Source organism: Lepus europaeus, chromosome 21 (assembly GCF_033115175.1).
Source record: "Lepus europaeus isolate LE1 chromosome 21, mLepTim1.pri, whole genome shotgun sequence".
Taxonomy (NCBI): domain Eukaryota; kingdom Metazoa; phylum Chordata; class Mammalia; order Lagomorpha; family Leporidae; genus Lepus; species Lepus europaeus.
This window is the reverse complement of record NC_084847.1, coordinates 19,546,175-19,684,144: the sequence shown is the minus strand read 5'-3', so window position 1 is coordinate 19,684,144 and position 137,970 is coordinate 19,546,175. Positions and strand designations below refer to the sequence as shown.

At 45.0% G+C, this 137,970-nt stretch overlaps 1 protein-coding gene across 5 annotated transcripts; it reads right to left on the bottom strand.

Annotated features, from left to right (window-relative positions):
• Positions 1–16,874: 16,874 nt before the first annotated feature.
• Positions 16,875–120,950, bottom strand: TNRC6A (trinucleotide repeat containing adaptor 6A). 5 transcript variants are annotated; one of them, XM_062179823.1, is made up of 25 exons: positions 120,823–120,950; positions 120,369–120,416; positions 99,083–99,193; positions 94,285–94,372; positions 85,469–85,490; positions 63,980–64,417; positions 50,014–52,605; positions 48,513–48,689; positions 46,188–46,363; positions 45,006–45,038; positions 43,327–43,407; positions 42,942–42,993; positions 37,705–37,847; positions 36,880–37,017; positions 36,385–36,513; positions 35,888–35,965; positions 35,418–35,628; positions 32,113–32,244; positions 25,532–25,690; positions 24,308–24,448; positions 23,052–23,159; positions 21,681–21,902; positions 20,205–20,275; positions 19,244–19,383; positions 16,875–18,935 (listed from the first exon to the last, which is right to left on the bottom strand). In XM_062179823.1, exons 4-25 carry the CDS (start codon positions 94,342–94,344, stop codon positions 18,560–18,562), a joined length of 5,679 nt encoding a protein of 1,892 aa, XP_062035807.1. In that variant the 5' UTR covers positions 94,345–94,372; positions 99,083–99,193; positions 120,369–120,416; positions 120,823–120,950; the 3' UTR covers positions 16,875–18,559. The 5 variants fall into 5 exon arrangements, with proteins under 5 accessions (XP_062035807.1, XP_062035805.1, XP_062035806.1 ...); XM_062179821.1 differs by lacking the exon at positions 99,083–99,193; XM_062179822.1 differs by lacking the exon at positions 99,083–99,193 and having other exon boundaries at positions 36,385–36,447.
• Between the last annotated feature and the right edge of the window lie 17,020 nt (positions 120,951–137,970).

Here is a 137,970-nt window from a genome sequence, read left to right as displayed (position 1 = left end):
TGTCTGGCTCGGCGGCCGTCTCAGAGTTCACACGGGCACCGAGCAGGTGCTGCCTGCTGTCCTCTCGCTCAACAGCAACCTCAGCCCCTGTGCCGCTCACACCAGAAACCGGAGAGTCACCCCGAAGTCATCCATCCATGCATCCATTCATTTATTCCTCACGTGCTCTGTGACACCTCTTTGCGTCCGCCTTGGCGTCTAAGCTTCCAGGATGTCACAGCACACAAACGCAGCATCAGAATTTACAGCATCTCCTCCCAGGACCCATCGACCCCACAAGTGCATCCTCTTCTACTTCCGAATCATGACTCGGTTCATCCATTTCCCCCTCGCCTTTATGTCCATGGCCCCCTCCGAGCCCCCGCAGCATCTGTTCCCCTAGAGCAGAGATCTCCCATCAAACCTCCTCCATGCATTCTTCTTAATCCATGCCTCACAGAAGCCAGCGAGGTCTCCGGACACAAGTCAGGGCAGATCATCCTGTTCAGACCATCTGTGCACCTGCTGTTGGGCCCCCTCCTTTCCCAGCTTCACGGCAGACTGGCCTTGTTTCTGCTCCTCGAACTATTTCTGGCCTGGGGGTCTTCACCATTCTGCCCCCTCTGCCTGCGAAGCTCTTCCCTACACTCTTGCCTGTCCACTCATCCTTTCGTGGTCACTCTATTCCCAGATAACCCCAGAGGTTAGCCCCAGGGGAGCCCGATCTAAACAAACTGGGTCCACGAGTTATCGGCTGTCCTGGCTTCTTGTCACCGTTTGACCCAGCACGATGTTTGGTTTGTATGAGTCTCATGCATCCACATGGCTGTCCTGTACTCTAAGCTCCATGGAGGCCAGGACCATGTCTGTGTGAGTCACACCACATCCTCAGAACAGAAGCCCCATAACCATGGGCTTTACAGATGCGCATGGCGTCTACAACCTTCGCTGTAGACCCGGGCACACTGCGAGCTCCCAAGGAGTCGGATCCCCCTGGGGAGGGTTCTGCTACCCACTGCTTGCCCAGCACCAGCCAGGAACATGATGGCACCGTTAAGCTCACAGCCGAGGGAGCACAGCCTCGGCGTGGCCATCTGCTTCCTGTGTTACCTCAGCAAGCTGCTCGTGGCTTTTAGGCTCTGGGCATACATGAATCAGGGTGCCTGTGCCTACCTTACCAGGTAACCGTGCCAGGTAGACGGGTTCCAGGCTGTAAAGCTCTCTGTGCGTGGCCGGCAATATTTGCCTTGTCGTTAATGGCAACTACCGTGGTGTTGTAGTAACATCCCCGTAGCTGTCGGTCTCTCCCGCTCTGTCACCTCTGCTATCTCTTTGGGTCCTTAGACAGCACACCTGTGCGCTGAGCCAGGCTGAGGTTCACATTTCCACTTGACAGATAAGGAACCAGAGGCTCAGGGAAGTGAAAAAATTGGCTTCAATGTCTTTGAACTTGGGAGAGCGCAGGGGCTGGGACCCATGCCCAGTGCCGCTGGCTGCCAGCTTCGCGTCACAATGTCCACCGTCCCCCCCCCCCTCCCAAAACACACTCCGTTTGCCTAGCGCCTGACTCTGCTTCTCCGCGGGGAGGGGCTGAGCCCCCACCCCCACCCCAGGGTTCACCGCTGGGGACTTTCTGCCGCCCCCTCCCCCTGCCCCGTGTCCCTAGCCCAGCTCCCAAGTTTGCAGAGAGCGTATGCGATGGGAGGAGGCGGAAGGAGTCTCTTACCTTGTTCCAGACGCAAGGTGCACCTGCCCTGCTGGGTCTTTGGAGGCAGAGATGGCTGTGAGAAGGGAGACCCCGGCTCCTCTCCCTTCACTGCCGAGAGCCTCAGAGCACGGCCGAGACCCTTCCCGTGTGCCTGCTTCTCCAAGCAGGTCAAACTCCAAACTCCAGCTTCAGCCACCACAGGGATTAAGGGAAGCGTGAATGATCTCCCTGGAACCCTTGAACTCTGAGCAGGCCCCCATGGAGAAGGTGGCCTGCCCTGCGCCCTGCCCACGTGGCCGTGGTCAGGGTCCTCACCTGGCGGGGAGCCCATGGCTGGGAGGGGCCGGGGGAGCGCAGGGCGCTATCCTGTTTCCCTCGCTCTTCCTCTGGCCCGCCTCCTCGCTGGGGACAGGCCGGCTAGGGACAGCTGGAGGGGGCGGGGGAGGACAGACACTGGCTGGGGATGTAGGGGAGCTGACAGCCCAGCCCCAGCTGAGGCAGCAGCAGTGGCCACTGCTGGTTCAGCCACTTCTCCGTGCCCTCCAGGCAGGGCAAAGACGAAGACTGTGGCGCCCAGGAGGAGTGCCTGGCCGTGACCAGGGGAGCCCCCCGACTCCACGGTGAGCCCAGGACACCCAGGAAAGCCAGTGGGCATTACAACAGCTTTTGCTGAATGCTCAGAGCACCCGAGCGCTTTCAGAAGTAGCTGCTAAGGGGCAGGTGTTGCGCCTAGCTCCTGAGACACCTGCATCTCACCTCAAAGTGCCTGAGCTCCAACTCTTGACTCCAGCTCCCTGCTAATGTGCACCCTGAGAAGCAGGGGTGATGGCTCAAGGACTTGGGTCCCTGCCACCCATGTGCAGGACCTGGATGGAGTTCCCGGCTCCCAGCTTCAGCCTGGCCCAGCCTTAGCCTTCACTGATGTGTCTTCACCCACATGGTCTTTCCAAACCCTCCTCCGACTAGACAGGTCCTATTGCTACCTCCAGTGCTCCTGATGAGGGAGTGACGATGTGTAACTGGCCCAAGGCCAACCCACCAGCAAGTGGCAGAGCCAGGATTTGAACCCAGCCCATGTGGTTACAGAACCGTGCGGGAGCCGTGGGGGCATGGTAAGGGGGTGGGAGGGCCAAGAGATGCATCAGCGGTTGGAGGTCGGCCTGCGTAGGCAGACACCATGGTAAGGCCAGTGGGTTAGGGCCCTGTGCTGCCGACGACAACTGGGATCAGGGACCAGAAGACCAGAGGCCGCTCCAGCAGGGAAGACAGCGGAAGCTGTGATGCTCCGTCAAGGCGCGTTCTGGTCCCGACTTCCTGGGCATAGCAGTGGGACATAGGACCTTGTCCCAGGTGCCTCCAGCAGAGGGAGGGGGCCGTGGCCATCTGGGGAGCCAGTGTCCCAGCGGAAGGGTCCAGCCATGACTCAGCTGCAGCTGGGGAAGACGCGCCAGGAGGCCGGAACTTCCGGTTGTTCTAGAAAAGTTCGACAAAACCTCATGATTATTCATGCGTGAGGGCCAGATGTGGCCCACTTGGCTACTGTCTTGTCAACTCTGACAATGGCTCTAATTGTCAAGCTTCTCCCTTGCTGCCCTTGGCACTGCAAATGAGTGGGAGAGAATGATGTGATCAGCTCTTTGGACGTTTCTGATGAGGTTAACATATGAGTGCACCTTGCCCACGACCCAGCAGTCCCACTCGGTGCTATTTATCCAGGGAAGTGAGAACAGACATTCCTGCAGACTTAACACACAGAGGTCCCCTGCCACCACGCTCCCAAAACTCCCAAAACGTGAGCAACCCAGGTGTGCATCTGCCCAACGGCAAGTGCACTGAGACACGTGGGAAATTGAGCAATGTAAAAGGAGCATGGAGCCGGTGTTTAACCTAGCAGTTAAACCAAGTCTCCCACAAGTGCCCCGGTTTGATTCCCGCCCCTGACTCCTGATTCCAGCTTCTTGCAAATGCAGATCCTGGGGATCAACGGGGGTGGGGGGAGTGGGGGGGTGGCACAGATACCGGGCCTCTTGCCACCCACGTGGAAGACCTGAATTGAGTTCAGACTCCTGGCTCCAGCCCCAGCCACTGCATACCTTTGTGGAGTGAACCAGCAGATGCGAACTCTCTGATTTTCTCTCTCTCTCTCTTTCAGATAAAGAGTAGTAATAACAGTCATTTTAAAAAGGATCAAATCACAGACACACTCAACTCTGTGAGTGACACTCAGGAATATCATGCTGAGTCAAAGAGGCATAAAAGGAGTCCGTACCTTACGATTCTGTTTGTTTGAAGTTCAAGAACAGGAAGGACAAACCCACAGTGATGGAGGTCAGGGGTGGGAGACAGGAATCGACTGGAGTGGACCTGATGGAAATTTCCACTGTGTCGACTTGGGTGATAGTTACAAGGGCATCTACAATGGTTAAACCATTGAACTCGATGAATGATTAAGACTTAGGCAGGGGCCAGTGCTGTGGCGTAGCAGTTGGAGCTGCTGTCTGCAGTGCTGGCATCCCATATGGGCGCCAGTTGGAGTCCCGGCTGCTCCGCTTCCGATCCAGCTCTCTGCTAATGGCCTGGGAAAGCAGTAGAAGATGGCCCAAGTCCTTGGGCTCCTGCACCCACATGGGAGGCCCCAGGGGAGGCTCCTGGCCTCAGATCAGCGCAGCTCAAGCCGTTGCAGCCAATTGGAGAGTGAACCAGCGAATGGAAGACCTCTCTCTCTCTCTCTCTCTCTCTGCCTTTCCTCTCTGTGGCAATAAATAAATAAATAAATAAAATAAATCTAAGAAATCTAAATCAAATAAATAAATCTATAAAAAAAAGATTTAGGCACTCTACTGTATGTAAATTATATCTTAAAAACGGGAGCAGCTCTGTGAGTGTGACCAAGGCAGTTTTGTTAGTCTGGTGGCAAAGGCCGAGGTCCTGCCCCAACTGTTGTCTCCCTGGATTTACTTACAGCTCGTGGTCACCTCCTAAGAATATAGATCCCAGGTCGCCAAAAGTGCCTGACTTTCTGAAAAGTTGAGTCTGTGTACGAACACCCCTGCTTTCTAAGGCTTGACAAGTAGTCAGCTGGGAACACAGACAGTTGACAACACTGTGTGTGTGTAGGGGATGCCCAGGGCTTTTTTCTTTTTCTTTTTTTTAATAACAGGCAGAGTGGACAGTGAGAGAGAGACAGAGAGAAAGGTCTTCCTTTTCCATTGGTTCACCCCTCAATGGCTGCTGCGGCCGGTGCACTGCGCTGATCCGAAGCCAGGACCCAGGTTCTTCTCCTGGTCTCCCATGTGTGTGCAGGGCCCAAGCACTTGGGCCATCGAGAGCTGCCCTGGAAGAGGGGCAACCGGGACAGAATCCGGCGCCCCAACTGGGACTAGAACTTGGTGTGCCAGTGCCGCAGGCGGAGGATTAGCCTAGTGAGCCGCGGAGCCGGCCGCCCAGGGCTCTTAATCGTGGCCTGTATCTCTGTGTGGCTGAGCCCCAGGCGGGGATGTAGTTCCTCCCCCAGCCCTCCTTTGCTGCCCACCCGCGTACACACACACTCCTGCGTGTTGCCATTGACTCTAACAATTGAAGACAGCAAACCGCAAACACTAAAGCCGATCAGCTTTCCTGCGAGAAGGAGTGCGGGAGCTGGGACAAAACCAGCCGGGCTTTTGGACTCAGTAACTGTGAGAGCCACTTAACCTCTCTGGATGCAAAGTTTCTTCCTCCGCAAAGCGAGGCTCCTAAACACCCACCCTGCAGGAGGCTGGATGAGGGTTAGATGAGATACTTGGAGATGCACCTGGCCCTCCCCTGTCCCAGGCTAACCTGAGCTGCTGCCTCTCAGCTGCTGTGGGTAAGGTCAAGCTTTAGAGCTTCAGAGAGAGGAGACCGCCAGTGTCCCTTGCTTTCTCCTATCTTCTCTGTTTTGTTTGCTTAGTCTTCTTCCCCCAGAGACTCTGCTCTCACAAACCTTGTTTGCCTTTCATCCCTAGCTGGGGCAGGATGGGGTTGGGCTAAGAACCTACAGACAAGGAGACAAACAGACTTGGGTCCTGCTTCCCACGGCTCTGCTCCTGGCTGAAGTCCCTGGAGCCTCAATTGTCCCATCTGAGAAAGGGGATGGATGTCATGATAATGGCACCTAGCTTCGCGGGTCCATCAAAAAGGGAATGAAGAGATAACTTTCTTTTGGTGCAAAAATGCTTGCCATCCATGCACAGCTTGTTTGTTGTCCAGGTTTGTTGTCGTCAAGAGCAGAGCCTGCCCAGCCTGGGTAAGTCTGTCCCCCTGGCCGAGCACTGGGATCAGGAGGCTGGCAGTCCTCGCGTGCCCCTCCTGCTGACGGCTGGAACAGCCGGCCCCAACACGGTTGCCGGAGAAACCTTCAGAAGCCCTCAGACTGCCCCACGATCTCATTCCCATGTAAGGGACGCTAGCACCAAGGCCTTGACGGCCCACGGTCACCATGGCAACCACCGGAAGAGCCCATCGAAGGACACAAAGAAGGCGGCTCCCCGATTCCAAGAAGCACACCGCCCCTTTCTCGGAAAACCATGAATATTCCTCCCCCTTATTAGCATCTCTCTCCCCTCTTGTCCCTGCCACCCTGCACCTAAGACCCAGCAGACTCCAGCAGGTGGAGAAGGTGATCTGCGAGGGAGGCTCCTGCCTGCTAGTGCCTGCTAGTGCCCAGCTTTGGTACCGAATGGACAAAAGACCCTGTTTGGGGGTTCCTGCCCACATAATGGGGCCCCCAAAGGGAGATATGGTTGCATAATATGCATTTCCCGTGAACTTGCTGAAGGCTCTTCATATCCATGACTTCAAAATTTTTCTGCAGCAAAATAAACAGGGTTTTTACATTTTTAAAATTTATTTTCGGGGCCGGCACTGTGGCATAGCAGGTAAAGCAGCTGCCTGCAATGCCAGCATCCCCTGTGGGCGCCGGTTCGAGTCCCCACTGCTCCTCTTCCTATCCAGCTCTCTGCTATGGCCTGGGAAAGCGGGGGAAGATGGCCCAAGTCCTTGGGCCCCTGCACCCACATGGGAGACCCGGAAGAATCTCCTGGCTCCTGGCTTTGGATCGACGCAGCTCCAGCCATTGTGGCCATCTGAGGAGTGAATCAGCAGATGGAAGACCTCTCTCTCTCTCTCTCTCTGGCTCTCCTCTCTCTGTGTGTAACTCTGACTTTCAAATAAATAAGTACATCTTTTTAAAAATTTTATTTTCTTTTTTAGTTGAAGGAGAGAGAGACCAAAAGACAATCGATCTTCTATCCACCGATTTGCTCCCCAAATGGCCCCATCAGTCAGGGCTGAGCCAGGACGAAACCAGGTGTCTGGAACTCCAGCTGGGTCTCCCACGTGGGTGGCAGGGAGCCAAGTGTCTGGGTCGTCTCCTGCTGTCTGTGCACGCGAGCAGGAAGCTGGGTTGGAAGTGGGGCTGGGACCCAAATCCAGGCACTCTGAAAAGGGGTTGGGGGGGTCCAAGCAGTGATGTAACCACCACCCCACACACCCGCCCCCATAAACTTACCTTCTAATGCCACTTCTCATGAAATTTTTGACGTACTCTTGGGTTTTATCAGGGAGATTCAATTAAAAAACACACATAGCATTCTTCCAAATACTAAGATGCCACCTTTGTCTTTTGTCTCCCTGTATCTTGAACATCCAGTGGAGATTTCCAGAACCGATGACAGGAGCTGTTGCAACAGACCGGATGAATGCAGTGGGGTATATGGGAATCCAGCAGGCCGGTGCCGCGGCCCAACAGGCTAATCCTCCGCCTTGCGGCGCCAGCACACCGGGTTCTAGTCCCGGTCGGGGCGCCGGATTCTATCCCGGTTGCCCCTCTTCCAGGCCAGCTCTCTGCTATGGCCAGGGAAGGCAGTGGAGGATGGCCCAAGTGCTTGGGCCCTGCACCCACATGGGAGACCGGGAGAAGCACCTGGCTCCTGGCTTCGGACCAGCACAATGCACTGGCTGCAGCGGCCATTGGAGGGTGAACCAATGGCAAAAAGGAAGACCTTTCTCTGTCTCTCTCTCTCTCACTATCCACTCTGCCTGTCAAAAAAAAAAAAAAAAAAAAAAGAATCCAGCCATCTTCTATGAAGCCAGGCGTTAAAGAGATTTGCAAAACTAGGCAACAATGCCACTCTTCTTCCTAGATCTTTTGGAAAAATAATTTTAAAAAATAAGAATGTTATTTATTTAACATGAAGTGAACTTGTTACTCTTAATAAATATTACAAATCATTTTTTAGAGGCTAGCATTACGGCAGAGCAGATAAAGCCACTGTCGGTGACGCCAGCATCCCCTATGGCCACCAGTTCATGTCCCCACTGCTCCACTTCCTACCCAGCTCCCTGCTAATGGCCTGGGAAAGCAGCAGAAGGTGGCCCAAGTGCTCAGGCCCCTGTACCCACGTGGGAGACCCAGATGAAGCTCCTGGCTCCTGGCTTCCACCTGGCCCAACATTGGCCATTGCAGCCATCTGGGGAGTGAACCAATGAATAGAAGAGATCTCTCCGTCTCTCTCTCACTCAAGTAAATAAATGAATGTTTTCTTTAAATTGCTTTTTCAATGTCTAATGCTGCCAATGTCAAGGGAAGTATTTAACAGAAAGGAAGCTCCCGGGGTCCTACAGGGTGAAGGAGTCCAAGAACCATTGTTCTAGGCAAACTTCAATGAGGCTGGGGGCCGGCGCCGTGGCGTAGCGGGTAAAGCCGCCACCTGCAGTGGCGCCAGCGTCAGTTCTCTGAGGTTTGAAGCCACTTCTCTTCCAGGGAATAACCCCGACATGCAGCAGCCACACCCAGGCCCAGCGAGTCAGACTCTGCCTCCCCACCAAGTCCCTGGGCCACTCCACGCCTGCTGGAGCTTCAGACACTTGTCTTTCAAGTGCTAACGACGGACGTTTGGGTGCAGCAAGGCTGCTGCGAACGTCGCGGGGAAGGTCTGTCCAGGCCTGGGGCTCACGAGGCGAGGTGGGAGGCCTGGGATCGCAGGTCTGTGGACGATGGACACTCACAAACGTCTCTCTCCGTGGTCGTCTCGCTGGCGTGTGCTTTAAGATTTGAGGAAAAATGGGAACCACAGTGCGCCCCCTGGTGGTTGTTTCCTCCACTTACAGGTCAGTAAGTCCAGGGCTCAAAATCCCCCCAGGGCATTCCGGGTGCCATTAAGGTCACCCCCACCAGAGCCGCTGCAATGGTCATGTGAGCAAAGGCACTTTATGTTTTGAAGCTATCATATTATTTTTTAAAAAATATTTATTTATTTACCTGAGAGGTAGAGTTACAGAGAGAGTGAGAGACGGAGAGAGGTCTTCCATCCGTTGGTTCACTCCCCAAATGGCCACAATGGCTGGAGCTTTGCCGATTCAAAGTCAGAAGCCAGGAGCTTCCTCCGGGTCTCCCACATGGGTACAGGGACCCAAGGACTTGGGCCATCCTCCACTGCTTATTCTGTTTATTTCAGAAATAGCTAAATGGGGGCTGTCATTTGGCATAGCAGCTAAGACCAGCCATAGCAGAGAGCTGGATTGAAAGTGGAGCAGCCGGGACTCAAACTGGCTCCCATATGGGATGCCAGCGCTTAGCCCACTACACCACAGTGCCAGCCTCGAAACTATCATATCATTTTAATCTGAATTTATTAATTTATTTGCAAGGAAGAGAGACAGACACACACACCCAGATCCCTCATTTGGTAGTTTATTCCCCAAATGACCACAAAGCCAGGGCTGGGCCAAGCCAGAGCCAGGAGCTGGGAACTCAACACAGGCCTCCCACATGGATGGTAGGGACCCAGGTACTTGAGCCATCACCGCTGTTTCCCAGGGTGTGCATTAACAGGAAGCTGGGATCGGAAGTGGAGCCGGGACTCAACCCAGCTCTCTGACATGGGATGCTGGGGTCCCAAGCAGCATCCTATGCTACTGTGCCCAGTGCAGTCCTGCAAGGACACTTTAAGTGCTGTAGTCAAAGAGAATCTTCCCTGTTTAAAAAAATGAATAGAAGCACAACCAACCACACTTATTTACACTGTCCGATGGGTGAGGTTCAACAGGTGCGTGCCCCTGTGACACCTTTGCCACAAAGTGATATCTGCCATCCCCCCAAGTTCCCTTGTGCGCTTTGTGATCTCCCCCAGGCTCACCCCCAGACCTCCAATGATTCGCTTTCCATCACTGCAGATTAGGTTTTTGTTTGTTTTTGTTTTTGTTTTTTTGACAGGCAGAGTGGACAGTGAGAGAGAGAGAAAGGTCTCCCTTTTGCCATTGGTTCACCCTCCAATGGCCGCCGTGGCCGGTGCGCTGCAGCCAGCGCGCTGCGCTGATCCGAAGCCAGGAGCCAGGTGCTTCTCCTGGTCTCCCACAGGGTGCAGGGCCCAAACACTTGGGCCATCCTCCACTGCACTCCCGGGCCACAGCAGAGAGCTGGCCTGGAAGAGGGGCAACCGGGACAGAATCCAGCGCCCCGACCAGGACTATTACCCGGTGTACCGGCACTGCAGGCGGAGGATTAGCCTAGTGAGCCGCGGCGCCGGCCGCAGATTAGGTTTTGCATGTTCTAGAATTTTCTATAGATGGCATCTCCAAGTGTGCATGCACTCTCTTGGGTCTGGCTTTCCACGCGCAGCATGACGGTCATCTGCGTTGTACACGTCCGTGGTCGCCAGCATCTGGGTCGCTGTCCATCTGTTGATGGGTATCTGAGTCGTCGTCAGTTTGGGCTGAGTGTGAATGAAATGTGGACAGCAGCGCGGGGCTCTGTGTGGACACATCTTTTTTTTCTCTTGGGTAAAGTCCTAGTGAAGTGGCTTGAGCACGTGACCAGTGTATGTTTATTTCAGAAACAGCTGAATGGGGGCTGTCATTTGGCATAGCAGCTAAGACACCACACGGACGCCCACATCCCGTATCCGAATGCCTGGGCTCCAGTCTTGGCTCTTCTTCCAACTCCGGCTTCCTGCTAATGGTCACCCTGGGAGGCAGCAGTGGATGCTCAAGTACTCGGTTGGGTCCCTGCCACTCACACGGGAGACCCGGCCTGCATTCCGATCTCCTGTCTTCAGAGTGGCCCAGTCCTGGCGTTCTGATGGAAGATCTCCTGTCTCTGCCCGGTGTTGTGAAGCAGCGTGTGAAGCCGTCAACTCCTACATTGGAGCAAAAAGTCCTGGCTGCTCTGCTTCTGATCCAGCACCTGGGAAAAGATGGCCCAGGTACCACTCATCTCCCCTGGATGGAGTTCCAGGCTCCTGGCTTCAGACTGGCCCAGCCCTGGCAGTCTGAATGAATGAATGAATGGATGATTTGGTTCTCTTGGAGGCCCTTAGTCTTCCCAACCCCCCCACCCCCCGCAGGCCAGTGCAGGTGACCTTGAGACCCTTCCAGAGCCTGTCCCATAGGGACACGGGGTGCACAGCATCGCTCCCTTGGGAAGCCCTGCATTCCCCAAGGTCATCCCTGGGTACAATGTGGGGCAGGGGACTGATCCCATTGCTCTCAGCCTTGCAGGGAAGGGTGGCTGCTGGCAGCTGTGACAAAGAGGAGGAGTGTGAGGGGCTGGGGGTGGAGCTGCCCAGAGGACGGCAAACCCGGGCGCCGTGCCAGATTGGGGCTCTCTGCCACTCTCGGAGCTGTGACTGCAGCCCTCTGTGCGGCAAGGCTGGGTAAGGCGTTGGGGTGTTTGCCTCATTGCTCAGGGAAAACCACTGGGTGGCATGGCAACCCCAAGGCGGCAGTCCCAGGGGGCTTCCCGGGCCGATGGACATGTGTTAGAGCTTGGCTGGGCTGGGGGCTGCACGGTGGCTGCTTTTGCCCAAACTGTGGACTCCACATCTGGGCATCTTGTGCTATGGAAACTTCCTCTCTGTGAAATGGCCAAAAGCCGAAGTTCCCTTTTGCTTCTTGTGAGGAGTGGAAGCCAGGAAGCAGCAGGGAGTCACGGCCAAGGTCACGGGGCTGGGGAGCCTGTTTTGGGGGGTGTGTGTGGGTGTTGTGGCGCAGCAGGTTGAGCCGCTGCTCCGGATACCCACATCCGACATCGGAGTGCCAGGACTGGAAGCAGCCTACTTAGCACTCAGATCCAGCTCCCTGCAGATGTGCCTGGGACGGTGTAGGTGATGGCTCAAGTGCTCGGGCCCCTGTCACCCATGTGGGAGACCCCGAGACTCTGGCCTGACTCTGGCCTGGCCTGGTCTTGGCTGTTGGGGGCCGTGGGTGGGGTGGGGTGAACCTGAATGGGAGCTCTCTCTCTCTCTCTCTCTCTTTCTCTCTGTAGCTCTGCCTTTCAAAGAAATAAATTAAAACTTACACACATAAAAGCAATCCACGAGCTGGCGCTATGGTGCAGCAGGTTAAGCCGCCACCTGTGGCACTGGCATCCGTATGGGACCACCAGTTCAATTCCCAGCTGCTCTGCTTCTGATCACGAGCCCCGTGAATGCGCCTGGGGGAGAAGAGAAGCTGGCCTGAGAGCTTGGGCTACTGCCCCCCATGTGAGACAGCTGCATGGAGTTCCCGGCTCCTGGCTTCAGTCTGGATCAGCCCTGGCTGTTGTGGGCATTTGGGGAGTGAACCAGTGGATAAAGAGCTCTGCTTCTGTCTTTTCCTCTCTCTCTGTCACTCTGCCTTTCAAATAAATAAATCTTGAAAAAAAAATCTGTTTGGAGGAAGAGTGAAAGGGTTGGCTACTGGGGATCCATACTGGCTAGTGGATGGCCTGATGAGAATTCCTACCCAGTTGGTCCACCCCAAAAGCCACAGTTGCCGAGACCCTGCAGCAAATCCCAGGGGCAAAGACAGCCACAAAGAGGGTTCCCTCTGCTGGGCCCCGCCCTTCGACCGCCACAGCATCGCACCAGCTGTTACTTATCCACAAGCCTCTTTCAAGTTGGCTCACTTGAAAAAGCAAAACTAAAATGTATTTCTCTAAAAGGAAGCTTTAACCAACCAGCATCGTCTGCAATACCTAGTGGCGGGGTGGGGGGATAGAAACTAACCCAACAAAACCAATGTTATGGGGCTGGCGCTGTAGTGTAGTAGGCTAAGCCTCTACCTGTAGCACCCATTATGGGCGCCGATTCGTATCCTGGCTGCTCCTCTTCTGATCCAGCTCTCTGCTAATGGCCTGGGAAGGCCCTGGAAGATGCCCCAATTACTTGGGCCCCTGCACTTGAAGAAGCTCCTGGCTCCTCAGCTCAGCTCTGGCCGTTGCGGCTATTTGGGGAGTGAACCAGCCGATGGAAGACCTTTCTGTCTCTCTCTCCCTCTGTCTGTCTGTAACTCTGCCTTTCAGATAAATCATCTTTTTTTAATGGTTATTATTCTTTACCATTATTTTTTTTTAGCTTTTTATTTATTTAACAGGTAGAGTTATAGACAGTGAGAGAGAGAGACAGAGAGAAAGGTCTTCCTTCCGTTGGTTCACTCCCCAAATGGCCGCTACGGCCGGCGCTGTGCCTATCCGAAGCCAGGAGCCAGGTGCCTCCTCCTGGTCTCCCATGTGGGTGCAGGAGCCCAAACACCTGGGCCATCTTCCACTGCCCTACCAGGCCACAGCAGAGAGCTGGACTGGAAGAGGAGCAACCGGGACTGGAACCCGGCGCCCATATGGGATGCCGGCGCCGCAGGTGGAGGATTAACCAAGTGAGCCACGGTGCCAGTCCCCAAATAAATAATCTTAAACAGAATAAAAGCAATGTTATTAAATTAAAAATGCAAACAAAACAAAAACGGCAGGGAGGGAGAGGGAGTGCAGTCCCATTTGCCGCATCGCTCCCCAGTGTCTGCACTGCACTGGGAACTCAATCAGGTCTCCCATGCTGGGGGCCAGAATCCAATGACTTGAGCCATCACCACTGCCTCCTAGGTCTCCATTAGCAGGAAGCTGGAGTCTGGAGCAAGGAGCCAGGGCCAGCGCCCCCCCGCCCCCCCGTGTGCCCCCGGCACTCCCAACATGCAACTGGCCGCCTTAATGGCTAGGCTGAAGACCCTGCCCCAGGAAAGGCACTTTTGATGATTATGTAATAAGGACCTATGGTCATTGCTAGCACTCAGAACATGAGAAAAATCTCCTTATAATCACTTCTCTGTATTTCAAAGGGAAAAAAATTGAAACAAAAACCAACCACCCTCAGCCCCACGCACACTGACTGTAGAAAATGCAAATGAACTGTCAGAGGCTGGGGCTGGGGGCCTGGCCCCAGCAAACACCCCAGGCACAGGCTCCTAAGAGACCCTCAGGGGTCACTTATTGATCTTTTATCAACTTTTTGTTGTCAATTTATTATTTATTCCATTGTCAATATTCAAATAAGCACACACCTTTAGAGTGGCAAAAAAAACAAGCAAATCCTCTGTATCTGTTTTCCCTCACCTCTTAGAAACCTGGCGATCAGGAGCTCTGGCATTTCACGGTGGCACAGTGGGTTAAGTTGCTGCTGCCCATTCCAGCCCCTGCTGCTCTAGTCCTGACCCAGCTTCCTGCTAATGGCCTGGAAAGGTAAGCAAATGATGGCCCAAGTGCTTGGGCCCCTGCCACCCACGTGGGAGACCCAAGCCAGGTATGTAGCTCCTGGCTTTGGCCTGATCCAATCCTGGCTGTTAACAGACATTTGGGGAGTGAACCAGGCACTGGGTGAAAACTCACTTTCCCTTTCCTTCTTCTTCTTCTTCTTTTTTTTTTTTTTTTTTTTTTTTAATTTATTTGAAAGGCAGAGATAGAGAAACAGAGCGGTCTTCCATCTGCTGGTTTACTCCCCAAATGGCCGCAATGGCTTAAACTGGACCAGGCGGAAGCCAGGAGCCAGAAGCTTCTTCCAGGTCCCCCACATGTGTGCCAGGGCCCAAGCACTTCTGCCATCTTCTACTGCTTTCCCTGGTGCATTAGCAGGGAGCTGGATCAGAAGTGGAGCAGCCGGGACATGAGCTGGCGCTCATATGGCACTGGCCTCAATAAATTAATCTTTTAAAAAGAAGTATCTACAGTATCAAAAATACTGTTTGATGATGCTCTTACAGCTTAAGTTACACTAGTTGAAATCTTTATTGGGACAGCTGACACAAGGTTAGAAGGGAGAGACGTGTCTCATGGACACCGGACCGGTTCCTCAGTGGGAACATCTCCCAGGACGCTCAGAGCCAGGATACTGGCATTCATTCATTCATCCGCTGACCTCAGATGCTGAAGTGCTGCTCGACAACAGTGGAGACCCTGCGAGTTCATCACAAGGATTCAGCTAACCTGGAAGCCCAGGACCTGCTGGGGACGCCACAGGGAGGGAGGTTCCCTTGGGTGTGGCTCTAGGGGAGACAGAAAGTAGGAAAACATAGGGACAGCAGATGGTGACAGTTCTAGTAAAAAAAAAAAAAAAAAAAAAAAAAGCAAGGCAACAGCTGGTGCCCCATGCACTGGTTGGGGGTCCCCGGGGGACAGTTTGAGCAACATGGCGCTGTTTTCCTGTTTCTAGGGCCAGGCCGTGTGTTCTGAGTGAAGTGAGGGAGAAAGCCGACACATTGGTGCCATCATTCCCCCTCGCCCAGGACTTGCAAATGCCTAACGGAGTCCTACCATCCAAAGGCCTGGTCTCTGCAAGGGGCTGTCCAGGTTTATTCGGATTCCAATTGTCTCTTGTCCTAGTTCTTGGATCAGATGGGCAGCGGGGAAAAGAGGTCTTCATCGACTGTGAAGCCAACTCGCTCCGTGCCCGCTGTCACCCCTCAGCCCTGACACACGTCTGTCCCCTTCACCCTGTCTTCACACTGCTTACCCTGGATCCGACTCTCCCTGTGTCCCCGGTTCATCACCCGTGCAACCGAACAGTGTGGCTCCACCACAACCTCATGTTGACAGGCCGCAGCCAGGCCCCCTTCCAGTAGTTCCTCCGCGACTGCCCTCCGACGAGCGGGGTCACAAAGACGAACAGCTGGTGGCCATCATCAGAGGTGGGGGTGTGCCTTAGCAGGAAGCTGGGGTCAGAGCACAGATGGGATCCACACCTAGGAACTCCGACACGGGATGTGGGGGTCCCACCTGGAGTTACTCGCTAGGCTGCACAGCCCGCCCTGAGGATCACGTTTACCACAGCACAGGGAGGGGGGAGATGCCTCCTGCTCCTAACGGGCGGGAGAAAGCACAGGGAAAGCTGCTCTGGAGGGGTCCTTGAGTCTCGGGGGGCCGGGAGGCGGGAAGCAGAGCTCGGAACACGTCCCCGGGAGTGGAGCTGTGAGCTTCACGCAAAGGTTTATGCCGATTCCTGCAGGCTGGGAGGGACCTGAGGTCAGGCTGGGACAACCACTCTGCAGGAGGAGGGCTGGCACTGGGGCCACGTCCAGAAGCACTGGGAGTGACGGTCACTTGAGGAACAGAGCTGTACTACACTTCAGGACCAGGAAAAAAAAAATCAAAATCACTTTAAAAATTTTAAATCAAACACTTTTATTTCCACATAACAAGCGCAAAAAACTCCCAAACACGTTTAACAATACAATTAACGCAGGTTTTGAAGTCAATTATATACTACTCAAAGCCCCAAAAGGTCCATTAGCTTAACGCTCCAAACAGTTCCAGACGTGGTTTTTCAAAGCTACCTTTGGTTTTTGGAAAAACCAGTATGGAAGTCAATATACACTGAATGCACTGAACGACATCTGCTTCTATGAGTTAAGGTGTCCAACAACGTTCGCTTACACCTGGCAAGCTGGAACATGATCTGAAGTCATACACTGAGATACAAACACAGGTTTGGCCCGGAGCCCCTGCGGTGAGAGGTGCGGGCCGTGGAGGGGAGGAAAGGCCAGTCCAGGCGGTGGCATTTCGCGTGCTGTAACAGAGGTCTGAGCGTTTAACACTAGTACACTGTCAAGTCATTAAGCTGCGTGTTCCACGTGGTCTCTTGCTGAGGCTTGAGATGGGCACAAATGGTGGGGAAGATGAAGTCACAGAAGATTCTGAGCACCAAGATCCCACGGGTGCTCAGAGGGCAGGAGGAGCGAGCTACAGTTTCCCATCGTTCTCACATTGTTTCAGGGTGGCATTGTGGGTGAGTTCAGAGAAAATGTTCAAATATTTGCTTAGATTTTTAATCGGTTGCTCTATGAGAACCCTCATACATAGCAACTTTGAAACTTTCATTATAAAAAAGAGCCTACAAATAAATTCACAAAAAAGAGACAATTAATGTTGAGCAGCCAAAAAGTCATGGTTTATTATATCCGAAGAAATTTCATAATTCAAACACAACCAAACTGTACATTTTACAATCACATTCTATTTGTAAACAGTTAAAAGCCACTGACTTCTTTTGCATCTTAGGACACAAACAGTTAGAATCAAGGCAATGAAATGATGGCAAATTCTGTACTGTTAAAATTTTTACCCTTGTTTAGTCTCTCTTCTTTGACTAAGCAAGCATTATAATACCATTTGTGGGCAAAAAAAGGGGGGGGGGGAGAAATTTAAAAATGGTGTAACTCGTTAGTTTGCAACAACATTTAAAATTTTCTTTATACAACAAACAACTCTGTAAGCCCAATACCTTGGTTACAGTATGCATAGTTACGGATTTCGGCTTTAAGGAACAACAGTTAAACATGAACACAGTCACGAGAGAGCAGAAACAGAGAGCCACTTGATGGGATTACAAAAATGATTACCTAGTGATTATTAGCAAACCATCATCACTCACTAATAAAAAGACAGCATCTGAAAGCAGAATGTCAAACTCCAGCTTTAAGCATTTTTTTTCCTGTTTTTTGTTTTTTTTTTTTTTGGCAGAGAAAGTTCTTTAACAGAGCAATACGTAGTATCAGTGCTAAAAGTTGGGGTTTTTCTTTTTTTCCTATAAGAAACTACAAGGAGTTTTTTTTTTTTGTTTTTTGTTTTTTTTAAACTGGGGAACTGGTTTTCCTGAGAACCATGCTCTTTGATTTAGGACAAGAATAGAAAACAAAAGAACATGGCCAAATGCTGCTCCTTTTTCCCAGAGATAGAAAGCATCTTTTAAATCATCCTCCATTTTTTTTTTTTTTTTGTCTTTTAAATTTTTTTTAAATGATGGAAGAGTAAACATTTTTCTTCTCAAAAACAAACAAAAAAATCTGTAAACAAGAAGGTTCACTGTGGGAACCTTCAAAACAAAATGGAAAGCCTATTCAAAGTGCAGGGCCCGTCCTGGGTGGCAGGTGGGCTGCAAGTCACAGCTGTGGCCACAGTTTTTCAAACTGCAGAGCGAAGTTCTTTAGTTTTACAACATGAAAAAACTGGTGCAACACTTTCATTACTAATCCTAAGTCAGTATCATCACTTGATCTTTTAAACTCCACGATACCACAATCAGGTAGGCAACGTCAAGGCATAGTAGAGAGCGCACACCTTTGAAGAACATCCTTGAGTAAACACTTACACTGGAACAGCTGCCCCCCCATATTGCCGATCAGACGGAGAGAACATCATTCAGTGCAAAGGTAAAAGCTCATACATTATCAGCCCAAAAAATGGTTTTGCAAAAGAAAAAAAAAAAAAAAAAAAAAAGAAAAAAAAAGAGAAAGAAAGAAGGGGGTGGGGATAGAAAACAGAAAGACTCCGAAGGCTAAACATGATGCATACACACGAGTGAGCTCATTCGATACGGCTTAGCATGTATGGCGCTATTTGGGAGTGTAGATAGATAGATACCTTTTCACATTATAATATTGGCCTGCATGATTCAAGTATTCAAACTGATATGTTTTGGGGAAAACAAAGTGGAAAATGTGCAGAGAATAGCTGTTCCCACAGGTGGCCCCTGGCTGCAGGCGGCGAGCCCCACTTAGTGCTCCTTTCTTTCGCGTCTTGAGGTCACAGTTTGTGAGTCTACGTCTACAGCATTACATGGACTCTCCACCCCCACCCAGGTGGTCAACAGAAAGAAAAGCATTAATGGGGGATGGGCTGCTCATTCCCCGGGGGTCGCTGCTGCTGGGAGGACCCCACAGGCTTGTGGAATAATGGGGGGTCCCCCAGAGTGAAGTGCCGTGAAGGTCTCCACAGTTAGTTCCCGACAGCCCAGCACCATTCCAGTGATTGAGATCGGTCCGGCTGGAGAACGAGTGGGAACAGTCGAGGGAGCCCAGCCGGCTCTGGCTGGACCCGAGAGACTGCCAGCCGGGAGAAGGGGTCAGAGACTGACTTTGTGCAAAGAAACGACTGATCTCCTCTTCACTGGCAAACTCAGCAAGAATAGTAGTGTTCCCCAGTACACACCTGCAGGAGAGAGCACAGCGGGCACGTGAGCACGCTCCCCCAAGGGCCTCCCGATCCCAAAACAAGGGCGGAGCCTGGCCGCGTGAGAACAGCTCCGCCCCGTGCAGAGGGAGCGCGCGGGCGGCTCTGGGGCAGCAGAGGCTCGGCCTGGCCGTTCCCAGAGTAACCTCCAGGGCGCCAGCGTGGTGCTGAGAGCCTGCTGGGGTCTCCTGGGAGCGAAGCCCCGGTGCCCGGGGCTGACCGGCAGTGTGCTGCAGCGGTGGCCAGGGTGCCGGGCTCCCCCCGCCCCAGGGGAATGGTCTACTCACATGTGCAGAGACTTTTGTGCCTTCACTACCTCTTCTTTCGAACTGTAACGGACCAGAGCGTTTCCATGTGGGAGGTTCAGGTGGAATGTGATGAGCGGGCCATGCTGCATGCACAGGGTACGCAGAGTTGAGCCATCAATCTAGGAGAGAGCAGGGGCCGCCGGGCGGAGAAGGCGCCGTGAGGGCCAGCACGGAAGCTGTGCCAGCCGGGCACGGCGCTGCTCCTGGCACTGCGCTGCGATGGGAGTCGGCGTCCCCTCCTCACCCTCACTCCCAGAGCTGCACCTTTGGGTACCTCTAGGCCCCCGGACACCCCCAGGACCCCAGTGCCTTAGTCAGCCCCTGCCCCTGCCCCTGCCGTGGCGTCGTATTTTCTCTCTTCCCTGACGCGATGACAGGGCGCATCAAGGCACTGCTCCCTGGGGTGAGAAGCAAGCTGGGTTCATGATACCCAGCTGCCAGGGGCTAAGAAAATGCGCTAAGCTCAAAGAGCAGACCAGAGGGGAGGGTACTCGGGGCCCTGCCACCCTCATGGCAGACCCAGATGGAGTCCTGAGCGCTTGGCTTTGGCCTGGCTCAGCCCTGGCTGTTGTGGGCATTTGAGGAGTGAACCAGAGGATGGAAGATTCTCATTCTCTCTCTGCCTTGAAAATAAAGAGAATAAAAAATTGATAACAATAATTACAGTAAAGAGCAGACCAGGCTTTCTTAAAGCGCAGCAGGAGCCACGTGCATCTGTCCATCTAAATGCCCTCATGAAGTGCTGGTGCCCAGACCCCAGCCCTCTGGGCGAGACCCAGGAATCCGGGTTTTGGGCTGGCCTCCGTGCCCACTTCAGCAAGAGCCCACTGGCCGTGCCCAGCCCTGACTACCACCCAGGAGCCCTCATCGCACAGACTGGAACCCTCTGTTCCCACGCTCCCTGCAGCAGCCACATAGACCAAGCCCCTGGCGCCCTTACCTGAGGTGTAAGGTTTTTTAGAACAAGCCAATTTGTTATTCTCCCTGAGCTGCTCTCACCCCAGCTGGAACCTGAACAAGGGGGAAGAAAAGAAAACAAAACCGAGTCAGTTTTCCAAGGCCATGGGCTGAGCGGCGGCTCTGACGGACACTCGCAGGACCACCCGCTCCCTGGCTTTCTTCCCTACGCCCCTGGGGGACGCTCACTCCAGTCTCCCGGCACCGCCGCTTTGCCTCAGGGCTGGGGGAGACCCGAGAGGCTCCCATGCCCCCAGCTCATCACGGGGGTGCAGCAGGGAGCCACACCAGGCCAGAGACCTTTGGGTCTTCTCATGTCCAGGTCTTAGGTCTTACGGGACTCTGCATGTCTATCCCTACGGGTATGGAGCTTGAGGGGACGTGAGAGCACGCGGCCACCAGGCAGCCCAGGTCTGGGGTACACATTCCCCACCTGGCTCCGAGCGCCCACTCTGCCCGGAGCACAGCTCTCACTCCTGCCCCCCCCCCCCCCCACTTCAGTGCCTCACGAATACTTCAGGACGGCTCAGACATGGCTGCACCCAGCCCCTGCTTGGTCACCGCTGAGCCTTGCCCTGCCCCTTCCTCTAACACCTCCCAGGGAACGAGAGCTTTCAGGCCTGAGCTTTGGCACAGGCCGTCGCCTCTGACAGGTTCCCGCTCCACTCCCCGCGTCTGCCCCGGGGTGGGCTCCTCCCTCACCAAGTAGCGCCAGCCACAACGCACCAATCACATCAGTCTACAGGTGGGGGCTCGGCTGGGATGCCAGTGATCTTCCCGTGTGACTAAAACCTCCCCACAAGGGAGTGCCGCAAGCTGCCCTGTGGCCCACCGCCCGCCGAGACTGGAGTCAGCAACTGGACCAGACGGCATCGCACACTTCCAGCCTGGCGGTGAGAATGACTGCGACAGTCTGGGGGCAGGGGGGATGAAGCATGGCATCCTGGTTACTGCCGAAGTGCTCGTCAGCTCGGAGTCAAACCGCACGTGTGCATGCGTGGGCGGTGCGCGCGGCTGGGATGGCAGGCACAGGCACTGTGTCAGCACAAAGCCAGCACTAGGCATTTACAGAGTGTGTAGAGACAGGGGAACCGCTTCTCCCAGTTTCCCCAGCACACTCGGGTCCATGCCCTGCGGGATAATTAACAGTCCCCTCTTTTACCCTCCAATGTCCCTGTTTCGACAACACGTCTGACATATAGGCCAAGCTATCACCCACAGTCTTCGAGGCCGGCTGGGTGGTTGCCACCTTCCCCAGCCTTGCCAACAGCGGCTCTGCCCTGCTATGCAGGCCTGGGAATGGCAGAGGACAGCAAGGCGCTGGGAACCGTCTATCTCCACAGTCATTCACGTCACCGAGGTAACAAGTGACGCACCGTTCAGGTGTGTCACGTGAGGCTGTTGGTACCTGTGAGCGCTTTGCAAACCAACCCCTGAGACCGACCACCTTTGCCCTTACCTGGGGTGTATCTGGCGTCAGAATTTCCCCATCCTCCACCTACACGAAGGGGAGAATTATCCCACGTAGACAAGGCTGGCTTCTGACCAGTCAGTCCCGGAGGTGGGCGGGACGGAGCAGTGATGTTTTTAGGTGGCAAAGGGACCTTCCACAGCTCATGGGCCAGAGAGGTGTTTGTAACTGAACCAGGAGACCACGTCAATTTGGAATCACTATTTCTGGCTACTCAAAGGGAAAAAAAAAAAATGGAGAGAGGTGAATAATATTATTTAAGAAAAAAGAAATTTATGTAACAGTAATAGCTACTCTTCCATGAAAAGCAGTCAAACAAAAACCATTAAAAACCCCAAGTAAAACTAAGCTGCCAAGGAAGAGAAACAGAACACAGCGCACAAAGCTGTATTCTAATTGAACCTGAAACAGAAAACCTTGCTCTGAACCGCTCAAGGACGGCGACTGTCAGATTCTCACCTTAATAACCGTCATGCGCCATTCAAGACTGACATAGGATACTGGATGCACCTGAGAACTCTGCTGTTTAACTCATGGAAAAATGCAAAAGTAGCCCAGCTCGGGAGTCACCTGGGGAAGGTATTCACCAGGGGCTGCCTCTCCTTGCCAAGCAATGAGTTGCTGCGTACCCGGCTATACCACCTCTGATCCTGGCACATTCTACTCAGGGTCAAAGAGGTTAAGTCCTTTGCCTGTAGGTCCAACGCAGAGCCAGAATTCAACCCTGAGCCTGCCTGGCTTGGGGAAAAGAAACAAAGACCATGGGAGACGGCAGGGAGGAAAAAGCCAAAGCACCCAGGCGCAATGCCCAGTGCACACTTCCTCACTCAACAAGGGTGCCAGGCACACCGAGGGCGAGGCACACAGCAACAAGATACAGAACGGGATGGACAACATCCTATCGTCCATCACCATCCACTCTAGCCAGTGCTACTCAAAAGTGCACTCAGAAGACTGGCCCCACCGAGGTACGGAAAGGTGACTGCGAACTCTGACACCAACCTGACACTGCCGCACGCAATCCCGTCTCTAGGAATTCAAAACTCATGCTCACTGGATGTGAGAAACGTGCTAGTTTACAGAGAATTGGAAGTGAGAGAAAGCCGCTTGGAAAATGAGATTTAATTACAGAGCAGAGGTGGCTCTCAGGGGAGGATGAGCGCTGCTCAGCAAAAGCTGATTATTTTGGTTGATGACTGCTGGGCAACTAAATTTAAACAAGAACAAATGCTGTTAAAAATATTTTCCAGGCTCACAAAATCTCCTAAAATCCTGAACAAAAAATCTAAATGAAAGAATAGGGTGTTAAAAACCTCCCTTCCCAAGAGGGGCCCCGGGTCAGTGCAGGACGAGGCCCACCTGAAGTGCTTTGTGCTGTACTGCTGAGGGGAACGTTGTAGTTGGAGGCACGAATGGATGACCAGGCACTAGTTGAAGGCAGCGTGGTGTTCAAGGATGAGGATGACCCTGTACGGAGGAGGAGTCCAGTTACCCAGAGCTAGGCACATGGCATTTGATAAGCAAAGGCTCCCAGAGAAGCACAAGCTGAAGAGTGATGCCACGTGAAAGGAGACAGGCTGATGCCAGCAGCAGCCCCTGCACACTGCTCCGGGTGCTTGTCTGCAAACAAGCAGTCATCTGCAGACTGTGTAGGGCCAGGGGAACCTGACTGTGTTTACTCTGGCTCAGGCCAGGTCTCCCACTCTCCCCCACCCCGCCCCACCTGTCCCCCATCGGTGAGAACATACTGTAACAATGAGGCCCAGCAACTCAGCCAGCCACTCGCCCTACTTCCCAGAACTGGGTTCTACAAGGAGGGACCATTCCTGCTGCTCTGAGCTCTGGTGCTTCTCCCCCGGCAAGCCTGATCACCAGGTACCCTGGCACTGGCACTACCCACTGGCCAGGCCTCCAGCCTTCTCCAGCACAGCCCATGTTCCGGCCCCAAATCCTAGTCCTTTAGCCCATTTAAAAAAAAAAATTCCCGTCCTTGAATTACTTCTGGACTCACTCATCTCCAGAGCACTAGGACAGCTGCCTAACTGGTCTCCCAGCCCAGTGCACTCTGCTCACCACTGTCAGATCCCCCATGGGAGACCCCAAGCTGCCAAGCAAAGCCTTCAATAATGCACTCCAAATGCCGGCTCAGCCGCCTCTCCCTTCAGATCCTCCTAAAGGCAAGAAAGCCTGTTTCTGAAAGCTGTCAGAGTCGTCTGGTTGTCACCATGCCAGGAGGTTTTATGCTTGGGCCTGTGCCCCTACTTTCACTTCTCCAGATGCAAGTCACTTAATAGTCCAAGTGTATGGACACATATTGTTAATTGGTGTCTTGTAACCTTTAGTCGCTAACACAATTACTGGAAAGCAAATGTTCGTTGGTCCTTTGTGTCAACTTACTAAACCTATTTATGTATTTACTACATCGAGGGGTAACGGACCCTCATCACTGTAGAGGGCCCAATGAGCAAGTCACTTCTGGGAGGAGGAGGACCCTGCTTTCATTCTCATGATTCCCTTGGATGGCAGGGCTGTTGAGGTGCTCGGGTGACTTTTGCTGCCCCCAATTTCCCATCTATCCCCCAGCACGTCAGAAATGGACTTGCGCCCCCACGTACCACTGTTCCTGTCCCTGAGGTGGTCAACTTCCCGCACAGTATTAATTGAAAGATTGTTTATGACACTGCCAGGAGTGACGTAAGGGTCAGTTTCGGGGTCAATGTTTGGATAACCTTTCCATGGTTCACCAGGGCGAAATTCTGGAAATGGAAGCTTAAAATTAGTTTAAGGCTTAATCATCATTTTAAAGTATATTGTTAAACATCCAAAACTTTTAAAATCTTATATATTTCCCAGTTTACACTAATATCCTAATAGGTTCGTAAAGTAATACAGCCATTATAATATCAATTATCCTTTATGAGTAATATGATTTTCCAACAGAAATAATTTTTGGTATATATATATATATATACACACGTATATATATATGCATATATACATATATATATGGTGTATATATATATACATATATATATATGCAAAGTCATGGAGAGAAGGAGAGTGATCTCCCATCTGTTGGTTCACCCCCCAAAACGGCCACAATGACTGAACTGGACCAGGATGAAGCCAGGAGCCTGGAACTCTACCCAGGTCTCCCATGAGTGTCTGGGGTCCAAGCACGTGGGCCATCTTTTGTTGCTTTCCAGGTGCATAATGAAGCTGTATCGGAAGGGGAAGAGCCAGGACTCAAACCGGCGCCATACAGGACGCTACCATCACAGGCTGCGGCTTAACCTGCTGCCCGTGTGTGTAGACATACACAGACATATAATTATTGTATGTATTATTAAATATATATTTAATTTTAACATATTTTAAAAATTTAAACATTTTAACAGACATATATAAATGGTACACATTAAGGGGTAGGTTAATGTATTTTTAAAGAGGCAACATTTTAAAGTGCTTTATGACAAACTACAAAGTCACAGCAGCTGGAAGTCAGACAAAGTGGGCTATGGATGCATCTCTAGTAATCCCTCTGGATAACCGAAAATAACATCAAGTGAATTCCCTGACTCAGCCGAAGAGGAACAATGAATTAAGACTTTTATGGGACTCCTTCCATTGTCACTGCATGGAGTGTGGAGCGTCCAGGCACCGGGAACAGGTGGACACACGTACAGCAGACCTCACGGCCAACTTTCCCTCCATCACCCGTGCTCCCTTCTTACCAGCAGAGTCCGACCACGCAGGGCGGGAGGAATCGTTAGTCAGTAAGCCCAACGCGAGAATACTTTATTGGAAACAAGGTTTCAGGAAAGCCATTAGTGTTTTACCTGGTGGCCAATTAACACTGCTTGAGCCATTAGGCGATTTGGCACGTGGCCAGCCATCTCCTATTGAACCTGGAGGACTGGCTGGTGAAGTACTGCTGTTCACAAAGTCATAGGGAACAAATGGAGACTCTTCCAGCCGGAAACCACTTGAAATAGCACCTAAAAGGAGAAAAATGGTCGTGAGCAAAGTACAGGAGCAAATGTAGATCTGTGGGTTCCCAAGTGTTCTGTAAATTGTGCAGAGTACAAAGAGAGAAGACAGCTCTCTGCAGACCTCAGCTCTCGTCTCTGCTGGCACTGTGCCGTCTCACATGAAGGGGGCCTGAGACTGATCAGAGGACTTCAGATCAAGGAGGATACAGGGACTAGAGCCATCATAAGTGACCACCACCAGAGCTTAAAATTATTTCTAAATTAAGAACAAGTGAAAAAAAAAGACAAAAAACAACAAAGAACAGGTACAGTGAACTCTTTGTCGGGGAGATTCTTGTACTTGGAGGGGAGGGGCAGGCAAATGAGGAATCAGAGGAAGCTAAACAGAACTGTGACAGCAGAGAGTCACCCACGGTCAGGATCACTGTCAGTGGTAGAGGCTTATCTCAGAACCCAGAAAGCGCTATGCCTGCAAGATGCCTGTATTTGCAATGCAAAGACTCAATATTATTTTCTACCAGGATGTTTACATCCCTACCCCATACTCCATTCCCTTGTAAATACACAGCACTCAAAACATTCCTTACCAAAGTTAAGTGTGAAATCCCATAAAACCACAATTTAACCTTAGAAACAATCACTTGTCGTCCTGTGATCTATTCCTCACACTTGTCTTTGAACACACCTTGAAATGACTAAAGCTTTACTACAAGCAGCAAAACACATCACACTCTCACTGGAACAGTGCAGTGGCTGCGCTGAATGCTGGATGTAGAAAAGTGCCCAATGGGCCGGCGCCGTGGCTCACTAGGCTAATCCTCCGCCTGCGGCGCCGGCACACCGGGTTCTAGTCCCGGTCGGGGCGCCGGATTCTGTCCCAGTTGCCCCTTTTCCAGGCCAGCTCTCTGCTGTGGCCCAGGAGTGCAGTGGAGGATGGCCCAGGTCCTAGAACCCTGCACCCCAAGGGAGACCAGGAGAAGCACCTGGCTCCTGCCTTTGGATCAGTGCGGCCATTGGAAGGTGAACCAACGGCAAAGGAAGACCTTTCTCTCTGTCTCTCTGTAACTCTACCTCTCAAATAAAAGAAAATAAAAAAATAAAAACAAACAAACAAAAAAAACACAAAGTGCCCAAGACGAATTGGGTCATTGCCCTCAGTGACAATGTATCTTCAAAGCAGACAGGAAGGAGAGAACATGTGGCCAGGAGAGGCAAGGGGTGTGAAGGATTGGGGAAAGTGGTTCTAGGCAGTGAGTGCAGCCTGTGCAAAGACCCAAAGAGAAAAATGTCGTGTTATGTTTGTGCAACTATAGAAAACTATTCTGTCTGAAGAATGAGAAGTGGAAGAATGCGCAGCATCCAGGAGCTGGGCCCTGACTTTGAAGGCAAAGATGATTCAATGTGTCTTTTTTTTATTTAAGACTTATTTATTTATTGAAAGGCAGAGTAACAAAGAGGCAGAGAGAAAGGGAGATTTTCCATCCACTGATTCACTTCCCAAATGGCCACAACGGCCGGAGCTGGGCTGGTCTGAAGCCAGGAGCCAGGAGCTTCCGGCAGGTCTCCCATGTAGATGCGGGGGCCCAGGGACTTGGGGCATCTTCTGCTGTTTTCCTAGGCATATTAGCAGGGAGCTGGATGGGAAGTAGAGCAGTCGGGTCTTAAACCAGCACCCATATGGGTTGTCCTGCTACGCTGGGCCCTGACCCAGTGGGCCTTGTTGTGACAGGCACACTGCAGGTAGCCCTGGGCCAGGGAACTCACTGCTTTACACCCTCCCAGTTTAACCACATTTATATCCCATTGCCTGAAGGCATCCAAATTCACAGCACTTTCATGAAGTACTCTGCAAGCCACAGGAAGTTCTTTTATATTGAAGGGTTTTAAAAAGAGAAGCAAAGCCATCTGTTTTGTATTGAGATCGCTTTGCTGCAGTGTTGAAAACAGATTAGAAGGGGCTGGCACTGTGGTACAACAGATTAATCCTCTGCCTGCAATGGCGGCATCCCCTATGGACACCCATTTGAGTCCCAGCTGCTCGACTTCTGATCCGGCTCCCTGCTAATGCCTGCAGGAAAGCTGTGGAAGATGGCCCAAGTCCTTGGGTCCCTGCAGCCACGTGGGAGGCCTGGATGAAGCTCCTGGCTCCTGGTTTTGGACCGTTAGTGTTGAGGCCATTTGGTAAGTGAACCAGTGGATGGAAGATCTCCCTTTCTCTCTGCCTGCACCCCTCAAACCCCCAACCCTGTCTTTCAAATAAATAAGATAAATCTTTAAAAAGAAAAAAAAAATGAATCAGAGAAGAGGGAGGTAACCATGGAAGCAGGGAACCCATCAGGAGGTCCTTGAGAGATCACCCAGGATAAATCATGTGATTTTGAAGCAGAATGGCCATTCTTCATTGATGGATCAGATGTGGCAGTTGGGAAATGCAGAATATCTTAGCGTCAAATTCCCATCAATTAGTGAGTGGATCACCACGCCGCTGTATTTTCCAATACAATGACGAGGAAGTAAGGAGGTTCCCGTACATGCTATCACGCAGACGAACCTTGAGAAGAGTATGCTGTCAGAACAGCCAGTCACAAAGGAACACATACACACTATGTAGATGAAATGCCCAGTATGGACACACTTGTACAGAACAAAGATTGGTTTTTGTTTATGGCTGGGAAAAATGGGAGAATGAGGGCTGTGACAACTTAAGGAGTTCTTTTTGGAGTAATGCAAATGTTAAAAAACTGTGGTGGGGCTGGTTAAAGCCCTGGCCTGAAGCGCTGGCATCTCATATGGGCCCTGGTTCTAGTCCTGGCTGCCCCTCTTCCGATCTAGCTCTCTGCTTGGCCTGGGAAAGCAGTAGAAGATGGCCCAAGACCTTGGGCCCCTGAGACCCGGAAGAAGCTCCTGGCTTCGGATCGGCATAGCTCTGGCCGTTGCAGTCAATTGGGGAGTGAACCAGTGGATGGAAGACCTCTCTCTCTGTCTCTACCTCTTTCTGTAACTCTTTCAAATAAATAAAATAATTTTTTTAAAAAACGCAAACTGGTGATAGATATAAAACTCACTCCTGATAAAACACAGCAGAGTCCTCTGTCCATGCCTATGGCCACATCCAGACTGCTACTCATACTCAGAGCTAGTCCCCTGCCGTCCTCATGACACTCACTGGTGGACACTAACCCATCCCTAACTCAGTGTCTGCAGCAGCATCAAGTCATTCTCTTCTATGGCTGCCCCTCCCCCTTTTAAATTTATTTGAGGGAGAGTAAGTATACACTGATTCACTGCTTAAAAATCTAAAGCAGGGAGCCAGGAATCCAATCCAGGTCTCTCACATGGGATGCTGGAATCCAATCACTTGAGCCATCATCATTGCCTTCCCGGGTGCTCATCAACAGGAAGCTGTAGTCAAGAGCTGGAGTCATCGCCTGGCATCCAACTCAGGCACTCTGCAAGGGCACAGGGGAGCCCCGACTGCTATCTTAACCACTAGGCTACCCACGAGCAAGCTCACGAAGTGACTCTGATCCTCACAGACTATGTGTCTTGTTCTGTAAGCTGAATGACGCCACTTGGGAGTGAAGTGGGATACAAGCAAACCAGCACAACTGCCAGACTCCAAGTAACCCACTTTATGCTTCAGATGAAGAAAGTATTACTTTTATGTTCAGTAAGACCAGCTTCTATTTACCTACTAACACTTCATTTTATTAAAAAGGACTTGTTATAAATGGTAACAAGGGTGCAACTGTATTCTATTAGGCACCACAAGGGAAACTGTGGGGAAAATGAACATCAAATTTATGCGGTAGTTTTCATTTTAAAAATAGAAATGAATTTATACTGGAGAAATGCCTTTGTCTTAGAGGCATGGCATGTAATGAGATAACAATAAAGGCAATAGTAAGGATGGCTAAGATCCCCTGACCAAATATATGTCGAATCCTCTGTTACTGTGTAAGTGCTTGGGATCTATCGCCTCGATCATACTCAAAACACCTTAACAGGCACTATAATCATTCCTGTTTTGCAGGAGAAGGATCCGAAGTTCAGAAAATTTAAGTTACTAGTAAGTAGCTACTTAGTAGCAGAGGTAGGTCTCAATACTAGGGTTAATATTACTTTGCCATTTCCCCATTATCTCAATTCCCCTTTCTCATCCTTAAGAAAAAATTGGGATTGGGGCCGGTGTCGTGGCGCAGTAGGTTAATCCTCTGGCTGCGGCGCCAGCATCCCATATGGGCGCTGATTCTAGTCCCGGCTGCCCCTCTTCCAATCCAGCTCTCTGCTATGGTCTGGGGAAGCAGTAGAAGATGGCCCAAGTCCTTGGGTCCCTGCACTCACATAGGAGACCCAAAAGAAGCTCCTGGCTCCTGGCTTCGGATTGGCGCAGCTCTGGCCTTTGCGGCCATTTGGAGAGTGAACCAACGGAAGGAAGACCTTTCTCTCTGTCTCTCTCACTGTCTAACTCTACCTCTCAAATTAAAAAAAAAGAAAAAAAAAGAAGAAGAAGAAAAAAGAAAAATTTGGGATGGTTCCTTGATGGCAAATCAACCTAGAATCCAGGTCTGATTTATGGTTCAATGTTCCTTCTATCCTAAGATAATTTTACCCTTATTTTCTTGATAATCATCAACTCAATGTTGTATAATCTAGAAAACTGATCACTAGTCAAAGTTTAGTGAATTAAAGTTTCAAAAATGAGATACAACAGAAAAGAATTATTATAAAAATGTCCCTTTAATACTACTGAGGCTTCTGATCGGTTTAAAAAAAAAAGATTTCTTTACAGAGGCAGAGAGAAAGAGAGAGGCTTTCGGCCGGCGCCGTGGCTTAACAGGCTAATCCTCCGCCTTGCGGCACCGGCACACCGGGTTCTAGTCCCGGTTGGGGCGCCGGATTCTGTCCTGGTTGCCCCTCTTCCAGGCCAGCTCTCTGCTATGGCCCGGGAGTGCAGTGGAGGATGGCCCAAGTGCTTGGGCCCTGCACCCGCATGGGAGACCAGGAGAAGCACCTGGCTCCTGGTTTCAGATCAGCATGATGCGACAGCCGCAGCGGCCATTGGAGGGTGAACCAACAGCAAAAAGGAAGACCTTTCTCTCTGTCTCTCTCTCTCACTATCTACTCTGCCTGTAAAAAAAAAAAAAAAAAACAACAAACAAACAAAAAAACTAGAGAGAGACTTTCTATTAACTGGTTCACTCCCTAGATAGTTGCGATAGCTGGAGCTGTGCCAATCTGAAGGCAAGAGCCAGGAACTTCTTCCAAGCTTCCCATGCGGGTGTAGGGGCTCAAGCACTTCGGCCACCTTCTACTGCATTCCAAGGCCGTAGCAGAGAGCTGGATGGAAGAGGAGCAGCCGGGACTTGAAACGGCGCCCATGCGGGATGTCGGCACTGCAGGTGGTGGCTCTACCCCTACACCACAGCGCCAGCCCTGCTGTTCTGTTCTTTACACTACCAAACTGCTAATGCAGCTGGGAAAATCAGCAGAAGATGGCCAAAGTGCTTGGGCTCCTGCACCCACATGGGAGATCTGGAAGAGGATCCTGGTTCCTGGCTTCTGGGTGGCACAGTCCTAGCCATTGCAGCCATTTGGGAACCGAACTAGTGGATGGAAGATCTCTCTGTCTTTCCCTCCCTCTCTGTAACTTTTTCAATGAAATAGATCTTAAAAGAAAAAAATTTAACTGCTGAGAAGACAATATTAAATTCATGTGACTTACACACAGAAACAAAATATATAAAGAAATAATGTGTCAATATGTCAATATAATGTGTCAATGTGTCAATATAAAGAAAGTGATAGCAATAAAACTATGGCCCAAGTTTTCAATATTAAAGTCAGTAAATATTATAAAGAAGAACATAAGAACAATGAAATCACTTAACAAAAAACCGAAATTAACATCAAAAGGAGAGTATTTATTTAAATGCATCATTTGATGTCTCTTTGTAAAGCAGCACAACAAAGATGGATTTTGCTTTTCATATTTATCCACAGAATGATTTTTAAAAACAAATATTTATTTTAAAGATGAGAGAGAGAGAGAGAGACAGTCAGATTTCATCTGCTGATTCACTCCCCAAATATGTGCAACAGCCAGGGCCTGGCCCGGCCAAAACCAGGAGCCAACGATCAATCTGAGACTCCCATGCAGATGGTAGGGACCCAAGAACTGGAGCCATCACCAGCTGTTTCCTATTGCATTAGCAGGAAACTGAACTGGAAACAAAGGAGGTGGGACTCTAACCAGGCCCTCGGATATGGTGCACCAATCAGTGATGTAACTGCCAAACACCTACCTTTAGAATACTTTTTAAAATGAGGAAAAGATATAAAATAAACTGGCTTAGAAAACATATACTTAAAGATCTAAGTTTAGTATTCTGTGGAGACTTTTTTTTAAAAGAAAACACATTTCATACCATGTTTGCTGGAGTTTTGATCCAAAGATGTGTTCACAGAAATGCTGTCCACTGTAGTCCACTTCCTTAGTCTTGACTGTGGCTCTTTAATACTGTTCATATCCATATTTACATTCAAGTTTGAGTTCAAGCCTTAAAAAGAAAGAAAACACAATTTATAAGATATAGCATACTTTCCTTCTGGTACCATTACTTCTATGTCCTAGAAAAACATAAGTAATTAATGCTTTCAATTCTGCTTAATGTTTCTTAACAGATATCACTTGCAAATCTGGCACAGCCAAATGATGAAGGTGAGGAAGGCGGAAAACTCTCTGGGCTCCTCGCCAAGGTCATGCAGAAACACTGATGGGAGAAAGAGTCTTCCAGACTATCAGAGAGAAAGCTGTGCGTACGAATCCTAAACAGAGATTCAAACATTTAATAGGCTGTTTCCAAGCAATAAAATGTTAACACTATAATTACATGTGGAAAACCATTTCTCCATATAATTTTGATTATTCTTAGATTCCTTGCAAAATTAGAGAGAAAACAGTTTTACAGATGCCCTAGTTTGTAAGATTACTTCTAATAAGATATCGGGTTAGCTATTCCCTAAGCATGAAGAATATGTAATCGCTTTCAGTCACTACCTTTTGCTTACAAACTAAACAATTTTCAGCTGGCTGACCAGCCATCCAAAGGATGTTATTTAAAGTAAAAGTAACCTGTCCTTACAGTTACAACTAAGGAGGCAATGTCTATATCCTAGCCACAATTTAGATTTTCTCCTGAATTGAGCATAGACATTTCAGTTTTAAGATACTGTGGGGGAAGCCAGCACTGCGGCATAGCAGGTAAAGCTGCCTGCTATGTTCAAGTCCCGGCTGCTCCACTTCCGATCCGGCTCTCTGCTATGGCCTGGCAAAGCAGTAGAAGATGGCCCAAGTCCTTGGGCCCCTACTCCCGCTTGGGAGTTCCAGAGGACACTCCTGGCTCCTGGCTTCAGATAGGCGCAGCTCCAGCCTTTGCAGCCACCTGGAGAATGAACCAGATAGAAGACCTCTCTCTCTCTCTCTCTCTCTCTCTGCCTCTCTCTGCCTCTCTGTTAACTCTGCCTTTCAAATAAAAAAATGAATCTTAAGAAAAAAGAAAGAAAGATACAGTGGTCAGAAAACTTTTCCATGGAAATCACCTAAAATGGCTGTTTAAAAATGAAGACTTTCTAGGGAGACCCAGAATCTTTGTGTAACCCACTTCCAAGTAGTTCTTAATCTAAAATTTCATATTAGGTGATCTATAATTCTTTGGTTTGATGAGAATCCATGTGATATTAGGTCTGTCCAAGTTAACTTTTATAACATGCATTATGTAATATCATCCGCATTTTTGCAAAGAGCAAATGTGCTGCATTTGGAGCTATGAATTAGATTAAGGGCTGCCAATGTTTTTCTCTAAAACTTCAAGATAGTTATCATAGACTTTGTGGGCCACATAGTCTCTGTGGTTTTTTTTTTTTTTTTTTTTTTTTAAAGATTTATTTATATGAAAGAGTTACAGAGAGGAGAGAGAAGGGGGGGGGGGTGGTTTCCCATCTGCTGGTTCACTCTCCAAATGGTTGCATTGGCCAGAGATGGGCCAATCCAAAACCAGGAGCCAGGAGCCAGGATCTTTCCCCAGGTCTTTCATGTGGGTCCTCAGGCCCAAGGACTTTCCCTGCTTTCCCAGGCCATAGCAGAGAGCTGGATTGGAAGTGGAGCAGCCAGGAGTGGAACCGGCACCCGAATGGGATGCCAGCGCTGCAGTCCGGCGCTTTAACCTGCTGCGCCACAGTGCTGGCCCCCAGTCTCTGTCTTGACACAGCTCTGCTGCTGCAGCACAAAAGCAGCCACAGGTAATGTGTGAACGTAAAGGACATGGATACAATGCTGTAACACTCTGATGTAGACAATTCTACTTCTTAAACAAGAAGTATCTCCTGAGGCCACTGCCTGCAATGACAGCACCCCATAGGGGCACGGATTCATAGCCCAGCTGCTCCACTTCCCGTCCAGCTTCCCAGTGATGGCCTGGGGAACGCAGTGGAAGACGGCCCAAGTGTTTGGGCCCCTGCTACCCTCGTGGGAGATCTGGAAGTTCCTGGCTCTTGGCTTTGACCTGGCCCAGTACCAGACATTGAGCCATCTGGGGAGTGAACCAGCAGATAGAAGATCTCTCCCCCCCTTTAACTCTTTAAAATAAATAATTAAACCTTAAGAAAAAAAAATCTCTAGCTAAAATGCAAGGATAGGAAATCCCCAATATAGAACTGATCTCTCGATTGACCCAATTTATAGGTCAAATTTATGGAGTCAAATAGTAAAAGCCAGCTCCCTTCACTGGCAAGATCAAAACCAGTCACTGTTCTCTGTTATCACTGTTCCTGCTGTCTCTGGGACCACAGCATCACCACCACATTCACCTCCAGTGCTGACTGACACAGGAACTGCTCCTAGAAATGTGCGCAGATTGCTAACGATCCCAAAGGCCCAAGGGCAATCCCTGCCCTAGCTGAGAGTTCATGGCAATACTGGGTCAGCCAAACCATGTTTTAATTCAGCCATAGAAAGAAGTAACAGCAGGGGCAACAGCATGCCCCAGCCTCTGCCCACAGCCCAGCACATACTGGTTAACACAGCTGGGCAGCAAAGAACAAAGCAGGTTCACCAGAACCACTGTACGGAAAGAGAGAAACAAAAAGCAAAATGAACAAGGCATGCACAACTTAGGGGCAAACTGCACTTAAGGGCTCATGGAAAAAATGGGAGCTAGAAAGGAGGTAATACACATGCCTGAAATTTCCACACAGTGAATAAAAGCCAATGAAATCCCTTCTCTTCCCCTCATTTTACGTTTCTTTGAGTAACCATTATAAATATTTAGGAACAACTGGATTTTCAAGTTCTAACAACTAGCAAACGTGACTATGACCACTCCATTTGTTTCTCCAAAGCAGCACTGCTCAAAAATTCTCCAGGGTGCTATTTCTGTTAATACTATTAGCCTTTCCCACCCCTTCTTATTCTACAATTACAGTATCAGAGTCTTAAAAAGCAAAGTGATTGTAGGACTTCTGAAATGGTGTGGTATTTTTAAATGGAGAAAGCTCTGCCCTGAAGCATGACTATGGGCTGATCCCAGAAGAGGCAATGGCAACCGTTGCCAAAGGGAACAGCCAAAGGAGCGATGTAGCTTTCATGGAGCAGTCACGTGCTAGAGTAGGACAGGAGAGCGCATGCTTGTCATGCCACAGCATCAGTGAACGCCCTGGCCAAGGAGAAACCCACCTATAGGGAAGTTGCTGAAAGCATTTATTGGTGATGGCCCTTTTTGCAGCTCAGGTGTAGTGTGGGGCATGACGTTATCGAGGAAGGACTTCATGGCTGGCTGATGGAGGGACTGCTGCTGAGATGGCGGCGTCTGCTGCTTCACCAACAGGTTTGGATCGAGTTGACGAGACTGTTGCATCATTTGCTGCTGCACACTAAGAGGTCGACCCTTCAAACAACAAAATGATTGGGAAAAATTCTTCAGACTCCTACACATTCCTCTTCATTTTTGATTTCACTTTCATCTCCACAAGAAGATAATCACACGGTAATAGTTAACATGACTCAGGACGAACAACAGACATAGCAAACACCATACTTCACTGAGTTTCAGTATAAAGACATCACATTGCTTGTTATAATGGAAATGCTGCTAATTGGGTTTATTAAAACAAAGGACAGCACCACAAGTGAAGGATCTGATCTACCTGCTGGTCTTGCTGCTGCCGGTTACCAGAAGGCACGCTTCTCTGACTCTGCGCCCTTTGCTGCTGTGCTAACAATCGCTGGAGAGAAGAGGGCAAAAAGGTTGTCAGTACCACACCACATCTCAGGCCGCGTCAGAGACCACTGCAGATGGAGCCACAGACGCATGCCCCGCCCCAGCTGTATCACTGCTTTTCTGGACAGTCTGGCTTGCAGTCAGTCACTCTGCTGAAATCAGTCTTGTCTTCAATCCAAACTTTCCCTGATCATCCTCTCCCCTGCCTGCAGACCCGGCTGGGCCTGCTTTCCTAGCATCCTGCACCTCTCTGGAAACTCCTTCCACACGCCTGTTCACAACCTGTCTTCCCTCATCAACATTAAGCTCCATGGGGCCATGATCTGCTTCCTTTACTGCAGTACGTTCTACACAGAGTCTAGCGTCTGGCACACAGTGGACACTCAATAAATGCATAGTGAACAAGACCACTATTGTCCTTACCTGTAACTGGGAGATCTGAGAAAGCTGGTTTAGTTGGGATAGCTGGTTCAGCATGGCTACCTGCTGAGGGCCAAAGAGCGGATTCAGGCCACCGTTGTTTGGTGCATACTTCAGCAATGAAACTGGAACCTAACGATCACAATGGTAACTTAGTAATATTCATAAAGTAACTCACTCAGCTAAATGTGCAATGGACTTGAAGTTACATGTCTGGGCTAGTCACTGGGGAACTGTGGTCTTTCCAAAAGATGACAGAATAAATATTAATCTGGTAATTTCTGCTATTGTCCTCTTCCCAAGATGTAGTATAGGAAAAACATGGTAAATTTTGGATTTAAATTATCCTCGACTCGTTTTCTCCTCTCTGTAAAATTCAGAACTAGCTGCATCGCAAAGATGCCAGCAAATATCCTGATGCTCAACTAGTCTTTTTGTTCAAATATAAAATTCTGCAACGCTCTTTTCCAGGTAAGTAGCAGAGGATGGAGTACTCACCTGAGGGGAGAGTAATGGAGGAGGCACTTGAGCACGGAGATTAGGCTGAGATGAACTAAGAGGTTGTGCTGGAGGCTGCTGCATGCCCCGGGGTTGTGCTGCTGTGTTTCCAACACCAAACATACTGGGATTGCCATTCTACAAAAACAATAAAGTACCAGTGAGTTCTTTAAGGATGAACCATTTCATTACGAATCTTATCATTGATTAAAACACAGTAACTACATGTAAGAGAGATCTTATTACTAATAGAAATCATTCAACAGAGAGCCTAAAATACACGTCTGGACTTACCTGTCTAACAGAATTCAAGTTTTGCATACCCAGCCCTGCTATGGAGCCAAGGGCCTGGTTAGGTAGTGCACTATTTGAAGGGGGAAGCTTCATGCTTTGACTGGACATAAACTGCATGTTTTGGGATTCATCTGCTACAATGCCATCCTGATTGGACAGACAGAAAGATGTGCAACACCAGCCAAGCAAACAAGTGGAAGGGAGAAATCATTGCAGGAACAGAGCAGAAGTCACATGACATTCCAGCATCAACAGGAAACAGGTAGAAAACAGAAGAGATCAGATTAGTGTTAATTTAGAGTACATACAAAGAGCCAAACATATTTCATGGGATTAAGAAGAAAATATAAATGCAACTTCTATACTAAACTGAGACATAAAAAGACAATGAACTGTAAATTCAGTAATAGGATTTGGCACTGGATTGTAACACTTTAGATTATACAAAATGTTCTAAAATATTAACGTGACGATTATGCTACTAAGTGTACTGGTTTATTAGTCACAGAGGTAAAAAGAAAAAAACTTTACCTTATCAAAATAAGGACTGCGCTCCATGGAAGACTCTTTGGAAATCTGAGGCCGAGAACCAGGGCCTTTCCCGACCGTTCGATTGTAATCACCAATATTTAGGCTATGTTTATCTATTTCCATTCGCTTGTCTTGTAACATTCCTAATAAACACATGAGACTATGTTATCAAGAAGGAAGACAACCTAATAGGATTCAGATGAATTGACAATGAAAAGCAAAATACTCACTTTCCAAACTGAAATGCCTTCTGCCTCGACAAGGAATGTGAGAAACGCACTTGCATTGCATGCACCTTGCACTCCTCACGAGGGAAGGAGGGCGTAGCAGATGCTGTTAACCTTACTGAGCCCATTAACTTGAAAATGGACTAGTCAACAAAAGGTTGCAAGACTCTCATTTTAAGACGCGCTCTTAGCAACATTAATGTAAGACATCTTGGAAGTCATCTGGAATCTGGTTAATTTTATAACAAAAACAACCACCAAAACCCATTATGATGAACTACTATTTAAAAAATGCCAGGGCTACCCTAAGGGCTTTATATGTATTTCTTTCATGCTTTCGGGGCCACAGCTGTCACCCCTGTTTAGCACACAGGGTAATTAATGCCTTCCTCTATTGCCTTGCTCTTCATTACTCCCCCAATTCTGACTGCCCTGCTATAAACATGACCGCTTATGAGGGAAACGCCTCTCCAACAGTCTTTTCCTTGATAGGGCCAGCCTTTAAGCTACCATCCCCTTTCCATAAATCTAATCTTTTTTTTTTTTTTTAAATTTTTGACAGGCAGAGTGGACAGTAGAGGGAGACAGAGAGAAAGGTCTTCCTTTTTGCCATTGGTTCACCCTCCAATGGCCGCCGCGGTAGGCGTGCTGCAGCCGGCGCATCGCGCTGTTCCGATGGCAGGAGCCAGGTGCTTATCCTGGTCTCCCATGGGGTGCAGGGCCCAAGCACTTGGGCCATCCTCCACTGCACTCCCTGGCCACAGCAGAGAGCTGGCCTGGAAGAGGGGCAACTGGGACAGGATCGGTGCCCCGATCAGGACTAGAACCCGGTGTGCCGGTGCCGCAAGGCGGAAGATTAGCCTAGTGAGCCGCGGCGCCGGCTGCCATAAATCTTTTAAAATGTGGACAATGTGGGGCAGGTGTTGTGCCAATAGTAGGTTAAGCTGCTGCTTGGAACACCCACGTCCCACATCTGAGTACTGAGAGATTCAGGTCCCAGCTACCTTGGCTTTGGATCCAGCTCCCTGTTAATGCATCTGGGAGGTAGCAGATGAAGGAGATCAAGTACTTGAGTCCTTGCCACCCATGTGGGACATCTAGGTTGAGTTCCTGGCTCCAGCCTGGCCCAGCCCAATCCCAGCTGTTGCAGTCATGTGGGGAGTGAACCAGTGGATGGAAGATCTCTTTTTTTCTCTTTATCTTCCTCTTTCTTTTTGAAAAAAGCAGACAATGCTCTCCGCATACCCATCCTTAGCACACATTCAGCAGTTTCTGTCCTCCCTGCACAACTGAGCCCACCTCCCTGGTGTGTTGAACAGACCAAGGTGACTCAGCATCTGTGTTTCACTGCCTCTATAAACCTGCTTCATGTACTACCAAGGCAGCAACCACCCCCATCAAGTGATTTCCAGATACAAGTATATCTACTTCAATGCACCGTTGTTACTTCTCACACAAGCCTTCTCCTTAAACCTTACTCTCCACATCTTTCAGTCCTCAAATCTCATCCACTGTTTCTTTGCAAATCATTATTCTTTGAGATATTTACCACCGTCATAATACTTACCCTTACTACCCTCATTCAAGGCAAGTGGAAAAGGAAAAAAATGCTTAAAATAGGTAGTTTTTAAACACCATTAGTTTCTTGAAGTATGGGTGAGGCATTTGAGTAATCCATCTTTTAACATGTTAAGAACCCTCCCTTGAATATCAGTAACCTTTACAATGACCTCGAGTCCTTTACTCTGTCTACCCCTGGCTAGCAGCACCTCTATGCACTGACACACGCATGCTGGCCATCTTGCTCGCTCGCTCTCTCCATCTAGTACTGAACCAACTCCAAGAAGTGCTTCTCAAAAATCTCTTTCCAAGCTGTCCCTTCCTAATGATCTATGTTATCGTTGCTTGTGTAAAAAGTAGTGTGTTGCATCTCCCCAACATTGTGCACCCCTTTAGAAACCTATAGAGCAGGAATCTCTCTGTAGTCTTTCAGTCCTCTAACAAGATTCTTTTGTTACCAATGGCTTACTCCAAGTCCTACTGTCACATCTGTTTCCTGACAACCACTCTCCTCTTTCCATAACTGCATTCACTTGCCTTCTGAAAAACTGCTCTAATTCTAATCTAATGTGTCCTCTCTCTCCTCATTCTTACTCCCCAGAATTCTGCCTTCCATTCGTTAGCTTACAACTCTCTCTCTGGTCAATGTATTCACAGTGCCTTTAGTACCATCCATGTCTCATTAATCACACATATTACATCTCCAGCTCTATCTATTCTGTACTCCACATCCAGATTTTCTACTGTTTACCTGACATTGTGACATAGTCTTCATAGTAACAATAGATACAATCTTATCTATCAAATTTACCATTCCTATATTTCTTATATCAAATAATGACCAGAGAAGGATTTACTGTCTCTCAGCTCCAAAGTCAACCTGACTGCTCTATTTAAATATATTTGGACTTTTTTTTCTCCTTTGCCAATCGGTATTGAGGCTTTGTCATTAGAAGTCACTAGAGAGACAGTGCAGGAGGAAAAGTTTTGCTGCCAGTGCAGTGTGCTCACTTGGCAGGCTTTGGTAGCTTCCATGGCTTTCCCTGTGCCTGGCTGGTCAGCAGCATAAGCGGCCAGCTTCTAGCATCCCCCTGCCCCCACCCCAATATCTCCAAACTTCTGTAGTAGAGTTGGTGAGCTACCTCTTTATCAACACTTTTTACCAGTACTCTACAGGACAGCTTTCTGGCAACCTCACCTCATCCCAGAAACTTCTGTCACTCCGTGGACCATGGAGGAGGCAGAGGAATAGATGCATTGTCTAGATATGGATTTTTCTTGCTATTAAAGCTTTTGTCATGCATGCTGTCACAGAATGCCTTAGCTACTCTCATGGTGCCCCTCGTGCACTGTGTCTGATCCAGAAGCTCATTCCATAGCAGAGGATATATGGTAATAAGCTTATATCTGTGGAATTACCTGCTTTTATCATATACACCACCACCTGAAGGCAGCTAATTACATCAATGGGTAGAATGGCTTGCTGAAGACTCAGCTACAAAGAGAAGCGGGAGGCAAGATCCTTTGGATTGGCTTCTGTCTCGTATGATGTACTATGAGATGTACTACGTCTCCCTTGCTACAAGAATGTGCAGGTCTAGGAATCAAAATGTCAAAGTGGGAGTGGCTCTTCACACAATTATATCCAATAAGCCACTTAGAAAATGCCTGCCTCCCATTCTGACAACTCCACTGATTTAGAGAAAACACTCTGAACAGAAGACACAACACTAGTTCCACTATTTCAGAAGACGAAGCCTACAACCTCGATGTCTTGCACTCCTTAGGACATGAATTAACATGCAAAACAGAAAGCTATTCGACAGGCTGGAGGACTGATTCTGACTATCAAGGGGACACTGATTTCCTCAATTAAAATGTAGGAAGCAAAAACTCTATCTGGAACTCAGGGGATGCTTTGGGGTACCCTCTTAGCATTTCCACGCCCAGTACTAAAGGGTAATAAAAAACTACAGCAACCAAAGAAGGCAGGGCTACTCAGGGCTCAGGTTCTCTGGGAGTGAAGGCCTGGGTCACTCTACCAGCTAAGAACTCTGAGCAAGGGTGGGTGCCTGATGCAGCAGTTAAGACACTGCTTTGTGATGCTTGCGTGCCCTATTGGAGAGCCTGGTTTGAGTCTCAGCTGTGCTTTCTGATCCACTTGCCTGCTAATGCGCACCAGGAAAATGATAATGATGATGAAAGCATGTGGGTCCCTGCCACCCAGATGTAGCTGCTGATTCTTGGCTTCAGCCTGGTCCAGCCTTTCAAATAAATAAAGAGATCTCTAAAATGCAACAAGTTGACATGAACTGTCCTGAGTATGGACTTGCACTGACTTACTGCCTCTGAGCTCCAAATTCACCCATTTGCTCTGTGAAAAAATACAAACCCATCTGGGCCCTTTACATATTTGTTTCCTTTGGGAGCTGGCATGGAAGCTTTGCCAGCAGAGGGCACAGGGAGACACTGAAGGAGCAAGTCTGGCTTCCTGGCTCTAGTGTGCTCATGGCTACAGCTCAGGCAGCTTTCCCAGCACCAGGTGCCTGCAGGGCCAGCCTCACCACGCCTGGCAGCTTGCTCGCAGTCACCAGTGACCTGTCCTATGAGCTGCTATTTTAGAGGGTGGGTTTCCTACAGTCCCACTGGGGTGGCACCATAGGGACTTCTTTGCCATGTAGAGACATGCCCATGCCCAAGACTCTGGATCTCAGTCTGGGGTGTGGTTTGGGTAAGGAGGGCACGGCAGTCTTTTCCCGAGTTGAGTTACCTCTCCTTGGATCTGTTACTCGTATATTCTTTGCTGTTCTCTCTAGCGCCCACTAGCCACCCATTAGTATCTCTAATTTCTTGTTGAGTTTATGAATTTTTTTACCACCTACTAAACAGTCCAGGTAAGAAAGCTGGGAGTCATCTGTAATCAATCTATAAGACTATTTGTCCAAAACATAAATCCAAATTATGTTGCTCTCCTCTACTTAGAACTCTTTAACCCCATACTCACAGAATCAAACCCAGACTCCAATTTCCTTGGCGTTTAACACTGAGCCTAGCGTTATCAAGCATCCTCACCACGACTGTGTCTGACCCTCACCTAACCACTGATTCTGCATTCCTTGGCCCAGTTCTGGTCCAACCTGCCATATCTCCACTCTCCCTGATCAAGAACACCGCACCCCCAAGGTGGATAACTCACTCCTGAGGGGATGCTAGCAAAGACTACTGCCCCCAGATCCTTGGCTCTGCACAGTGATTTGCACTTTAAAGACACTTCAAGTCATGTAATCAATGCACTTCAATGTATACTGGAAAGCACACGAATACCACAACTGTGCGGCTGAGTCTCCCCTCTCCTGGTCTGCGACAGGGTTCTCTCAGTAGGATCTTGGCACAGATGTGCCTGTCCATCAGTGATGAATATAAACATAAATGGATTTAATCTTCTCTTACCTCCAGAAAGGTCCATCTTATTGCTCTGTACATTTTCTTCTGGTGAGTCTCTCTTAAGAAAGGAACAACAGCATGTTAGCATAAATTATCAACAGAACAAAAAATGAACTTCATTTTATTTTATGATCTGTGAAATTCAAGTGGATTATGAAGCTTCATTTTTCACTGCTTCATGCAACAACAATAAAATTTCAAATAAGACAAATGGTCAAAGTGTCTAGCTAAAACAGTAAAAAATAAAAAAAGAAGGGTTATAGGCCAATTTTACTCTAACTTCAAGGATATTTCTATAAAAAAGAATGATTTTTTAACAAAAAATGAAATTGGGATACATTATAGACTCGATCATTAAAAGGGGAAAGACCTGCTAAGAAAACATACTTACCGAAAAACTGATATTTGAAAACTGTTTAACAAATGGATTTATCCATGCATCTTCTTGTTTGTTTCCACCTTTCATCATTCCCTTTGTAAAATAAAAGAGCAGAAAAGATGCCATGGCCATCTCTATTTATCTGGGTACAGTGATGGGTTAATAAACTTAAAGACAATTCCCAACTCTCATTTTTAGTCAATAATTTCTCCTCCAAACAACTCTTATCAGAGTTGTTATTAATTAAAAAAATCAACTTATTTGATTTTCAACTTCCTTTGCTCCAGTCCTCTGGTATAGCTGTAATGTACAGAGAAATCTCTAAAGGCAAGCAGTCAGAAGGAAAAGACAGAAGCAAAGGGCCTTGACGACCCACAAAAAGAAAAAGAAAAAGGGCCTCTAAATAATGGAGAACTGTCGGTCAGTTCCCAATATATGATGGACTGCATTCTATAAGATAAATAACAATTTGGACTTTTGGAATTTTCAGATCAAACCAAAGTAAAAAATAATGAGTAGGCTCTCAAGTTAGTCCAAGGAAATCAATTTAGCCCATAATTTTATGTTGTGTATACTGTACTAAGAAAAAAAACAAAACAAAACAAAATCCAAATGTTTCCACGTGTAAGTATTTTAAAATTTCAATTTCTGTTGCCAAGAACACAACACCTCCAGCAGTAGCTGAAGCCGGGACTCCTACTTAGTGTCAGCTCTCTGTGGCAGGTTGGAGTGTGGCAGTATAGAAAGTACATTGAAGATATGAACCGACACAGTCAAGAGTCCTGTGATCAGCAGTGCTGACAGACAGCACTCCATGGCTGGAAGCCATGGAGACCTACATCTCCCACTTACGGGAAGATCATAGGACCATTTCCAGTCTGTTGCCTTAATTTCCTTTTCCCTTTGCTGCTACCTGTTCCTTCTGACTGTGAAACAGAACACGGCTTCATAATTTTCCCCCTAAATGCAGGTCTCTGAAGCAAGCAACTAGCCCTCTCCGGGGTTTCTGAAGTTGGCTTTGATTCCCTTTCCTCTTTCAATCCCACCCCCACATTCTAAGGCCGAGTCTTTCTGTCCCCTCTACTGGGAAAGCTCTCAAATTAGTCCCTTCAACTATATGTCCACTCTTGTTGCCCAATTCAGGACCTCCTTTCTAATGTGAATTAATGCACAAGTTTCCTGAGATCCCCAACTCTGGCCTTTCCTCTGCTCCAATTTACATTCATACTCTCATTGGTTAGCTTTCTTTTGAAAAAGTCACAAAGAACCCCACTGATCGTGCCTTCTACGTAATTTCACTGGCTCCTTACTTTATACAGAATAAAGTTCAAATTCTTTGGCATGCTATTGAAAACACTTTACAATCTAACCTTAATCTAACTGCGCAGCCAGATCCCTTGTTACTTCTTTCTAGAAATTCTACATTGTAGCCATGGTAGGCAACTACTTTCCTTAACACATCCCACCCTCCAGGCATCTTCCAAACTTCAGCTGATACTTTTTTGAAGCTCTCCTGAGGCCCCAAATGAGACTACCAGCTCCTCGAAGGTGTAGCTCATCTTAGTGCATCTCAATCCCCAGCACCAAGCACAGTACCTGGCACACAGCAGAGGCTAAATAAATGTTTGCAGTTGCTTTCTAAAGATTTTTACTAGCAGAAACAAAGGAGAAAGAGTAAAAAGGCTACACACCCTTTCCCTTCTCCTTTTTTTGCCACTCAGACCCTGTAAGGAAAGACAAAGTCACAAAACAGCATGGTCCAGTGGGAAGAACACAGGGTTTGGAATTGGAAGACCTAAACTCAAGTCCTTGCTCTGCCACTTACTAGTTATGCAACTCTGGGCAAGTCACCACCTTTTCCAGTGTCAAACTCCTCATCACTATCCTGCCTTAGAAGGTTATGAGGATCAAATGATTTATGTAAAACATGTAAAAGCATTTTGTAAGCTACATGGCAAGGCAACAGGTAAATTCAGCCAAATGAATAATTTTAAAAATGAAAATGACAGGTCCAAGACTTACAATCCCAGGATTAAAAGGGAAGAACCTTTGGCAGTCAGCTAGTCCAGCAACCCACTGACTATCTGACTTCTAAGGTCCCTCAAAAGGTAATCATTTTCAATTAAGGAGGGGAGGTTATATGAGAATCACTTAAGGGACCAGGCATATACTGCCATAACCCCCCAGTCCCATCTCTTAGGAACCAATGATCTCAAAGAGTGGTTCCTGAACTTGGCTCTCCATCAGACACTCGAGGGGCCTGTTAACAGGAAACTTGGTCCGATTTCCAAAAATCCAGGAGACGTTGGGTAAAGAAGTTATACTTTTGATAAATGTCACAAGATTCTGATGAACAGCCAAGCCAGATTCAGGAGCACAATTTTTCCATACATAAAAGCAAAGGTAAGCTTGGCCCATTCCTAGGGATTTTTGTCACAGGACCTTTAGGATGAGGAAGGGACAATGATGGCAGATAAATAAAGAGGACGGTGACTCTGGGTAAAGGGGAGGTCAGGGACTCCAGGTGGGGAGGTGGGATGGGAGATGAACTGGCAGTGGGATGGAAGTCAACATGGAGATTTGCCCTTCTCTTCATCCTCACCATTGCAGGCACCACCCTAGGGTGAGGGGTTGTCCCAAGCAGCACTGGTGAAGGGGGAGGAGGAGAGAAATCCCAAGCTGTAGCAGTGGGGAGAAAGGAAGTTCCTGTGATCTTGTTTTTCTAGGTGGCTGCCCAGACAAGAGGCTATACTATGTGGGGACTGCCTGCACTGTACTGAGTGCCATAAATGGGCAGGCAAGAGATTAATTTTCTGTGGGTAAACTACCTTTGGAATTTAAAGTTTCAAGGGTTTTGCCCTTGAAGTGTTTACCTTCGATGACATTTTCTTTGTGTATGGTGGCCAATTTAAAGATGAGTTGAGCTCTTGAGATGAATTACTATTCCACATTCCAATTTCGACATCCTCCTCTTCTTCCCAGCCAGTGGGGCGATTTCCAGGCAATGGTATATCATCACCACACCAGCCATCTTGCATAGATTTTGGCCCTGATTGTTGATTTGTGACACAAAGAGAAACATTTTAATTAAAAAATGCCTTCTGGAGGACAAGCATGCATTAAAAAGTGGGAGGGGGCCCTAAGACAAAAGGAAAGACTTTTAAAAACAATTTCCCTTCATAAATTTGCATAGTGGAAGTGTATATTTTTAATTAAAAGTGTCATTAAAAATGAGTTCATTTAAAACTTCAGGGCTAGTGATGTGGTGTTGGCAATCTACTGATTAAGTTGCCACCTATATGGGCACTGCTTCAAGTCCCAGCCACTCCACTTCTGACCCAGCTCCCTGCTAATGCACCTGGGAAAAGCAGAAGATGACCCACGTATTATTTGGGCCCCTGCCACCCACTGGGGGGACCCTGAAGCAGCTCCTTGCTCCTGCTTCCATTTGGGGAGTGAACCAGTGAACAGAAAATCTCTTTATAACTCTGTCTTTCCAATAAATAAATAAATCTTAAAATAAATTAGTAGAACTTCTTCCATGTCTTTACAAATCAGAGAGCTCCTTAACATGGACAATGGTAGTATTTTTCTTGGTACCCACTTAATCTGCCTAGTGACACACAGAGTAAAATGGATGGATAAAATTTGAAAGAACCAGGCCGGCGCCGTGGCTTAACAGGCTAATCCTCCGCCTTGCGGCGCCGGCACACCGGGTTCTAGTCCTGGTTGGTGCGCTGGATTCTATCCCAGTTGCCCCTCTTCCAGGCCAGCTCTCTGCTATGGCCCGGGAAGGCAGTGGAGGATGGCCCAAGTGCTTGGGCCCTGCACCTGCATGGGAGACCAGGAGAAGCAACTGCTCCTGCCTTCAGATCAGCACGATGCGCCGGCCGCAGCGGCCATTAGAGGGTGAACCAATGGCAAAAAGGAAGACCTTTCTCTCTGTCTCTCTCTCTCTCTCACTATCCACTCTGCCTGTCCAAAAAAAAAAAAAAAAAATTGAAAGAACCAACTCTGATAAGTATTTTCAAAAAGAGTGGCCAAAAGTATTGCAAGTCATAAGTAGAAACCACTATATCTGGGTTGGCACTGGGGCACAGCAAGTTAAGGCATGGCCTGTACCACCAGCATCCCAGGTGGGCACCAGCTGAGTTCTGTGAGCTTCAATTCTGATCCAGCTCCCCTGCTAATGCGTCTGGAAAGCAGCGGAAGAAGGCCCAAGTCTCTGGGCCCTGCACCCACGTGGGAAACCAGGAAGAAGCTCCTGGCTTTAACCTGGCCTTGTCCCTGTCACTGTGGCTACTGGAGAGTAAACCAGTGGATGGAAGATCTCTGTCTCTCCTCTCTCTGTAACTCTTTCAAATAAATAAAACAATCTTAAAAAAAAAAACTACTGTTATCACCACACATGGCTTTGGGATTCCATGGACTATGTTTTGTTTTGTTTTGTTTTTAATTTAAGTAATACAACTTCATGCATTTCTTTTTTTGGACAGGCAGAGTGGACAGTGAGAGAGAGACACAGAGAGAAAGGTCTTCCTTTGCCGTTGTACCCTCCAATGGCCGCCACACGGCGCTGATTCAAAGGCAGGAGCCAGGTGATTATCCTGGTCTCCCATGGGGTGCAGGGCCCAAGCACTTGGGCCATCCTCCACTGCACTCCCTGGCCACAGCAGAGAGCTGGCCTGGAATAGGGGCAACCGGGACAGAATCTGGTGCCCCGACCGGGACCAGGACCTGGTGTGCCGGCGCCACAGGCCTATTGAGCCACGGCGCCAGCCCCCATAGGCTATGTTTTATACACAATCTTATGGGACAGCAACAGAAGTCATCAGAAACTAGGGGTCCTTTCTGAGCCAGGCTAATTTTCTGTGTAATTTTTGGGAAATAATCTGACAGTCGGATATGTGCTCTCAAGGTTACACTCTTCAATCTCTCAGTCTGGATGGCATGAAAGTTGCTAGATTATTTCCAGATAACCTGATTTGGTAAAATACAGTTCAGATTTGGTGAGAGATGCAAATTGTTAATAGTCATAGTTCTAAGAAAATGAGAAAAGAAAATTCAGCAAACCAAATACTGAATATCATTTAGTAGGTCATATTACATGGATACATTATCAATAGAGAAACATTATCCAATTATAGTCAACAATTGATCACCACTGCAACAGTTACCAGAGATTGCTGATAGCTTACCAGATTTGCTTAATGCTTGTGGACCAACAGAGCTGGAGCCCCACGTGGATGGGTTGGAAGCCGCAGCAATGGGTTCCCCCCAGCTGGGACCACTGTCGATGGGTTTACCCCATGCTGAAGTACCATTATCCACAGTTGTGGCTGGAGTAGAAGGCTCCCCCCAGGGCTCACCCCAGCCTTTAAAAAGTATGGGAACAGAAGTTATCAGCACAGATGGTAAGGGGGTACAGTGAAATAAGCAATAAAGAAAGAATACTTAGGTAATCAAGGATAAAGAATTTCATGTTTACATGTTGGATAATGATGCTCTGATATAGGCAAAACAGACAGTATCTGTTTTACGTAAAGACAAATCATTTATTAACATAATTTACCTACATGCTGTGAATTTTTTAAAAGTTTTCTTTTTTCCTAATTGCCCTCTGTACCTAGAGCAGATTTTTTTCAAAAACCTCAATTATAGAAAATCACCTGCCTCTGAGGATGAATTTAATTCCTGGAAAAATAAAATCAATTTGAACCAACCCTAGTGGACTTAGGCAAGTAATGAAGCTGTGTAAAGTACTATATGGATACAATTTCAACCTTTCCATATTGCTGTACTGCAAAAAACAATCAATTACCAGACTAACAATGGGTAAGCAGTCTAAAAATAGACAAGCTGGGAAACACTTATTAAAAACCCAAATTATTAGGCTGAAGTTGTCCAAAGCTAAGAAAATCAAGCCATTCTCATATTTTGTTTAAAAGAATCAAAAGAAGCAGACTCTCCCTTAGGTACATACCTTTTTCATCTATAAATGAAGCCTAAGTTGCTACAGTATACTATACGCCGACTAAAAAAAAATTAGGTGCTACAAGGTTAGTTCATGAAAACACTCTAATCTCTATGTTCAATTAAGTCCCTACATTAACAAAGACAATGCGTGCCAATTATACTTCATGAAAATGTTGTCAGGATAATCTACAAAGAAAGCAATTAGTTCACTGTAAGAAGGAAAGTAAGAATTTACTGAAAAGGCATTGTTGGATGTTTTAAATAGATTTGGGTTTCATTCCTATTTAAAAAAAAAAAAAAAGCTTTCTAAGGCCAGATATAGTACCCAATGTCTACAGAGTCCTACTGTACTTAGGTACTTACTTGTGGACATATTTTAATCAAATAAGGTAACGAAAAAGTTAAGGCTTGATTCAGAACTGGGAGAAAACAACATTCCCACTGGACCCCGCTTTTCCAATTCTGCCTTCTGTTGTTTTCCTAACAGAGAATGATGTATGCAGGACTCACAAACACCTTGCTGAATGGGGAGCTCTGTTTCCTCATGTAACCATCACCCCTATATTTTCTTCAAACTTTTCTGTATTACAGTAAAGGCCTGTGTGTACATATCCAAGTAATTTGTTAGAGCAATCATACAGTAACAGTAAGCTGAAACAAGCGCATTTTCAGAATGCTGTGAAGTCTTTGGTAACACCACGAGGCTCCACAGAGAGAACTTACCAGAGCCACTGCTCGCCTCTTTGTTTGAGATGGCACTTGCAGTTGGCAGCAGCTGATGTACCTGTGCTTGCTGGTCTGAGCGGCTGCTGCCATTTGGGACGTTTTTGTTCCACATGTTCACATTTTTGTAGTTGTATTTGCTTGGATCTCCCCAAGCTGAAGTTCCATCGTCAATCTCCATTTTGCGTCGTATAGATTCTGGGGATGGTTCCTCCCAGCCTGTGGGTTCTTCTTCTTTTGTTGGGGCTGGTATAGGTCCCCCCAGCCAGCCTGTACCAGGAGGTTTGCTGGGGGCTGGTGGGATTCCCCAAGATCCAACAAGGTCTTGTTGCTTGTTCCAGTCTGGAGAACTGACTGGCTTTGATGAATCTCCCCAACCTAGAGACTGATTAGACTTTGGAGGGTCTCCCCATCCCTGGGAAGGATTAGGTTTAGAAGATTCATCCCATCCTGATGAATTATTTGGATTTATGTTATTTCCCCAAGTAAAAGAACTAGTTTTACCAAGTTCATTCCAACCAGAAACGGATCTGTCACTGTCACTCCCTCCTGAGCTGGATTTCTTATTGGCCTCACCCCAATGGTTACTCCTAGAAGTTTCTCCCCAGTTATCACTGGCAGAAACAGACCAACCTTGGTTTGATTTTTGTCCATCACCCCATCCCTGTTTGTTCTTTTGCGAATCATTCCATGCGGACTTCTCTTCCTTGCAATTCCCCCATTGATTGCTCTTGATCATTCCTGTAGCAGCAGAATCATCTTCCCACCCCCCCTGGCAGTTTGAGCCTTTGGAATCTCCCCACCTCAGAGCAGGTTTGGGATCGCCCCACCCCGATACAGATGAGGTATCATTACTATTAGGGCTAGTCTTATCTATACATGCCCCTGAGTTAAAAGTCTGTGTTGCAGAGCTCCCCCAGGCCTCTGTCCCATTGTCAGTCTTTCTTTCCCCTCTAGGTGATGTTTCAGTATCCCAGGCAGTATTCTGCTTTATAGGAGTCTGTCCCCAACCAGAGTTGGATAGGACACGTGGATCTAAGTCAGTTCTGTTTACAATGCTTTGGAGTAATGTGTGCTGATCCATTTTTCTTCTATCTCTACTCTGACTTTCCCCAGTTACTTTATCTTCAAGGCGTCCAGTGCTTTCTGTACTACCATCACTCTCCGCTGTACCTCCTGTTTTGGCCCACACACTGTTTTGCTCATTTGTCTGAGATGTGGCAGAACCCTGATCCTCTTCCTCAGTAGACTTCCATCCATTTGTAAACTTCTTCCCATTGCCATTTGCACTGTCATTGGAATGCTGATTGCTAGGCAGTTTGTTCCACTCAACGCTGGGTATGTTAGTGCCAGTGTTTTGTGCAGGGGTTCCCCATCCTCTTCGACTTCCTCCAGAATTCGCACCATTTCCACTTCCCCATGATGTATTCTGGGAATTCGCTGCCCCAGACTCCCACACTCCTCCTCCTTTATTTGTGTTAACTTGAAAGTTAGTGCCCATAGGCCCATTTATGCCAGGCTGCATTAGAGTTGCATTCACAGTGTCACCATTAGCTTGGCCGTTCGGGCCTGAACATTTGTCTCCAGAGTAATTAGAACCATAGGCACCCCATGTAGTACCATAAGAGCCTCCACTTTTTGACTCTCCATTGCTAAGATGAGAAAGGGAAGTGCCATTCATAACTGATGGAGCCTGTATCTGAGGATGATTCATTGTGCTCACACGCCAGGCCCCTGTATTACTACTAGGCAGTTCATTATTCTGTACTGAACCGGAGTTTGGTAAACTAGAGGTCATAAAGTTAGTAGTGTTATTTGGTCCAGTCATTTCAGTGGTAATATTCTGAGGTTGACCACTGAATGAAACCTTCTGTGTACCACTTACTTCAGATTCACACGTTTCCTGAAGGCTTCCCCAGGTACCATGGGTAGAAGAACCACTCACTTTAGAGTTAATACTCTGATTGTTGGGCATCTGGCCTATGGTACTGCACTGAATATTGATGCCAGAACCACCACCCCCTACAGGCCCTTTTAGGGCAAGTCCATTGTTCTCTAATACTGGCCAGGCACCATGGTTGCTAGCTGAATTCAAAGTGCTTGGATTTAACCCTCCATTTGATGAAGAACTTACAGTGCCCCAAGCATTCATTCTATTGTTGCTACTTTCTGATTTGCTTTCAGGAGCATCCACAGAGACCTGACATGTGCTTATTATGGCCCCATGGGAAAAACCCCATGGCCCAGTACTACTTCCATGGCCCACATTATTGCTGCTGCTGCTGCTACCAACCACAAACTTGTTTTGAGAACCAAGTCCAGTGCTATTCCGAAGGCCATCTTTTTCACCACCTGTGCTCCCTGAAGCCATGATAGTGATGTTTCTCTCTGATTCAGAACTGGAGGCAGAAGCAGCATCCATGCATTCTGAAGCTGACTCTGGATCACTGCCAGAGACTGAGGGCCATGCTTCTTTTTCTGACAAGTCGTTCACAACAGCATTCTTACAGTTTGTGCTAGGGTCACTCGCAGAAGACAGAGGTCCCCGCTGGGGATTTTCATACTGGGATCCTGAAGTGTTGTGGTTTATATCTAGAATAAAGGAGAAGGACAACTATTTATAAAGTGCTAGTCATTTTCAAACTGACACTAAATAGCCCTTAGAAAAAGGTGAGCATATTATCAATACATGTGGTTCCTCAACTTTAATGTGATATGATACTTGGCCCTGCGGTTACAAGGGCATCAGTGATTATCTTCCAACCATCAACTTTCCACATCCAGGAATTCCATACAAGCTAGGAAGTTTGCTTCATTCACTGACGTTATCCTAAGACCCTCGGCAGTGTTTGGAATACAAGAGCTCCTCAATAAACATTTGCTGAACAAAAAGTTATTAACACACTGATGAGCCAGTTTTGGAGTCAAGAAAGACATGGATGGTAGGGATATTTTAGGAAAATGGAGCAACCCCAGGCCCAGAGGCTTGACATGGGTAAAAGGGGCTGGGATACAGAATTGTAAGAAGAGTGTAGATCCCAAATTCGATGAAATGTATTCGGAATCCTTTGTCCATTCCCCACATCCTAGAGTACCTTTTCCACAACTATTTTGGGTGGTATAACAAGTCTATTAAGAAGTCCAAATGTAATCTGAAATATTGCATACAAGCAAAAATATTGATTCCCCATCATAAAAATTTCTGAATTGACCTTCTTTCATAGTCATGTTAATTAAGAGACAACTGTTATGATAAAGCCATGAACTGCTAATACTGAAGATCATCAATGACCAGTCACATAACTATAATCTTAGACGTACTGCTACAGATAGGGCAGTTCTACTGCTTCTGCTAGTTCCCAAGACTCTTCATTCTCATTGTTTAAGGATCTGGTACCTACAAAGTCCTCAGAGACATTAAACTGTATAGCATGTTCACATTTAGATTGTCTTGAGGAGGGTACTTATCCTGTAATTCGCTACTGCAGTAAGAATCAGAATCCCATGTAACGGATCAAGTATGACCCAGATCTAATGAAACAACCTCCAGGGGTCATAGGCCTAAGAAATAAAAGTTGCTATTTGGTGGCTTTGCTATTATGGAAAATCAGATTTAGTTTGCATTTTTTTCCTCTCAAAGCAACTGTTAAGAAGCAAAAGACAATGAGCTAGAAAGGGGCAGGAAAAGGGGACCAGAGAAAAACCAGAAATGTGTATGTGGTTCACCAGATATGTATTTCAAAGTTCTAGTGGTAACACTTGCACTCTCTGTTTAAGGATCATTACTTTAAGTTGCCATATAAGGGGCCAGCGCTGCGGTGTAGAAGGTTAATTTTCCACCTGCAGTACTGGCATCCCCTATGGACAGAGTCCCAGCTGTTCCACTTCCAATTCAGCTCCCTGTTAACATGGGCTGGGAAAGCAGTGGAAGATGGCTCAGGTCTCTGGGTCCCTACCACCCACTTGGGAGCCTGGGGAGAAGGTCCTGCCTCCTGGCTTTGGCCTGGCCCAGCCCTGGACACTGCGGCCAGTTGGGGAGTAAACCAGAGGATGGAAGATCTCTGTCTCTCTCTCCCCCAACCTTCTATCTGCCTTACAAATAAATACATCTCAAAAAAAAAAAAAAAGTTGCCATATAAAATTTGTTATCTTTTAATAGGTATAAGGAAGATTTCTCACAAAACAAAGAATACCAACATGTCAGGCTGAATGAATCCACATACCAACAGCTGCATCAGCACCATCAACAAATGCCTGACATTTAGTACCAGTGTATCACAAGCACTGGACTCACTTTCATCACCAAATCCTGGCACAACCCTATAGCACAGGCATTACCTCCGTTTTGCAGACAGGGAAACTGAGATTTAGAGGTTAACATGTGGAAAAGCAGGGGAGAAGGGCAGGATTCATCAGAATCATCCATAAAGCAAGGTATTTATGAACACCTACATTGAAACCAAGACTCCGTGTAGTAGCTGCTGTAAGACGAAAGCTACAAACAGGGACCAAAACTGTACTTCGTAACCCTGCTGGTTCATTAACCCCTCCACCTTAAGTAAAGCATAGTGCTGGATGCTGGCTACAAATGCGTGCTCCCTAAGAGGCAGTCTGATTCGGTGATAAAAGCACAGACCCTGGAGCTGGACTGCTTCCCCTGCAAACACTCTATCACTTACTAGCTCTGGGACCACAGGCAAGATCCTCCTTGTGCCTCAGTTTCCTCATCTGTAAGTGGGAACAAAAACACCAATTCCATACAACTGGTGTGAGGATTGAACGATCAATTAATTTTTTTTTTTTTTGGACAGGCAGAGTGGACAGTAGAGGGGGACAGAGAGAAAGGTCTTCCTTTTTGCCGTTGGTTCACCCTCCAATGGCTGCCGCGGTAGGCGCGCTGCAGCCGGCACACCGCGCTGTTCCGATGGCAGGAGCCAGGTGCTTCTCCTGGTCTCCCATGGGGTGCAGGGCCCAAGGACTTGGGCCATCCTCCACTGTACTCCCTGGCCACAGCAGAGAGCTGGCCTGGAAGAGGGGCAACCGGGACAGGATCGGTGCCCCGATCAGGCCTAGAACCCGGTGTGCCGGCGCCGCAAGGCGGAGGATTAGCCTGTTAAGCCATGGTGCCGGCCTCAACGATCAATTAATAAAAGTGCTTTGAACCTTATCTGATCCAGAATAGGAGCTTAATAAATGAGGGCGGTTATCACCGGTTATCATTAATTAATGCATGTCAACAGTTATCATCATTTTCTAGTCTTATCTCCAAAGAATATGTTTCTTACTCTACCATGAAGAACTTGAGAAATCATGTAAGAACTTGTTTACTTAAAATCTGCACTTAGATGTCTCAAACACAACGTTAATTACCAGATGGACACACAAACAGAAAGCTCCTCTAGAAGGGGGGAATCCGTTTTGTAGTAGTTTTCCTTACCTCAGTAAGTTTCCTAAAATCCAACATTATCCTGTGCACAACACACTAAAACAACAAAGTCCCAAACTGGTACACTTTCTACAAATCATAAACAGCACAGCCATCATCGTACCCTCCTGGACCACGGACAAGTGCTCCTGCTGCTGTTACCTGCTTGTGTGTGAGTGCTGCCAACTGCATAAGGCAGCAGCCGGAAGGTAAGATCGGCTGGGGCTGGAGTTGTGGTGTCCCTGGTGGTGCTGCTTCATGTCCTAGCTGCTTGACTTCTGATCCAGCTCGCTGCTAATGGAATGGGAAAGAAGCAGAAGATGGCCCAAGCATTTGGGTCCCTGCCACCCACGTGGGAGACCTGAATGATGCTCCTGGCTCCTTGCTCCAGCCTGGCCCAGAACTGGCCATCATGGCCACCTGGGGAGTAAACCAGCAGACAGACTTTTCCCTCTCTCTCTCCAACTCTTTGAAAAATAAATAAATCTTAAAAAAAAGTAAAGATTTAGTGTCTGAAACAAAACTACCCAGGTTGAAAATAAAAGAATGTACTGAGAATTTAGAAATGAAACATAAGAAGCATTTCCATAATGATAGACAAAAGACAGGAACATGTATCTTCAACAGTATCATTCCATCCGTGCTAGAAATATTAACCAATGAAATATGATGCAAAAACAAGACAGAAAGGATCAACATGTAAAAAACAGTAATTTCTCTATATACTAAGAAGAATCAGTGAAAAAATGTGTTAAGATTCTAACCACTGGTTGCCATAAAATAACTTGGAACAGAGCTAAGAAAATGTGAGTCTTCTAACATTATACTTCATGGCAGGCCATAGAAGACAATTACAGAAACTTGTTCCTTCACAGGAAGATGTAATAATGAAACCTCTAAGCTTAAGAAATTATTGATAAATATAATATTAAAAGTCACTTTAAAATCATATTAAAAAAGTTAATCCTCACAAAAATTTAAGAGTTTATGAGAAAGAATCTGCATTGTCACCCAATAGTTAAACAGCAATGTATCACCAGAGTAGAGAAGCAACTCAAGTGACCAGAGAAAGTAACCCCCAAACAGATCCAGATATAAAGTAAAAAGATAAAGTATTAATTCAAAGTTTAGCAAAGAAAAATACTTGGTATTTGAAAAATACTTTTATAATAAGATATCAAAAATAACACTAGACAATTAAAAGATTAAAGGTAACAGGTGAAACCATAAAAGAAATGACAGACTTGAATATTTTATTTTAAAGTTCTATTTTTTTATTTATAAGGCAGAGTTAGAGAGAGAGAAGGAGAGATGGAGAGACAGAGAGCGAGAGAGCAAGCGAACGCTTTCATCTGCTGGCTCACTCCTCAAATGGCCACAATGACCAGGGCTAGGCCAGGCCAAAGCCAGGAGGCAGCTTCTTCCAGGTCTCCCAAGTGAGTGACAGGAGCCCAGGGATCTGGGCCATCTCCCGCCGCTTTCTCAGCCTGCGTTAGCAGGGAGCTGGATCGGAAGGACAGCAGCCAGGACTCGAATCAGTGCCCATAGGGGATGCCTGGTGCTGCAGGCTGGGGCTTAATCTGCTACACCACAGCAACACACGCCTCTCCCCCAGATTTAAGCTTTTTGATGTAAGAATTCACAAAAAGCAAACAAAAAAATAAATAAAAACAAGAATGCATTGTGCAAGCTTTATCATCTTTAATGTTAGTGAATAATCCTCTCAGATTCTTCTTGTCATGACCTGGCTTGAAGGTAGTAGGGTGTTTGTCTTTTGCTATATCTTTCTGTGTATTTTGGGGGGCGGGGAGGGAGAGATTTAATCAGTAATTACTAACTAAAATGTCATTTTAGAGTTGAAACCTACTTGATACTTTCAAAATAAAGCCTATTTTGAAAACTGGGTCACCAAGGTGAGTCACAAGGTATCCTTGGTTGTAAAAATGATTACAGTTTAGAAAGAAAAATTAAAGGGGTGGGGATATTATTCTCACTAAAGCAGTAAAAACAGGACTTCTCAGAAACCACAATTGCAATGTTTCAGAGTCAAAGCCAACTTTATAGGAAGAAGGCGGCAAATAATGTATTTCCCTTAAGGACAAGGAAGCCCAAACTCTACTTCTGAATGGAAGAATGCACATTAAGTAGAGAAGTCCCACAAAGTTTCCCAGGCGACAGTGAGGAACATTAAGGTTGTATATCCCTGTGCTGGTGACAGCAGAGGGGGCAGCTGAGTTTCAGAGGAGTAAAATACCAATTTTATAAACTGCAATACTGTAGACAAACTAAGACTTGGAAGGCTGCACATTTCTTCAGAAACATTTGAAATTCAAAATGTCATCAGTATCCTACACTTAAACAACATGATCATGCAGAAGGGGCAGCAGCCACAGAGCCACAGCTCAGCAGAATATGGCAGTCCACTGCAGGAAGTCTACACAAAGACACGGAGGAGCCTCTGCAGAGGAGCACAAAGACTTGTGACACATCAAGTCACTCATGAGATACGGCATTAATTTATTCAGTAAAATGTACGAGAATTCATTTATTTTCAGGTGGTTCTACTAAGACTATGAGAGAACCTTAAATACACCCACATGGGTGTCAGGAGTCCAAGCACTCAAGCCACATTAGTAGGAAGCTGGACTGCAAGTGGAGCAAGTGGGACTTGAACTAGCACTCGGGTATGGGATGCTGGCATTGCAGGCACAGGTGGCTGCTTAACCTACTGTGCCACAATGCTGGCCCCTAAACTTATCTTTTAATTCAATTTTCCACATGCTTTTTGAAGTATACTTATATGAAAATGAATGGGTGGGGCAATCTTCCAATAAAACTGGACTAAAATAGGCTGAAAGCCAATCTATGATTTACCACAACCAAATGCAATGAAAGACCATGACTGGCTTCTGATTTCTGAGATGAGGTGAGCATGGTGAAGATACAAGCTACAGAATAAACTCTTAGAGATGTTGCTCTAGACCAGAGAGGGAACATGTCAACCACAGCAACTGGCGGCCACAATGAGGGGAGACAGGACAACGGAGAGATATTCTGGAGCTGAAACAAGAAAGGTAAGTTAACCAGTGGCCTGTGAGACGTAAGGAGAGGGAAGAGTTACACATGGTTCCAAGGATTCCAGACAGGTGACTAGCTGAGTGAGGGTACCAGCTTTTGAGCAAAGGAATTGAGAGGAAGCAAGTGGTGTGGGGGCAAGACAATGAAAAGCAAGTTGCGACTGAAGAGCCCAGCATCAGCTGAAGACATAAACCTAAGACTTGGGGAGACTGAGGAAAGCCATGGGAGGGAATAAAACCTGAAAGCTGGTGGAAGAAAAGCTGTGCAAAACGCAAAAGTGGAGCAGGAAGGTCTGAGGGAGACAAGGTGAAGATGGTGACAGAGAGGCAAAGGGCTTCTAATAAAATAGTCAGCAGTAAAAAATGGAGATACTTTATCCAGATAAAAATATGAGACTTTACCACAACTGAAAAAAGTGCAATGTCTGGATTTGACGTTCAAAAATCAGTGACTTTATTAATAGTTATGAGTCAAGTGAGCAAGAGCCAGACTGTGGAGGATTGCTGTATTATGGAATGCACTTAAGATTATTCCTTCAAGAACGCTGAGACAAAGAAGAGGAGGGAAATTCCATAATAGCCTCAGAAGAATAGAGCATTTAAACTCATTCCTTTTCGAAGACACCAGAGATTTTAGTGTTTATAGAGTAACATACAAGTTGAAGACAAGAAGTATGCAACAAAATGAGTAGCAGACAGTATTTCAACAGTCAAAACATCTCCAGAATCCATCAATTTTGGTTAAAACATTTCTGATTCTAGGCCATTCATCATTACACTTCAAATGTCCTTTAGCTTTGTTGTTGTTTATTAAGGAAGCACTTCAAATATAGGAAAGGCTATAAAGAAAACTATTAAAAATACCCATAAGAAATACTTTATTGATAGAGAAAAAAAGCTTGTGCTTAGTCCTCTGATTCCATCTCCTTCATCGCCCAGTGGGTAACCCCATAGGTAACCTAGTGGTACTCACTCATGTACATCTTTATATGTCGCTGTATTTGAATTCATCCCTAAGCAATACTGGTGTTTCTCATGCTTTATATTTTATAGAAATGGTATCAGACTGTGAACAAAAAAAAAACAAGTTTGGAAAAACCTGTGAACAGTTAGAAGATACTATTGAACAGTTAATATTCTTTTGCTTAGAGGTGATGATATTATGGTTGTACAGGGGACTACACTTTAAAAACAAAAACACTTGCAGAATTATTAAAGGTGAAGTGTCATGATACTTGCAAACTTTTGGTTCAACATTGAACATATGTGAATTATGTGTGAAATCAAGATGGGACTACGTTAACTACTAGATTTGAGTGGAGAGTATATAAGTGTTTTAAACTTTTCTTTATGATTCAAGCCAGCTGGGCAATAAAAAGTGGAATAGAACACAGGCCCGAAAGAACACTACGTGCTGTTACCAGCACTGTTCATTGTTATGAATCCCCCCAAATCCTTCATCACATGCCGAATGGGCCCCTCAAATTCCAGGGTTATTTGAGTAGCAACAGGATCTCATCCCTTTGGGCTCTAAGAAGTCAAGAGTAAAAAGGAGGTTGTAAATCTCAGTTGCTGGAGGCACAGCTATAAGCTAGCAGGCCAGAAAACAGCCTGTACAGTTGTCTGGTTTGATCAACTCAGGGTTCTAAAACAAACAGGAAAACGAGATGTAAAGGTGCCTAAGGAAGGGTACAAAATCACGTATTTACTACGGTCTCCATCATTCATCATGCTTCCCTGCTACCTCTTCAGGCATTTATTTGTGGCTTCTGATTAAAACTCCTAATCTCATCTAAGTACCATTCCTACTCTGATTGCACTAAGTCAGAAAGGTATTCTTTCTAAAGACCTATTTATTTATTTAATTTGACAAGCAGAGTTAGACACAGAGAGAGGGAAAGACAGAAAGCGACCTTCCATCCGCTGGTTCACTACTCAAACGGCCTCAATTGACTGGAGCTGGGCCATGCTGAAGCCAGGAGCCTGGAACTCACATGGGTGCAGGGGCCCATGTACTTGGGCCGTCGTCCTCTGCTCTCTTAGGCACTAAAGTGGAGCAGCCAGGACTTGAACTGGGACTCAATTGAGATGCTAGGGTCACAGGTGGCAGGTCAACCTGCTGTACCACAGCGCCTGGTCAGAAATGAAGACAAGGGAAGAGAATCCAGCATTTCTCCTTTTTACCAGGAAAACGTTGAATTTTTACGTAATCATATTCTTTAATTTAAATGCTAAGTCCACTCTATTAACTATTTGTGTTCCAGAAAGCCAAATACAGGGGCAGGCAATGTGGCACAGTGGGTTAAGCAAAAAGCCACCAGTTTGGGAAAACTTCATGCCAGTATTGGAGTCCTGATATGCAGTTCTGCCTCTGCTTTTGAGCCAGCTTCCTGTTAATGTGCCTGGGAAATACAGATTATGGTCTAAGTACTGGGGTTTCTGTTACCCAGATGGGAGAGTTGCATGGAAATTTTGGCTACTGGCTTCCACCTGGCCCAGGCCTAGCTACTGCAGGCATTAGGTAAGTGAATAAGCAGATGGAAAATCTTTGCATTGCTTTGCCCTTCATATAAATAAAAATAAACTTTAAAAAAAAAAAAGTCATTGAGGGCAGATTTGGCCCAGCATTTGAGACTCCTTTGTCCCATATTAAAGGCCTGGATTCAATACATGGTTCAGCTCCTAACTCCAGCATCCTGTCAACGTGGGCTCTGGGAGACAGCTGGTGAGACCTGGTCTGAGTTCTCAGCTCTGGCTGTGGCCTAGCTCTGACTGGCTATTGAGGGCATTTGAGAAGTAAACCAGGGAACCAAGGCTCTCTGTCTCCGTTTGCCTCTCAAATTAAAAAAACAAAAACCAATAGACAAAAATAAAATGGCTAAGATTTATGTTCCCATAATTCAGAACCACAGTTCGCAACATAAATTTTTTGTTTCTGAACTTGCTTATGCTTGTTATATGACCTATTATTCTATCCTCCATTGACCACTAAGCTGCTTCCTAACTATAAAATGAAGATGATACTATCTTATCTGTAAAACAAGAGTTGAATGAGTTAATACAGCATGTAGCCATAGTAAGTACTCCATAAGGGACAGTCACTGTATCTTCACCACTACTCCCTGTAACTCATCAGCGGCTGACAGACCTAATTCCTCTAAGAAGCCCTCTCTGAGAGGTTGGCACTGTGGCATTGTGGGTAAAGCTGTCGCCTGCAGTGCCAGCATCCCATATGGATGCCAGTTCGAGTCCCAGCTGTTTCTCTTCCAATCCAGCTCTCTATTATGGCCTGGAAAAGCAGTGGAAGATAGTCCAGGTCCTTGGGCCCCTGCACTGGCATGGGAGACTTGGAAGAAGCTCCTTAAGTTTCTATTACCATTTCTAGTAGCATCTACAAAGATATTTTAACATAAACATGTGCAATATGCTGGTAAGTGAGGATTCAGAAACATGTTTTAAAAGATAAAAGTACAAGTCTGGTTCTTCTCCAGAGTGCTTTGCTGACATCATCCGCATTCTCTAGTTGTTTGGGGATTTCATTACAAATCTCAGGTTGCTGCGGCCTCCTACTTCCACTTTAACCTCCAATATTAGAAACTGCAAGGATTTTGTTGCTCGGCCTTTTCTGAAGTCTTCTTGCTAGGCCTACTCTTCAGGCCTTCTTTTCATCCTAATGCACACCTGCCTGTTTGTTTGTTTTACTAAAATACCCATTTTTGGAATCAAGACTCTTACATTCCTGTTGTTTCCACTTCAAAAACAGCTTTGTTCTTTCATCTCCCAAACTAAAAATGAATATTTAACATATTTTCTGTTAAAAAAAAAAACAAAACATATTTTCTAAATATAGTGTCTCATCCGTGCTGTCTGTTTTCTTAATTATCATACCACCTTGCTTATTAGCTCACAGAAGATAATCAAACATTTGCTGGATAAATAATCTCCCCTAAGGTTTTCATCACATTTTTTTAAGCTGATGACCAACACATCTGCTTCTACATGACCTACCCAGAGAAACTTCAAATTACCAACTGCCTATCACTTGGTATTCAATATAATATGCCTAAATCACACTCTTCTTGAAAAGGGGAGAAGTTCCGTAGAAGTTAAAGGGAAGCTAAGTATTTCATCACTTAAGTACTAAGACACTGAGCTGATGGCTTTAACATGTCTTACGACTCAGTCCTCCTCAAAGCAACCTTAGTGCTGGGTACTACTGTCCACATTGTACAAATTAGGGGAGATCAGATGAGTTCAGCTATCTGGCCAAGGTCACACAGGTAATAAGGGGCGAGGGGAATAGGGAGTAAGTATTAACTCAGGATGGCAACTTAAATTTGTATCCTTTCCTATAATATCGTGATTTCTAAGTACCTATACTAGAAAACTCACATCATGTCCTCTTCCTCCTTACCTATCACATCCAGTATGTTGCCAAAGCACAGCATGGTGGTTATGAGCATAGCTTTGGAGTCAGACAGATCTTGCTGTGAGTCCAGGATCTGCTACTTATTAGCTGTGAAACACCATAATATATTATAATGCACAGAGTAGTTCTTGGTACATATAAGAGAGCACAGAGGTAGAAAGGGAGTAATTCCACCTGAGACAATTAGGAAAGGCTGCTCCAATGAGAGTCAGACACACAGAGAATTAAATAACCTGCCCAAGGTCACATACACTGGGATAGAGCGGAGCTGCGACCTGAAAACCAGACCCACGTGGCTCTAGACTTCCTTCTTTATCAGTATGCCATACTGCCTCTCTAAGTGATTTCAGGTCCGGGAACCTTGATTTGCCTCCATTTTAGCACCTCATTCCCTATTGGGCTTCTGGTAGAGCTTTAAAATAGTCGAATAAATGGATGGATGGATGGACCAACTAAACTATCAGACAATCAGATGTTGAAACAAATTGGGCTTTGAGGAAACTTGTAATCCCATATTAAATTTATTTCTGTCAGTCACTACTGAGCCAAGAAAAGCCATTCTGAGAAAAATACCCACATGTATTTGCTCTGTTCATGAATGGCAGTCTTTTTATGGCCTGTGGTAATGAGTGATCTTGGGCAAGTTATTTCATGTCTTGGAGCCTCAGATTCCTTTATTCAAAAATGAAAATAAGAACAACTACGTCTTATGGGATTGCTGAGGACCAAATGCAATAATACGTATACATGCTTATATGACTTGTGGGGAGAAGTGCTCAATTTTAGCTATAAGCTCCTTACAAAAATGGGCAGCACCTAAAGGGAGAGTAAATCAACAAAATCATCATTTGGAAAGTAGGACGGGCAGGTAACCTACAGGAAACATTTTGAGAATCCCCATTCACAATTTCCTGTATAGAATTCTGGTATTAAAGCCCAGACCCTGATAAACACAAACATATCACCACAAAGCTAGGCGTTCATCAACTCGCTACACTGCCAACGACGAGTCTTGGAAGAAACGCCTTCTCTCACCTGACTGGTTTTTGCTGCTCTGCACCTCTCCGTTATTCTGTGGCTGCTGGTGTGTCAGAGCACTGCTTTCTGACTGGCTGCTTAACACCTTAACAGCAGATCCCAGGTTTGCTGCTATCACTGGAAAATGCTGACCCCTCTTTAGAAGCTGTTTATGTTCCTGGTGGCGAAATCGTGGAGGTACTTCACGCGGATACCGAGGCAAGGCCTGTGGTGGCGGCTGTGGCTGCTGCTGTGGCGGCTGTGGCTGCGGCTGCGGCTGGAGCTGCTGGAGCTGCTGCGGCTGCGGCTGCGGCTGCTGCTGTTGCTGCTGCTGCTGCTGCTGACTGTTGGCTGTAGCTCGCTTGGCATTATTATTAGTGCTGGTTGCTGTGGAAGTGCCGTTATTAGAGTTGGCAGGCTGAGGCTGGCTTACACTGGGCTTTATCTGTTCTGGCACTAATCCCAACAAAAGAAAAGGGGTGGAAAAGATTAGCCAGTGAAGTATCCTCCAGAGTAAGCCATCTAAATTCAAAGGCACTACGAAAAACAATCCTAAAGGAACGGAAGCGTCAAGTGTTCAGGGACAGCCTCATCCACAACTCAAGTCTTCTTGGGACACATCACTGATGGGGCTCAAATTCTTCTGCTAACTACCTATCCAACTCACACTCACCATCTCTTCTCCCATACTGCTCTCTGATCTGAGAACAGGCATTCATGACATAGCCAACGACCCCACGACTAAAAGAACAAACGTGGCACTTCACTTTTGGTAGCCTTTCCCTAGTCACTACTCATATTCGTATTCGGCCTTGTCCCTAATTTTTCATCTTGGGAACATAACTCAAGAACAAGGACAGAAAACCTGCTGGCTTCATTGTTAGCATGTAAAGTCTGAATAAAATAAGACAAATTCAGAATATGTAAATAAACACAAAGACAACAGAATTGAAGCCCTATGAGAATAATCAAAATTGGAGGCATAACTTAGATACACTGTCTTAAAAATCAGAAACTGTTAATAGCGACACCTATTTTAGGCACCTATAAGAAATGAAGTAAACTTGATGGAAATGTCTTAAACCAGTGAAAATACACCAACCTCTAAAACTCGAGAGACAGCACAGTTTGCAAGTTTTTGGTGCGTCTTTGCACAAGTTGAATAAATTTCACTGAGCCTATTATCACCTCTGGAAAATGGGAATGATGCCTATGCCATGCAGAAGAGCCTAAGGTCAAAGGTTTTAATGATTACAAAGTACAGAACACTAGCTATATAAATAGTGCCTATTCTTTAGAGACTAGCACACTACCACTTTAAAAAAATAAAGTGGGTTTTTTTTTTTTTTTAATTTGACAAGCAGAGTGCAGGGATGGGGATGAAATGGGGTGAGGTGAGGATTTTCTACCAGCTGGTTCACTCCCCAAATGACCACAATGGTTAGGGCTGAGCCAGGCTGAAGCCAGGAACCTGGAACTCCATCCACGTCTCCCACATGAGCAGCAAGGGCCCAAGCACTTGGGCATCCTCTGCTGCCTACCCAGGCGTGTTAGCAGGAAGCAGCCAGGACTTGGACCAGTGTCAATATGGGATGCTGGAGCAGCACTACAGTGTGGCCCCAAAATACCTCCTTACACTTGCGTAGCAGCTTAATGTTCCTATGAGATTTTGTTACATCTTCATAGACACCAGTGACAGGTAAGTGAAGTAAACAACCTCCACGTTACTGCTGAGGACACAGAGAGAAAACCCTCTGTTCAGCAGTTAGAGCTTTAGTTCTGGAATTAAAATAGCCCCATCCCTCCCACTGGAGTTATCTCTGGGTCTACCTCTCTATGAAGCAGGGGCGATCTCTGTCAAGTGAGCAGTGTATGGGAACCACTTACAGAGTCTATTATTGTGGCTGAAATAAAAGAAATATTTACAAAATGCCTACAGTGACTATGACCCTTTGAGTAAAGCCTTGGTCACCTGGCTTTGTCAGAACAGTCACTCTACTTCCTTTCAGTCTCAGCTCTAGAGCCTCAATTCATTCACCACCATTTGGCTTCTCTAAACATCTGGTGGATTTAGCTCATGTCACTCATACTAATACTTTTTAATATGTGTTTCTGGCCTGTTATTTCCCTAGTATGACTTAATTTCTAATGTAAAACAAGCCATTCAGGAGGAATCACAGTAAAAAAAAAAAAAAAATAACAAGCATTCTATCGTGTGGAATCCAGACAAGTCTCGTATTAATAATTTGGGCCAAGTGTTTTCTATAGCTGTGTATGAAAATTTCCTTTCATAGACAATTTAATGCTTCTAATATGTAGCAATAATGTACATTCCTTTGTATGCATCACACAAAAATAAGCAAATATTAGTTATTAAAGACACTTATTTCATGAGGAAAATAAGGCAATGAAATATTCTAAAGTTCTTCCAAAACCAAAAGTTTCCCATGACCACGAAATCACAGGGAACATAAAAGCTCAAACTCAGTTTTATATGCTTAGTACTAGACTCAGCAATGCATTTGGCAACTGAAATGTGAGCCACGTGGTACCATTAGTGCTGTGCTCACATAGTGCTTGTCAACATGCCTTAACCCACACACACACTGTGGTAACAATTTTATACCTAAACAAAGTGTTACATGTGAGAAAACAAGAAAATGCATTTCATATATTCAAAACTTAGTAGAAGATAACCTGCATCTAAACACTGAATAGCCTACAAAAAAACATGTATAAGAACCTTAACACTACATCACAAGTGACCAGGGTTCACAGCAGTATCTACATCTGTGACCCAGCAACCCACCTCAAGTTCAAAGAACTACTGTACTACACCTCCACAAAGTACCATGCGGAAAACAAGAACAAGACATGCATTTGTTTCTGGGGCCAGGAAAAATTCACAGAAATCAGCTAACACTTTAGACAATTTAATTATCTATAAATTATAAAATTAAACTAAATAAGTAAGTATAATCTCAGAAATAAATTGTGATATGGTAATAATGAATAAAAAAGCAGCTAACAGTGGGTACCAGGTGGGGGATAAAGGGTTACTGAATAACAGATATAAATACTGAAATATTTTGGCAACTCTCTATGTGCAGCTAAAAATCTAAACTAATTTTATCAGTAAGCTCTCAAACCACCAAAAAGGTGGTGGTGGAGGAGAACATTAAAAACTCTATCCGTTCACTAGATACAGAAAATGAGAATAAAAGTTTCAAAATTGTGGTTAATATAACATTCAAAAGAAAATGCCAAGAGTAAACCTTAAATATCTGTACTCTCAACAAATAAGAATGGGCTAAATGCACATGTTAAAAGACACAGCCTATTAAGCTAGGTTAAGAAAAGAAAAACTGAAGGAATATACTTTTTAAAAGGCATTTCTGAAACAAAAATATAGGAAATCTGAAAAATAAAAAATATATACTACCAAGAAATGCTAAGAAAATTAAAATAAAAGCAACCTTAATATCAGACAAAAGAAAACTCAAGGAGAAAAACATCAAAAAGATTAAGAGATTAAGAGATATATTAATAAGAGAAGTAAAAAGATATAAACAGTTAAGAACTTTTATATAACGACAACACAGTATCAAAATATGTAAACCAAACGGAAACAGAGAAGAAACTGGAAAAGAAAACCCTACCAAACCAAATCGATATACTCTGAAAACAGGTAATACCTTTCTGAAGAGTACCCAGTCATGGAAGAAAGTCTACTCAAGAAAACACACCCCTACTCCATGCAGTACTGAAAAAAACATCAATAAAGGGCAAAGAATATAATAACACAGATGTTTCAGGATGACAATACAAATTTCACACACAAAAACGTCACTACAACAAAACTAGCAAATAAAACTGTCTAATAAATTTCAAATGGAAGATGAAATAAACATACAAACTTCAGGGTTTTCAAAACATAGTAAAACCACTACAACTAAAAAATTTTGAGATACTGCTAAACCAGCACTCATGGAAAAATTTATAGTCTTAATTATTTCCAACAATTGAGAAAAGTTATAAATAATCTAACTAAAGAACGTAAAAATCAACTAAAGGAAAGAGAAAGAATGACTTATTCAGTGATAAATGACTTTACAAGTAAATCAATAAATCTAAGACATGTAGCTATGAAAAAAGTGACTAGCTAATCTTTGTTAAATGAAAATAAAAAAAAAACAAAAAATAATTTTCTAAAATTAAGATATTTATTTACACTTAATTATAAATAGTTTGAAAATCTAGAGGAAATGATTCAACACTGATGAAGAGAAAAGAGATTTAAATAGTTTAAGTAGTTAACATAGAAGAAATGGGGAAATTTATTCACAGACTCATCAGGACCACATATTTTTACTTATCAATGCTATCTTACTTTTTTGTTTTTGCTATAATACTTTATTTTTAAAGGTTTATTTATTTATTTGAGAGGCAGAGTTAGAGAGACAGAGGCAGAGGTAGAGAGAGAGGTCTTCCATCTGCTGGTTCACTCCCCAAATGGCTGTAATGGCCGGGCTGGGCCAATCCAAAGCCAGGAGCCTAGAACTTCTGGGTCTCCCACACGGGTGAAGGGGCCCAAGCACTTGGGCCCTCTTCTATCACTTTCCCAGGCCACAGCAGAGAGCTGGATCAGAAGTGGAGCAGCAGGGTCTTGAACCAGTGCCCATATGGATGCCAGCACTTTACCCGCTACACCACAGTGCCAGCCACTTTACTATAATACTTTTAAGAAAGATACCTCTAAATCTAGTGACATTTAGGTAGCTGCAGAAGATAGTAGAAGATGAAACACCAACATAAAATTGTTATGAATAAGTGAGATAAAATTTTACTGATTCCAAATAATCAAAAATAAGAGGTATAAATGGTACTGCAAATAAAAAGGAAGACATTAACTTCAAATGTAGATTCTGGAAAGCAAATATTATACACAACTTACACCAATAAAACAGAAAAATCAGCTGAACTGAATAATGTTCTGTCATGGGATAGCAAATTCTTCACATAAAGGGCAAGACAGTAAACATTTTCGACTTTGCAAACGACACAGCCTCTGCCACAACTTCTTAACTCTGCTACTGGAGTATAAGAGCAGTCACACATAATAGGTAAGTGAATGGATGTGACTGTGTTCCATCAATGTTTCATATGCAAAAACAGACAGTGAGCCAGATTTGGCCTGCTGGCTGCGATTTTGAAAATAAAATTTACCAAAACAAGCTCATGGAAGAGAAGGGCTGGTAATATCAACAACAAAAGAAACTGAAAAGTTTCTCCAAGATTTATCCTTCAAAAAGCACCAGGTCCAGGTGACTTTATATCAAGAAAGCCTGTGTTTATCAAGAAATGTAATAGTAATCTTACATAAACTGCTCCAGGACAAATAAGTACAGGTTCCAAAGACTTTACAGATTCAAATCTCAGCTCTGCCACTTACCAGGCTCTATGACTATAAGCAGGGTACCTGACCACACTATACCTCCATTTCCTTATCTGTAAACCAAGGGTAAGTTTATTGTGAAGCTTTAACAAGACAATAGATGACAAGAACTGGGAACAGTGCCTAGGTTGTACTCAATAAATGTTAATGATTAATATTAACATGTGGATAAGAAGGAATAAGGGGTGAGCCCAGGTATTTGACCTGGGAACCTCGATAGACTGTGGTACCATTTACCAAGATATGAAAAACAAGACAAAAATCATATTTGGGAAGTATGCAAGAATGAGTTTCATTTTAGGTTTTATTAGGTTTGTTGTAACCAAAGGGTAGCAATTAATTTGGTCTCAAGACTCCTTTATCGTCTTAAATGAGAACTCCAAATGGTTTTCCTATATAGGTTACATCTATTGATATTATCCTATAGAAATTTAATAAGAGAAATTTGAAGAATATGTATTAATTCACATAAAGCTTTCATATTTTAATATAAATGTATTTTTCCCCAAAGCAAAATGCATGGCAGTGTCACATGTTTTTGCAAGTCTTTTACTTTCTGGCTTAACGGAAATGCATGCTCACACAAGCACCTCTATGACACCCACACTATGTAGCCTCTGGACACTCCATGATATGCTCAAAACAAAGAGTGCTGAGGGTAACTGAACTCCTGCTACTATGAAAATAGTTCTCACTTTGTGCATCTAAAGAAACAATTTCAGGGAACCTTCCAGGGATCTTGTCCTCAGATCAACTATGACAGAAAGCCAAATGAATACACGGTTCTGGAGTTCAAAAAGTCTGGACTAAAAAATATGGATTTAGCACTCAACCTAGAGGTAAGAAAAGAAGTCATGAGGGTCATAGCAATGAGAAGAAATGACAGGATCAAAAGAGCTGGTTTAAATAGCAGAAGAAAAAGAAAAAAAAAGTCGTAAGAGCCAAAAAAGTAGGAGAAAACGTGTGTTCACTTCACTCAGTAGACTACCTAGTTACTTAGGCAAGACTATCACCCTCAGTTTCTCCCCATCCTCCTCCGTCTGTCTAGTCAGTCAACAAGCCTAATAGATGATCTCCTTGATAAAACCCAAAGTCACCTGTGTGTCCCCAGTGCCACTGCTATGATCTAGGTCATCATCACGTTACCCTGCAAAATCTCCTACTGGGTCTCCCTGGCTCAAGCCTCTATTTCCATTCCACCCACTTTCACCCCTCCCCACATTCTCTGCATCAAAAATCACTTTCAAAATTAACTTAAACTCCTTGGTATGACACCTGTATACCATTTCCCCAGATTCTTATCCTGCTAAATCCACATTCATTCCCTTCTCTTCCATGACACACCAAGTAGTCACTATTCCTTTTGCCTAAGATGCCTTGATATCCTCCATGCAAATCTTTCTGCCCAACTCGGAAACACTCAATCATGACCTAAGCCCACTCAGATTGTTAAACCTGGAAGCGGCTGAGAAACCAAGTTGCCCCTCTCGTTGTGATAAAACTCTCACAACTTTTACATGGCAGCGCATGTGCCCCCAGGCTCTGGTGTCTTACTTCTCTCTCACGTTATACAGGCATTCCAAGCACAAGGGACAGCAAGGCTGAAGACCTGCGGCTGAGTGAACAGGTTAAGAACTGGCAGTGTAGGAGAGGACCGAACCCACAGAGCAATGCACAACACCACTGAGTAGCAGCTGGCGCAGAACACCAGCATTCGTGAGATGAAGTAATCAAGAATTGGTAACTAGGACAGAACAATGACTAGGAAGACTAAGGACAGTAACGGTAACTACTTTATTCAGTTAGTGTAAAACATACATATACAGTAAGAAACTGCATATACATTTTTTGCCACTGTATAGAGGAGACTGGCAAAATCCAAATTCGGCCCATAAATAAATAAGCTGAATTTTTTTAAGAATGAAAAAAATGTTTATTCAAAGAACTGAAGGAAACATTTCCTTTTTTTTTTTTTGACAGGCAGAGTGGACAGAGAGAGAGCGACAGAGAGAAAGGTCTTCCTTTTCCGTTGGTTCACCCTCCAATGGCCGCCGCGGCTGGCGCGCTGCGGCCGGCACACCGCGCTGATCCGATGGCAGGAGCCAGGTGCTTATCCTGGTCTCCCATGGGGTGCAGGGCCCAAGCACTTGGGCCATCCTCCACTGCCCTCCCTGGCCACAGCAGAGAGCTGGCCTGGAAGAGGGGCAACCAGGACAGAATCCGGCGCCCCAACCAGGACTAGAACCTGGTGTGCCGGTGCCGCTAGGCGGAGGATTAGCCTGTTGAGCCACAGCCAGTCCAAATTTAGGCTTCCAATTTTGTGAAATAAAATGACTGAATAATACAACAGAATTATTGCCATTTTTCTACTTTTTTGGTATTACACATGTAAAAAGGTATTCTATAAAACTACAGAATAAATTCTATGAACTTGTAAAAACCCACAACCACGTCTGTTAAAATACCTTAAAGGTTTATTTATTTGAAAGGCGCAGAGAGAGAGAGAGAGAGAGAGGTCTCCCATTAGCTGGCTCACTGAACAAAAATGCATCTACCTGGAGCCAGGAGCTACAAAGCCAACCATCTGAGCCCTCACCACTGCCTCCTAGGGCCGCATTAGCAGGCAGCTGCATGAGCAACAGGGCTGGGATTCCCTCAGGCCCTCTAACACGGAGTGCTGGCATCCCAGGCTGTGCCAAATGCCTGCCTCACAACAAGGAATACGCACAGACAACGTAATGTCCAAAATTCTAAATACACCAAGTTCAAATTCTGTACAAACTCTTTAATATTTCTTTCAATATTTAAAATGTAATTTTAATATATGCATTTCAGAAAAATAATGAAGTTCATTTTTACTATCTACAAGTTTAATAGAAACAATTTAAAAATTAAGCTGCCATCAATTATCTGAATGTTACCAACCCCAAAATATCAATTTCAATGCCTTAATACCTCAAAAGTCTTGACAGTAACCCTATTCGTAAGTCAACAATTTAGTTTTGACAATAGGGTTCACACTGGCTACATAGTCAATCTTCTGAAAAACTGGCAGAAATGATAGGTTTAGTATATATAAAATATCATAACACTTTTAAAAAAACAAAGTGTTAAAGATTATCTCCAGAAAATAACCATATTAAAAGGAATGAAAAAATCAAAACAGATATTCATTTTAGTAAACATCTGTAGAATACACAGTGTTTTTTCTGTAGAATACACAGTGTTTTTTTTGTTTTTGTTTTTGTTTTTTTTTTTTTTGACAGGCAGAGTTAGACAGTGAGAAAGAGAGACAGACAGAAAGGTCTTCCTTCTGTTGGTTCACCCCCTAAACGGCCGCTGCGACCGGCGCACCACGCTGATCTGAAGCCAGGAGCCAGGTACCTCCTCCTGGTCTCCCATGCGGGTGCAGGGCCCACGCACTTGGGCCATCCTCCACTGCCTTCCCAGGCCATAGCAGAGAGCTGGCCTGGAAGAGGGGCAACCGGGATAGAATTTGGCGCCCTGACCAGGACTAGAACCTAGGGTGCCGGCACTGCAGGTGGAGGATTAGCCTATTGAGCCGCGGCACCAGCCTAAATGATAGTTTTAAAGGATCTAAATGAAAGATCTCCGCAAGTGAGATCCCAATGGAAAGAACAGGTCATCAAAGAAGGAGGTACCTTTCTCTGAAGAGAGGAGAGAACTTCCACTTTGACTATGACCTTGTCTAAATATGATAAGAGTCAGTGAACTCAAAAGGCTTCCATAGCTATGGCAACTCATGACAAGAGCCTAGGGTGATGCCACAAACAAGAGTGTCAATTTGTTAAGTCAACAACAGGAGTCACTGTGCACTTACTCCTCATGTAGGATTTCTGTCCTTAATGTGCTGTACATTGTGATTTAATGCTATTACTAGTACTCAAACAGTATTTTTCACTTTGTGTTTCTATGTGGGTGGAAACTGTTGAAATCTTTACTTAACATATTAAACTGATCTTCTGTATATAAAGAGAATTGAAAATGAATCTTGATGTGAATGGAAGGGGAGAGGGAGCGGGAAAGGGGAGGGTTGCGGGTGGGAGGGAAGTTATGGGGGGTGGGGGGAAGCCATTGTAATCCATAAGCTGTACTTTGGAAATTTATATTCATTAAATAAAAGTTTAAAAAAAAAAGTTTTAAAGGATCATCCCTACAAATAAGCATTCTTTAAAATCTTTATTACAGGCCATTATTTTAAGCTATGAAATAAAAACCTTAGAAGAAACGTTAACACACAACTAGCATATTTAAAATTTGTCTATCAGGCAATATCACTTACTCCTTTCTTCTCTATTGTTAATGTTTCTAATATGTGACAGTATTCTCTTTAACTCTGCTCCCTTGCGGGACGCTTAGCTTTCTGTTGAAACCTCCCCTATCTTGAATGACTAACACAAAAAGAACAGCTCCTTTATCTTGATAACTTCTCCAGCTCTACATCATTTAATAAGACACTTCCCTAAGCTTCTTCACTGAAGAAATTTAGAATGAAATCAACCTATAAACAAATTATGCTCTTCAGCAAAATGAGCAAGTTGGATCTGATATAAAGCACAGGATCATCATTCAGAGAGGGAAGACATCTACAATATTCACAACATGCTATCTGCAAAACTTCTGGTTAATCTATCCATTCAATCTTATGTAATATGTAAGATTTCAGAAAAGTGAGATAATTAAAGATCTACCTTCCAGGTACAGGCACATCCCTTAAAAGCAAAAGTTTATGGTGCCAGTGCTGTGGTATAGTAGGTTAAGTATCTGCCTGTGGTGCTGGCATCCCATATGGGTACCCCAAATTTGCTTAATTAGAATTGTTCAGAATCAACATATTCTTCAGCCTCACACTTACTAAGGAGAAACTGTATTTAAAAAAAACAAGTATCACATAGGGCTTTCAGGTCTAAGTAAGTTTGGGAAGTTTCTCTAAGACCCTATATCAACACCTAGAACTTTGGCTTCCATTTTAACTCAAAGGATAACACCTTTAAAAAGCTATCTAGGGGGGCTGGTGCTGTGGCCTACCAAGTAAAGCTGCCACCCGCAGTGCTGGCATCCCATATGGGCACCAGTTTGAGTCTTCGCTGCTCCACTTCCAATCCAGCTCTCTGTTATAGCCTGGGAAAGCAGTGGACGATGGCACAAGTCCTTGGGACTTGTACCTATATGGGAGTCCTGGAAGAAGCCGCAGGTTCCTTGCTTCAGATAGGCACAGCTCTGGCCGTCGTGGCCAACTGGGGAGTGAACCAATGGATGGAAGACCTCTCTCTCTTTCTCTCTCTCTCTCTCTCTGCCTCTCATTCTCTCTGTAACTCTGACTTCCAAACAAATAAATAAATCTTAAAAATGCTCCTGGCTTCAGATTGGTGCAGCTCCAGGCATTGTGGCCAACTGGGGCATGAACCAGAAGATGGAAGACTCTCTCCACCCTCCCTCTGCCCCTCTGTAACAACTCTGCCTTTCAAATAGATAGAGAAATCTTTTTTTTTTTTTTTTAAGCTATCTAGAAGTTAGTAGCAGGAACAATGATTTAAAGTAAAAGATTCTAAATACAAATCTCAGCTATGGCCTGGGAAAGCAGAAGATGGCCCAAGTGCTTGGGCCCCTGCACCCACATGGGAGACCTGGAAGAAGCTCCTGGCTTCAGCTTGGCCCAGCCCCAGCTCCAGCAGTTGCAACCATCTGGGGAGCGAATCAGCAGATGGAAGAGCTGTCTCTCCCTCTCTTTCAAATAAATAATATTTAAAAAATAAATAAACAAGAGGCTGAAACACTGTTAGGATACTGTAATACCACAGTGGTAGAAATCAAAATTGAAGCCGGCGCCGCAGCTCACTAGGCTAATCCTCCGCCTTGCGGCACCAGCACACCGGGTTCTAGTCCCAGTCGGGGCACCGATCCTGTCCCGGTTGCCCCTCTTCCAGGCCAGCTCTCTGCTGTGGCCAGGGAGTACAGTGGAGGATGGCCCAGGTCCTTGGGCCCTGCACCCCATGGGAGACCAGGAGAAGCACCTGGCTCCTGCCATCGGAACAGCACGGTGCGCCGGCCGCAGCGCGCCTACTGCGGCAGCCATTGGAGGGTGAACCAACGGCAAAAGGAAGACCTTTCTCTCTGTCTCTCTCTCTCTACTGTCCACTCTGCCTGTCAAAAAATTAAAAAAAAAAAATCAAAATTGATCACACATCAGTAGGGTGCCAGCTGGCAAGGTTATCTATTATCTCTTTAGCTTCACAATGATTCTATACATTTAAAATATCCCCATTTTACAGAAGAGGCAACTGAGACTCAGAAGAAAGATGCCCATGCTCTAACGTCTGGTAAACAGCACAGTTTAAATCTGAGCCTCTTCCCACCCCACCCCCGCAAACAAATGTTCCTTCTAGTAAACTTGCACATTATATTTCATCTTAATTACAAGAGCAAAAACAAACTCTAAACAAAGGGGAAAATGCTAATGTACTTGGGAGGGCAGTGGAAGATGGTCCAAGTCCTGGGGCCCTGCCACCCAAGTGGGAGACCCAGTGGAGTTTCTGGCTTCTGGCATTGGCCTATCTCTCCCTTTTCCTGTCATTCTGCCTTTCAAATAAATAAATCTTTTTAAAAAACAGAGGAATGGCTAATTATGGGTTAGCCACTTTCAAAGTTATTTATAGTCATTAAAACTGATTAAAACTAAAACATGAAGGTATGCTCTATGAATTTACATTAATGGAAAAATAAGACAAAATGCAACCATTCATTTCTACCGGAATAGCTGAAGTGGTATTTTAGCTTAGATTTTACCTTAGCACATCTCCAAGAGCTACAAATCAAGAATTCCTAAACAGCATACTTAGAAGTAAGATATGTTATACACTCAGCATCTACTACGTCTGGAACCTATAGCTTATATTCTATATAACTTTTCATTCCCACAACACTGAAGCAGGCTGCATTATCTCCTTCTCAGAGACTAAGTTTAGAGGTTAAGAAATTTGCCAAGGTCATGGAAATGAGAAGTAAAAAGGAAATATTCAAATTCAAGTCTATCTGATTCAGAAACCTGGACTTTTAGCCAGTATGCTGCATCTATGCTAAAGTTCCCAGATTACCTTCAGTAGATAATTCAATGCTTTTGGCTTCTGGCCAGATCTGCTGCCCAAAAGCCCTGCTACACCAAGTACATTTTCCTGAAGGCTTCCACACTCAGAGAAAGCTCTCGTTCAGTATGCATTCGAAGGGACAGAAATGGTGTTCTTTAAAGAAATATAAAAGTGTAAACTAAACACAGACAAGCAACTTACGGTGTACACTGTGGCTTTTCCTACTCTAGAGCTTTCCTGAACTCATTATGACTGATAAAGCTTCTCTTGCCAATCCATCTTAATTTCTACTTCAAAATTTAAACCAGGAGGCAACAGATTTGTTTCCTTTGAAACAAATTATTGCCAAGGTGGAATCTCAGGGTTCAGGACCCAGCTCTCAGATGCGCCTACAAACTTCCAATAATTTTGGTTTTTTTCTCCAGAATCTAGCTAGTTATTGACAATAGCTCACTTTGCTCATTGCACTCCTCTATTTTTCTCCTATCTATTCTGTCTTATATTACTCAGTTTCATCAAAGCCATCTGAATATACAAAATTTTCCATTTCTACCAATTTTAATAATTTGTTAGTATTTATAAGCAAACACATAGTACATCTGTTAGAAATTCAGTGATTCTGGGACTGGCGTTGTGGCACAGCAGGTTCTACCACTACTTCTGACGCCTCGCTGCTAATAAACCTGGAAGAGCGTGTGGGATGGCCCAAGTGCTTGGGCTTCAGCAGCCATGTGCTAGACCCACAAGAAGCTGCAGGCTCCTGGCTTTGGCCTGGTACAGCCCTGGCTGTTGTGGCCATTTGGAGAATGAACCAGCAGAAGGAAGATCTGCCTGCACTGCCCTGCTCCCGCCACCGCCCCATGACTCTCCTTTCAAACAAATAACAATAAATCTTTAAAAAAATTGATTCTTGCCTAAGTTAAAAAAGGAGCCCTTAGCAGTCTTCATATACTGAGTACATAATAGTAGACTTAACATATATATATGTATATATCCATATAAATCATTTTCCTTCTAAGAAGAAAGGGAAAATGCTGACTTTGTATACCTAAAAATATTAATTTTACTGACTTTTCTCTATGAAAGCAGAAAGCATCATGTTTTTCATCCTGTTAGTACAGAGCTACACGCCTCACATCCTCCACAGAAAGAAGAGCATCTGCCTTTAGTAAACTCTTAACCGTATAAACCTCTGCTTCCATTTCAAAAAGGTTAACACATGTGCGTTCAAGATATCTCACAGGGCCAGAGCTGCAGACAACGGCATCCTATATGTGTGGCAGCTGGAGTTCTGGCTGCTCCACTTCTGAGCCAGCTCCCTCCTAATATCCCTGGGAAAGCAGCAAAGATGGCCAAAGTATTTGGCCTCCTGTACCCATGTGGGAGACCCAAAGAAACTCCTGGGTCCTGGTTTTGGATGGGCTTAGTTCTGCCTGCTGCAGTTATTGGGGGAGTGAACCAGTGGATGAAGATCTCTCCCTGTCTCTGCCTCTAACTCTGCCTTTCAAATTAAAAAAGGGTATCTCACTTAGAAAAAAAAAGAGATCCCATAAAGCAAAAAATGATCATACCACATTTGGAATCATAACCTCATAACCTAGTCTAGTATTACACTCAATACCAGTCAATAATACAAAACTCAGTATTTCTGCTATGTAAACTATAGAGAAAAACACTGAATTAAACTTCAATTCTACTGGCAGAACCTCCTCCCCTGTCTGACAGAAATGGATCACAGGTGTGTTCAGAGTCTTGGGACTAGATTCTCTGGAACTGGCATCTTAAGCTTTCAGTGGCTTCAACAGTTCCATGAGTAGTACTTTTTATGATTGCTATTATGTTACACACATGAAGTCACAACCTATTTGGGCCTCAGTTTTCTATAAAAATCTATGCATTAATCCCTGTCAAGCCACCAAAGTTCCTGAAATAGAAGGCTTCACCACTGAGAAAGTTAACACCCAATGGAGTCTCAAGAAATTAAAATCAGAACTACCATGTGACCCAGGGAGTACTTTACCGGGTATATACACAAAAGAATGTAATCAGCACCTTCTAAATAAATCTGGGTTCGGGACCTGTGCTGTGGTAAAACAGGTAAAGCTGCAACCTACAGTGTCAGCATCCCATATGGGCGCCAGCTCGAGTCCTGGCTGCTGCACTTCCAATCCAGCTCCTTGCTAATGCACCTGGGAAAGAAAGCAAAAGATGGGCCAACTGTTTGGGCCCCTGCATCCATGTGGAAGACCTGAAGAAGCTCCTGACTTCGGTTTGGCCCAGCCCCAGCAGCTGTGGTCATTTAGGGAGTGAACCAGAGGATGGAAGATATCTCTCTCTCTGTATCTCTGCTTTTGCCTCTCTGTAACTCTGCCTTTCAAATAAATAAATAAAATCTTAGGAAAAAAAATAGAATCCTAGAAGATATGTGTATTCTGATGTTCATCTGCAAAATATGGAAACTGAAGTGTCTGTTAACAGATGACTGTAGCATGCATGTGTGTGTACATACACACACAGAAAAAAATATTCAGCCTTAAAGGAGATCTTACCGTCTGCACAATATGATTAAACATTATACTAAATGATAGGGCTGGCCCTGTGGCGTAGCAGATAAAGCCGCTGCCTGCAGTGCCAGCACTGGGGTGCCGGTTCTAGTCCTGGCTGCTCCACTTCCAATCCAGCTCTCTGCTGTGGCCTGGGAAAGCAGTAGAAGATGGCCCAAGTCCTTGGGCCCCTTCACCCATGTGGGAGACCTGGAAGAAGCTCCTGGCTCCTGGCTTCAGATCGGCGCAGCTCCAGCCATTGCAGCCAACTGGGGAGTGAACCAGCGGATGGAAGACCTCTCTCTCTCTCTCTCTGCCTCTCCTCCTCTCTCTGTGTAACTCTTTCATAAGATAAATAAATAAATAAAAACCACATTATACTAAGCGAAACAAGCCAAAGAAATAAAAATACTATATGATTTCAAAAATATACAGAGGTAGAGAGTAGAATGGTGTCATCAGGGGTGACGATGAGGGGAGTGGGGAGATGTAAATCAAAAGGTACAAAGTTACATAACATGAATAAATCTAGAAATCTGATGTATAACACACAAGGATTACAGTCAACAGTGTTGTAAAAAATAAATTAAAAGTAACTATGGAAAAAATGGAGTGGTAAGCAGAGCTCACAGGAAAACAAATAAAAGTCTTTAAAAAATATATTTATATTTACTAGAATAAAGATGAAAATGGAAATACAATGAGAGGGGCCAGCACTGTAGTGCAGCAAGTTAAAGCTCCAGCCTGCAGGTGCTGGTTTGAGTCCTGGCTGCTGTACTTCTGATCCAGCTCCCTGCTAATACACCTGGGAAAGCAGCAGAAGATGGCCCAAGTCTTTGGGCCCCTGCACCCACACATAAGCTTCTGGCTCCTGGCTTTGGATCAGCTCAGCTCCGGCCATTGCGGCCATTCAGGGCATGAATCCCAGCAGATAGAAGACCTCTCTCTGCCTCTGCCTCTCTGCCTTTCAAATAAATAAATAAATCTTTAAAAAAAAAAAAAAAAAAAGGCAACTGACAGTGATGATTTAAAAAAAAAAAGCAAAGAGGCTTTTTTATTAATAAGGACAAATTAAACAATTTTCTCAATTCAATACAAACTAGGTCATCTTTTATATTCTAAAAGTTAAACTGTCAGTTATGGCTTTATTGTATCTATCAGTCAATAAGCATATTGGGAAGGGACTTCAGAAGGAGCTTTCTCCACCTTTTTCATCAAGGCATAAAATACCTGTTTTGTTAGGAAAATTGTCCTTACAGTTGGCTTAGAAACACCTCAAACCTTACTTAGTACTCAGGATTTGCTCACTGCATAGAGATCAAAGCCTAGGGGTCAGAGCATTGTGGCAGAGAGGGTTAAGTCACTTCTTGAGACACTGGCATCCTGCATCAGAGTCTGGTACAAGTCTTGGTTACTCCATGCTTACAATGCAGCTTCCTGCTAATGCTGTGGCAGAAGACAGCCCACAAGCCCCTGAAGCCTATATGGGAGATCTGAATAGAGTTCCTGGATCTTGGATTCAGCATAGCCTAGCCTTGGCTGTTACACACATTTGTGGAATGAGGAACAAATGAAAAATACCTGTCTTTCCCACTCTTGTATTATTCTGCCCTTTTTTTTTTTTTTTTTTTTTTCCCTGACAGGCAGAGTGGACAGTGAGAGAGAGAGAGAGAGAGAGAAGGTCTTCCTTTTGCTGTTGGTTCACCCTCCAATGGCCGCTGCGGCCAGTGCACCGCAGCCGGAACACCGCGCTGATCCGAAGGCAGGAGCCAGGTGCTTCTCCTAGTCTCCCATAGGGTGCAGGGCCCAAGCACTTGGGCCATCCTCCACTGCACTCCCTAGCCACAGCAGAGAGCTGGCCTGGAAGAGGGGCAACCGGTACAGAATCCAGCACCCCGACCAGGACTAGAACCCAGTGTGCCGGCACCGCAGGTGGAGGATTAGCCTAGTGAGCCATGGCGCTGGCTATTCTGCCTTTCAAATAAATAAATCATTCTTTGAAAAAAAAAAAAAAAAAAAAAAAAAAAAAGGCTGGGTACAACTTAAGTCCCAGCTACTCGGGAAGAAGCTGAGGCAGGAGGATCATTGTCTAGGTGTTCTGGCTGTACTGTATTCACACTAATCTGGCATCAATATGCGGACCTCCCAGGAGACTGAAGAATACAGAAAGCTTTTAGAGTAAGTTTGTTTGGTCCTCAAAATTGTTTACTTTCTGGGGTCGGTGCTGTGCTACAGCAGGTTAAACCATGGCCTGCAGGACCAGCATCCCATATAGGCACCGGTTTGAGTCCCAGCTCCCTGGGGAAGGCAGTGCAGGATGGCCCAAGTCTTCACACCCCTGCACCCAGGTGGGAGACCTGGAAGAAGCTCCTGCCTTCAGTCTGCGAAGATCTTGCTCTTTCTCTGTCTCTTCCTTTCTCTGTAATTCTGCCTTTCAAATAAAATAAATAAATAAAATCTAGCTGAAGATGAGACGTTAATGCCTACCAGTCATTATATTATATAGGCCATGGAGCACTTTAAATTTCATCAATCTTGGCCGGCACCGCTGCTCACTAGGCTAATCCTCTGCCTGCGGCGCCGGCACACTGGGTTCTAGTCCTGGTCGGGGTGCTGGATTCTGTACCGGTTGCCCCTCTTCCAGGCCAGCTCTCTGCTGTGGCGTGGGAAGGCAGTGGAGGATGGCCCAAGTGCTTGGGCCCTGCACCCACAAGGGAGACCAGGAGAAGCACCTGGCTCCTGGCTTCGGATCAGCGAGATGTGCCGGCTGCAGCGCCATTGAAGGGTGAACCAACAGCAAAAGGAAGACCTTTCTCTCTCTCTCTCTCACTGTGCACTCTGCCTGTCAAAAAAGAAAATTTTTTTTTTGATTGATCTCTGTATCTCACCATAAACTTTTCAACACTTAACTCATCTACTGTTTCACTGAGATACTCATATTTTAAAAAGACATTCTAATTAACTACTCAAACATTCAAATACTCATGCTCTGAAAAAATTTTAAATTTTTCAAAGCTTAAGTCACAGGTAAAAACTTGAAACAACTTCATTATGCAACTCATTACACTGGTCTGCGTTTTAATTTAATGAATCCTGAATCCATTGCCACAAATAAAAACTAACTGTATTAATCTAAGAAAGCTGGTCAAAATTTATATTATGTTACAAAAAAAAAATCTTTTATTAAAAATAGGTTTGCCACTGCGTGACCTCAGTATTACTAGGTGTTATTCAGCTGGAAAGGGAAATAGTTGTGAGAAGAAATGTTCACTAAGACAGAACTCTACAGGGGGTACTACAGCCTAATTGCTGATGCTCAGGCTGAAGACTAGCAGCCTGACTCTAACCAAGTTCCTTAGTCACATTAGCCACATCTCATTCCAAACACTTGACAGTCACAGGTGGCTACACATGTTGTTTTTATAGACTCCATAATATGTAGGTGCTTCAACAAGTTCATGGAATGTGGGATTACAAGTTTAGGGACAGGATCTTAACGTTGTGGTTGAGACACCTGCATCCCTTATCAGAGTGTCTGTCCCAGGGTCAGTTCTGCTCCTGTTTCCAGCTTCCCACTAATGCACATCTCAGGAGACAGCAGGTGACGGCTCAAGCAGTTGGGACCCTGACTCCCACATGAGAGACTTAGATTGAGCTCCCGGCTTCCAGCTTTGAACCAGAGCGACCCCAGCCGTTATACGAATCTGGAGCATGAACCATGGATGGGAGACAACTGTCTTTCAAATAAATTTAAAAATTTTTAAAAGATGTTTGTTACCAAAAAATTGTGAAATTTATGCATAGCTTTTTCATAGTATACATTTTTAGCTTTCTGCAGGCTTTTCGTATGCATGGATTTCAAAATTTTAACCAAAATTCAAAGTTACTTTGTGAAACTGGCTAATCCTAAAGAAAGTCTAGGTGAATCAGTGCAAGTTATGTCAGTTTCTTGGTTTTGACAAATGTACCACAGTAATGTAAGATGTTAACAGTGGGGGAAACTGAGTGAAGTGCATATGACAAATCTCTATACCATCTTTCCAACTTTTCTGCAAATGTAAAATCATTCTAAATTTAAGTTTAGTAAAAACACTGAGGAGATAAACCTGCCTCTTGAGTCTCCAGTTTGTAAGTTCCAAACGCTGTGAATTTCAAACCATAAACACCACATAAGCATATACACAGCATACACAAGAAAAACCCATTTCTGTGAATCAGAAAAAGTACAGCCATTCATGAAGGTGAGTGCCATCAAAAGAAGGATGAAATGAGTGAAGCAGCTGGCAAAACAACAATCTATGAAGAGACTCCATCTACTCAGTCTAACACGCTCAGACTTGTGGGAAATCTAAGAACAAGACCCAAACATACTCATGTTGTATGTGAAGATATAAAATGATTTACATGTGGACAGGATGTAAAGGGTAGGTACTCAGATCACGTTGGAGAAATACCCATGCATCAGGCAGGCGTCTACGACAATACAATCAAGTGCCCAAATCCTAAGAAATTGCTAAGGGGGAGATCAATGCAGTTTGAGCAATCCGCTGGATGAATTCTAAGGTACAGAAAAGCTGAAAGGCATACTAAAGACATCCCTGGCTGAGACATCGGACAAAAAGGAAAAAGGCATGAACACGAAAGAGCCAAGAGTGCTCTAAAATGCACAAGGGAGTGATGGAACCACGTTGCTTACATCATGGTGGGTTCAGATTACACAGGGTCTTGAAAGCTGAGCAGGAGTTTGGCCTTCAAACTGGAACAACTAGGGACAACTTAACATTCCTATGCAGGGCAGTACTGTGAGGAAAGCAGAGTTAGGGAGCTAATATGGCAACACTCCGGTCTGTATTCCACGTCCCTGTTAACTGTATTAGACGTCCAGATTCAAAGCCACAATCTCACCTTGAATTCCTCTTCTGATCGCACCAGCTGCCAATCCCATCAATTATCCCTCACATCTGTCACTCATTCACACCTATGGAAAAGACCTCAGTTTAAGCTCTTATTATGCTCTCTAATCCTTCTCTTCCCCATCTGATGATCTTGCTTCTATTGGTGACAGCAGGTACTCCTGATCAAGATGCTGCGAAGACAGTTTTAACCGTGACACTCTGAAGGCAAACACCTCTGCTGGCTCTCCACTCCCTCAGCAGCATGAAGCCCAGTGGTCTCCCTGCCTCCAGGCCTACATTCTGTCACCTCCTCACGGCACTCTTCTCTGCTCAAGACAAATGCTGCATACTCACAGTCCCTGATCTTGTCCACGTGTCTCCTCTTCCCGGAATGCCTTTCTTCTCTTAAGCTTTGTCTTTTTCATCTCTACTCATATTTCAACACTCCATGTACAGTGGTTAACTGCTTAAAAAAAAACCCACAACTGCCACTGAGTATTTAATGCTCTAGGCATAGCAACACCATTGCATGTAACACCACACTACTTCTCTACGCCTTGAATTATGCTGACGCCTCTGCCATTTCATCTTTTAGGACTCCCAGTCTCAAGGAGGTCTTTCTTAACCCCTATGTTAAGCTAATAATCAATCCTCTGGACTTCAAGACAACTTCAGACTTCAGCCAAATCACGTTTACACTGTACAGGGTTGGAGTGTGTCCTCGCATTGCCACGCTGGTTCCAGTGAAATATAAGCAATGCCTGATCTTATTCATTCAGTACAACCACACCCAATGCTACTTTGATGTTGACCTCAAGTAAAGACAGTATCATGAGTGCATGCAACAAACAAATGCAGGCATCACACTCTTGACATAGCCAAAGAAAACAAACTTCAGAGCCCTCTAAAAGCCTGATGTCTCTCATTGCCAGGTAGTCAGCTCCTGGGATGAAGAACTCCTGATACGGAACCGAAGAGAAATTAGGCTTTCTGTTTACTTCTCACACTGAAGTCTCTCGTTGGGGATGTATTGGGTGATGTTCAACCTGGAGCAATGTCCTAACTGATAATACAAAGATGGATGTCACTGTCTACTTCAAGAAGATGTGGGGGACAATATATAGAGAACTAGGAGAGCAGCAGCAGAACCTACAAGGGATGCTGTGGGTCACGCAGTAGCCCCACACAAGACGACTTGCAGGTAGAAGACTGAAGGAAAGGTTCATGTGCACAAAGACTCAAAACAAGGGGTGCATTAGGAAGTGGTGTTTACCCTAGGAGACAAGTTTTAAGCAGGTCTTGAGGCACCACATTGTGAACGTGGTATTATATACCACAGTAAACCGTAACAACCCAAAGATGACTCCAAGGTGCTGTCACTGAAGAAACTGTTCCCACCCTGTTTCCTTCATGCTCTTCTCTCTCCCATCCTGGAGGTGAATAAAAATGCATATAAACAAACTTGCTTTAATGAAAAAAAGAATAAAAAGTAGCTTGAAACAACGTACCTTTGATTTTTTGTTCAGTGGCCTAAAATAAAACAAACAAACAAAAAACAATGTAAATATGAAACTGAAAGAAATGGATTGTTATGATAAAATGCTCAAATATTTCTATTATACAAGCCATATACTTTTATTAAATAAAGAATCTGTCATTTAGATGGACTGCAAAGGAAAAGACAGGCAAAGAAAGCATGCTTTTCCCACAGATGTGCCCCATTTCCTTGATACTATGCTTTATTAATAAAAAGTTTTTGCAGTGTTTCTTTATACACAAATCATAGTAGACATTATATGACTAAATTAGCTTTTTAAATGGGGGCTACACATTTCTATTCAATTTTAAAATGATTTTTATATAACTATCACCTTTATATTTAATGGACTTAATAAGCTTTGCATGTTTAAGTAAGTTAAAAAATTGATACAAGTGATAACAGATGAATTAAGTCTTCTGTAAGAAAAGCTGCATAGATCATTTTGGCCAAGCTAGTAATAAGTTTAACTCGTGGAGCAGTTAAAGTTGCTATGGCTAAACATGGTCAACTTTTAAATATTTATGAGTGGGAAAAACTTTGAAACTAAAATTACTCCTGACACATCTGAGAATTCACAAAAACGACTGTGACCAGGGCTGGAGGTCAGTGGGATTGTCTCAAGGCAACTAAGCTCCAACTTCCAAAGGAAAAATCGATCCCTTGATCAAGACCAACTGTATAGGAGTCCTGAAAAACAGATACAATTGGGAAGGAGGGAGGGCAGACTGAATAATTAGTAACTGAATAACCAGTAATTGTTTCTAAATGAAGAAAAAGCTTCCCTTAACTGTGATATGGCATAACTGACTTTGCTTAGTCATGTACAAATTAGGTCACCAAAAATATCATTTTAAATTATATCAATATACACACGTATGGTAAGAACTATAGTAATCACTCTAATAGTGAAGTCACATCAAATATGAATCTTTCCCCTGAGAGCCAGAGAGTCCATTCAGGGACTGAAGTGCTGTACCAAGGATTAGGGCACCAGTGATGGACTAAATAATGGACATCTATCTCTTACTCTATGAATCAAAATTTCTTGAAAAAAATTAAGAGAACAATGTCAAGAGACAGTCAATTAACTTGACAACAATTTATTTCTGGGAGAAATCATTGCCAAAGAATTACTATAAAATTATTTGGCACATTGAAAATCTCTTTTTAAAAACCTGTTGACCTCTTTCAGAGTTTACATCCACTGAAACTAAGTTTCAGTGTATAGAAGCCACAGCCATATTATTAAAACCCAAGGTGTAAAATAATGCTCTTCTAGGTATTACAAAAAGGACATCCACACAGCTCCTTAGGAAAAACAACTCCATGCTACTTGAGAACGGTCAACCTCACTCACTATTCTGTCATCTACAATGGCACCAAAGGAAATCCCACAGTTCTGTTTGCCCTCAGAACACCAAATATAATGAAGGGATTTTTAAGTACCAGAGCTCCCAACTGATTAGAAGGAAGGGGAAATGACAGAGTCCCATTTCTTTAACGCAGGTTTCTGGGGCTGGTCTGGGAATCTAGTGCCTTACTCAAATTATTAAAAATGGAATATTCCAAGTGGAACTGTCTGTACTGTCCGAAATGGCAGTCACTAGCAACATACGCCTACTGAAATGTGGCTAGAGTGGATTGAGATGTGCAACTACCATTTCTAACCTTCAATATTTTTAAAATATAATGTAACTCATGAATAATACTTTATATTGATTACATGTTAAAATAGTAGCATTTTTCCTTATATTGAGTTCTATAAATTACATTAATATTATCCTCAACTACTACTTCTTTTTACTTTTAAATGATCTTACGATTTAAACCCTCTGGGTCTTAGTTTCCTATTCCTCCAAATGGAGAAAATAACTGTCCTGCTCACCTTGCAGGGTTATTATGAGTCAAGTAAAATTAAATTGAAAGATATATTTTGAGAAAAACTATACACTGTTCAAATGTGATCTCTCATTGTAGATCTTGCACAAGAGAAGAGGTTCTGACACATTTAGAAGCAAAATGTTTTCCATTTTAAATGTTTTCCTTAAATCTGAGTTGTGGCTCCACAAGCAATGATCACAGTTGCTACAACTGTGAGCCGCAAGTGGCAGACGGAGAGCACGGAGTTTGCTTTGTTTCCATAAGGCTCTGCACTGCTTGGCCCAACTCTCAAGATCTCCAAGCATCCTTCAGTGGTTATCAAGTTAATGAAACCAGACTTCCTAGTTTTGAATCCTAGTCTACCACTTACACTGTGAGACCTTGCTCAAGTTAATTAACTTCTCCAAACCTTGACTGCCTCATCTATAAAACAGAGGCCCCCCCCCCAAAAAAAAAAAAAGCAAACACCCACAACCCTCAGAATTGTCATGAGATGAAAGGAATGTAACTGGTTTCAAGACTTAGGACAGCACCCTAGCAGACAGAAAAGCACCCAATAGATCTTGGCTCCTGCAGTCACCCTGGCCATGTGAAGCTTTGCCTCGGTCCTTTCTCTCACATTTGGAAATATGCTGACTGCACACTCACTCCCAGTTCCCAGGATTGTTTTTTCTTTTGTGTTTTCGCCTAATTCTAGGAATAAAGAATTAATCTAGTTCAGTTCACTTATTTTAAGTGGGATAATTAGTACTCAGAGAACTTTCCTATGATTTAGCTAGCAGCATCCAGTCTAGAATCCAGGTCTGCTGAATAAAATGAATTTCAAAAAATGAGAAAAAGAAAAGGTGAAAGTGTACATTTAACTGCCCTAGATGAGTGCACAGCTTCAGGCCTGGTCATGTTGCTCCCAAGGTTCCTGAGAAAATTTATTAAGTAAGATAGCTGAATATGATCCCCAAGGTGAATGCAGTTGGAAATTTTCTATAACCCGAATCTCCTTTAAACATAAAATTCAGTACTTTAAATAAAAAAACTATAAAAATCCTTTCACCTTTAACACAGTAACAACAACAACAAAAATCCATGAGTGTTGAAACATTCTAACACCAAATGATTCCAATTTATACTGCTGCTTTCCCACAGCCCTCCACGTTATATGCTTTCTAGAAACTACAATTCCACATTTAAAGGTCACACACAATTATCCTTCTATAATTAACACATTTCTCAACACCCTTTTTCCCTTATTACCCTTCCCTTAAGATTCCTTTAAGGGGCTAGTGCTGCTGACGTAACAGGTAAACCACGGCCTGCAGCGCCGGCATCCCATACGGGCACCAGTTGAGCCCCAGCTGCTCCTCTTCCAATCCAGCTCTCTGCTATGGCCTGGGAAAGCAGAAGATGGCGTGGGAGACTCAGAGGAACCTCCTGGCTTTGGCTAGGTGCAGCTCTAGCCGTTGCGGCCAATTGGGTAATGAACTAGCAGATGGAAGACCTCTTTCTCTCTCTCTGCCTTACCTTCTCTCTGTAACTCTTTCAATTGTATAAATAAATAAATCTTAAAAAAAAAAAAAAAAGTCCTTCAAGAAAGTTTTTCTTTAAAAAATGAAACCTGGACAGAAATCTGTGGCAACCTACTGCTACTATGGTTGTCCTTCCCTCCCTTAAGGTATGGAAACCATGTTCCCACACCCTAAGCCCCAGAATCAGAAGACAGCTAAATAGCTTGATCCCTGGATGTGAAACAGCATTATACACAGTTTTTTATGAAAATGGCTCTCAAAAAAAATTAAAGTCATCCTGTCATTAATTAATGGAGATATTAATAATGGATTAATTAGAGAACGATTGAAGGTGAAGTATAATAAAATTTACCTAGTTTTTATGCAAAATTTCCTTATAGGAGAAACAATATTTAAAGTTATATTTAAGTGATAAAATAAGAAAAACGATCAAGGCCGGTGCCGCGGCTCAATAGGCTAATAATCCTCCGCCTGCGGCGCTGGCACACCGGGCTCTAGACCTGATCGGGGCACCGGATTCTGTCCTGGTTGCTCCTCTTTCAGGCCTCTCTGCTGTGGCCAGGGAGTGCAGTGGAGGATGGCCCAAGTCCTTGGGCCCTGCACCCACATGGGAGACCAGAGGAAGCACCTGGCTCCTGGCTTCGGATCAGCGAGATGTGCCAGCCGCAGCGGCCATTGGAGGGTGAACCAACGGCAAAAAGGAAGACCTTTCTCTCTGTCTCTCTCTCTCTCTCACTCACTGTCCACTCTGCCTGTCAAAAAAAAAAAATTAAAAAAAGAAAAAGAAAAACTATCAGTAAAAATATTTTAGTGAGCCTTGTTGGTGTCTGTTTAAATTACCTTAAACAACCAAAGTGATTACTAGAGACTGCTAGAATCTATGTATTTCTGTTTCATGGCATAGGTACCTATTTTATGCCCTATTTAAAAAATTATCATTGCATATTATTTCCCAACTTTAAAGTTCATCTTTAGATGGTGAAATCTAAAGTAATGTTCTGTATCAAGAGGATAAAACCATGGGACAGGTTTCAGAAAAGCAGTGGGTGGAGGAGCTAGTATATTTCAACTCTTATTCCTAATGCTGCCACCATCATGAAAGCAAGGTTAGATAGCCACTTAACTCATTCTGATGCTTAGCTTCCTTACACTGAAAATGAATAGCTTAGAACAGATAATATATTCAGTCTTTTTCAGAAATGAAACTACACAGATCACATAAAAGATAATCTGTTATTGCCATAGTGAGTTTATGCTCCAATATTTTTACAAAGGGGTCTGATTAGCTGACTCATGAAGATGCCTGATGCCTGCCTGGACACCCCTGCCGGCCTCTACCACAGACCAAAGACAATCTTGAAGAAACCTGTCTTCAGAGTCCTCCAATTCAGTCTCTCATATGGAATGTGCCCACTTGGAAGTTTCTTTTTTTATTAAAAAACTATTTGTTAAAGCTATGGAAATACCAGCTATCCTCACTTCACCAACAGGTTGTATTCAAATTCACCTGTAAGCTGGTTTTGAAATTTTGGAGTTCAGTCTTACTTACAGTGGCAGCTTAAGCTATCAAATTTAACATGTATTCAAAGCCTAAAACTTTCACTTATGAGGGTCAGCATTGTCGCATAGCAGGTTAAGCCTTCACCCGTGACACCAGCATCCCGTATGGGCACCAGTTCGAGACCAAGCTGCTACACTTCCGATCCAGCCCCCTGCTAATTGCCTGGAAAAGCAGCAGAAGATGGCCCAAAGACTGCACCCATGTGGGAGACCCAGAAGCAGCTCTGGTCTCCTGGCTTTGGCCTTGCCCAGATGTGGCCGTTGGGGCCATTTGGAAAGTAAACCAGCAGACGGAAGCTCTGTCTGGGTCTCCTCTCTCTGCAACTCTGCCTTTCAAGGAAATAAAAAATAAATCTTTAAAAAAAACTTTCATTTTTATTAGTGGGTACATATTACTACGTGTCTATGGATAAGTAGGAATATCCTGTCAGTGCTGAAGATCTGGCAAAAGAAGGAAAAACTATCTCTAAGCCTCTAATGACAGGTCTAGCAGGACATGATGGCAATGAGACTACAAGCATGGGGGTGAGGCAAGACCACGAGGCGCTGTCACTTCGGATTTGGTGAGAAGCTGAATGGTGCAATAATCACCACGTACCAGAGGCATATTTATAAGCAGGCACACATAAGGGACCACCTATACTGACTTGGTGACTCACAGATTTGATTACAAAATAATATAAAGATGAACTTAGACAAGTAGAACCATTATCTGTGTATGTTAACTTGAAAAAATTATTCTTATAAAAATATATCTAAGGGGCCGATGCTATGGTGTAGCAAGTAAAGCTGCAGCCTGCAGTGCTGGCCTCCCGTATGGGTGCTGGTTCAAGTCCCAGGGGCTGCTCCACTTCTGGTCCCCTGCTGTGCCTGGGAAAGCAGTGTAAGACCTGTAGGAAGCTCCTGCATCTTGGCTTTGGCCTGGCTGTTGCGGCCATTTGAGGAGTGAACCAGCAGATGGAAGATCTTGGTCTGTCTCTAACTCTGCTTTTCAAATAAATAAATCTTCCTAAAAAATATGTACATGAAAATTATTCTAGTGACCCCTTCCCTTCTTAGAATTTCCTTGGTAAATAGTGTAAATTTCAAATAAATTCACATATATACTGCCTTTGTCCTCTTCTCCAGCCATTTCATATACATTCTGTCTTAGCAGCTACATCCTGAACTCTTTTAAATGTAGAGGCCAACAGGCCTAATGCAACACTCAGATGCTTGCCAAACTACGGATTCTACATATACTTTACCCAAGCACCCCCCCATAAACCTTAGAAGTTTCTGAGAAGCTCCTTGCATTAGCTAAGTAGCCTTCAAACTATGTTAGCCCTACAGAAAACACAACTTTTTTTTTTTTTTTTTTTTTGACAGGTAGAGTGGACAGTGAGAGAGAGAGACAGAGAGAAAGGTCTTCCTTTGCCATTGGTTCACCCTCCAATGGCCGCTGCGGTAGCGCGCTGCGGCCGGCGCACCGCGCTGATCCGATGGCAGGAGCCAGGTGCTTCTCCTGGTCTCCCATGGGGTGCAGGGCCCAAGGACTTGGGCCATCCTCCACTGCACTCCCTGGCCACAGCAGAGAGCTGGCCTGGAAGAGGGGCAACCGGGACAGGATCGGTGCCCCGACCGGGACTAGAACCCGGTGTGCCGGCGTCGCAAGGCGGAGGATTAGCCTAGTGAGCCGCGGCGCCGGCCAAAACACAACTTTTTCTTATCAAATCCTGAGCAAGAACTGACCAGACTACAAAGACCATTCTACATAAATTGACCTGTAGCAGAGGCCCAAGGCATCAGTCAATGCCCAAACTCTATAGCAGAAGCCTCTGGTAACTGAGACATATACCTAGGCACCCCTACCCCCAGTCATCCAAGAACAACCAAAAGGCAGGTAGATGACTAGGGTCACCTGTCACCTCCTTTCATCTCGTACTCTCCAAGATGCTCTGTGCTCCACTCTTTGCCTTAATAATTGCTGATACCCTAGGCTCAGCACATGCAAAACTGAGTTATGAGTTCCCCTTTCTTTGTGTCCCCTAACACAACTAACTCCCAAAACATTACTTAGTCACTCAATCTGTAACCTAAGTGCCAATCTAGGTTATTCTCCCTTAGTATCCTTTGGATAATGTCTCTGGGTTATTCACATGGTCCCTTCACTGGTCTCTGGTATCAACTCCTTCCAATCCAACTCCACAATTTTCCAAAAATTCTGAAATACAAATCTTTTATGTCACTCTACTAAAACACCTTCAGCATCTTCCCCAAAGGCTAAAGCTCCCAAGAAACCGACAGCGATCACCAACCATTCCTGTCTCATCTGTTGATAGTTCTACTCTCGGTTCTACTCTCTCCTGCTAACCTCCAATCAAAGCCCACACTTTATCATATACAGATTATGAGTGCTTACTTCTGAATTCACTCTGCTTGAGTCCTTTTCTACTCTGTTCCTTACTCACATGAGTAATTTCTGTTCTAAAAAACTTTCCCTTGAGTCAGTGCTGTAGCACAGTGGGTTATGCCCCACCCTGCATTGCCTGTATCCCATATGGGAACCGGTTGAGTGGCAGCTGCTCCACTTCCAATCCAGCTTCCTGATGATGTGCCTGGGAAAGCAGCAGAAGATGGCCCAGGTCCCTGGGCCCCTGCACCATGTGGAAGACCCACAAGCAGCTCCTGGCTTCAGTCTGGCATAGCCCTGGCCATTGCGGCCGTTTGAGAAGTGAACCAGAGGATAAAAGATCTCTGTGTTTCTCCTTCTTTCTCTCTCTCTAAATCCACTTTTCAAACAAATAAATAAATATTAAAAAAAAAAAAAAATTGCCCTGTCTCTGTCCAATCTCGGGCACCAGGCAGTGCTTCAACAACTTCCACAAAACAAACAGTTCCCTTATCCTATTTCTGTACGCAGCGGTTTTCCCTATGGAACAGTCTGGAGACAAGTGGTCTATACAATACCCAGCTCCAAGCACAGTGCTGGGCACAAAAAAGGCACATATTAAAACTTAATTTTCATTACAGTAGAGAAACTGAATACTAATTTCACTGGGTCTTTCAGAACATTTTAAGGTCTCTGAAACCTTGATGCACAAGGAGATGAGCATAAAGTTTAGTTAACTGCCATCAGCCTTTAGCATTAACAGTTTGTAAAAAAGTTTTATTATACACAGCCTATTTTTGTCTTGAGTTGCTTTAGTTAATTTCTTATAATGTATTGGTTAAAATTCTTTTGCAGAAAATAATGTCTTGGGCATAATTTATAGTATCCTAAAGTACAGATTTTAAAAAATCAGTCCAGGTTCTAAATAAAAAGGGAATTGATACTTTATTCCTTATTATATCTATCATTTCCTTTAATACTATACACCTGTATTACTTTATTTTCTATTATGCATATTATGTTTTCTTATGTACTTTAATCTTCAATTTATAAAACTTATGGAAACTAAGGCCCAGAGAGGCTAAATAAAATGTAAAGCCACGCTATGCTATGTGCTATGTGGGAGAGTGAAGTTTCAAAGCCTCTCCATATGACTAAAGAGTCCATGCTCCTCCCACTTAGGACACATGTTGAAACACCTAGGAGTAGGTAACTTGAAAGATAAAGACCTATATAATGTACTTACCTTTGAAAAATTTACAAGATTAAATAACTATGCATTAAATTGTATACACGTTTAAAGCTACTTCATATGCATATTCAAACATTAAGTATTACAATTATTCTCTAGTGAAGTTAAAACACTGAATCAAATACTTTTGAAAAATCCAGTAATTTCTTAAATCTATGTTTAAATCACTTAACATAAATATTTCATATACATACTACCTTCTTTTGAGCAGCTTCCTTCTTTTTCTTGTCGTCTTTTTTCTTTTTCTTTTCTTCCATCAACTGTTCTTCTTCTTGCACTAAATCCCTGAACCACACAGTTGCAATTAACTTTCCCAAAATATATTAAGAAATAAAAATAATGTTGCATAAAAGTTCATTTTTACATGTTAGAAAACATGGCAAATTGTTCTTTCATCATTCGTTGAAATAAAAACACAACTTGCAAACTAAATCTATATAGCCACTATACAGTACAATTCACTTTTATCAGTAGCACAGCTTTTATTTTAATAATGTCGTATCAAGGAATATGGCCTGAAATAGCAATAGTACATTGGGAAATCAGCAGTTTCCTCCAATTCTAGAATGTAAACACTCTAAGTTGGAGTTACCTTGCTATTGGTCCCAATGATCAACCAGTAGCTAATGGCAGTGTCTGGGACCTCCCACAATCCTCTCCTGCCTAGGCATTTAGGGGCACCTTTGGATTGATTTCCTTGCTCTACATAGCTTTAGAAATATTTTTAAAACATAAGCTATTTGTAAATAAGTGACTTTCATTTCAGCATTACAATAATTCCATATTCCACAAAACACTCCCAACTGGCTTATCTATTCTCAGGAAACAATCAATAATATCAGCCTCTTTAAATTTTCTTAAATCTCAAATGCTCAAATTTGTCAACAGAACCTTTGCTTCAGGATTTCAAAATGACAAACTGAGCAAATGTGTCTGCCTCCTTCCCCCTCTACCTCATGGAAATTCATGAAAAAAGGCACAAACTATTCAGAGCTGATGAATGAACAAGAGCAAAGGAGGCCACAACCAAGAATGAACACAAGAGAATCCTAACTGGATGCTCTGGCTCATCCTTTTTCCGGGAGCTCTAGAGAGGCGCCACGATCAGAGCATGGGGAGCAGAAACAGACACAAGGTGGAGAGTGCCCACGAAACAGGAAGGCCAGTTCCTCCTCCCTTCCCACTCATTTCCCATGCCTGTGCCCACAGAGCTACAGTCAGCAGCAGCTGCTTGAGTCCAGCCTAAAACCAAAAAAAAAAAAAAAAATACTCTCCAAAGAAACTAAACCATACAAAGCAGACTGATAGTTCCCTGCAATGCATTTGGTTGCTCCAGAACAAAATCCGTCTTATTAGAGGCTACAGTCACTCCCTCAATGACATTCTAAAATGAAGCCTATCAATCAACAACCTTCACAAACACACAGCTCTGCATCACCCCTTCCTCTCACAGTTAAGATATAACAGACATGTCTACAACACAGGACACACCGGTAAGGAAACCTGTGCAGAAGTACAGAAAACGCACTCCAGCTACCTTCGTTAATTATCTTAGAATCCACAACCTAGAAGTTGATTCATAATACTGACATAAAAAAATCATGATATACAAAAATCATGAAGAACACACACACACACACACACACTCACTCTCTCTCTCACTCACTCTCTCTCTCACACACACACACACACACACACACACAGTACCTAACCTTGTCCTAAGGAAGCTGTCCAGAGGGGACAAAATAATCATCAAGCAGACACAGAGAGAGGTTTGGGAATCTGAACTAGACATTTATGAAAGTGCAAATCATTTATCAAGACTGAAATGCAAATGGCAGTGGGGATGAAGCAGAAGGTCAAATGAGAAAGATAGGCAAGCAAATAAAAGACTGGGAAGGAATGCTGTATGTGCACTGCAATGAGATTAAACAAAACTGAAGCTGGCTTTGCTGATGGAAGAGATTGAGAGGAGAGGCAGGTAGACGCTGAAAACTAAAATGAATGACATTATGAATAACAAATGCTAATTTAGTATATAATTGCTAAAACTAAATGTTGGGAAGAAAAGTATAACTGTTGCTATATTTCACTGTCATTTTGTTGCAAGTACAACTGACATGTGCCTAATGGAATAGTGTTCATGCCAACTGGAACCATGACTCATTCATATTCTGTTTGAGGGAGGTTAAGAGTGAACAAGTTCATTCATATTACAATCCTAGGAAAGCCAAGGATCTAGATAACCTACAGCAGCAGATACAATTAGTGAACAAAGCCAATTAAGCTATACATTGTCACATTATCTGACCCAAGATATGCAGAACTCAAAGGTGAAGGCTGATTACTAGCTCTAAATACTTAACTTTCTTCAGCCTCAGTCTCTTCCTATTTTTAAACTGAGGATAGTGCAGGCATTTAGATAGCATTTATGATGCCCATGTCCCACATCAGAGTGCCTGGGCTCAATGCCTGACTCTGGTTCTCCAGACTCCAGCTTCCTGATAAAGGAGACGCTGGGAAAGTAGTTGGGTTCTTATCACTTAAGTGAGACCTAGACTGAGTACATTGATGCTGGCTTTGGTCCAGCTGGGACTGCAGGCACCGGGGGAGTGAATCAGAGAATGGGGGCTCACTCTCTCTCTACCTCTTTCTCCCAAATATAATTCTTCCTTATCTTTATTGAGAGAGAAGAAAGAGAATGATTTTTCCATCTGCTGGTTCACTCTCCAAACGGCTGCAATGGCCAGGGCTGGGCCAGGCTGAAGCCAGGAGCCAGGAGCGTCTTCCCCAGGCCATTAGCAGGGAGCTGGGTCATTAAGTGGGAACAGTCAGGACTTGAACCAGCACCCATATTGGATGCCGGCAGTGTCACGGCGCCAGTCCTACAAATATAATTTCTTAATGAGAGATAAATGACCATATTCCGAAGTACTTAAAAAAAAACTCTGTGGAAAATGTGCATTAAAAAAACTATGTATGGGCGCTGGTGCCATGGCTTAGTGGGTAAAGCCTCCACCTGCAGTGCAGGCATCCCATATGGGTGCCAGTTCAAGTTCCGGCTGCTTTACTTCCGATCCAACTTTCTGCTATGGCCTGGAAAGCAGAAGATGGCCAAGTCCTTGGGCCCCTGCACCCATGTGGGAGACTTGGAGGAAGCTCCTGGATCCTGGCTCTGGATCGGCGCAACTCCAGCCATTGCAGCCAATTGGGTAGTGAACTAGCAGATGGAAGACCTCTCTCCCTCTCCTTCTCCTTCTCTCTCTGTGTAACTCTTTCAAATAAATAAATACATCTTTTTTGTAAAAAAAAAAAAATGTATGGATATCAAGCTTCTCTTAATTCTATTCCCTAGAGACTTTTGGAAGTACTGTTGGTATATCTACTTCACTGTATTTTTACAATGACTGGATGAGGAGTGTTTACCTAACACAATACTTCTAGTATGCACTCAAACTCCTCATCACGAATTCATCCCACCAGTTCTCAGTGGCACCTAAGACCACCTTTACCCTACTTACGTTAGGGTGGTACAGGCACTCACGCAGAAACACCGGCATCTTCAGCGCTTACTTACCACGTTCTCCTGTGATTTGCAGACCTGTCCTTTCCTGAACTTCCGTATCACCACATTCTACTCCACAAGATGCTGCCTAACTATTTGGAATGTGTGCCTTCCTCAAACTGCACTTTAAAGGCTTTTTAATGAGGGTAGCAAGGGCCTTCCTACCCGTAAATATTCTTAGTATTTAAAAGATGAACCACATTTTCTCTCAAAGAAATATTTTAATATGAGCATATATTGTTAAGCATACGGAAAAGTGTTCTACTCTTCAACACCATTATCACAGCCAACTATGCTTCTCCCACATCTCCTCCCCCAGAAAGCCAACTGGGAAAAACATGAAAATGCCACCTGTGCCCAAACACTCCTCTTCTAGGATTTAAATCCTAGTAAAGACTCATTTAAGATGCTTCTCTACACCATGCTATCTCCCAAAGTAAGTATCAGCACTCTTTTCAGAAGTCACAGAGAGGGGCGGGTATTTGGTATAGCAGTTAAGATGCTGCTTGGAGGAGGGCAGCGATGTAATGTAGAGGAGTAAGCCATTGCTTGTGATGCCCACATCTGATATGGGCTCCAGTTCAAGGTCTGGCTGCTTCACCTCCAATCCAGCTCCCTGCTAGTGCACCTGGGAAAGCAGCAGAGATGGGCCAAGTGCTTGGGCTCTGCCACACATGTGAGAGATCCAACTGGAGCCAGGGTCCAGGTGCCTGGCTTCAGCCTGGCCCAGTCCTAGCCATTGCAGCAATGTGGGGAGTGAACCAGTGGATAGAAGACTGGTCTCTCTCTCTCTTTTCTGCCTTTCCCTGTATCTCTATAACTCTGCCTTTCAAATAAATCCTTAAAAAAAAAAAAAAAAAAAAAAAGCTGCTTCGGATGCCTATGATCACAGGTTGCCCCATTATAAACCTCTCACAAACATTCACAAAATAAAAAAATACTGAAGTTGGGGCTGGCACTGTGGCGTAGCAGGTAAAGCCACCACTTGCAGTGCTGGCATCCATATAGGTGCGGGTTTGAGTCTTGGCTCCACCTCTGACCCAGCTCTCTGCTAATGCACCTGGGAAAGCAGCGGAGGATGACCAAAGTCCTGGGGTCCCTACACCCATGTGGAGATCTGGAAGAAGCTCCAGGCTCCTGGCTTTGGATCTTTCACTGCTTTCTCGGGCACATTGGCAGGGAGCTGGATCAGAAATGCAGCAAGCAGGATATGAATGGCTGCCATGTGGGATGCAGACATCACAGCCTGCAGCTTAACCTGATGCACCACAACACAGGTCCCTGAAGTTGGCTCTCTTAAAGATCACCACTGTTTAGGCCTCTGGCCAGTTTTGAGTCCTGGCTCCTCTGCTTCTGATCCAGCTTCCTGTTAATGTGCACCCTGGGAGACAGCAGGTGATGGCTCAAGTGCTTAGATCCCCACTACTCACGTGGGAGACCTGGACAGAGTTCTGGACTCTTGGCTTCAGTTTTCCCCAGCCGTAGTTACTGTGGATATTTGGAGAGTGAACCAGCAGGTGGAAGATCTCTGTCTCTCCTGCCTTTTAGATAAGATGAAAATTAAAAAAAATTTTAAAAAGCCACACAGAAGAAATTCTTTTCCTTTACATAGGTTAAGTGATCAACCTTATTTATAGCACATCTTTCCCTAAAAGCATATGCCTACACAACTTTTATTTCAACCGAATGGACTGCAGAAACCACAATGTAATAAAGTTCCAAGAACACTGGTGTGTAATTAGGTGCAAAAACAGCAAAACCTCCAAGAATGACAAAGACTGAACAGCTACTGGTTTCAACAATAGAGACCCAGATAGTGGTGATCTTTGAGAGCAACTTCAGTGTTTTTTATTTTGTTAACGTTTGTGGGTGAGCCAGGTGAAAGAAACAAGCACAGCTAGTGAACAGCTGCGAGATCCCCCTTTTAAAAAATTCAAGTTTTTTAAAAAAGAGAAAAATGGGGAGGCTAACTAGAAAGCTATCAGAAATGAACAAAGGTTTCTGTCTTTAAAAATCATGAAAAATGCAAACTATCCTGGGGCAGTGTTGTGGTATAGCGGGTTAAGCTGCTGCCAGGGATGGCCAGATTTCGTATCAGAGTCCCTGGGATCCAACCCGCCCTCATCTCCTGATACATTTTAGTGCTAACGCACTTGGGAGGTAGCAGATGACCTAAGTGTGTGCATTCCTGCCTATGTGGGAAACCCATATGAGAGATCCTTAGGCCAGGTCTAGCCACGGCTGTTGCAGGCATTTGGGGAGTGAACCAGTAGATGGAAGATATCTCGTCTCACTCAGCCTTTCAAATAAAGAAATACAAACTTTTTAAAAAAAATTCAACTATATATATATATGCATATATATATATATACATACATACACACACATACACACATTTATAATTGCTGGATTTTATTTTATAAAGGAAAATTAAAAGCCAAAATAAAAAGAACATTTCTTACTAGTTTTACTGGCAAAATTTTTTTCAAGTGCAATAATATTCAGTGTTAGAAAAAAAGAAAATGGGGGCCGGTGCTGTGGTGCAGTGGGTTAAGGCCCTGGCCTAAAGCGCCGGCATCCCATATGGCTGCCAGTTCTAGTCCCGGCTACTCCTCTTCTGATACAGCTCTCTGCTGTGGCCTGGGAAAGCAGTGGAAGATGGCCCAAGTCCTTGGGTCCTTGCACCCATGTGGGAGACCCGGAGGAAGCTCCTGACTCTTGGCTCCTGGCTTCGGATAGGCGCAGCTCCAGCCATTGTGGCCAGCTGGGGAGTGACCCAGCGGATGGAAGACCTCTCTCTGTCTCTACCTCTCTCTGTAACTATGTTTCAAATAGATAAAATAAATCTTAAAAAATAAATAAATAAAATGAAGAAAGAACTCTTACATTGTTGGTGAGAATGAAAACTACCAAAACCTTTTAGAAAGTATAATGGTAATAGCTGTAACAATTTAAGTTACACAGACTCTACCCAGCCACACACATCATTCTTTAGAATGTATCATACAGCAATAAAGCACTAGTACACAAGGGTATATACATAAGGAAGTTCACGTCAAGGTTTACAAGAGTTGAAAAGTTAAAAAAGTCCATCAATAAACAAATAGCTACAACATAGTATGTCATATTGAAATGAGTTCTGTAAGAATGTCCCTAAACACTCCTTTAAATGAAAAATGCAGGGCCGGTGCAGTGGCACAGTAGGTTAATCCTCAGCCTGTGGTGCCAGCATCCCACATGGGCACCGGTTCTAGTCCCGGCTGCTCCTCTTCCAATCCAGCTCTCTGCTATGGCATGGGTAAGGAGTAGAAGATGGCCCAAGTCCTTGGGCCCTTGTACCCATGTGGGAGAGTGGCAAGAAGTTTCTGGCTCCTGGCTTCAGATTGGTACAGCTCCCGCCATTGTGGTCATTTGGTGAGTGAACCAATGGAGGGAGCACCTTTCTGTCTGTCACTTCCTCTTGCTGTATGTGACTCTACCTCTTGAATAAATAAACAAAATCTTTATAAAAAAATTAAATAATGAAAAAAGCAAGCTGCAGAAGTGTGAACAGTGCTTATTCCATATTTTTTTCTTTTAAAGTGAGGTATCTGTACATGTTTGAATGTCTTTATGCAAATTTAGAGAAAGACACAGGGAAACACCCCTGACCTAGAAACAGAAACAAAAGGGCAGCTCCACTCTGGAGCAAGTATTTAGCTGAGTTGTTTTTAAAAAGCACACCTCTAAATAAACGCTATGTTAGCACACATTACTTTTATAATCTATTATAAAAAATAAAATGTCAGATGCCTCGCATTTGTTTTCATGACTCCAGGCCCCACTATACTCTCCCAAAAGAGAGAAAAAAAAACTGGGATTCACAGATTGTTGGCTACTGCCAAAACTGGGCAATGGGTTCTCACAGATTCCTTACTCTACTTTCGTGTATATCTGAGATGTAGAAGCAGACATGTGTGAGACACTAGGAGTCCCAGGAGGCAGGGAGATACAGTGTAAGGCAAGGGCCTAACTCAGCAGCAGAGTACACACCAGAGCAGGGATGTCTGACTCCTGCACTTCCTGATGCCTGAAGGTCAGTTTTTCCTACATTCACAGCACAAACATCACTGAAATCAACCTCTTTAAAAGATAACCTTGCACACTATTACTGAAAATATGGAGTCGCTCAAAGCCCTCCGGTGAGCAATTTGGAAATACCTATTCCTAATGAAGTTTTGATGTCACTACCTTATTATCTTTCAACTCCAATTTTGCCTCCAAACAGGAATTGCACAAAGGTGAATACTGTAAAAGCCAACAAAAAAGGGAAAAGTTAAACAAACCATGATTCAGCCACACCACAGAATATCACAGTGACTTTTACCAGCATCCCTGACTGTGCCTAAACTATTTGTCCAACAATATGGCTCACCCTGAACTCCTGCTTTGCTTCTGAAAGCATGGAATTTGGGCACGTGTCAGGCAGAGGCCACTTACAAGAGTTAACACCTAAAAGAAACCTTGGGCACTGAATTTCTAATAAGCTCCCCTTGCAGACATGTTAAACTTCCTTACAATTTAATGCTGGAGAAACTCAGCATGTCCTCTCAGATTCCACGGAGAGGACACTCGGGAACACCTGCACCCAGCGCTCCCCTGGAGTCACCTGTGTGCCTCTTCCCGCAGCTGCTCTTTCATACACTCTTGCTGTAGTGAGCCCTAGCCACATCAAGTCCTGGCAGCCACCTTAGTGAATCCCAATGACTGGAGAGGAAGGCAGAATTTCTGCAGTCACAGTAAACAGGCTTTTCAGGCAAGAGAGCACAGAAGTCATGAGCTCTAGCACAGCAGAGACCTGTCAGGATGACAATTTTAGGGGACAGAACTGACCAGAACAGCAAAAGGGAGGAAAACCATTAGGTAAAAATAGGCAATAAATGGGGCTGGCGCTATGGCATGGCAGGTAAAGCCATATGAGCACTGGTTCTAGTTCCAGCTGCTCCAATGCCCATCCAGCTCTCTGCTATGGCCTGGGAAAGCAGAAGACAGCCCAAGTGCTTGGGCCCCTGAACCCACATGGGAGACCCAGAAGAAGCTCCTGGCTTCGGATTGGCCCAGCTCTGGCAGTTGGCAGCCTTTTGGGGAATGAACCACTGAATGGAAGATTCTCTTTGACTCTAACTCTGCCTTTCAAATATTAAATAAAATCTTTTTTTAAAAAAACAGGCAATAGTTAGGGGCTGTAAATTTAGGGGTTTGGGTCAATTCTTCAAACTTTGTCACTGAAATGAAAAGTACATGATAAAATGAAGTTTTATAGTTTGTTTTTAAAATAAGGAAGACTAGCTCTTATCTGCAGGTACAAAGAGATTAAAGAAAAAAGGTATCAAAGAAACTAATCACAGGTGGGTGGATATGTTGGTGGCTCCTTATCATCAGCGGTAAATACTTGCAAATGCAAAATTATTCAAATAAAATTGATGCTTCCATGAAATGGAGTGTTATGCAGCTACAAAACCAATTAATAAAGTCTCCTCTACATTCCCAATATGAAACAACCATAAAAGTTTATAGCTAAAAGGGGAGGGGTGTCAGGTTCTGAAAGTCATCTTTTGTTGTTAAAATGAAAGGAAATAGGCCGGCGCCCGGCTCAATAGGCTAATCCTCCGCCTAGTGGCGCCGGCACACCGGGTTCTAGTCCCGGTCGGGGCACCGATCCTGTCCCGGTTGCCCCTCTTCCAGGCCAGCTCTCTGCTGTGGCCAGGGAGTGCAGTGGAGGATGGCCCAAGTCCTTGGGCCCTGCACCCCATGGGAGACCAGGAGAAGCACCTGGCTCCTGCCATCGGATCAGCGCGGTGCGCCGGTCGCAGCGCGCCTACCGCGGCGGCCATTGGAGGGTGAACCAACGGCAAAAAACCACTCTGCCTGTCAAAAATAAAAAATAAATAAATAAATAAATGAAAAAGAAAGGAAATAGGGCTGGCAGTGTGGTACAGTGGGTAAAGCCATTGCTTGCATGCCAGCATTCCATATAGGAGCACTGGTTCAAGTTCTGACTACTTTGCTGTCGATCCAGCTCCCTGCTAAGGCAGCAGAAGATGGCCCAAGTCCTTGGGCCCCTGTACTTGTATGGGAGACCCGGAAGAAGCTCCTGGCTTCAGATTGCCCCAGCTCCAGCTGTTGCAGCCATCTGGGGAGTAAACCAGTGGACAGAAGACCTCTCTCACTCTCTGCCTCTCTGTAATTCTGCCTTTCAAACAAACAAATATTAAAAAAGAAAGAAAAAAGGAGTTTGGACTTAAAAGGGAACTTTTGAGCAACAATATAAATAATGTGGGGCATGTATTGTAGTGCAGAAGTTTAAGTCGCCACTTTTATTTTATTTACTTATTTTTTTGACAGGCAGAGTGGACAGTGAGAGAGAGAGACAGAGAGAAAGGTCTTCCTTTTCCATTGGTTCACCCTCCAATGGCTGCTGCAGCCAGCGCACCATGGTGATCCGAAGCCAGGAGCCAGGTGCTTCTCCTGGTCTCCCATGCGGGTACAGGGCCCAAGCACTTGGGCCATCCTCCACTGCACTCCCAGGCCACAGCAGAGAGCTGGACAGGAAGAGGAGCGACCAGGACAGAATCCGGCGCCCTGACTGGGACTAGAACCTGGGGTGCCGGCACTGCAGGCAGAGGATTAGCCTAGTGAGCCGTGGCACCAGCCAAAGTCGCCACTTTTAATGCCAGCATACCATCTCAGAGCTACAGTGGAGTCCTGGCTGCACCACGTCCTTTTCCAGCTTCCTGCTAATGCACCTGCAAAGGCAGCACCCATGTGGGAGACCTGGATGGGGGTTCCTGGCTCTTTCACTATGCCTTTCAAATAAATAGGTCTTTTTAAAAATACATAAATAATGCTAATAAAGAATTATAAACCACTGAATAAAATATCTGATGATGCCATACTGGCATGAATGAATGAGTCAGTGAATGGGTAAAGGAGACAATATCAACTAATGTAGAAAGAATGGTGGACTTAAAAGATGGTTATTTAACAATTCACTGATCCTGGCAAGAACACTGATGAGACACAAGGTATTTGTGAGAGATCCTCCGAGAGGACCTCTCAACATATTAATTACAAAGGTGGGGCCGGTGCTGTGATGCAGTAGGTTGATCCTCCGCCTGTGGCACCGGCATTCCATATGGGCACCGGTTCTACTCCCAGCTGCTCCTCTTCCAATCCAGCTCTCTGCTGTGGTCTGGGAAAGCAGTAGAAGATGGCCCAAGTACTTGGGCCCCTGCACCCAATGGGAGACTGGGAAGAAGCATCTGGCTTCGGATTGGCGCAGCTCGACCGTTGCGGCCATTGGCAAGTGAACCAGCGGACAGAAGACATTTCTCTGTTTCTCCCTCTCACTGTCGGTAACTCTACCTTTCAAATAAATGAATAAAATCTTTAAAAAAAAATTACAAAGGGAAAAATACCAACTCTACAGTGGTGAAACCTGACAGCTACCACTATAACCAGTTGAAGTTACCATCATCTGTAATGGCCTAAGTGGATACTATGTACCTCCAGATATGATGTATTAAGAAAAACACAACATCAGATCTGTACTATTCCTGCCAAAACATGTATCATAATCTAGACATGAGGAACAGTCTACAAAATAACTAACATGTATTCCCCTAAAAGTATCAAGGATCTAAAGAACAGAGACTAAGAAAATGATCCAGAATGCAGGCAACTAAGTACAAGAAAACTAAAAGTAATCTGTGATCTTGGATTGAATCCCTAACCTGGAAGAATTTTTTGCTTTGCTCTAATGGGCAAACTAACTGGAAATATATGAATAAGGTCTGTAGATCAGTTTAATATTAAGACTGTTCCAAGAGAAGGTAACTGGCCTACCAATTAAGAGGTGGATTAGGATGCCTGCATTCCACAAGGGAGTACCTGGGTTCCCTTCTTGGCTTCAGCTCCTGATTCCAGCTTCTCGCTAATGTATACCCTGTAAGGCAGCAGGTAATGTCTTCAAGTAATTAGGTTCCTGCCATCCACATGGGAGATGTGATTGAGTTCCTGGCTCCTGGTTCCACCAAGCTGGCACAGAAGCCTCAGCTGGTATGGGTATTTAAGGAATGAACCAGTGGATGGGAGTGTGCCCCCCAAAAGACGCCTGCCCCTTTCTCTCCCTGTCCCTCCCTCTCTCTGCTAAATAAATTACTGTGCTAATGGGACGTTCCCAATTTTCATCATGGTAATATAGTTACTAAGGAAATGTCTTAGATTTTAGGAAATACTTAAATTTGCAAAATAAAGGGGTATCACACTACAAGTTACTCTGAAATGGTAAATATATATATACATATATATATATATAAAGCAGGAATGACATAAATGTGATGAAATATTAACATCTAAGGAACAATGGTGAAAGCTAATCAGGGATTGTTTGTTCCATTCTTACAGTATTTCTCTATATCTGAAATTATTCCAAGGGACTGGCACTGTGGCACAGTGGGTTAGCACCCTGGCCTGAAGTGCTGGCATCCCATATGGGCACTGGTCAGAGACCTGGTTGCTCCACTTCCCATCCAGCTCTCTGCTATGGCCTGGAAAAGCAGCAGCAGATGGCCCAAGTCCTTGGGCCCCTGCACCCATGTGGGAGACTCGGAAGAAGCTCCTAGCTGCTGGCTTCAGATCGGTGCAGCTACGGCCATTGCGGCCATCTGGGGAGTGAACCATCGGATGGAAGAACTCTCTCTGCCTCTCCTCTCTCTGTGTAACTCTTTCAAATAAATAAATAAATCTTTAAACAACAACAAAAAAATTATTCTAAAGTAAAAAAGATCAAGCTGGGGAAAATTAGTGAGATTAGAAATTGAGGAAATAATAAATAGCCTGTCATATTGACAGATGCATTCTACAGTCTACAAGCTGCTTTTAAACCTACAACCCTGAAACACAATTGACATGATTCCCTGTGACAGTCAAAGAAACTCCAGATCAGAGGACCTAAGTGATTTGTCAGATGGTACAAGGCTGTGGTAAAGCTGACCCAAAACCCAGTTTACTAAATCTACCCAGCTAAATCCTACTCCTCTTTTGAGGTTTAGCTTAATTACTAGTTCCTTCATGATTCTTCCCAACCCATAGTAGCCTCACCCTTGACCTCTAATTAAACAGTACCCATGTTCTAATTATTTTAGATGTTAATCTCACTCTTCCAAATAGGACTAATTACTGGTCCAAGGCAGGGAAAAACCAGTTGCTCTACTTGTATTGTCCTTTCTGGCACTGGGCAACTCTAATTAGATGCCAATTCCTCTTCCTTGCTTCTACTAACACTACAACCCCACTGTCACCACCAAAAAATGCGCACTCTTTTCACTCTTACTCCTACCCACGTTCTACTGTTTTTCAGGACGGGTTTAATTCCCATCTATTCAAACACACACTTCCTAGGTAACATGGCATACAGTGAAGAGCTCTGGGTCCAAAGTCAAATAAAAGTAGACTTAAATCTCAACCCCACTACTTGTGTAACTTAAGTAATTTATTTAATTTCTTTAATGCCTCCACCTCCTAATTTATAGGAGGTCTCAAACTGTAATCCCTCAAAGGGTGGCTATGAAGATTAAACTAGGCAATACTGATGACCCGCTTAATAGATGCACATAAGTGTACGTTAATTGTTACAAAAGACTTGGTATAAAATGCTGCACTAGGCTATGGTTAAGGCACAAAGGCTGCAACCAATGGAGGGAGAGCATACAGTAAAAATGGAATTGAATATATAAAAATAATTATATGAGGGCCATTGCTGTGGCGCAGCAGGGTAAGCCATCACCTGTGATGCCAGTATCCCAAATGGGCACAGGTTCAATTCCTAACTGCTCCACTTCTGATTCAGCTTCCTGCTAATGCACTTGAGAAGTCAGCAGAAGATGGCCCAAGTACTTGGGGTCCTGTCCCTAGGTGGGAGAATGGATGAAGGTCTTTGCTCCTGGTTTGGGCCTGGTGCAGCCCTGGCTGTGTGGTCATCTGGGGAGTGGATGATCTCTCTCTCTCTCTTTCAAATAAGTACATAAATCTTAAAAAAAAAATAGTTATTATAGGAGCAGGCACTTGGCATAGCAGTAAAGATGCAGATTGGGACACCCATATCCCATTCTAAGTCCCTGGGTTTGAATCCCAACTCTACTCTGAATTCCATATTCCTGCTAACGCACACAGCAGGAGACAGCAGGTGATGGCTCAACTAATTGGGTCTCTGCCAGCCATATGGGAGACCCAGACTGAGTTCCAGGCTCCTGGCTTTGAACTGGTCCAGTCCCGGCTATTGTGGGCATTTGAGGAGTGAACCAGCAGATGATAGATCTCACTGTTTCTGTTCTCTGTCTCTCAAATAAACTAAATAAAAAAAAATTTTTTTTTTGACAGGCAGAATGGATAGTGAGAGAGAGAAAGACAGAGAGAAAGGTCTTCCTTTTTGCCGTTGGTTCACCCTCCAATGGCCGCTGAGGCTGGCGCATCACACTGATCCAAAGCTTAGAGCTAGGTGCTTCTCCTGGTCTCCCACACGGGTGTGCAGGACCCAAGCACTTGGGCCATCCTCCACTGCCTTCCCAGGCCATAGTATTGACCTGGCCTGGAAGAGGGGCAACCGGGATAGAATCCGGCGCCCCAACCGGGACTAGAACCCGGTGTGACGGCACCGCAAGGCGGAGGATTAGCCTGTTGAGCCACGGCGCTGGCCTAAATGAAATTTTTGAAGAAAAAAAAAAAGGTTGTAGCAGAATAAAGTAGATACCAAACCAACAGCTAATGGCCCAGATTTCATATTAGATCAAAATGGGTACTAGGTACCCAAAGCAAACAAAGATACAAAGAAATTATAGAACAATAACCCTGGGGCCAGTACTGTGGCATAGCAAGTAGCTGCCACCTGCAGTGCTGGCATCCCATATGGGCACCAGTTCAAGTACCGTCTGCTCCACTTCCCATCCAGCTCTCTGCTATGGCCTGGGGAAGCAGTAGAAGATGGCCCAAGTCCTTGGGCCCCTGCACCCCGAACAAGCTCCTGGATCCTGGCTTTGGATCTGCGCAGCTCCAGCCATTGAGTGAACCAGTGGATGGAAGACCCCTCTCTCTCTTTCTCTCTGTGCCTCTCCTCTCTCAGTGTAACTCTAACTTATAAATAAATAAATCTTTAAAAAAAGAAAAAAGGGGAACAATAACCCTTATGAATACAAACACAAAATTTCTCAGCAAAAGACTAACACATCAAACCTAGCGACATATAAAAAGGATTACACAAAACAGGACTTTTCACAGGAATGCAAGGTTGGTTAACATGAAAATCAAATACAGAATGTTAAGAAAAAGGAGTACAGACAAAGAAAAAGCATTTGAAAAAATCCAGCACCCATTCATCACAAGACAAATACACTCACACTAGGAAAAAAAAACAAACCTAATAAAGGCCACCTCAAAAAAGTTCACAGCCTATCATCCCTAATGGTAAAGAATAAATGTTTTTCCTCTAAGATTAAGGAGGACAAAGATGTTCAACCTTGCCACTTGCTATTTAAAACTGTATTGGAACTTCTAGTCAGAAAAATCAAGTGGAGGTGTGGGGGCAAGATTGCAAAAGATAAAAAGCTATCTCTAGTCACGGATGACACGAAAGTCCTAATAAATCCACATATATGAAGACTACTGGGATTAGTAAACAAGTTCAGCCCAGCTGCAGGATACAGGATCAACATATAAAAATCAGTCGGCCTGCACATACTACAATATGGAAGAACCTTGGAGATACTATGCTAAGCAAAATAAGCCAGTCCCAAAAGAACACTCACTGATGATTCTACTAATGAGGTGTCTAAAGGAATCAGAGAAGTAGAAGGTAGAATGGTAGTTGCCAGGGGCTGGGGCGGATGGGAAGAATGGGAAGTTTACTGTTTCCCAGGCGCAGAGTTTCAAGTTTGTAAGGTGAAGGAAGAGTTGTGGAGATGGATGGTGGTGATGACTGGACTACAGTCTGAATGTATTTAATGCCACTGAACTATGCAACTTAAATGGTAACACTGTAAATACCTTTTATGTGTAGTTCAACAATTTTTTTTTTAATCTACTGGATTTCTATACAGTAGCAATGAACAATCAAAAAATTAAATCAAGAAAACAATGCCATTTATGATAGCATCAAATAGAATATTTAGGAATAAATTTCACAAAATATGTATGACTGTACACTGGAAACTATGGCAACTCTTAGAAAAAAATAAAGACCTAAATAAATGGAAAAAGATTCCATGTTCATGGTCTCGAAGACTGAATATAATTAAAATGCCAATTCAGCATAGTTCCCTATCAAAATCCTAACTGCTTTTTTTTTTTTTTTGGATGAAATTGGCAAGTAGATCCAAAAATTCATACAGCAATGCAAGCAGAACAGTTAATGCAATCTTGAAAGAGAACAAAAGCAAAGGACTACCCTTCCTGACTTCAAATCTACTACAAAGCTACAGTATTCAAGACAGTGTAGAGGCCAGCACCGTGGCTTAACAGGCTAATCCTCCACCTTGCGGCGCCAGGACACAGGGTTCTAGTCCCGGTCGCCCCTCTTCCAGGCCAGCTCTCTGCTATGGCCTGGGAAGGCAGTGGAGGATGACCCAAGTCCCTGGGCCCTGCACCCGCATGGGAGACCAGGAGAAGCACCCGGCTCCTGACTTCAGATCAGCGAGATGCGCTGGCCGCAGCGGCCATTGGAGGGTAAACCAACGGCAAAAAGGAAGACCTTTCTCTCTGTCTCTCTCTCTCACTGTCCACTCTGCCTGTCAAAAAAAAAACACAAAAAAACAAAAAAAAGTGTAGAACTGGCACAGTGATGAGTGGTTCAGAATCCAGACAGAACTCATCACATTCAGATCGGCTGATCAGCAAGAGCGCCAAAAGGAAAAGTCTTTTCAACAAATGGTGCTGGAGCAACCAGACAGAATGAAGAAAGAAGGAAGCTGGAATTCTCATTTCATATGCAAAAAGTAACTGAAAATAGATGATAGGCCTAAATGGAACAGCTCAACTTCTAAAACTATTAAAGGAAAACGCACCACGAGTGAACTATGTGATTTTTAGATTGGGTACAAAGAGCACAAACCACAGGGGGAAAATATGTAAACCGGACAAACAGAATTTTATATTTCTGTATTTCAAGAGGCACCACAAAGAATGTGAAAAGTACGTTCTAGTTAGAATGATTATTACCAAAAAGATGAAGCTTACAAACACTGGCAGGATGCACAGAAAAAAAACTTTGTACACTACTGGTGGGAATATAAATTAATCTGGCCACTATGGAAAACAGTATAGAGGATCCTCAAAAAATTAAAAACAGAAACACCATATAATTTAGCAATCCCACCAATAGGTATATATCCAACGGAAATAAAATTAACATATCAAAAAGATCAGCATGTCAGAGTGCATGTCATGCACTCCCACATTTATTGCAACACTATTCACAACAGCTAAGAAATGGAAACAGTCTAAGATGTGATGAATAGACCAAGAAAATGTGATATATATATTTACGTAATGGAATACCACACAGCCATAAAAATGATGAAATCCTGTCACTTGTGACACCATGGATGGAACTGAAAGACATTAGGTTAAATGAAATAAGTCAAGCAAAAAAAGACAAATATTGTTCAATCTCACTTATGTGAGATCAAAAAAACTGATCTTACAGAAGTTGAGAACAGTGATCACCAGAGGCTGGAGAGAGAAGACTGGGAAGCGTTGGCCAATAGGTTTCAAGTTGCAATTATAGAAGTAATGGTATTCTGTGCACAGAGAGCAATAATATACTCTATATTTTTTTTAAAAAAGGATTTTGAATGTTTTTACCACAAATAATAAATGTTTGAAGAGATACATTTACTTACCCTGATTTGAACTTTACACAATGCATATATATGTCAAAACATCATCTGCTGCTCTATAAATGTGCAATTTTTACGTCAATAAAATTTAGAAATTTTAAATGAAAATAAAACAAAAACCCACAGAATGGGAAAATATTTGTAAATCGTATATCAAATGAAGGACTTTTATTAAACTATGCAAAGAAATCTTACAATCCAATGGAAGAAAACATAACCCAATTTAAAACAATGAGCAAATAGACATTTCTCACTATAAGATATGTAAGTGGCCAAGGACGACATTCAAAGATGGGCAACACCACGAGTCACTCAGAACCATAATACGAGGATGGCTATAATCAAAAAGGACACTAACAAGTGGTGACAAGGATGTGCAGAAGATGGAACCCTCACACACTGCTGCTGAAGAGAAATGGTGTGACTGCTTTGGAGACTACCTGGCAGTTCCTCCCACATGACCCAGCAAGGCCACCTCAAGGTATGTATCTCACAGTATCGAACACAGGCCACACAAACACTGGCACACGAACGTTCACAACAGCTTCAGTCATGACAGTCCAAGTGAAGGCCACCCACAAACCCATCAACTGACCAAACAAAACGTGGCATAGCCCCACAACAGAATATGTCTCACTCACAAACTGATACAGGCTACAACATGCATGAACCTTGAAAATACGAGCCTAGAGGAGGTAGGCTTGACAGAAAGACACTCATGTGGTATGATTCATTTATATGGATGTCCAGAACAGGCAAATTCAAAGAGTAGACTAGTGGCTGGCAGAGCCTGGAGCAAGGGACAAACAGGAGTGACTGCTTAAATTAGGTATGGAGTTTAGGGCAGGGAGTGAAAAAAAAATTTTTTTAATATTATTTTTTTGACAGGCAGAGTTAGACAGTGAGACAGAGAGAGAGAGTTATAGACAGTGAGAGAGAGACAGAGAGAAAGGTCTTCCTTCCATTGGTTTACTCCCCTATTGGCCACTACGGCCGACCCTGCGCCGATCCGAAGCCAGGAGCCAGGTACTTCCTCCTGTCTCCCATGTGGGTGCAGGGCCCAAGCACTTGGGCCATCCTCCACTCCCTTCCTGGGCCACAGCAGAGAGCTGGACTGGAAGAGGAGCAACCAGGACAAAATCCGGCACCCCAACCGAGACTAGAACCTGGTGTACCGGCGCCGCAGGTGGAAGATTTAGCCAAGTGAGCCGTGGCGCCGGCACAGAGGGTGAAATGTTCTGAAATTTGTGATGGTGACTCCACAACTGTAATTCTACTAAATCACACACTGCATAACAGTGGATTTTATGGCATGTGAACTTCCTATCAGTAAAGCTTTAAATTGACAGAGAAATTAAGGGATGCATTCTGAAAAGGGAGTTTTTAAGGGGCTACTGCTAAAGAGATGAGCTAAGCACAAGTAGGAATCAGGGCTTCAGTTCGAGTCACTGGCGAGCTAGCAAAGATGTCTAAGAAATAGTGACTGGCACTCTAAACTGTGGCATGAGGATGATAACCCTGTTGCAGTGCAGAAAATGCACAATGTTATGTCCCCTTCTATCTTTACAAACTAAGATTTTTTGCACCTGGGAAGGCAGTGGATGATGCCTACCCGGGGCCCCTGCCACCCATGCAGGAGTCCTGGATTCAGCCTGGTCCCTAGGCCTGGCTGTTGCAGCCATTTGGGAAGTGAGCCAGTGGAGAGACGCTCTCAATGTCTCTCCCTCTCTGTCACTCTTTCAAGTAAATAAATCTTAAATTTTTTAAAAAAAAACTAGCATTTTTCACTTACATGCCTCACAAAGACGAGGGAGTCACAAGTAGAATAATACATTACATTTCTATGACAACCTCTGTACGGTGCATTAACAAAGAACTAAGTAATAGTTAAACATATATTTAAAATCAGTGCATATTTAAATATCATATACCACATTTCCTTCTGATGAACACACACTTATTTTAGGGGGAAACTTAAAAATAGGAGAAAAGAAGGGACCCATATTAACAAAACACAGATGTCATAACTACAAAAATATTCAATATCATTGCAGCAAATTGCCCAACGAATGTTCACTGATTGAAAACCACCAACAAGAAAGCAGAAACAAACGAGTTAGCTCCTCTTGCTTGCTAGTACACAAAAGCCCATCAATCACTGTCTGCAGAAAACACCTTGTAAGTTCAAAGGATAAGATTCCACAGCCAGGTCTCAGTCTGCTCTGCACATTCCATCTGAGAAGGGAAGTAAGCTGAGTCATCCTCACATAACATCCTACTGCCGAACATTCAAAATGCTTTTCCCGTTACAAGAGCAGAAATGGCAAGGTTTCTCCTTCATAGCCAACCCAAACACATATACAGAGTATGCAAATCATGTTTAAAATAAGGCATCTTAAGTAAGAAATGTAAACTATAGTTTCATGTTTTTTTAATATTGAGAGAAAGCATGCCTTATTTGAGCTTTCTCTCTTCTGAATCTCAAAAATCTCCCTTTTCCTGATACTATTCGGCTCCTCTAACAACCTCCCTACACTGTAATGATTCCCAGTCTTTGAGAAGTAATGACCTTTTGAAATCTGATAAATGCTAAGGTAGGTGTGTGTGTGTGTATTTTAAGCACACGATTTTTTCAGACTACTTCATACCATTTGTAGCCTCTCTGTGGAGTCCAGGATGAGAACCCTTGTCCTGGTGGTATAATGTCATTCCAATTTCAATGGGACATTCTTTAAGAATTGTGTATTATTACAAGCCCAGCCTGTTTCATTTTCCTACCAGAGTTATCAGTTCAACGCAGTCAAAGCTAAAAACAAGCAACTTCTATGTCCAACAATAAGGGAGTTACCTTCAGAATAACGCTTCATAAAAACAACAAACCTTACAGTCAATTTAAACTGAACACTTGTTATTACTATAACCTCAAATATTTAAAAATCTATCTCCATTTAAACTAATTGTTTTGCATTTCCTAAAATGAAAGAAACACTGAGTCAGTGTAAAGATAAAAATATTAGATAAGCTTTCAGCTAATTTATTTAAAAATACCGAGGAAGCCTGGTAAGATGCCCTGAGAACAAACACATCATCACCTTTGGGCTACTCCTGCCCAAAAGGTTCAACCTGAATCTAATCATACGGAAACAATCAGACAACTCCAAACAGAAGTCTGCAAAAACAAGTTTTAGATTATTCCAAAATGCCAGTCATCAAAGGGGCACAGGGGCCGGCACTGTGGCACAGCAGGTTAAAGCCCTTGCCTGAAACGCCGGCATTCCATATGGGCGTCAGTGGTTCAAGTCCCAGCTGCTCCACTTCCCATCCAGCTCTCTGCTATGGCCTGGGAAAGCAGTAGAAGATGGGCCAAGACCCTGGCCCCTGCACCCATGTGGGAGACCTGGAAGAAGCTCCTGGCTCCTCGCTTAGGATCGCCATCTGGGGAGTGAACCAGCAGATGAAGACCTCTCTCTCTGTCTCTACCTCTCTAACTTTGTCTTTCAAATAAATCAAATAAATCTTTAAAGGGGGAGGGGTCACAAAAAGGATAAGAAGCTAACCCAGATGCAAGGAAACTTCAGATACAAAACTAAACGCAGTGCTGGATTAAGAAATTGAGGGAAAAAACACATTCTTAAGGAAAACACTACAAAAAATTTTAGGAAAATGTGAATATGGACCTACTAATAAAGTTAAACTTCTTAGGTGGCACATTTTGCCACATTTGCCACATTTTTGGGTGGAGTTTCATGATAAAACAAATGTGGCAAAATATTAATATAGTTGGTACACCCAAGAAAAGATACCGGTGTTCCATTCCTGGTTGTTCCACTTCCTACCCAGCTCCTTGCTAATATGGCAGGGAAGGCATTGTAGGACAGCTCAGGTCCTTGGGTTCCTGCCACCCAAGGGGGAGACAAGGTGGCGTGGCTCCTGCCTTCAGCCTGACCCAACCCTAGCCATCGGGAAGTGAATCAGTAGATGGAAGATCTTTCTTTCTCTTTCTCCCTCTTTCTGTCACTCTGCCTTTCAAACAAATAAGATGAATTTTTAAAAACATTAAAAAATAAAAATTTTAAACCAGAAGGGTAACTTTTCTTGACTTTTTGTGATCCACTCATCATAAATCTATATGTAAGTCTACATTTTAGTCTTTCTGCTCATGGGCAACACTTTTGAAGTAGTCACAAAGCAGAACTCTAAAGGACTTTAAGTCTTTCCAATTTATACTTTCAGGCATATTTCAGAGACCAAAACTCAAAAGAGGTTTCAGAATGGTATTGTTTTTTATGTTTATAATTCAAATTTGCTACAGATACCTAAATGAACTTCCTAGTCTGCAAGGCATATTAACAAGAAAAAAAAAAAAAGGAAGAAAAAAAAATAAGGTCTAACAAAATCAGGAGGTAATCCTCACTCCTATCCTGCAGATAAGGGTCCAGAGCTCGCGTTAGCTCGGGAGGTGCACTGCCCTGGCTTCTTCCTGCTGCACTCATCTCTTCTGACACCGCAACTGTCCTAGGCAAGTGTCCCACACACAAGCGCCCCGCCTCAGAGGTCACATTACTGGCACATGGTACCTTTAACAGTGTTGTCTATTAGAGGGAAAAAGAAAATCACAAAGCATGTTAAGTGCTACTTCAGACAACAGATTCCACATTAAACTCACCACTGGAAAGGGCATAACATACTGAGATAACTTCTTTTTCCGAAAGAAGGGAGAAACCAAAATTGTATTTTATCTATTGTGTACCTTAAAACAGCGCTTCACTGGAAGGACACTTAAAGAATGAACACAAAACCCCTGTCTGAATCCCAGCTCTGTCACTTGCTAAGAGAATACACCCTTGCGTACTAAATTGGACTTGCCTCCATCAGTGCTCTCAAGTGAAAAGTGAAGGAGTCACAATACTGACTGATCTCAAAGCTTATGGTCCAGCTCTAAATATTCAATGATTCCATGGCTTTGGCCTCCAAAATATTTTTTAAAATAGATCTGTCGAACTAGAGTTGTTGTTAACTGGAAAATGTAACTTAGCTCCTCTTCCCCAAATGCCTATTTCTGCTCTGCCCTCTATTCTGTTCAGGGGTGGGTCAATACCCCACACACCTTAGAAGCAGCCCAACCCCAACCCCTCCAGGTATGAGTAGTTTGACTCAACTAATCACATCCCACAGTCCACCTTCTCAGTATTTCTCACTTCTTTTCTACTATCATTTTAATTCAGCCCTTCACCTCTTGCCTAGACCCATTAGTTATCTACCAATAAATAAACCTGATCACTAATCCCTATCACATAAATACCCTACCCAAAGGCAAGCAATGTGCCAGCGCTGTAGCCCAATAGGCTAATCCTCCACCTGCGGCGCCGGCACACCGGGTTCTAGTCCTGGTCGGGGCGCCGGATTCTGTCCCGGTTGCCCCTCTTCCAGGCCAGCTCTCTGCTGTGGCGTGGGAAGGCAGTGGAGGATGGCCCAAGTCCTTGGGCCCTGCACCAGCATGGGAGACCAGGGGAAGCTCCTGGCTTCAGTTCAGTGTGATGTGCTGGCCACAGCGCGCTGGCCATGGCAGCCATTGGAGGGTGAACCAATGGCAAAGGAAGACCTTTCTCTCTGTCTCTCTCTCACTGTCCACTCTGCCTGTCAAAAAAAAAAAAAAGAAAGAAAGAAAAAAAAAAAAGGCAAGCCATGGCTCCTCACACCTGGAGATTTTGCACAAACTGCTCAACCTGACATTCAAGAACCTTCAAGTACTTGCTACATATGCCTTTTATAACAGGTCAGCTGCACCAAAACCTCTTGAGCCTTCTGGATTCTGAACCCTTTTCTGACTTCCGCTCTGGTGAACAACACCCTTTTCTCTTTCAAAACTGATCCCAAGGGTGCTCACTCTTACCTACACCTCAGCGCTCCTTCTTTAAACTGCCCACAATACTGACATAAACGTGACCATTTTAAGGCCCAACAGTGAATTTTAAAAGACAATTTACCTGGGATAGCAAACTAAAATACATCCCTTGGGCCAGTTTTATTTAACTGGAACTGGCTACTCGGCACATCATCTTGAAAAAGATTTGCTGCTCAGCAGAGGAAAAGGAAACTTGCAGAAGCTCTTTGACATTCAGAAACCAGACTTCCAAACTGAGAGTCCACACGAGGGGGGCTGCGTTTCCATGGTATTAAAGGCTATTATGATTAATTCAACATTTAAAGGCTAGGGGTTTCTGCATGAAAAATCCAAATGAAGATCCAGAACAGTAGTTCGTAACCAGGGGTGATTTTGCCTCACCCCCACCCCAAGGGACATCTGGCAATATCTGGAAGCATTTTTGACTGTCACAACTGTGCAGGGAGTGCTACCGGCAGGTGCTGCAGGATCCTACAATGCACAGGACAGCCTTCGCAGTAATTATCTGCTCCAAAATGTCAACAGGGGCTAGGTCGAGAAACTGATCCAGACACACGGTATGCATGTGTGGGTTTTACCTCCCAAAAGAAATGTTCCATTTTTTCAAGGGGGAAGAGCCATGCCTCTAATAAGACACAGTATAAATTCCATCTGAAGTCTGACAGGTTTCAATTACCAGTAGTATGGTCTCTAGCAAGTTACCTAAACTCTTTATGCCTCCAATTCTTGTGTGAAACAGATAATGACAGACCCACCTCTCAGCATTTCTCAAGGATCCCTAAAAAGCATTCAACAAATTCTGCCCCTCACATTTTCCTCCCCCAAGTCCTCCCCCACCCCACCTTATTCTGCATTTGAAATACAGAAGACACTCAGTAAGTGTTTATTAACCAAACACACTGCCTGGGCCTCCTGGGGAGAGCACTAAAGTCTATAAAGACTGCTGTGGGGGGGGGGGGGGGGAGGCAGCATCTGACCACCTAAAGGCATCTCTCCCTCCTCAGAACACTTCGCATTTAAAATAATGCTGCCCTCTCATTGGATTCTTAGTACACACTGCCTTAAAACCTCCCAGATGCCTGCATTTCCTTTTTGTGCTTTTTGGACCAACTGAAGATCCTTAAGCACATGAATGGGATGGCATCTACTTTTGACCCCTATGTCATCTACATCATATTACAGTTATTTATGTACCTTTTATAGTCTTCCTATTAGATTGTACATGTCCTCTGTGGGCATGGACAGCACTTGACTCCTTTTTATATAACCCAAGAGGCCTAACAAACCTTAGCAACTAGTTGGTCCAAGTCTCTCATTTTATAGATTAGACAGACACGCTAAGTGACTCGCCGGGTGCCAAGGTCGTATTTTAAAAGTGGCAGAGCTGGAATTCAAGCTGATTCGTGGCTGGCCAACGGTAACAGCACATGAAAATTATACATGTCCTATAGAAAATTTTAACCCAATCCTAGAACATCTTCATAAGAAGTATATGATACAATTATATGACAAAAGCATGAGAAATAGATCCAAACCCCGAGCTCCTCTATGCTGCTGAAATTCTACTGTAAGAATTCAGTCTGTTTTCTTTAATGATTCCATGTCAACATTTCTTTAACAGCTTCTGACAACAAAACCTATGCGAATGTCTACCTGTTACTCAGGCAGCGAGATCAGTCTTAATTTCCTTTAAACGATGCCATAATTCCTCTGAGTAGTAGCAGTCTTTTCCTGGGTAAACCAATGATGACCACCCTTCCCCAACTGAAGATTCCTTAAGGATTCTCTGCCAAGATTAGTACCTACAAAGCTCCCAAAGGCGGCAGTTTGAAACAACTGTACACGGTGAACAATAAGCAGGTGACTTGAACAGTGTTAATAACTCCAACATAACCCTAAAACTAACACTCATCAAGCACAAACTACATTAAGACTTGCCATTGGAGAATTTTTTTATTTAATTCTGTCCAAGTGAAAGACAGCAGTACACGTACGGGGTTAATTTCTGAGTGTCCCAATAGAATTCGAAAAGAAAAAAGGTGAATAAGAAAGCAAAAGACAGAAAATGAATGTGAAAAAGAGTTAAATACAGTGCAATCCCCTGATGCTTAAGCAATTACAGCTCAACAAAGCCAAACATTTCCATAAAGCCTCATGTAAACAACAACAAAAAACCCTCCCTTTGCTGTGGCTGCTTTAAGTTCCCGGTGCAAAAGCACTCAAACCCAGTAAGAACGGTAACCACCTACTGGGAACAGATTTTTAATTATTTTACCAGTTGAGTTAAAAAAAAAAAAGCATGCAACGAACATAGTCTCAAATGCAGATTCAAAAGAAAAACAAAACGCAGTTTATGCTTGCTTGAAGTTCAAGGGCACAACTGTTTCCAATGCAACAGAATCCGCCTGACTACAATGTGTTGAAAAAAAAAAAAAAACCGAACACATAGTATCTTTTTATAAAGGCAACAATTTGAGCTACAAAGTAATAACGGGGAAGCCAAAACAGTTTGACAGCCCGCCATAAGGGCCGCCTCAATCATGACTCACACAATGCCTGCAATCATTTACAATAGTAATTAATGCACAAGTCCCCTAATTAAATTCTAAAAGGGTGAGAATGCTTTAACTAAGTTTACAACAATTGCTTTTCGCTTTTTTTAACAAAAAAAAAAAGATAATAAAAGAAAGGCACACACGCGTCATTACGCATCTCCCCGCAATCCCTCCAGCCAGTATTCCCTCAGGCCGCTTCTCCCGAATGTCTGCTCCCTGCGTGCGAAAGAAAATGACACAGGGGAACTTGGAAACCCAGAACACGGGCGAGCCAGGGTGGGAACGCACAGGGAAACGCGGCGGGAGACGCAAAGCTCGCCCCTCTTACCTGCTAAGATTTCTTTCTACGTCTTTGGTAGCTTTAGCTTCCAATTCTCTGAAACAGAACACAAAACAAATACAAACAAACAGGAAAAAAAAAAAAACACAACAACAACAAAACGAGCAGCGCGTGAACACCGAGCGGCTGCGGCAGCGGCTCGCGCCGGGGGCCGGGTGGGGGAGGGGTGGGGCGCCGCGGGGGAGGGGGGCTCACAAAGCTGCCGGGCTGCAGCCGGGACTGCGGGCGGGCGGCGCGGCCAGGCGCAGCCCCCCGGGGCCGGCCCCGGCGGCGCGGCCGGGCGCAGCCCCCTCCGGGCCACCCGCCCGGCGCCCTCCCGCCCAGGCCCGAGGTCCCGGGGACGCCCCGGCGCCGTCATCCCCGTCGCCCGCAGCTGCGGGCCCTGCGGCAGCGCCCCCCCAGGCTGCTCCCGCCCGGAGGGAGGCCCCCCGGCTCCGCTCACCTCATGTGTGTAAAGTGCACGAGCAAGTGGGGCGCGGTGAAGGAGGCTCGCGAGCCTCAAGCCCTCCGCAGCGCCGCGGGGAGAGGCCCGAGCCGCTGCACCAGCGCCATTTTCTACACCGACCCGCTGCCGCCGCCGCCGCCGCCGCCGCCGCCGCTGCCGCCGCCGCCGCCGCCGCCGCCGCCGCCGCCGCAGGCCCCAGACCGGAAGTGAATGCCCCGCTCGGCAACCCCTTCCGGGGGCGCCGCGGCCACCGGTCCCAAGATGGAGGCCCTGGCAACTGGACCCGCAGACGGGGCAAGCCCTTGGCAACCGCCCTGGAGTGGCGCTCGACCCCCGGCGGGACCTCCGTGGAGGTCACGGCCTCCGAGGTGCCAGGGGGGACCTCGGAGCCCCGAGCTCAGCCGTTGTCGCCGCGGCCGGCTTGGCTTGGGTTCCTCCCCTCCTCCTCCTCCTCCTCCACCTCCTCCTCCTCCTCCTCTTCTTCCACCTTCTTTGCTGCGACACAAGTTTCCTTTCCCTGCCGCCCGGCCCATCCCCCACTGATACACAAGCCAAAAAAAAAAAAAAAAAAAAATCGCCTAAACCGCAAATTCTAATCCCTGCCGCAGGAGCCCGCGCGGCTTTTGAATTCGGCCACTCCTAATTATTGTTGACCTTGGGCCAGGTATTCCGGGCTTCTCAGGTAAAGAATGCATACCTGGAGGCGGTTTGTGAGGTTTTTTTTTTTTTTTTTTTAATCCACCGAATTTCGCACACCCTTTGACTCAACAATTCCCGGGGCACGAACGCCTGCCCGGGCCATCACCCTGGGCATCTCCAGACATGTCACCCAGCAGCCGTGGCATGGATGATGGCGAAAAAAATAGCTGTCAGAGGAGCAAAATGTCCAGCGTTGACGACGTGGCTTTCAGAAACAGCTTCTGGTCTGCATTTGGAGATTGCCAAGATGATGTAGAGGAGGAATACGGGCGTGGGGGCGGGGGGTGGTTACAATGGAGTCCGTGGGGAGGTGTAGGTGTGGACGAAGTACATAAGTATCCGTGTAGACACAATAAGACACATGGATCCCTTACAGGTGGATACAGTGTGCATGTCGATACAACCGGGTAACATCTATTCACACGGACGCTCCCCTCATGACAGCTCCTTCTCCGAGCCAAGGACCCCGTTCCCTCTTACCTTCTCAGAAACCTCGCCGGGGGGGCTCATCCCATTTGCCTTTCTCTAACCCACGCCCTTCGGCGGGCTTTCAGGCATGCTCAAATCTCTCCCCTTTAAAAACAAGCAAAACTGCTCTGCACTGTCCACTCCCTGTGCTCTCCCGAGAAAGATAATGTAGTAACTAAGCTGATGAATGAATGCTCAGGAAGACAGAAAGCAGGACCTCAAATGTTAATGGATGATACAAGGAGCTTATTTTTTTTTTTTTAGTTTGTTTTTTCTTCTTATACTATAAGCATGTGAAAAACGCTTTGTGGTTTTTTTTTTTTTTTTTTTTTTGGAAAAAAAATAAATAGGGGGGCACCAAAGCACAGAAACCCTAGTGACTTTTCTTCTCTTGCCATTATCCATGGACGTGTTTGTTTTTCTTTTATGATCCTTTCTACTTAAAAAATATGTTACCATATTTTTTAGGAATTAAAAAAAAAATGAACATATATGTGTAGCACAATATGTTTTCATACCAGGTTTATGAATAATTTTCCACAACAGCAGAAGGCAATGAAAACAGCAATATTTATCAACATTTGCACAGCTGTTAAGATCAGCTAGTTTTTTTAAATTAGACTTTCTGAAGTTTGACACTATGTCCGTGGTTCTCAGTCAGGGCAACTTGCCCACCAATTCGCACCCCTGGGGACATTGAGCAATATCTGGTTTTTGGTGGTCACAGTGAGTGCGACTGGTATTGATTGTGTAGAAGCCAGGAAATTCTCCAGAACAGTCCTGCAATGCCTAGGACAGTGCCCCAGCGCACTGAACCAAAATGCCAGTAGCACCAAGGTTGAGAAACCCTGGGACTAATTCCCAGCCCCAAAAGAAGCTTAAGAAGATGTGACTTTTTTTGAAGGTGTGCTCAGCGTGGTTTGACACATCCCATATGGTCGCTCCTGGGCTACAATAGAGTGCACTACGGGAATTCATGCTAGTCACTTTTTAATTATCTCTTAAGCTTGGCATGTACAAGTAGGTCAAAGAAGACTGATAATATAAGGCCAGCATGGATTCCTCACTGGGGATCTACTAAGGGGTCCTCTCCTCTTATTATCCTTTCTCTTTACCAAACAATCAGTCTTTCCAACCAAGTATTTCCCAATATCCTACAAACTCTAGTAACTTTCGTTTTAAAACCACAAAACCCCCAAATTCCCGCTTGACACCGCATTCCTGTCCATTCCATTCTCCTGCTGTCCTCTCCAGCAAAGCTTCTTGGAAAATCATTTTGCACAAGCGGCTTCCACTTGCTCACCCTGCTTTCCTGCTTACCCTGACGTGTCTAGTCCTCTCCCCTTGATGCCCTTGTCAAGGCCACAAACGACCTTGAAGCTGCCACGTTCAATGGTAACTTTTTTTGTCACCTTGATTTACTTCTTAGCTTCATTTACATGGTGGACCATTCCCTCCTTAAGGAGTCTCATTTCTTAGATTTTTTTTTTTTTATCTCTGTAGCCATTCTTTTGTGTCTCTGTGTGTGTATATATATATATATGCACATATATGTACATACATACACATACATATAGCATTTCCTACTACAAAGTAAATGTTGGAGATTCCCAATGCTCTCTTTTAAACTTTTTCTTTCTCCACTTTGCATTGGTGGCATGTAATCTCACTAGTTCTTTTGTAATTAAGTACTGTTTAAATGCAGATGACTTTCAAATTCTTATTTTTAGCCCATGTCTCACCTGCGTACCCCAGAATACCAAAATGACAATTCATCCGCACAACAACTATTTGTTAAGTACCTATTATGGTGCCACGTATTGTGTTAGGGCTTGGTTTTCTGGCACTCATAACTACTTTAAAGGTAACCTAAGTCTGGCTAGTTTGCTTTAAAAAGCAAACCATAAAAAGCATAGCTGCAAACTACAAGAGGTGTACAGAAGGAAAGGAATGTTGCCCCGAGAAAGCATGAAACAAAGGAGCATAGCATTACTCATAATGAGTAAGGCTTCTTTGAAAATATGAGTTTCAGCTGAGAACTGAAGGGTGTTAGAGTCAAACCAGGATCCAGCCACCATGGAGGAAGGGTTCAGGCTGGAGGTTTACCTGAGTGTCATCACTGTGGATGAAAACAGGCCACCATTTTTATTCTACTAACGTATTCATTAGGAACAAAACTGGGGTGGGAGAAGGGGGCTGGTGCTCTGGCACAGCAGGTTAAGTCATCAGCAGCAGTGCCAGCATCCCATATGGGCACCAGTTCTAGTCCCGGCTGCTTCACTTCCAATCCAGCTCTATGCTAATGTAGCTGAGAAAGCAGCGGAAAATGGCCCAAGTGCTTGCACCCCTGTACCCGTGTGGGAGATCCAGAAGAAGCTCCTGGCTCCTGGCTTCAGTCTAGCCCAGCCCTGGCCATTGCAGCCAATTAGGGAGTGAACCAGTAGGTGGAAGATTCTGTCTCTCTCTCTGTCTCTCTCTCTCTGTAACTCTGCCTTTCAAATAAATGAATAAATCTTAAAAAAAACAAAAACAAAAAAACACAGAAAAGAATCCAAGGTAAAGAGACTCTACAAATTTAAATAAGGCCTTTTCTGCATTTGTCTTTCTCCCTTTCTTTACATATTTATTTATTTTCATGTCACTTGAAAGGCAGAGAGACGGGGACAGAGAAAGACATCACACATCCACTGGTTCACTCCCCAAATGCCTGCCACAACCAAGGCTGGACCAGGTCAGAGCCAGGTGCCAAGAACTCCGCTGAGGTCTCCCACAAGTGTAGGAGGGACCCAAGTACTGGAGCCACCCCCTGTTGCCTCCCAGGTGCACATTACCAGGAAGCTGCAACTGGAAGTGGAGAGGAGACTCCAGTCAGGCACTCTGACATAGGATGGGGGCACCCCCCAAGCGCCAACTACACCACTGTGCCAAATGCCCACATCAGTTCCTTCTGTTCCTTTTTTTTTTTTTTAACATTGATTTATTTGAAAGGCTGAGTTACAGAGCAAGAGGTAGAGACACACACAAACACACACACACACAGAGAGAAGGAAATAAAAAGAAAGGAAGGAAGGAAGGGAGGGAGGGAAGGAGGGAGGGAGGAAGGAAGGAAGGAAGGAAGGAAGGAAGGAAGGAAGGAAGGAAGGAAGGAAGGAAGGAATGATAGCTCTTCCATCTGCTGGTTAACTCCCCAAATGGCCTCGAAGCCAGGAACCTGAAATTCCATTTGAGTATCCGTATCCCCCATGGCTGCGGCAGACCAAGAACTTGAGCCATCTTTCGCTGCTTTCCCTGCTTTTCACATTAGTGGAGAGTTGTATCCGAAGTGGAGCAGCCCGAATTCGAAGAAGCACCCCTATGGGACACCAGCCTCACAGGCAGCAGCTTAACCTGGTGCACCACAACGCTGACCCCATGTTCCTTCAGTCCTTGAGGGCACTAGAGCATACATGGTTTCCAACTCTTCTTATCTTCCTAAGAAAGGATAAATGACCACCCTAAACCTTCAGATACTATGTATTGAAAGAAAAGGATTTTTTCTTCCAAGTCTTCACCAAATACTATGGTTAGATACATATGTATTTATTTATTTTTTAAATTTTTTGGACAGGCAGAGTGGATAGTGAGAGAGAGAGACAGAGAGAAAGGTCTTCCTTTGCCGTTGGTTCACCCTCCAATGGCCGCCGCGGCCAAGGTGCTTCTCCTGGTCTCCCATGCGGGTGCAGGGCCCAAGCACTTGGGCCATCCTCCACTGCACTCCCTGGCCACAGCAGAGAGCTGGCCTGGAAGAGGGGCAACCGGGACAGAATCCGGTGCCCCGACTGGGACTAGAACCTGGTGTGCCGGCGCCGCAAGGCGGAGGATTAGCCTGTTGAGCCACGGCGCCGGCCCATATGTATTTTTTAAGAAAGATTTTTATTTACTTATTTGAGAGGTAGAGTTACAGAGAGGCTGTGGCAGAGAGACAGAAAGAAAGGTCTTCCATCTGCTGGTTCACTTCCCAGATGGCCACAACAGCTGGAGCTGAGCCAATCTGAAGCCAGGAGTCAGGAGCTTCTTCCCAGCTTCTCACGTGGGAGCAAGGGCCCAAGCACTTGGGCAACCTTCCACTGCTTTCCCAGGCCATAGCAGAGAGCTGGGTTAGAAGAGGAGCAGCCAGGACTTGAACTGGCACCCTTATGGGATTCTGGCAAAGCAGGCAGAGACTTAGCCCACTATGCTACAGCACCAGCCCTATATATATATTTAAGGCAAGGCACACACATAATATTTTTAAATTAAAGTTTTTTTTCTCAGGGCTGGCGCTGTGGCGTGGTAGGTTAATTCTCTGACTGCAGTGCCGGCATCCCATATGGGTGCTAGTTTGAGTCCCAGCTGCTCCACTTCTGATCCAGCTCTCTGCTATGGCATGGGAATGCAGTGGAAGATGGCCTAAGTACTTGGGCCCCTGCACCCACGTGGGAAGACCTGAAAGAAGCTCTTGGCCCATGGCTTCAGATTGGCTCAGCTCTGGCCATTCTGGCCAATTCGGAAGTGAACCAGCAGATGGAAGATCTCTCTCTCTCTCTCTCTCTCTCTGCCTCTCCTTCTCTCTGTTTACTCTGACTTTCAAATATGTAAATAAATCTTTTTTTTTTTAAAGTTTACTTTGGTGCAGAAATGTTTTCAACCCACATGTATAATGGGAGTCTTCAAAAACATTCATGAAAAAACATAGATTATGGAAAAACTATGCATGGGTTTCAAAAATTTTACACCAAAATATATTAATGCCATTTTCCATGACCTTTTTGAAGTACCCTTATATAATTTACCTAGGGCATAATTCCAAAAATACACATGTAATAGATTATCTCTGATATAAAGGAGAAGTAAAAGGAAAGTGATTATAATTAGACAGAATGTCTTTCCCTGTGTGATCACTTGGGGGACCGCCCATACTGGAAGACCCAGGGAAGTGGACAGGTACCAGCTCCAATGTGCCGTGCTACTACTACACAATACAGACTCACATAGCAGTGTCAGGTTCATCACCCACACGCCACGAGCTGTAGTCATGTCCAGATATAATTTTTCCAGAATGGGGAATGAATCTCAGTTGAGTTTGAACAAAACAAAAGCAGCTCTCCCTCCATTTATGTGGTGAGTGTATTACTGGAAATGTTCAGGTGCATAAAACCTTTGAAGACAGAGAAGTGCCACCTCAGATCATCATACATGTGGCTTTCTTTTGTATTATTTTATTTTTATTTGAGAGAGAGAGAGAATCTTTCATCTGCTGGTTCACTTCCCAAATGGCTGCACTGGCTGGGGCTGGGGCAGGCTGAAGCCTGGAAGTCTATCTGGGTCTCCCATGTGGGTGGTCGGGGCTCAAGCCCTTGGATCATCTTCTGCTGCCTTCCCGAGTGCATTAGCAGGCAGCTGGATTGGAAGTGGTGCAGTGGAGACTCAAACCAGCGCTCATATGGGAAGCCAGCAAGGTAGATGGCAGCTCAAACCCAGTGAGCCACAAAGCCAGGCCCCATAAATGTGACTTTCACATCAGTGTGAGTGTCCAGTAAGAGGAGGCACTCCTGATTTTGTGGGACTGTCTCAATCTAGCATTGACGGTTCCTACCCGTGAACTCTTAATAGAAGACACCTCTCTCCTCATTGCATCAACTAAAACTATTCCAGTTGTTCCCCAGACCCTATAAGGAGTACAGTGAGGAGTGCATGGGTACAGTCATCCATCAGTATCCATGAGGAACTGGTCCCAGGTCCCCCCAAAAACATCAAAATCTGCAGATACTCAAGCTCCTTATATAACACGCAGAACATTTGCATACTTTCTGTGCACATTTTCCATATATGCATATTCTTAATATACTTTAAATTATCTCTAAATGACTGATAATACCTACTGCAAAGTAAACACCACGTAAAGAGTTGTTTTGCTTTACTGGGTAGGGAATAATGACAAGAAAAATATCTATGCATGTCCAGTATGGATGCAATTTTTTTCTGAATAATTTGTGATCCATGGTTAACAGAATCCAAGAATGTAGACACATGAGTGTGGAGGGTTAACTGCTTAACCCACTGCACCACAATGCTGGCTCAATGGAGAGTTAACTGCATTACATTATTGAGACCCACTCTTCTCTTAAACTTATTTATTTATTTATTCTTATTTGAAAGGGAGAGAGAGAAAGATCTTTCATCTGCTGGCTCATTCCACAAATGGCCTCAACAACTGTGGCGAGCCGGGCACAAACCAAGAGCCAGGAATTCAATGTGGGTCTTGGGTGGTAGGGACCCACGAACCTGGGCCATCCCCTGCTACCTCCCAGGCACATTAGCAGGAAATGATCAGCAGTGGAGAGTGGGACTGAGTTCTAGGCACTGTAGTGACTTCACCCACTGTGCCCCAACACCCGCCCATTTAGAGAAGAGCAGAAGCTTCAGTCCTTAGGCAGTCTGATACTCCAGGGAAGAAGTCAGCAAGGTAGGAGGGAGAACAGGAAGAGAGTGTTAGAGCAGAGCCAAGTGACAGGTCCATAGGAACACTGCTCTGCTGCCCCAGCCAGAAACCTGAGAGTTCGCTCTGACTTTTGCCTCCCACAGCCAACGCATCAGCAAGTGGTCCGACCTGCTTCTTAGCCTCCCCCTAATCGGTTTCTCCTCTGCTACCCCTCCCACACACCCTGAAAACTCCAGATCCTTTTCCCCTCCCTTTTGCTGTAGTGGTGATGTTCATGGTTTGCATACAATAAAATTCATGCAGGCACAGTGAAAATGTTCATACATTTTGACAAATAAATATGCTCCTGTAACCATCATCTTAATCCAAACATAGAACACTTGTATCACTTCTGAGAATTCCTTTGTAACGTTTCTCAGTAAATCACCTGCATCCTCTCCTGTAGCACACTTGCCATCAAGAATCCACTTTTCTTTTTAAAAAAAGCTTAATCTATCAAAAGGCGGAGAGGGGGGAAGAGGGAGGGAGGGAGGGAGAGAGAGAGAGAGAGAGAGAGAGAGAGAGTCTCCCATCTGCTGGTTCACTCCCCGAACACCCACAATACGCAGGTCTGGGCTAGGTGAAAGCCAGGAGCTAGGGACTCAACCAGGGACTACCGTGTGGGTGGTGGGAAACCAAGCACTTAAGCCATTACCAGCCACATCCTTCTCAGAATGTAAGTAAGCAGGAAGCTGGGTTGGAAGCAGAACTGGGATTAGAAACCAGACAATTTGATGTAGGATGTGGTAGTCCCAAGCAGCATCTTAAACCACGTTTCTGATTTGTGTCACTGTGAATTGGTACTGTCTGTTCTGGACGCTCGTACTAATAGACTCATGCCATGGTTAACCCCTTGTGCCTGGCTTCTCTTTCCTGAACGTGCCTGGGAGAGTCATTCATATCATTGCATATATCAACTCACTTCCTTTTATTGCTGAGAATTATTCCCTTGAATGGCTATTCCACAGTTTACCTAGCCTTCTGTTGATGGACATTGGACTGTTTCCCAGTTTGGGGCCATTATGAATAAAGCTGTTATGAGCAGCCTCATCTGAGTCTTCTAGTGTGGACCTAAACAGCAGATATATGTTTTTATTCTTCTCAAATTCCTAGGAATAGAATTATTGGATCATGGGACAATGCATATTTAACTACATAAGAAACAATAAAGATGTTTCAGCCGTGGTCAGACCTGGTGGCATTCCCAGCGTTTGGAAGAGTCCTGGGGGTTCCAGCTCCTCACCAGCATTGCATAGGTTCATGCTTAGCCTGCTGACAACTCTCGAAACAGCAGGCTCTGTGAGTTTTCTTAAAATGAAAACCTCATCATCTTCTTCTCCACCTTAGAATAACCCAAAAGCATGCCAGGGCTGCTGATGAGAAGCCTGGTATCTTTGACGTGGTCTCAAACGTCTCCCAGTGTCACCGCCAATCACGCCTCCTTGCTTGCCATGCCCCAGACAATCCAAGAGCTCCTCCTTTATTTTCTAAAAGGCGTCCATGTTCTTGCTCCAGCCCACTCCTCACCATCCTTAACCCTCAGCCCCCAAGGTAACTTCCTTAGGAAAGACTTTTCTGACCTTCGCCGGCTTTGACCTTCCCAATCACAGGTTCTTAAAGGACTCTACTTCTCTACAACGGTAATCATGCTTGCAAAGAAATGTTTCCGTTCTTTGGCTGATCTTCGATTCTCATGATTTTTTGTAAGCTTGGGGACAGTAAAGTCTGTATCTGACTTATTCACTGTGGCATCTCTGCATTGCCCAGTGCCCAGCACGTAGGGGCCCTTGCTAATACTCAAATGAAGGACTGGTTTTTCCACCCTCCCTGCTTGTCTCCCTAGGTTCAAATACCCACATTGCCATCATAGTGGTCTTTCTAAAACAGGTCGATCTGATCAGGTGCTGCCGTTGCTAAAACTGCTTGGACGGCATGGATACTGAAGGTGTTTTATATATATATAAATATTGAATATATAAATAGTATATAAATATATAATTTGAATATATAAATACTTAATATATGTATATATTTGAAAATCAGAGTTACAGAGAGGTCTTCCATCCCCTGGTTCTCTTTCCAGATGGCTACAATAGTCAGGGCTGGGCCAGGCCCAAGCCAGGAGCCAGCAGCTTCTTCTAGATCTCCCACATGGGTAACAGGGGCCCAAGCACTTGGGCCATCTCCTGCTGCTTTTTCCAGGCCATTAGCAGGGAGCTGGATTGAAAGTGGAGCAGCCAGGACTCGAACCAGTGCCCATTTGGGAGGCCGATGTTGCAGGTAGTGGCTTTACCTACTATTCCACAATGCCTGTCCCCTAAAAGTTCTTGAATAACTATATTCTACAGAATGTACATCCTCTTGCAAGGTACAAAAGGCTCTTTAAGAACTTACTAGTTGGGGCTGGCGCTGTGGCATAGTGGGTGAAGCCACCACCTGCAGTGCCAGCATCCCCAGTCCTGGCTGCTCCACTTCTGATCCTGCTCCCTGCTATGGCCTGGGAAAGCAGTAGAAGATGACCCAGGTCCTTGGGCCCCTGAAACAGCATGGAGACCCAAAGGAAGCTCCTGGCTCCTGGCTTCAGATCGCCGCAGCTCTGGCCATTGCGGCCAATTGGAGAGTGAACCAGCGGATGGAAGACCTCTCTCTCTCTCTCTCTCTAAGCCATGGGTTAAGTTCCTGGCTCATGGTTTCAGCCTGACCAACCCCACCCCAGAAAGAAATCTTCCATATGCTGGTTCACTACCCAAGTGGTCACAACTACCAGGACTGGGCCAGGCTGAAGCCAGCAGCCAGGAGCTTCATCTGGGTCTCCCACATGAGTTGGCCATCTTCTGCTACTTTCTCAGGTACATTAGTGAGGAGCTCTGTTAGAAGCAGAGAAATCAGGACTCAAACCATTGCCCTGATGTGGGATGCCGGCATCCCACACACTTCTATATGTTTATGAGATGCTGAGACTCTCACAATCATCAAAGGAGACGACATTTGCACTAGACTTTGAAGGACGAGTATGTTAGGTAGACATAAAAGGACACCGCTTTTTTTTCTTTTTAAGATTTATGTATTTATTTGAAAGTCAGAGTTACATAGAGAGAGAAGGAGAGGCACACACACAGAGAGAGAGAGAGAGAGAGAGGCCTTCCATCCGCTGGTTCACTCTCCAATTGGCCACAGCAGCTGGAGCTGCGCCAATCCGAAGCCAGGAGCCAGGAGCTTCCAGGTCTCCCACATGGGTGCAGGGGCCCAAGGACTTGGGCCATCTTCTACTGCCTTCCCAGGTCACAGCAGAGAGCTAGACCGGAAGTAGAGCAGCCAGGACTCGAACCGCTGCCCATATGGGATTCCGGCACTGCAGACAGTGGCTTTATCCACTATGCCACAGTGCCATCCCCCAAAACAACGTTTGCAAAACATGAGACATCAAACCATGCAGGACAATGATCCCTGAGAAATGGCAAATAGTAAAGTGAATCCCACATTTCTGCTTGAGGAGTTTTCAGGCAGTGGCGAAGGAAGAGAAAACCCATAAAATGTGCAGAGGGTCCTGCCTGGGTCCTTAGCTATGAAAGTACTCAAGACTGGGATGAACCACACAAAAGGACTAGAGGGAACGGTAGCTGGGGCTCACAGGGAGCTTGGGCTAGTTCCTGTACCAGCTGACAAGAGCAGAAAACCTTATCCTTTGGAGGGCTTCAGAGGAAGTACCCAGGAGGGTTCTGCATTGGGAAGTGGTAAAATTAGTTCTGAAAGAACACCACTCTTTTAGTACCTAACAAAGTTTAAGAGAAAGCCTAGGGGCCAGTGCTGTGGTGTAGTGGGTAAAGCTGCTGCCTGCAGTGCTGGCATCCCATATGGGTGCCAGTTTGAGTCCTGGCTGCTCCACTTCTGTCCAGCTCTCTGCTGTGGCCTGGGAAAGCAGTAGAAGATGGCCCAAGTCCTTGGGCCCCTGCACCCACCTGGGGGACCCAGAAGAAGCTCCTGGCTCCTGGCTTTGGATTGGCCCAGCTCTGGTTGTTTCTCTCTCTCTCTCTCTCTCTCTCTCTCTGCCTCTGGAACTCTCTTTCAAATGAATAACTAAATCTTTAAAAAAAAAAAAAAAAGGAAAAGAAAGCTTTGGGCTGGTGTGGCCTAGCCGGTTAAGCCACTGCCTACAACACTGGCACCTCATTCAAGTCTCTGTTTCAGCACTTCCAATTCAGTTCCCTGCAAATGTGCCTGAGCCGAGGGGTTTACAACACATGTAGAAATAAAATGTAAAGCTGGAAAGGGAGGAATAGAAGTATTGTCATATACCAAGATCCATGCTATAGCTTAATAATAGATTGTAATAAGTGAGGAATGTCTAGGTGAGACCCGCACCAACCACTGAAATAACACACTAAGGAGTTACAGCTAATAAACCAACAGAAGAGTAAAATGGTGTTGGGTAGAAGTTCAAGTTTGTTCTTTAGTGTGTGGTTATCTAGTTTTCCCAGCATCTTTTGTTGAAAGACTGTCTTCCTCCATTCTTGGCACTCTTCAAAGAAGTAAAATGGGACCATAAAAGTCACTTGACTATGCCGGTGCCGTGCCTTAACAGGCTAATCCTCCACCTTGCGGCGCCGGCACACCGGGTTCTAGTCCCGGTCGGGGCGCCGGATTCTATCCCAGCTGCCCCTCTTCCAGGCCAGCTCTCTGCTACGGCCCGGGAAGGCAGTGGAGGATGGCCCAAGTGCTTGGGCCCTGCACCCCATGGGAGACCAGGAGAAGCACCTGGCTCCTGGCTTCGGATCAGCGTGGTGCGCTGGCCGCAGCGGCCATTGGAGGGTGAACCAATGGCAAAGGAAGACCTTTCTCTCTGTCTCTCTCTCTCACTATCCACTCTGCCTGCCCCCCCCCCCAAAAAAAAGGTCACTTGACTAGAAGTATGCAGAGGGTGTGAATGCTTAGTCTAGCAGTTAAGATGCCTGCATCCCATCTCAGGAGCGCCTGGGTTCCAAACCTGGGTGTGGCTCGTGACTCCAGCTTCCGGCTAATGCAGATCCTGGAAGGCAGAGGTGATTATGCAAGTGTTTGGGTCCCTGCCACCCATGTGGGAGATGCAGATTTAATTCCTGGCTCCTGGCTTTGGTTTGGCTGAGCCCCAACGATTGAGAACACTTGGGGAGCAAACCAGTGAATGGGAACTTGCTTTCTCTCTCCTCTCTCTTTCTCTTTCTTTTCTTTTCTTTTTTTAGATTTTATTTATTTATTTCACAGGTAGAGTTACAGACAGTGAGAGGCAGAGACAGAGACAAAGGTCCTCCTTTCATTGGTTCACTCCCCAGATGGCCACAATGGCCAGAGCTGCGCCGATCCGAAGTCAGGAGCCAGGTGCTTCTTCTGGGCCTCCCATGTGGGTGCAGTGCTTGGGCCATCTTCTACTGCTTTCCCAGGCCATAGCAGAGAGCTGGATTGGAAGAGGGGCAGCCGGGACTAGAACCGGCGCCCATATGGGATGCCGATGCTGCAGGCAGAGGATTAACCTATTGTGTCACAGGACCAGCCCCATATTCTCTCTCTCTATCTCTCTCGACCTCTATCTTGTACTGCCTCTCAGTAAATGAATAAACAAAAATTTAAAAATTAAGTATGAAGAAATTAAAAAAGAAAATGTAAACAATGAACAAAACAGAAATAGAACACAAATAGCCAAAGTGTAAATTTATAATCAACCAAATCACATCAAATATGAGTTCCATATAATAAAATACTATGGGACTGGCATTGTAGCACTGTGGCACAGAGGGTTAGGCCACTTTCTGTGGAGCATCCCATATATACCCAAGATGGATGGCAGTTCAAGTCCCAGCTATTCTTCTTCCTCTTTCTTCTTTTAAAGATTTACTTTATTTTATTTGAAAGACAGAGTTACACAGAAGCAGAGGCAGGGGTAGAGAGGTCTTCCATCTGCTGGTTCACTCCCCAAATGGCTGCAATGGCCAGAACTGAGCTGATCCAAAGTCAGGAGCCTGGAGCGTCATCCATGTCTCCCATGCAGGTACAGGGGTCCAAGCACTTGGGCCATCTTCCACTGCTTTCCCAGGTGCATTAGCAGGGAGCTGAATCAGAAGTGCAGCAGCTGGGACTTGAACTGGTGCCCATTTGGGATGCTGGCACTTCAGGCAATAGCTTTACCCACTTGGCCACAACACCAGCCCCGGCTATTCTACTTCTGATTCAGCTCCCTACTTATGTGTCTGGAAAAGCAGTGTAAGATAGCCCAAGTTCTTGGGCCCCTGCCACCTACCTGGGAGGCCCAAATGGAATTCTAGGCTCCTGGTTTCCATCTGGCACAGCCCTGGCTGTTGTAGCCATTTGGAGAGTGGACTATTGGATAGTATCTCTCTCTCTCTCTCTCTCTCTCTCTCTCTCTCTCTCTCTCTCTGTGTGTGTGTGTGTCTGTATGTCTGTCTCTCCCTCTCTCTGTAGCTCTGCCTTTCAAACAAATAAAATGAATCTTAAAACAAAAGAACTACTATTCAGCAATAAAAGCAATGAAAAATTGAGATATACAATGAGGATGAATTTCAAAATAATTATGCTGATAGAAAAAAATCCAGAGGGGTGGAACAAAGTGTATGATTTGGTTTATATAAAATTCTGGGAGAGGCAGATTTTTCTGTAGTCATAGGAAGAATGTCCTTGGCTTCCTGGGGATGGAGAGGATGCAGGAAAAGGCAAGACGGGAAGATTCTAAAAAGTCATAGAGACTTGGGGGATGATGGATATGTTTGCTATCTGGATTGTGGTGGTGGTTTCACAGCTGTATTCGTATGTCATAACTTATCAAATCAGGCATCTGCAATAGATGAGTCAAAAAAGCTGCTTCAAAAGACGTGCGATAAAAAATGAAATATAGACAAAATTTCACGTCTCCCACAAGAGACTCACAAATTAGAAGGGAAAACTAGACACCACATTAATCAGGTGATCAAAGTGAACATCAGTGGGAATGGGACAAATCCGAACCTAGTACCACCTGGCAGGGTGAGATAAGGATGCACCATGCTCCCAGGCCATTCCTGTCCAGACGCCCAACTTGAACCTGACCAGGAGGAAATCACATGTGACCTTCTCCAAAAGGCTGGCCTGTAATTTCTTAAAGTTTCAAGGTTATGAGAGCCAGGAATGACTGAGGAACTGCTCTTAGTTTAAGGAGGCTTGAGACCTATGATGACAGAACCCATGCTGCCACCTGAGCTGGGTCCTTCTGCTGAAGACAGGCTCAGTGGAACCATGAGCCGGAGTAGGGCAGGAGCGTTTGGTGGTATCCGTGCTGATTTCCTGATCGCGATGATTGAGGTCGTGTTGGAGAATTTCCTAGCTTACAGGAATACTGCCTAATTTATTCCAGAGTATTCCAGCACCATGCACCTGCTTCTGCTTCTAGGCTGTGTCAGGAATTTACTCTCAATTGGCTCTTTCTTTTATTATTATTATTATTAAAATTCCCCTTTTTACACTTTTGCTGAGGTATCTATGGTAAGGATTCATGGCAGTGGAAGGATGACGTCAAAGATGTGAACATTTCAAAGTGTGATCCATATTCCAGTTTGCCTTTTAAAGAGAACGTGCCAAGTTACACTCACTAGCTATCTATGAAAGCACCCATGTTCTCTAACTCAATGTGTCAAACACTTGTATCTTTGCCAACCCATTATCTTACTTTCATTCATATCTCTTGTTTCTTTAGTCACTAGCGAGATTGAGGTACTTTTTGTTGTTGTCTTGTTGGCTTCTTCTTTTAAAAACTTATTTATCTCTATTTTATTTGAAAGGCACAGAGACAGACAAACAGATCTTCCATTTGCTGGTTCATTGCCCAAGTAGCCACAACAGCTAGGGCTGAAGCCAGGAACCTGGAATTCAATCCCAATCTCCCACATGGGTTGCAGGAGCCCAAGTACTTGAGCCATCACCACTGCCTTCCAGGGTGTGCATTAACAGGAAGCTGGATTGGAAGTGGAGCAGGGACTCAAACCTAGGCACTCCCACATGAAATGCAGGCATTCCAAACAGGGTCTTAACTGCTGCACCAAATGCCCAGCTCTTTTTGTGTGTGTGTGTTTATGTATTTACACATAATTTGTATTTGTTTCATGTGCGTTGCATCTTCATAGCGTTAGTCCAGTTTTAAAGGTACTCATATTTTTATGTTTGATTATAAGAGTTCTTTGTATATTAAAGCATCTGATTCTTTGTCTACAGTCTGGATTGTGAAAACTTTTTTTCTAGCTTGTTACCTACTTTTTAACGTATTCTGTGTGGTTCCTATGCTTTACAGCTATTTTAAGTTTATGTGACCAATTTTTCCTTTAAGCATCTGGGTTTTGTGTCTCCTTAAAAAAGTTTTCTTGGGCCCAGCACTGTGGCGCAGCAGGTAAAGCTGCCGCATGCAGTGCCGGCATCCCATATCGGCGCTGGTTCAAATCCTGGCTGCTCCACTTCCAGTCCAGCTCTCTGCTATGACCTGGAAAAGCAATAGGGGATGGCCCAAGTCCTTGGGCCCCTGCACCCATGTGGGAGACCTGGAAGAAGCTCCAGACTCCTGAATTCAGATCAGTGCAGCTCTGGCCATTGCGGTCATCTGGGAAGTGAAGCAGCGGATGGAAGACCTCTCTCTCTCTCTCTCTCTCTCTCTCTCTGCCTCTGCCTCTCTGTAATTCTGCCTTTCAGACAAATAAGTAAATCTTTAAAAAAATAAAAAGATGTTCTCAATTCAAGATTGTGTGTGTTCGCACTTCCATGTTTTCTCTTTATCCCTAATTTCATTTATGTTTCCTTAAATTGTTTATCAGTCTGGAATTTATTTAGTGGAAGGCATCAGAAAGGCATCTGTCTTTAACTTATGCTTTTCCAAATGGCTAGCCTATTACTCCAACACTAATTACTACACTGTGTAGGTTTGTTTTTTCTCCCTTATTTGGAAGATGGCTTTATCATATAGTATTTGCAAATATATGTATTTGCATATATTTCTTTTATCTTCACTTTAAAAATAAGATTTATTTATTTGAAAGGCAGAGAGAGAGAGAGAGAGAGAGTCTTCCATTTCCTGGTTCACTCCCCAAATACCTGCAATAGACAAGGCATTGGATCCAGGTCTTCCACATGGGCGGCCGGGGCCCAAGTGCTTGGATCAGCTGCCTTCCCAGTGCATTAGCAGGGAGCTGGATATGAAGTGGAGTAGCTGGGACTTAACCCAGTGCTCTGATACAGAATGCAGGTGTCATGAGCGGCGGCTTAGCCCTCAGAGCCATAGTGTGGTCCTTGGCTCTGTTTCCAGTTCTAACCAGCCTCATGAATCTGGCTTTCTCTTCCTGCACCCGCACCAAACCTTTTTCTTTGGTGCAGTTTTATTATATGCTCCGATCCTTATGAGGGTTAATCCCTCTTTATTACTTTCCTTTTCCAGAATTTTCCTGGCAAGATTCACTTATTTATTTTTCCATTTG

Coding starts and splice junctions, on each gene's coding strand:
- TNRC6A (XM_062179821.1), bottom strand. Junction 94,373..120,368: donor GTAGAAAGAAATCTTAGCAG/GTAAGAGGGGCG, acceptor TGTGTGGTTCAG/GGATTTAGTGCAAGAAGAAG. Junction 24,449..25,531: donor CAGTGTTAATTGGCCACCAG/GTAAAACACTAA, acceptor TTCCATTTCCAG/AATTTCGCCCTGGTGAACCA.